This window comes from Halichoerus grypus, chromosome 7, assembly GCF_964656455.1.
Source record: "Halichoerus grypus chromosome 7, mHalGry1.hap1.1, whole genome shotgun sequence".
NCBI classification, from domain to species: domain Eukaryota; kingdom Metazoa; phylum Chordata; class Mammalia; order Carnivora; family Phocidae; genus Halichoerus; species Halichoerus grypus.
In genome coordinates this window covers 1,431,449-1,573,701 of record NC_135718.1, presented here as the reverse complement: position 1 = coordinate 1,573,701, position 142,253 = coordinate 1,431,449, and the positions used below count along the sequence as shown (strand labels likewise).

At 51.7% G+C, this 142,253-nt stretch overlaps 1 protein-coding gene and 1 long non-coding RNA gene across 10 annotated transcripts in view; one reads left to right on the top strand and one right to left on the bottom strand.

Annotated features, from left to right (window-relative positions):
* Positions 1–8,210, bottom strand: part of LOC118521531 (uncharacterized) — a 14,946-nt gene extending 6,736 nt beyond the window's left edge. For 2 of the 6 annotated variants that reach the window (XR_013449540.1, XR_013449545.1), the window contains exons 1-3: positions 5,452–6,540; positions 4,253–4,373; positions 4,016–4,094 (exon numbers count right to left, since the gene is read on the bottom strand). This is a non-coding gene — a long non-coding RNA (uncharacterized LOC118521531). Of the gene's footprint in view, positions 1–4,015; positions 4,095–4,252; positions 4,374–4,902; positions 4,970–5,451; positions 6,541–7,783 lie in introns of those variants that run through there. The other 4 variants (XR_013449542.1, XR_013449541.1, XR_013449543.1 and 1 more) reach the window with 4 other exon arrangements.
* Positions 8,211–86,318: 78,108 nt separating this feature from the next.
* Positions 86,319–141,576, top strand: PPP2R2D (protein phosphatase 2 regulatory subunit Bdelta). Of its 4 annotated transcripts, none has more exons than XM_036070118.2 (10): positions 86,319–86,476; positions 86,583–86,675; positions 122,576–122,673; positions 126,495–126,660; positions 127,087–127,199; positions 130,373–130,550; positions 133,311–133,475; positions 135,646–135,815; positions 135,888–135,979; positions 141,060–141,576. In XM_036070118.2, the coding sequence occupies exons 1-10, from the start codon at positions 86,470–86,472 to the stop codon at positions 141,337–141,339; spliced, it is 1,362 nt and encodes a 453-aa protein (XP_035926011.1). In that variant the 5' UTR covers positions 86,319–86,469; the 3' UTR covers positions 141,340–141,576. The 4 variants fall into 4 exon arrangements, with proteins under 4 accessions (XP_035926011.1, XP_035926013.1, XP_035926014.1 ...); XM_036070120.2 differs by lacking the exon at positions 86,319–86,476 and adding an exon at positions 116,917–117,273; XM_036070121.2 differs by lacking the exons at positions 86,319–86,476; positions 86,583–86,675; positions 122,576–122,673 and adding an exon at positions 122,776–123,153.
* The last annotated feature ends 677 nt before the right edge of the window (positions 141,577–142,253 follow it).

Genomic DNA, 142,253 nt, shown 5'->3' with positions numbered 1-142,253 from the left:
GCTCAGAAGCAGACCAACAGACCCCCATGCACCCACGGACGGCACCGGCCACACGGTACAGGAAACATTGCAGATCAAAGGGGGGAAATGACCATTCATCATTCCATAACTAACTCCAAGACATTTGACCTTCCACACTGGGAAAAATCCCACTTTTCAACAAGGACAATTATGAATTCCCAATGTATCAAAGGCCTAACAGTGAAAACCAAATTAGAAAGAAATATATAAGAATATTCTAATGAAATGCAGGGAAAGAAGGGAAAAAAGCATAACTCATGAAGGAAAAGACTCATCGATATAACCATGTCAAAAATATAAAATTTGGGTGTAACAGGACACATCATAAACAAATCAAAAACAATTAAGGCACAGGCGAGGAGGAAAATCACTTGCAACAAATGCAACCTATAAATAATCACTATCTAGGAAATAGAATGATTTTCCCACAAATCAATCATAAAAAGAAAGAGCCCAGTGGACAAAACGTACAAAGGCTGTGATGAGGCCATTCACAGGGACGACCACCTAAACGTACTGGGGAAATTCAAATTAAAACAATGCGATGCCCTGGGCGCCTGGGTGGCTCGGTGGGTTAAGCGTCTGCCTTCGGCTCAGGTCATGACCCTGGGTCCTGGGATCGAGCCCCGCGTCGGGCTCCCTGCTCAGCGGGGAGTCTGCTTCTCCCTCTGCTTCTGCTGCTCCCCCCCAACACATTCTCGTTCTCTCTCTCTCAAATAAATAAATAAAATCTTCAAAAAATAAATAATTAGAACAATGAGATGCTCTTGCACTGCCTCAGAGGGGCAAAAACTAAGACCAGGGGTGCTGCTAGACATCCGGCGGCGAGCGTCCATGCCAGCGCTTGGCTGGGAGACCCTGACCCAGCCCGCGGCGGCGCACTCGGCCCTGAACCGCCTCCGCCCCGGGCCAGGCAGCAGGTTGCAGAAGGTCGCTGGCTCGCGGTCCCGCCCGTCGTTCACTCTCCACAAGGGCAGCGTCGCCCCCAGGGAGGAAGGACTCAATCTGGGGAGGGGAGAGGGAGATGAAAAATCTGATTCCGTGCGATTTAATTTCTCTCATTAGGGAGAAATTAATGAATTTCATTAATTTTAATTGATTAAAATTTTAAATTAATTTTGTTTTGTTTTCCTCCTGCAAGGGGGCAATGACGGGGAAAGACAAAAACACTGCCAGACACGCAGGTTTCAAACACACACACGCCGTCCGGTTTTCAGACCTCTGCGCAAAGTGCGGTGATGTGCCTCAGTTTCCCCAGCGGGGAAAGTGTCACGGAGGGCTTCGGTCTTGTCTGGTTCTTGGGGGAAGTGAGCCCCGAGGTGAGTAGCACGACCTGTGGACGTGTGGAGTGACAGGCCCTCTGGTACTTTCCTCGTGCGTCTGTAATTTCCCACAACGTCTTCTTATAAAAATGCAAAAAAAATATCCTGAATTATTTCCAGACAAAATGACATGATATCTAGAATTTGTTTTAAAATTCTAAGAAAAAGGAGGTGGGTTGGGAGTCAATGCAGCGAGGTGGGTGAAACAGGTGTCCTCTGCAAAACCGATCGGCCCAGAATGTGTTGGCTTCCAAGAGCAGGCATCTGTCACCCCGTCTCCGTGACGCAGGAATTTGGGGGCAGCCTCACTGGGGGCTCTGGCCCACGTCTGCCACGAGGCTGTCCTGTGGCTGAGGCGGCTTCGCCTGAAGGCCCGACGGCCCAGACCCACCTTCAGAAGCCCTGGGTGAGCACCCCGTCATCTCGCGGGTGCTCCTGGTTTGCAGGGAGGCTCGAAGCCCAGTCCACAGTCGGGGACGCTGAATTAGCCTTCCCCTTTGGAGGGAGGGGTGTCAGTGAATTTGTGGGCAGATACTTCTTCAAGATTTCACTTTTAAAGGGTGCCTGGGTGGCTCAGTCGTTAAGCATCTGCCTTCGGCTCAGGTCATGATCCCAGGGTCCTGGGATTGAGCCCCGCATCGGGCTCCCTGCTCAGCAAGAAGCCTGCTTCTCCCTCTCCCACTCCCCCTGCTTGTGTTCCCTCTCTAGCTGTGTCTCTGTCAAATAAATAAATAAAATCTTTAAAAAAAAAAAAAAAAAAAAGATTTCACTTTTAAGTAATGTCTACACCCAATGTGGAGCTCGAACTCACAATCCCGAGATCAAGAGTCGCACACTCTTTCGACTGAGCCAGCCAGGAGCCCCATGTGGGCATATTTTTAAATTTCCAGAGCTTCCCTGCCCTTGACCCCAGAAGGGAGAAGATGTCAACCAGAGGCCTGAGGAAGAGGCCCGGATTCCAGCCAAACCTACGATTCCAGCTCCAGGCCAAGACAGCACATCCTATCTATGACACAGGCTAGCCTTCCCCGGCCATGCGCGAACCGGAACACTGTCCCTGAGCCACCTTCTTTGTCCCTGGGTGACTTCCTTGGTTTATTTTAATCGGCTAATTTGAGAGCAAAAAATCATGTTGCAAAATAGTTATTCTTGCAAAATGGGAGCTGGTTCACGTTCTACAAAGTTAGAAATTAAATGGCTGTTCTTTTTCTGTGACATATGTTAGGCTAGTAGCTCATTAATCTTTCTGCTCTAAGACTGTCGCAACCGGGCTGCTAAATCTTTAAGTCCCTGAATCATTTCTCTTTTATAATCACAACGCAAGGGCTCGCAGAGAAGTTCATTTTTCTTAATGCATTCCAAGAGAAGCCGGCTCAGACAAAGGGGTTCGGAAGGCACATTTCCACTTCTAAAGCTGGATGAGCCGGTGCGATGGGTGTGGGCCCAGCAGGTGCAGGGCAGGGTGGTAGGCTGGGGCCCGAGAGGACGGCTGGCCTGGCGGGTAAGCAGAAGTAGGAACGCCACACAGAGGCGGGTTTTTACGTGACATTTCCTGTATTTCCTTGGGGATTACCAAAGTGGTAAAGGTTAGTTGGAGAAAACCGCAAAGACTCAGAAAAGCCTGAAGAAGAGAGGAAAACCGGTCCCCGTCCCTTCTCGTGGGGAGAAAACTGGTTCTACCGCACGGACCTTCCAGTGCAGCGTTGGACTCTGGCCCAGCCCGTGCTGTTCACGCGTGCATCCCTGACGTCTCTGAGCTCCTGCCCCTGACCCCGAGGATGCACCATCCCGTGTGGATGCCTGCGACATCCCCGCGCCCTCACACCCCCTCCGCGTGCCCCTCTCTGGGCTCTGCCGGTGGAAATTAGAGCTGGGTGGAACCTGACCCTCTGCTTATGCCTGATCTGTTGTCCTGCAGAAAGTTTCAGCGTGATTCTCACTGTCCCCATAGTCAGCTCCTCTGTGGATATACCATCATGTTGCTCACCAGCTTCCGATTATTAAGCATGTAAATTGTTCCTCATTTTTTCATGATTATAAACAGTCTTTTAACTAACGTCCTACACAAAATCATATCTAATCATTTCCCCAGGACCAGCTTCTACAAGTGGACCTGCAGGATTAGAAGGCTTGCACGTTTGTAAAGCTTCCCATCTGACAAACGGCGCCCCCAGGAGCCCGAACCGTGCCGCGTGGCCCCCGCGCGTTGCTGGCCCTGGATTTCATTCTCTGTCATGTTGTCACTGTGACAGGTGAAACGTGGTGTCACTTTATTTCGGTCCCACTTAGGGACCACTGATGAGGTCAACACTCTCTTGTGAATGTGGGATTTTCATGGGGCCTTAACAGCTGGAGGAAGGTGAACCCACGGCCACGTCAGCCTCGGTTTACCTGCAGCTTACCTCCCGTCAGCCACCCACGCCCTCCCAGGACCGCAGCCCCCACCCTCTTGGACATCCAGGAACAGCCGTTACCACGGCTACCAGCTGGGAGGGCGGGGGCCAAACTGCCCTCTCCCCTTCTGACCCTGTCACCTCCAGCCCAGGGCGCCCACCTGAGGCACGGCGACTAGGCCACACCCCAGGGTCGAGCTGACAGCCCCCTCCCCTGTATTTATATTGGACTATTTCTAAGACCAAGGGACATCGTGCTGGGAAGCCCTGCGGGGTGACCCACCTGACGTTTCCATCCCTGGGTCTGCGTCCCGGGGGTCCTGACGTGGCCTCTCTCCAGCTACACAGGAAGCCGGTCCTGAAGGCAGCCAGAAACCCCAGCATTGAAGACAGAAATGAAAGTCAAAACAATTGCTCTATGATCTTTATTTATATTCCAAGAACCTGTTTCACATGGAAATGCAGATAATGAACAGGCACTGATTAAATTGTCCATATGAATATTCATCAAATCACCTGGACTTTGATGTAAATTTTGTTCTTTCTCCCCAACTGTCTCTGAATAACAAAGCTTCCTTCCTTCTCTAAAGAGGGACATCCAGCTGATTAGAAAAAGCCAGGCACTGAGTTTGAATTTCTAGGGGGAAAAGGCTTTAGTAAACAATGGCACTGGGTTTCAGGGTCTAATTTGATCTTCCAATTTAAGATAAGTTCCACCTTCAAAGTCTAACCTAATATAGTTTCTTTGTGCTGCGAGAATGAACAATGACTTCCTATGAATAGACGTGTATTTAATGAGTACTGGGAGAACATTATATCTTAAAGGATTATCATATTAAACTATAGTGCTGGACTTTCCTAGGATAAATGTTAAACCAATGTCCACATATGACCAAACATCTAAAGGGGAAAAACTCCTGAAATACATCAAAAAAAAAAAAAAAAAAAAAGCTGACCCTTTGAATGCACCTGGATTTTGAGGCCATGTCTGCGTCTGTGCAGACCTCTGCTTCGGAGGCCTCTCTTAGTCTCTAGGGAGGGTGCAGCGCTCACCTGCCCTGGAGCGCAGGTGACCGGGTGTCATGCAGGCTTGCCCCGCCCTTCCCGTCCCTCCCCCGGCTCACAGCACCTCCCTCCTCCAAGCTCCTAAAATCAGTCCTTCTTACCTTTACTCCCAGGCCTGGGGGAGGAGGAGGAGTTAGGGGCAGAAGGACCTGCAGGGGCAAAAGTTGTCCCCTCCTCCCACTGGGCTGTGCCCCCCCGAGCCCCTGCACACCCCCGTGCACCCTGGCCCCCGGCACAGAGGAGGCTACTGGTCTGTGGGTGCAGTGAACCCCGGCAGACCCACAGGAGAGGCTCACTCAGTCCATCTGGCCTGATGAGCCCATGGGTTAGTACCCACACCCCACACCGGGGAGAAACTGGAGTCCTTTCAGCCTCTGGGGGCCCCTGGCCAGTCCTGGGGCCTGCCTCTGCGGGACTGACTGGGTATGCAGACATCCCTGTCCCCAAGGACAGCCCCCCCCAACACAGGCTGCACGGGAGCAAAGCTTCCCTCGGGTGGGACTTTGGCTGTCACACCTTTGTGGTCTTAAGGCCCCTGACCATTACCCAGCTGCACCCCATCTCCCCACACTCCCGAGCTCCTCGTCCCCCTTCCCATCTCTCTCCCCCAGCTGCTCCTTCCGGAAAAAAAACCCAAATTCACACTTAACTGTATATTTAGTTCTCCAGAGAAAAGTGGGTCACTGCATTGGGAGGAGAGGGCGTGCGGCCCCTCTCTGCCTCTCCGCTCGCTCCCCTACCCGGTTCCCCGAGCTGGTCCGCTGACCTCGCAGGGCAAGGCCTCCTGCAGGTAGAGGGTGCCAACCGTGAGCCCTGGGGTGGGGACCAGGATTCCAATGTCCCCATGGACCCAGACCAGGACTAGCATCAGGCCCAGGGCAGGTGCCGAGCGACTCGTCTTCGTGAGGGGGATGCCGCCCACTTCAGGACTAACTGTGCCAACCAAAGAGCCCGTGCTCGCCCAGCACCTCTACCGCTCCGCGCCTGATCCTGACGCAGCTGCCTCCGAGTCCCGTCCGGGCCGCGTGACGCACGGGGAACGAGCCACAGGGCCGGCGGGCGACAGCGCAGGGGTCCCCAGAGAGCCCAGGGCAGACAAGGACACCCCGCCACCAACCACGGAGAGCCTCGGGCAGGAGGAGGGCCGTCTGCAGGTTCTGGGCCAAGCTCACAGCTGTCCCGTCAGGGCCCTGGCCTCCTGTGAGCCACAGCAAAGTACAGAATTGTTTGAAAAGGTGTGTACGATTGACGCATGATCACACAATCGTGTAATTTCTAAATATTAACCGACTAGGAGAATGAGCTGTTTGTGTCTCCACTCAGCGTGCTTGCTGGAACATTCGACCCCCAGAACGACAAGATGCTGGGAGCAGCTGTCCGTCCCGCGGATCACGGGTGCGAGGGCAAGGGCCTGTGCGGGGAGACAGGGCACATCCAGGGAAGAGAAGGAAGCTGTCGTTGAGAAGTGACCGCGGTGTCCCCCCTCTCGGGGCCGTGGAGGGGCCAGGCGTGTTCGTCCTCACGTAATCATGGAGCCCGGGGCGCCCAGGATGTGGCCCGAACTCCGTGGACGGCGGCTCGGGGGCAGGAGGTACGGGAAGGTGCCTGGCCGGGGAGCCACCGCCCCACCACCGCCGAGGAGCCATTTCCAGGTCCCAGCGGGGCCCTGCGTCCTGGTTACTGTCCCCTCGGGGCTGGAGCGACCATCTACCTGCCCAGGGCCCAAGGCCGCTCACGGCACCCGGGCCTTTCACCGTGTCCTGGGCCCCGAGAAGCCTGCCCCGGGTGCAGGAGGAGAGGCAGGGCCCACAGGCAAGGGCAAATGCTAGTGACACCCCGCCCCGCCCCGCAGCTCACCCTCAGCACGGCTCTTACTCTCGCGTGCAGTCACTCGCTGGGGGGCACTGGGCGCTGCTGTGCCCCCCGGCTCGTCCGTGAGTTTCCGAGCACCGATGTGTGCTGACAGCTGCAGAGCCAGGACCCCGACCATCTCGCCGGCCGTGCTGAGCTACCCCTCCCCCCATGGACCTCCATCTGCCCAGATCAGAATTCTCTCTGGCCAGGTTCTCCCAAGAAACCGGCTCTCCCCCTGCTTCCTTCCCAGGGGTCTGATCCCCTCCAGGGCCCTCCACCCATGGAGAGATGAATGAGGCAACCACCAGCAGCACTTCTAGCAACTTCTGCAGACGTGGAGGATCCTGCCTTGCCAGGGGGCCACTCTGTCCCAAAGCACACGTGTTAATCTTCACCTAAGTTCCCTTTTCCACCTAAAATAATGCCTAAGCTTCAAAGCTGGGTGTAAAACACTTTGGAAAACCAGCCACTTAGACCCAGGGAATGGCGCTCGGGCTCCCGGCTCAGGCAGCTCGGGACACAGGGAAGCTGGACCCCTTAGAGAGATAAATAAGGTCACATTCACAGGCACCAGGGCTCAGGACTTGGATATATCTTCGGGGGGCACGCATCTCCCCATTAGGGAGACTCCATCCCTCGCCCACTCTGGCCACAGCTGAGGTCCCGGGGCCCCTGGCAAGTCCCTGACCACGTGGCCAGGCTGGACATGCCATTCCCATGAAAGGTTTCTCTTCAAAAGTTCAAACAACCCGTCAGCACACGGGCCGTTGGCGCTGATCTCCAGGGCACCATTCTGTGAGTCGTCTTCAGCACCCTTACCAGGAATTTAGGGCCTGTCCCCTCCCCCCACTGGAAAAAGTCCTCCTTGAAGGAAAGGGTCCTCCGCCCGGGGCCCTGCCCATCCCCACCCCGGCACGTAAGGTGCCCAATGACGTTTTCGGGAAGCGTCCTCGCCGCAGCACACAGCCCCTAGGGAGGAAGAGGTGTCCCGACAGAGGGGCAGTGAGGAGGTCTGTGGGAGGCGAGGCTCACTCAGCCGTGCATCAGGGACCCAGCAGCCGGGTCTGCCACCAGTTGGGTGAGTCACCTGGGGACTTGGGTTCTGCTGACAAGGAAAGCTTCACCCACCTGAAGCCACACCTTTCTGCGAGCCGGACACAGGGACCGTGTGGGGCGCCTCGCCCCTGCAGACAGCGTGCGCGCCTCACCCCTGCAGCCCCTACGGCTGAGCCGCGACCGCAGGACGGAGCAGGCTGCTGCTGCAGCTCCCTCCCAGGTGGGTGGCTCTGGAACTGGCTCAGGACGCTAGAGCATCGCCGGCCCCCTGCCTCCGTGGCTCATCCACCGAAAGGGAGCCACAGCGCCGACACAGGAACGAGGCTCTGGCAGTGAACGCGCTGTGTCCCAGGAGCCGGTTCGTGTGCACCGGGTCACTCTGCCGTGTCCACGTGCACTGACAAGATCCTCCCCGACCGGATGCTAGGCAGATGCTCCCGGCCCTCCTCTGCATAGGCCTGTAAGGGCATATCCGTTTCTGACAGCTCAAGGTCCCAACCCTAAGGGAGACCCCGACCCCTATAATGCCTGCCCGCAAAAGCTCAAGGCTGCCCACAGAGCACCCTGCGTGCTCCGGCAGCCCCTGAGGATGGCCTGTCTACCAGCTCAGCCAGCAAGCCCAGACGGGGTCCCCCTAGGAAAGGCTCCCTGTCCCTCCCTCACCAAGCAATCCTGCCACACCAGCTGGGGGTCCGACGACTCAGTTCAGTGTGGACACTGTCTCCCTGGAGGTGGCATCAGACCTCAGGGGTTAAGGGCTCGGTCCCACCAGACTGCCCCTCCCCCACATCAGACCCCAACTGCACTTGTGCCTTTGATCCACCAGCTGCAGACTGAAGGTTCCTATGACCCCCTGTTGGGTTTGGTGGCTTGCTAGAGTGGCTCACAGAACTGAGGGGAATATACACGAGCAGCCGATGAAGAGGTATGCAGGGCGAGATGTGCAAGGAGCTCCCAGGCCCTGTCTGGGTGCCACATCCCACGACCCCACGTGTTCTGGGACCTGGAAGGACCCTGAATCCCACAGCTCGGGGATTCCACGGCAGCTTCGTTATCTCGGCGTGATGGACCGCCAACAAGCTCCAGACCCTGCCCTCCCAGAGGATGGGGTGCAGGGGGGGCCAAGAGCTCCAAGCTTCCATTCCTGGCCTCACCCTTCTGCTGAGCGCCCCACCCAAGAACCATGTAGGGGCCTCATCCGAAGGACGATGATCATGGCGCCTGCAAGTTCCAAGGGACGCAGGGGCCCGGCACCAGCCACTGGGGGCAGAGGCCAACCAGATTGGTTTTCCTGCCACTTCACACCCACCTCGCGCTCTTCATAAGGCCCGTTCCCTGACCCTGCAGAGCCCAGCCCGGCTGCACTTGCTACTCCCTTTACAAAGCCAAGTGAGGTCACATCAGCTCTCCTCTATCACGTTGTCATCGGTTAAAATCTAAGTGGGTCCCAATCTGGTGACCTTTGATAACATCGCTTCATGTGTATCACAAGCATGGGCAGCCAAGGGCGGGTTTCCACGCCCTCGATGAAAGCCGGACGGACGTGTCTGCCGTCAGGGCACGCTGTCTGGGCCAGAACGGCTCCATGTTTCACTCTCAGACCCAGGAAGCATTCACTGGCTGGCCTCTCCCTGTTCCCTGGGGAATCTGCGCATCAAAAGAACTGATGGAAGACAGTCTCCGATAAAGAAGAAAGCCGCAGTTTGGGTGGCTTCCTCCTGGTGGTGAGGGCTGGACCTCCGTGCCCAGCATCCCCCGCCACCCAGTCCGTCCTGCAGGGGAGGGAAGAGCGGCCTCCCACGCATTTACGAGGCTGGCGCCCGGAGGCGAGCACCTCAGACACCTGGATAAAAAGGCTGAGCCGCCGCCCCACGTGGCTGCATGGCGCTTACATAGGTGTGGGCCAGCGTCCGCGGGATTCCTCCCAGACCACAGTCGGAGGCATGGACTGGGGCACAGACGGTCTCCAGGAGGGGACGAAGGCAGGCGGTAAGAGAGGGCATGTGAGCCGTCGGGGCGGAGGGGCATCGGGGCGGAGGGGCATCTGGCCGGAGGTCACGTCCGGTCCCTGCTGTGGCCAAGGGCGGATTTGGAGGAATTCTGCCACCTGTGCCCTGGATGATGAGGGGGGACACTGACCGCGCGCCCTGCACGTGGCTGTGTGGCTGGCCCCGGCCCCAAGCTGTGCCACGCGCTCCACCAGCCAAACTAACCTGCCGGGCTGAAGCGAATCGAAGAGAAGGTCGTCACGATACATCAGGTGTGAGGCAGGACAGACGGACCCAAGCAATTAACGGCCGTCACTTACAGATGTGGCCACTCAGCCAATTATCACAGGTCTCTGAGGCGACAGTTTGAACTCTGCCCTTGGAGAGGGGAGGGGAGGCTGGAAGCGCGGAGGGTGGGGATGGGGCAGCCCTGCGGATCTCATGGGCGCCCCCCTGGCACCTCACCCCCCCGCTGCACTGCACCCCCCCCCAAGCTTCCTAGTTACACTGTAACGTTCACACCGTTACATTTATTTGTTTTTTATTTTGAAATATCATTTCTATGAGTAGTGGTTATTAGAGTCTTGATTATGAAGAATTATTCCCAACTTCATCGAGACCTATAGAAGCAATATATTTAAGTTACTACAATTTTGAGTGAAATGATTGCCCTGAGTCAAACTTCCAATGTGGAAAGGCAAGCTTGAGGTCTTGGATTTCCGCGAGGCCGGGCCCCGACGGCAGACACCGTCCTCGCCCACCTCGTGCTGCAGGAGCCTGGAGTCTCTGCCAGAGTCGAGGCCCCCGGAGCCGCCCTCAGCCGACGATGCTGGGGGTGTCGGGTGGGTAAGCACCCCAGCCCCTCACTTCTGGGGAGGGGCCGGCTCGGAGACCACCGACCCTGCCGCTGGAATTCCCGTGGGGACCACTGCCCGCCCTCCGGCAAGTGCCGTTCTCCTGCTCACGTCCCCACGCCCGGCTCGTTTCCTGGATCAGCTCCTGGGAAGGTACCAGCACTCCAGTCCGTGTGGCAAACCCACTGCTATTGATTTTAACAAACCGTCAGCGCGTCCCGCTGCGCTGTGCACCTGACCTGTGTTTGGAAGCAGCAGAGCCCTTCCTTGTAGCAACAAGTGACCTTGAAACAGAGAAGGATGAAGAAGGCGCAGATTGCCCTAAAGTACCCTGTTTCCTGCTGCAGAAGACGCCCACCTGCACGTGGGCCAGGAGAGGTGCTGGTCCACAGCAGCCACGCTGGGAAAGCCGTGACGCGGACCGTAGTCCGCCAGAGTGTGCCGGTTTTCTGCATCTCGAATCCACTCACGGAGCGGGCCACGGAGGCGCACAAGGGGGGCGGGCCGGCAGACAGGTTGGGGACACCTCAGTGCGGGGTGTCCATGGAGGTCATGGGCGTGGGGAGTCCCCAGGGAGAAAGGGTGAGGCTCAAGGCAGGGGTGTACTGGCAGTCGAGAGGCAGGAGGGCTGGAGAACCGGGGCCGGAAGCAGGGTCCACCCTCCTCCCCGTGGCCCGCGGTGTGGCCTATGCCACTTCCTGAACTCCAATTCTCACCATAAACTCAGGTTGGTGCAACTGGTGGGATCGTGTGCAAACAGGGGGTCGGGGGTAGACGGGGCTCTGGGGGCGGTGGAGACAGCGGGTGGGACGGGGGGCTGTGGCTCGAGCTCCCAGCACAGCGGCCGGAGCAGGGCAGCTGGTCCATCGCAGCCATCGAGGGACGGCTGTGGTCGATAGCAGGTTGGGCTCTCCGGGAAGCAGACTGGGACGGCGTCTGGTGGGCAGGATGGCGTTGGGAGCATCTGGGGATGGAGGGAAGGACCTGGGGCTGGAGCTGAGACACAGACCCAAACAGCGGCCAAGGCCAAGCCCCTGGGAGCCTGGGTGGCTGTCACAGTCATCCCGACGTGGGCCACACTGGCCAGACCACCCGGGAAAGGACGTGGCCTGGGCTGGGCCCTGCTCCAGGCGCCCGGTTCGCCTCCGTACTCCCCACAGCTGGGGAACAGGACTCTCCTCGCGGGGCCCCAGGTCCTGACACAGCCGACTGTCAGATCCCCAGCTCCACGGAGCCGGAGAAGAGCGTTAGACCTACACGGGGAGGAACGATCTCCCGGGCATCTTCCGTCCCTGACAACTGCAGGGAAGATGAAGCACCTCAGAGCCCAGGGAGGAGGCCCCAGGGCGGGACAGAAACTTCTGTTGGATGGAAAACATTCTGGAAACAGAAGCAAGTGAACAGGCACATCAGAGATGTTCTCTGAGCTACAGACAAGCACATGGGGGACGGGTGGGGCGGACGGATGGTGTGATTGGGGACGGACAAGGCGTCCTATAGACAACGGCCGAGACACCTGTGCTGGGCGGCCTCGCTCTCTGCCCATGGGCGTGGGTCTGGCTCTGAAAATGGGGCGCTAAAGCCCGTGGGTTCCTGGCAGAACCACACCTGAGTGTTTTGGGATGGCATAGACCTCTCTCGCTCTCTGTCCGTCTTCTCTCTCTCTCTCCGAGTGCCCTCTCTCTCTCAGAAACTCCCTCCCGAGGCAGAAACTCAGAGCGTGGAAGGAGCGGGCCGGTCGAATGCAGAGGGAACAGCGTGCCAGGTGGAGGGAACAGCACATGCAAAGCCCAGGAGGGAAAGCGCGTGGGGGGAAGAGCCGTGTCACAGGAGTGTAGCAAGCAGGGGCACACGTGAGCAGAACCAGGTCTGCCGGGCACCCCGCCGGCTCAGGCACCTGCGCACCATCGCTCTTGTGCTCTCCGAAAACTGCAGAGAAGAAAGTGCGGATCAGAAGACCGTGGGTCAACCACCGACAGGCGCCCGGTGTGCAGGAGGGACCTTGGCAGGAGCACTCGGGGCAGCTGCCCGAACGTCCAAACCCAAACCCGCAGGGGCGCATCAGGACATGCCAGCCTCCATGGAAGCCCAGGAGCCCTCCCACGAGCGATTTTCGGGTGGCAGGCAGAGGCATGGCCCGTCACAGGGTGCACATGGGATGGAGGCCAGGAAGCACAGCCCAGCCCTTCACAGCCGCAGTTCCCACGGAGCAGGGCCGGCGTCAGGCTGGCCAACGTGCCCCTGTCAAGCAGCCTTCGAGAAGCATCTCCCTCAAAAGTTCAAAACCAGGCGCCAGAGCTGCTGGCCTCGGGATTCGTCCATGCTGGGACTAAACGTGTGCGTGGTGCGCCCACGGGCCTGCCACCGCCTCACGGGCCGCCCGCCGTGTGAAGCTGGTGCTTCTGCAGAAGTGACCCATGTGAGGGAACCCCAGCCTCGTGGGCCTCGTCCCAGGGGCACCTGCGTCGGCTTGGGCACTGCACTCCCTTTGGCTGACCTCATTTCCCACAAACAGGAAAGGTGTTCCCATGGTCCGCCTCACCACGGCTGGTTCCAGACTGGTTCCAGAGCGTCTGGGGTGCGTGCCCGTGGTCTGCAGGAGGCCGGCCGCCCACAGGCATCCACGTCCTCATCCCAGAACCTGTGGCTGTTTCCTTACATGTCAAAAGGGACCTGCATCTGGGATTAAACTGGGGATCTTGAGGTGGGGGTGACCTTGGATTGTCTGGGTGGGTCCGACCCAAGGACGAGCAATGTCAGTATAGTAGCCGGGGGTCCCCAGAGAAACGGAGGCAGTGGGATGTATGTGGATATACAGAAAGACATTTATCATGGAGGATGGGCTCATGGGCGTCGCAGCCGGGAAGTCCCTCCATCAGCCGCCTGCAAGCTGGAGGCCCAGGAGGGCTGGGCGGGGTAATTCTGGTCCAAACCCGAAGGCCTGAGTCCTAGGGCACCGATGCCCGAGGGCCAAAGAAGATGAGCGTCCTGCTTGAAAGAGAAAAGAGAGCCAGCAGTGGACCCTCGGCGGGGTAGGTGCAGCCCGCACACACCGGGAAGGTGCTGGTCTTTGCTCAGTGACCCAATCAGGTGCTTATCTCTTTTGGAAAGACAACCCTCGGGGTAGGTCAGGCTCCTCACAAGGGGCGGTGGGAGGTCAGATCGGGGTGGAAAGAGGCTGGAAGTGGCCACGGGGCAGGCTCTGAAGGCAGAGGACGGGCCTGGAGCCGAGGACGTGGAGGCAAGGACGCGGTTCTCCCCCAGAGCCTCCGAAGGAGGGACGGAGGACGGAGCACTGCTCGTATCTTGATCGCAGGTGCACGAGACTCGGTTCCAACTTCCGGCCCCTGGGACTGTGCGCGGCCACGTCTGTATCTTTAAGCCGCTGAGCTCGTGTAATCCACGACCGCGGGAGAAGGCAGCTAACGCACCGCCTGTAATCCTTTATTTAAAAGTCCCCTTTTCCTGGCACTTCTGAAGTGGCCGCCAGGAGTCGGGAAGTATCAGAGGCCATCGTACACGCAGTTCACTAGATGGGTTTTTTTCTGGCCAAAATTATGTCCCTGCTGAGTCTGAAAGAACATTCCACCATGCTGCTCTAAATTCCAGGGAGGTAGATTAATCTTTGTAAACTGCACAGTAACGGGCAGGTCTTGGTGATGAAAGTCACTGAAATTAAGTTATTTATGCAGAGACGTGAAGCCAAGGGGAATCTCAGGCAGGCATGCTGGCAGCTGGACACGCGGCTCGCGGGGCCACCAAGTCCCCAAGCCCTCACCGCGCTCAGTGGCTGAGCTCACGCGTCTCCCGCCGGCCTCAGGTGCTTCCAAATCCACACAAGAGTCAATACTTCCGGGGGCGCCTGGTGGCTCAGTCGGTGAAGCCTCTGCCTTCGGCTCGGGTCATGACCCCGCGGTCCTGGGATCGAGTCCCCTGTCATGCTCCCTGCTCGGCGGGGAGCCTACTTCTCCCTCTGCCTCTGCCCCTCCCCCTGCTATGCTCTCGCGCTCTCTAATGAATAAGATCTTAAGAGAAGAAGAAGAAGAAGAAGAAGAAGAAGAAGAATCAATACTTCTGCTCTCTGCCCGTTTGGCTAGCTCGGCAGGCCGGGGTAATTACTTAGGCGGTCACAGTCCTCTGAGTGCTCTTCCCCTCAGGGGGTCATGATGCACAAGCCACACTCCCCAAAAACATCTTCCAGGTCATCCTGTCACCAGACTCGGGCCTAGTGGGACCATGTGCCACGTCAGACACTTCCCAGATTGGGACGGGGACAGATGGATGGGCAAACGGACAAAGTGACAAGCACGGGAGCACTGCCTCCTGCCACCAACACACCCAGGCCTCAGTGAAGCCTCCCTCGGCCCCACGGTCCTCACGGCCTCCCACGGGGGTGACGAGACAACAGGCAGCCCCGAGGGCTGCTCCCCAACACAGGCGGGAACAAGGTCACCCTTCCCAAAGCAAGTGATGTCTGGGCCCGTCTTGAGAGACCAACAGGAGAAGAGGAGGTGGAGGGGCAGAGAGGCCCTCTGGCGCAGGTCTCCAGCAAGGCGGCACCCAGAGGACGGGCCTCACGGCCACAGGCACGCAGCAGGAACCAGGCCAGCGGTCAGATGCACGGCCAGGTCTTCCGGAAGTGGCGTCCGCTGCTCGCTCCCGGGTTTGCTCAGAGGGTGAGCTCCATCTCCCTGCAGGAAAGGACAGAGCTCAGATCTTCTTAAAGCAGCGGAGTGGAAATCAGGTCTCTGACTCGAAATGATGCACAGTTAATAGACGGTTAGGGAGCCACGTGCAGGGGACGGGGCTGAGGTCCAGCAGGACAGTCGAAGACCGCGGCCAGACAACCAGAGGAAGGTGCTCAGAGAGGGCCCCTGCCAGGGCCTGTGGCTCTGGATCAGTGTGCAGCCGGGCGGGGAGGCAGGGGGCCCACATGTCCCTCCCCGTCCTCCTCCGACTCCTCCTGAATTCAGCTGCCAGCCAGAGACCACTCAGCTCCCCTGGGCTGAGGAGGGTGCAGCGGCAGGGAGCTGCTACGGACTGAAGGTTTGTGTCCCCAGATTCACACCCTGAAGCCTAACCCCCAGGTGATGGTTAGGAGATGGGGCCTTGGGAAGTGACCAGGTGAGGGGGGTGGAGGCTCCATGGTGGGGATCAATGCCCTGACAAAAGAGACCCCACAGAGCCCCCTCGTCCCCTCCACCTCACACGGACACAGGGGCTGACCGCGTCCAGGAACCAGGATGCATGCTCTGGCTAGACGCCAGGTCTGCCGGAGACTTCCAGCCTCCACAACTACGGATTCCCCAGGAGGCTGCGGAGGGCTTGTTCAAATAATCCCGCAGGCTGGTGGGGACCTGAAACCCGCCAGCCAGGGATAAGCAGTCACTGGCCCACGATACGGGGCTGTCTGGGTCTCGGCCTTATTCACTGGCGCCGTCGGCTGACTCGTGCACAAACCATCAGAGGCTCCTGATTTGGCCGGAACGCGGAGCCTCCGCGTGGGCTTCACAGCACAGTGTCCCTCCCCATTCCCCCTGCTTTCCCAGGCCGCCTCCACCGTCAGACCCTCCAAGATCACATTCCAAGTGTTCCTTTCCTATGTGACGAGCTTACGAGACAATCAATCAGCTCTCTGCGGCTGATCTAAAGCAAATCTAACATGTAACCCTTCCCTTGACATCGTAGAGTGTTCCCGCACACCTTCTGGGGGGAAAAGGAGCAAGGAGACATTGATGAGAATCAGAAAGCAAACAGTGCATGTCGTGATTACTCTGGCCTTCAGATTGTTGTCAAATATTAGAAAATGCTTTTTCATCCCATGCCAGACACACTATCACAAGTCAGGTGAACGCCGTGTGCACCCGCCAGGCCCGAACACTCCCACGAAAACCTCTGACTGCCACTTCCAGGCGAACAATGCGTCCAGTCCAACAAGAGACGGCCCCAGGGTCCGCGGAGCTCACGGCCACATGACGCTGCATTCCAGGGGTGGGGGACGTCTTGTCGCCTCCCCAGTATGGGGTCTGCACGCCTGTGTGGAGACAGAGGTCTGGCGTCCTCTGAGCTGGTGGCCACGTTCACGGCTTCGTCAAGCTACCAAGCCCCCGGCTGGCTGATCACTGGAAGCTCACGTTTCCTCAAATGTGTGAATGTACAAGTGTGTCTCCTGAAAGAGGAAATTTTCTTCTCCAGATAGTAGGAAATAGTCACAAAAAATAGTTTAAGGGAAATGACTAAACAATGGGTTCCATAACGAAGTGACCAACTGTAACGACTTTCCCGTTACGTTTCCCCTTCTAGGTATAAAAGCAGTTAGCGAATATTTTTTAAACCGGCCGGAGCGCGTGAGCTGCGCAGTGGAGCCGGCCGGCTCTCTGGGCAATTTCGGAAGCCAGGTCAGCTCCACGTTCTCATCCTCGCTCTGCGTGACCAGCCCCTCAAGTGAACAGAAACAGGCCTGATCCTGAAGTTAACAGAAACTACCCGTCTCCTTGAGCTCCTGCAAGTTTTCTCAGACAGGTTTCTTTGCACATCCGCTAATGGCCAGTGTGTGAGCCAAGCTGCCCCTAAGTAAAAACGTCCACTGATGCAGAGTGACCTTGGAGGGGAGGCTGCACCCCCTCAGGGTGACAAAGAGACGTGAGCTGCAGCCCCCACCCCAGGGGCTCTGCAAACACATCTCCAGCCAACCAGGGGCCCCGCCGCGGTGTCCGACCTCCACCCAGCGGGGTCTGGTCCTCCCAGCCTCGCTGACAAAGGCTGACAGATTCTATGGCACGGCCGCTTCCTCGTCTGCTGTGTCTGCTGAGCGGGCCCCTCCCTGTCCCCTCAGCTCCGTCCACCGCAAGGGAAGGGGATCCCCTCACTACGTCCACACGCAAGACAAGGGAGCTCGCAGGCCGTGGGCACCCCTCGGCTGCAGCAGGCGGAGACGCACCCCCTTCGGTTTCATGTCTGCACCACTTACAAAAGTGCCCGCCACACCTGTACCTGAGTTCTGCCGACCGTGGGGACGGCTGTTCGTGTTCGGGCCACCGCCAGGCCCGAGTGGGGAAACGCACCTGGAAAAGCCAAGGCCAAATCAGCCTGCTGTCACCTGCCGCGTCACGGCCTTCTGTGAAGTCCTACGTGGGGACATCGCAAATCCCTGGGGACCTCCGATCCCGCACGTGGTGACTGCAGCTGGGGCTCTCGGCCACAAGCCCAGGCGTGCCCCGAATATCACACTCCTCCTTTCTCCTACTTTACGTTAGACGTGACTCCCAACCGGTCCCCCAGCACAGTGGGGCGTCAATGTCATTCCTTCCTGGGGTTCCCCACTGACCATCCTGCAGACAGAAGTAGAGGAGAGGCCATCCAGCCTTCCCCCGACCGGAGACCCCGAAGGACCCGCTGCCGGAGCGTGAACAGATGCGCAGCAGGGGCCCTGGGTGTGTCAGCCCGCGCAGGCCCAGAATCTCCGAGGGGAGCGCCGTCCCAGCCTGCGGCGCTGGCCACATACCCATTCTCCCGGGTGCTGAAATTCCAGGTGTCTGGGGAGCCGGTGAGCGGCTTCGGGTGGGTCAACCAGACCCGGATGCCGGCCCCCATGGTGCGGTCCCGGGAGCACGGTTTGCGGTTTCCTGCACATTTAAGTAGACACGCACCCCACGACCCAGCCATCCCACTCCGAAGACCAGTGTTCACACACACCTGTTCGTGACTGCTCGCTGCCGCTTTATTCCCTGCGGCCAAGTTCTTCGGCGAGCAAAGGATAAGCAGAGCAGCCCGTCCCCACCGCGGAGCACTAACTACTCAGCACAACAGGACAAACCATCGACTCGTGGCCACGGGGATGATTCTCAGAGACGCGGAGCTGAGCCAGCCTCAAGCCCTTCCGGCGGCGGGGCTCCCTGTGCAGACACCCTCAGAAAGACAAAACCCGCCCGGGGTCAGGCCTGAGGGCCAGGCTGAATCTTTGCCCGCATCAAAATTCACAGAATTCACAGAATTCACTCACCTAAAGAAGACGTGTCATTTACAGTCTGTTACTTGGAACTATAACGCATTTTTTAGAAAGAACAATTCAGACTAAAGGGTGAGTGAAAACAACGTTAAAGGTCCACGCTCATGGCACCCCCCCCCAGGCACGGGACGGCCATCGTGGGGGGTGGCTCCGCTCCTGTCCCTCCGACACGAGACACCTCCCCGTCTCCCCGCGGCCGGAGACCCCACCTCTGACGCCGAGCTGGCACCCGCCCGCCCACCTCATCCCTCTTTCAGCCGAGTCCCTCGGCCCAGGGCCACCAAGGCCTTCTCTGTCCCCTCCCAGACGAGGCTGGTCACCCCCGGTCTGGTTTCCGGGCCCCCCTGGGGGTGTGCTTCTCTTCCGACCGCCGTGGCTCCGCAGCGGATGCCGGGGAACCCACTTCCCACACCGGCATGGCCGCCTCGGATCGCTGTGGATCGGTCCCGGGACTGGGGCCCGCCTTACAAATGACGGCCAGTCCATGCAAAGGGAGGACATCTGCAGAGACGCCTCCCAGGAGAGACACTGTGACCTCTGCTGACACTGGAATGGTTCTGGACTCCGGAATCGTGGTGCTGAGAAGGCAGACCCAAGTGACAAGGGCAGGAGCCGTGGGACAAGCAGGCGCCCCCAGCACTGGCCTGTGGCACAGGCCCGGAGACACAAATCACCGGCACCAATCTCAGAGATAGGAGCGGCGTGTGAGCAAAACAGCAAGTGGTAGAATATGTGTAATATAATATGGTTGGCACACAAACTTTAGAAAAAACACAAAATAAATCTAAACGCTGCTTATGAATACATACATATCATTAAAAGTATTTTTTACACATGCACAGGAAAGATAAGCACCCAATTCAGAATATTGGCTCCCTCTGGGGAGAGGGAGGATGGGGTTGCGGGGGGTTCCCAGGGAGCTTCCTTCGTGTTTGTCATGTTTTATTTCTTAAGATGAGCGGTGGGTTGTGGGTGTTTGGTACATTATTCTCTACTTTTATATGCTTTAAATATTTCATAAGCAAAAGAGCAAAGTACAGAACAATAAATAATACACTCCCGTATACCAACTTAACAAAAAGGAGATACTTACATATTTGCACACGTTTGGATGATTCCAGGAGGGGTGGGCTGAAGGCCCCGCTGCTGGGGGCGGGGGCAGGAGGGGCCAGAAGAGACTGGGGGGTGAGGGTGGGGAGGCCCCACTGCTGGGGCGGGGGGATGGTTTACTCTTCTGCTGCGCCCAGTTCGGCTGAGTCCCATTACCCTGTGCGTAGATTGCACCTGCAGTTGACAATAAGGCCGAGGAGGAAGGCCGCCCAGGCCCACCTGCGCTCCTGCTCGCCCGGCTTCACAAGCAGACTCCGCAGGCTGTCCCACCCACCCTGCTGGCCACGCTGCACCTGCGGCCTCCCTGGGGCCACTGCACCTGCCCGCTCAGCCCCCTGCCCACGGTCCTACTGTGTGGACCTGCAGCCGCCAGGCCCGGGCGCCTCCTCCCGGAAGCCCTCCTGGCCACCTGCACGCCTCTCAGCCCCTCCATTCTCCATGGCAGAGACTCTTCCCCGGTTTTCTCCAGGATTCTGCTCACATGTCCCCTAACAACCCGCCCCCCTCCCCGGCCTGGGTGGCCATACAGACGGGATCTTCCTCTGGGCTCCCGAGGCTGGAAGTCCGCCATGGGGCGGTGGTCACGGAGCTGGCTTCCCAGAGGCCTCTCCTGCCCGTGAACATGGCGACCTTCTCCTGAGTGTCCTGGCCTCCCCTCTTGCCCACATGTCCCCGGTCTCTAACTCTTCTTGTAAGAACACCTTTATGACCTCATGTATCCCTAGTGAGCTGGGTAGAGGCCCTGCCTCCGAATCCCCACCCACAGCCACCTGCCAGGACTCCATCCATGAATGTGGGCGCACAATTCAGCCACAAAACCATAAAAGCTTCCATCCACGACCTTATCTTTTCTTACCCAACGTGCAGCCCGAGCCAACTCTCAGGGGTGGCCCCCAAATACACACGACGCCCACTTTTATACCCTGGACCCAGAATTCTTCCCAGGACCTCTGTCTGGAAGCCCCGAGGTGCTCAGCCACTCTCCCCCCACCCACCTGCTGCCTCTCTCCTGGGCCCCGGCCACCCAGGGGCGGCTTGCTTCTCTCCCCATCACCCCCCCACAGCTCCCCAGCGTCCACGTGTCCCCATCATACTGAGGCGTCCTTGTCCTTTCTCTAAGGGCCTCAGGCAGGGTCCAGCGGGAGAGTGGGAACCAAGCAAATTACTCCAGCAGAAGGCCTTCTGTTGGGGTCTATGACTCCCGAGGCTGAAAGTCAGCTGCGCCAAGCAGCTTCTACCCCAATGTGGGGGGGGTGCTCTCAGGACCCAGAAGCTCGGAGGAGGGGTCCCGAGAGCCGGGATCCAGCCCAGTGGACTACGGGGTAGGTGGGGATGATGAGGCTGGTCCTGGAGGACCCTCTGCGCCCTCTGCGTAGACATGGGCGTGGGGGGGGTGGGGGGGAAAAGAAGCAGAGGGAAGAGGCAAGCCCCTCCCTCCCTCCACCTGCAGCAGCTCCCTCCCACACCCCGTGTGACAGCCCCACCAGCTGTGCGGGCAGAGGGAATGCCACATCTGTGCCCCGGCCCAGCATCAGGGAGCCCAGCTGCGGGACACAGGCCGACTGGCCATCACCTGTGACCTCTCCCCTGTGTTCACGAAGGCTCTCAGTAAACCCATGCATGGGAGAGGAAGGTGGGCACAGGGCTCCCTCACAGCTCAGAGACCCTCGGCCCCTTCCCGGTCCTGACCACTCCTGCCCTCCCAGGGAGCAGCTTCCCCCTCTGGAGCCGAGCCCTGCGGGTGACTCCCAGATGGGGGCTCGTCAGCAAGGGCAGCTGAGGACACCTGCCTTCCTCGGCCCACCAGCCCCCTCGGACCTGCCCTCCGTGGCCACATGTGCCCCGGGAGAGAGCGATTCCGCACCCTGCTGTCTCCCACCCGTGACCCACGCCACCTGCACCTGACCGCTCCACGCCACGTGGAGTTTCAGCCAAGAAGTGACTCAGATCCATCGGGAAGATTTAAGAGCTTACCTTTGGAAAAGTTTGAATTATATATGATTTGAGAATGGCCGTCTTTCCTAAATAAAATATTAATTTGATTCTTTTAAAACAAATAAAACGCAGGCAGGTGATAGCTGGGAAAGGTCCGCCGTGGTGCAGACAGAGGTTCCCAGGACACAACTCTACCCCAGTTAGAACAGCCAGCAATTAAAACAATCAGCATGCACTTCATGCACAAAAAACACACTTTATTTACTAACTTCAGCTTCGCGCCATCAAAGAGGGTAGAAGACATTCATTACCTTCTTTCTAAGATTGTTCCTTGGCATGAAAACCAAATCGTCTAAAGTACAGTCAGCATGAAGTCAGCCCATGACTGGGAGATGGACCCTGCATGAGAGCAGGACCCCCACCCTGGCCCCCTGCACCCCCGTGACTGGGAGATGGACCCTGCATGAGAGCAGGACCCCCACCCTGGCCCCCTGCACCCCGTGACTGGGAGATGGACCTTGCACGAGAGCAGGACCCCCGCCCTGGCCCCCTGCACCCCGTGACTGGGAGATGGACCTTGCACGAGAGCAGGACCCCCGCCCTGGCCCCCTGCACCCCCATAATGGGAGATGGACCCTGCACGAGAGCAGGACCCCCGCCCTGGCCCCCTGCACCCCCGTGACTGGGAGATGGACCCTGCAGATTTATCAGAGGACATGTTTGTGAGGGAAACAGGAAGGGGAGGCCCGGAGGACTGGCAGACAGACAGTGGGCAGGGCTGGCCCTCAAGAGAGGAGACTAGGGAAGGAAGGCTGGCTGGGGCAGGAGTTTGAGACCTCAGGGTGCAAAGCAGCTGTGAGGAGCCCCGGGCCACAGCTGCCCCCTCACCCCCGCGCCCTGCCCTATCGCTAGGCCTAGAGCAGCAGTTCCCCGCTTGCCCTCCTGCCCTGCCTGCTCAGCCCCGGCCAGGAGGGGAGGCTCCCGCGTGGGGAGGATGGGGCAGAAAGGGTGGACAGTTCCTTTCTAGGAGCCTGACACACACTGGCCACGTCTCACTTGCCGGAGCACACCCCATTTCCGCAGTTAATTCCCCAAGGCCCACCATGGCGGGAGAAAGCACCTGTGGGGAAGGGGCTTGAATCACCTGGTCCTCGAGGGCCCTGTGGGCTGCAGGAGGTGGGAGGCCAGCAAGGACTCGCTCCGTGCACTTCCAGAGGGGGGGAGGGGGTGGCCTAAGGGGCCCTGGGGTGGGGCCGCCTGCACAGACGCAGTGGGAGGGCTCACTGAGGCCTCCCCTCCTGCTGACATGGGCCTCCGGCCTACTTCACTCCGTGCATACTGTACGCCCCACCTTTTCTGAATTGGAGTTTACCTTCTCTGACAGCAAATGCCCCACACAACAGGACCATTAATATGGAAATGCAGGGGCGCCTGGGTGGCTCAGTGTTGGGCGTCTGCCTTCAGCTCAGGTCATGATCCCAGGGTCCTGGGATGGAGCCCCGCATCGGGCTCCCTGCTCTGCGGGAAGCCTGCTTCTCCCTCTCCCACTCCCCCTGCTTGTGTTCCCTCTCTCGCTGTGTCTCTCTCTGTCAAACAAATAAATAAAATGTTTAAAAAAAAAATATGGAAATGCAGACCAGCAGCCTTGTAGGGAAGGAGGGACTTGCTCTGCATGACCTTGCTCCTGGCTCCCTGGCACCTGGGCCGGTCTATCAGGAACGACGCATCCATGAAGCCTTTCCAGGGATCTCTGGGACAAAGATGGCAGGACGAACACCTGCCTCCGGAAATGCTTCTACTTCCCCAGAAATTACCAAGACACCTCCTCCACGCGTGGACACCAGAGTAGCAATTACAGTTTCCCAGAGGCAGGCCTCTCACTAAGATGCTTCTGGCTCTCAACTAACGGAAGCCATTCCCAGACAGCAACAAGACGTTCACAGAGATGCAGGAGCCAGCCCCACCCACACCACATCACCTCACACGAGGGGGTCCCGGGCACAGAGCTCAGACGCCCGAGTGGAGGATCTGGCCTCACTGCATGATGTAGACCCGTCAGTCCTCACAGCTGAGGCCCGGCCCTGTGGCTCCCAGCCAGACCTGCTGGTCCTGGACCTGCTCGGCCTCGCCGGGGCCCTTCTTACGGGAGGACTGGGTCGGGCCCAGGGGACAGGGTGGCTTATCAGAGCACAGAAGGAACCCGGACCAAGTGGCCCCCTGTGTGTGCTGGCTCCACACTTTTCTCAGCTGCAGGAGCTGACCTCATCAGCCTCGGACCCCCCGAGATGGTGGGCAAACACAGAGTCTGTGACCTTGGGCACCAACCCTAACTGCTGAGTCTTCACTCTACGAGCATGTGGCTCACATCATGACCCACAAACCACCGGGTTCACGTTTAATGAACAAGTCCAGCGCACATCCATGCACCCCCACGAAGATCCAAGTGAGTCTCCTCTCTCCCCAGGGGCAGGTGCAGCTTTACTGAAGGGCCTCTGAGAACAGCCTCACCAAGCATGCCCGGGGCTGACGTGCACCAGGCACTTGTCCCCCGCACTGTCCCTGACCCACCTAGAGACGGGTTCCCGAGCCCTCCTGGGGCTGAGTGAACACGTGCCTTCAGCGGGGGCCCCGCAGCCCACCCACAGCCCCAGGCTGCCCACTGGCCCAGGAGGCTCATGCCCCCAGTCATCAGGGTTCTCTCCAGGCCCAGGGCTTCAGGGATGGTCAAGACATGGAGATGCCAGCCACCCTGAGAGCTCCCTGCCCCAGACGAGGGACACTAACAGGGCAACAGCACAGGCTCGACATTGCAGATGCATGTTTTCCATGTGACTCGTGAACATGTCAGCCTCCCTCCTGCTCAATGCTTCCCCTCAGAATCGAAGAACACCCCAACATTCAGGGGGCAGAGCCCTGTGAATCAGGGCCACAGCATCACTCTAAAAACTGCAGAAAATCCATTCTGGCAATCCTTTGGTTATCTGTTGTTTAAATACAATAAAGTCCTTTGTATTTGATCCTAAAATTTGTATGGAACGAGAAAAGACCCCAAATAGCCAGAGGAATGTTGAAAAAGAAAAGCAAAGCTGGCGGCATCACAATTCTGGACTTCCAGCTCTATTACAAAGCTGTCGTCATCAAGACAGTATGATACTGGCACAAAAACAGACACATAGATCAATGGAACAGAATAGAGAGCCCTGAAATGGACCCTCAACTCTATGGTCAACTAATCTTCGACAAAGCAGGAAAGAATGTCCAGTGGAAAAAAGACAGTCTCTTCGACAAATGGTGTTGGGAAAATTGGACAGCCACATGCAGAAGAATGAAACTGGACCATTTCCTTACACCACACACAAAAATAGACTCCAAATGGTTGAAAGACCTCAATGTGAGACAGGAGTCCATCAAAATCCTAGAGGAGAACACAGGCAGCAACCTCTTCGACCTCAGCCGCAGCAACTTCTTCCTAGAAACATCGCCAAAGGCAAGGGAAGCAAGGGCAAAAATGAACTATTGGGACTTCATCAAGATAAAAAGCTTTTGCACAGCAAAGGAAATAGTCAACAAAATCAAAAGACAACTGACAGAATGGGAAAAGATATTTGCAAATGACATATCAGATAAAGGGCTAGTATCCAAAATCTATAAAGAACTTATCAAACTCAACACCCAAAGAACAAAAGATCCAGTCAAGAAATGGGCAGAAGACAACGTAGAAATGGCCAACAGACACATGAAAAAGTGCTCAACATCACATGGCATCAGGGAAATCCAAATCAAAACCTCAATGAGATACCACCTCACACCAGTCAGAATGGCTAAAATTAACAAGTCAGGAAACGACAGATGTTGGCGGGGATGCGGAGAAAGGGGAACCCTCCTACACTGTTGGTGGGAATGCAAGGTGGTGCAGCCACTCTGGAAAACAGTATGGAGGTTCCTCAAAAAGTTGAAAATAGAGCTACCCTATGACCCAGCAATTGCACTACTGGGTATTTACCCCAAAGGTACAAATGTAGGGATCCGATGGGGCACATGCACCCCAATGTTTATAGCAGCAATGTCCACAATAGCCAAACTGTAGAAGGAGCTGAGATGGCCTTCAACAGATGAATGAAAGATGTGGTGTATACATATATACAATGGAATATTACTCGGCCATCAAAAAAAATGAAATCTTGCCATTTGCAATGACGTGGATGGAACTAGAGGGTATTATGCTAAGTAAAATAAGTCAATCAGAGAAAGACAATTATATGATCTCACTGATATGTAGAGTTTGAGAAACAAGACAGATGAGCATAGGGGAAGGGAGGGGAAAAATGAAACAAGACAAAACCAGAGAGGGAGACAAACCAGAAGAGACTCTTAATCTCAGGAAACAAACTGAGGGTTTCTGGAGTGGTGGGGAGTGGGAGGGATGGGGTGGCTGGGTGATAGACATTGGGGAGGGTATGTGCTATGGTTTGTGCTGTGAATTGTGTAAGACTGATGAATCACAGACCTGTACCCCTGAACCAAATACATTATATGTTAATAAAAAAATCTGTTGTATTTGGTGTACAATTCTGTAAATTTAGACAAATGCATAATATTATGTCACCAACAACACAGGATACAGAACAGTTCCATCATCCCCCAAAACATCACTCCTCCTGGGCCTTCGTGGTCAACCCCTTCCACCATGCCAACCCCCCCACAATCACTCATCTGTTCTTGGTCCCCATGGATTTGCCTTTTCTAGAATATGAAATAAATAAAATTTATTGTTATAAATTGTGTCGCCTTCACTTAGAGTAATGCCTGTGAGAGTCATTCATGCTGTGTGCATCGATGGTTCGCTCCCTTTCCATCACAGAGGAGGAACCCCTTTGTCTGAGTGAGCCACAGTCTGTCTGTCCATTTACCTGCTGATGGATATTTGTGTTGGTTCCCGTCGGGAGCAGTTATGAATAAAGCTGCTATCAACACTCACGGAGATATTTGTGTTAACGTGAGTTTTCCCTTCCCTTGGGTAAATGCCCAGTAGTGGGATTGCTGGGTCAAGTCTAAGTGTGTTTCGCTGCCTGAGAAGCCCCCAGGCTGGTTTCTGGGCGGCAGCCGCGCCATCCCGCACCCCCAGCAGCGGATGAGCGTCCCAGCGGCTCCGCGTCCTCGTCAGCATGTGGTCTTGTCCGCTGAGTCTTAGCCGTCCCAGCAGATGAAGAGAGGTCTCTCTGCGGCCCCACTTCCCCTGTCCCTGCTGAGCATCGTTTCCTGCGCTGGTTCACCGTCCGTGGGTCCCCTGTGGTGCAGTGTCTGTTGGAGTTCCTCGCCCATTTTTTAAACTGGGTTTTCGTTTTCCTATTGTTGAGTTTTAATGTTCCTTTTTTTTTTTGAATTTTAGTATTTCTTATACATTCTGCACACCGTCCCTTTGACGAATAAATGTGTGATTTTCATTCTCTTGGCAATCTGTTTGGAAGAGCAGAATTCTTAATTTTGATGAAGCTTTATTGATTTTTATGACTCTTGCTTTCAGGGTCATATCTAAGAACTCTCGCCTAACCCAAGTTCACGAAAATTCTCTCCCACATTCCTCTGGAAGCTCTCTCGCTGAGGCTTCGCATCTGGGTCTGCGGTGTATTCACGTTAATTTTTGTTGGTGTGCATAGACCGAGTAGAGTTTCTTTCTTTTCTTCTGTGCATCTGGATATCCAACTGTTCAGCACAGTTCATAGAAAACACTCTCCTTTCTGGATGTAACAGCCTTTGCACTTAGAGGGACCATGATTACCAAGCACGAGGGAATACTCAAAGCAAGTGCTCAGTAAACAGTAGCTTTAAAAACACCACCTTCTCCGTGTCCCAGAAGTTTGCATGACAGGGGGAATATGTCCCATCTCAGATTTCTGCAAGCATCATGTGCTTCGCGGGGTATGGAGGAAGATCCTCCTCCACCTGGTCTTGACGGCTGCCCGAGAGGAGCCACGCATGGATGGATAGGAGGCACCATCCTTGGATGCACAGGCAACTCCCAAAGCCTGCCTAGGGGGTACGGGGAGGTAAGTACAGGGTTTGCGCCCCCCCAGATAAACCTATATATAAGCACACCTAGAGCTTTATAAACCTGAGACCTCATTGTTAGTACCCAGGCAGCCGTATTTAGAGAATCTTTACTTGGAAAATTTTTATTAATAATTGATTGGGTGATTACTTTTCACTTTGCCCACTCAGGACATTATTTGTTTTGTGTATAGCACCATTGGTTTTATAAACAGAGCATATTTAAACATAATTTGACAACAGTGATGGTTTATCTGATGTTATCCTTTAAAATCATATTTATCAAGCCTTATCTTTGGAATCTGCAACAACCACAGCCACACAAAGCCGTCGTGAGTCAGGGCCAGCCCACCACCCCGCGCTTCATCCCCCTCCTACCGGGGGTGGGGGGGATTAACACGAAGGACTGCGCGCCAAAGACCAGTGCTCGCCATGCGTCCACCCTGTCCCGCCTGGGGGCCTGGGGGGGGTCCCTGCGCACCTGTGGGTAGAGTGCACGTCCCCCTGCAGCTCACCCCGCCGTCCCATGGGGGCACAGGAGTTAGAAGCCCCATCCAAGGAAAACCTCGTGTCCAGAGGGGATAATCCAAACCGCCCTCCGCTCCCCCCCCACCCCCCGTCCTCACCTGCTCGGAGGATGGGGCTCCCAGCCTTCTCACCAACTGCCCCAGAATGCCCAGCACATTGTGCACCCTGAGCCCCTGGCAGAAATGCAGGAGTGCTCTCTGGGCCCAGTCTGTGCTTCAGGGACCCCTAAACTCCACACAGAACCCCCTCACTTTCCTCCACCCCCGCCTGGGCCGCCACCACCTCACAGCCCGGCTCAGGCTTCTGCTGCCTCTCCCACCTCACAGTCCACTCTCCAAAAACACAATTCAGATTGAGTCATAAGTATGCTTCTCTGGCAACCACTTGCTCCCTGACCTCCAACTGCTCTTTCTCTTGGGTCTTTGTGAGCATCAGCCTCTGCTGCCTCAGGGCCTTTGCACGAGGCTCCTCTGCCTGAGGATGCTTCCTGCCGCCATTATGCCCCTGGCCCCTGCCAATGGCCTCTCATCCTTCAGATGTCAGCTTAAATCTTCCCTCCTGGAACATTCTTCCCACCTCCTTACCTTATAGAGTAAGACATCCTCTTTGCCCCTCAGGCACTTGTCACGTTTTGAAATTATCTGATGTATTTGTTTACTTGTAGACTGTAAGCTCCATGAGGGCAGGAGCCTGGGGGTGCCAGGTGCATGCTCATCACGTAGTGGGCTCTCCACAAACACGTGCTGAATGAATGCACGAAGGCCGTCTCCCCCAGGAGCCAGAGCAATGATACTCGGATCTGTGTGTTTGCTTTTAATTTATAAAGCAATTTTCCGTTCCTCTCACTAACTGATTTCTGTGGTGAGGGACCTGATCTCCCCAAAAGGGCAGCAGCACGTAGGAAAGGCTCTTCATAGCAGGACGTCCATGCGTGCCCTCCTGGGGGCCTGTGAATGACTGTCCTGTCACTGAGCAGCCTTTCCCAGGCAGCATCCTGGGCCGAGACTGCAGGTGCACAGGATGACCCTGAAGTCCTGTGCTCTGTGCTCAGGCGGGTGAAGAAGTGGGCCTGGGACTGCTCAGGGTCTGCACTGAACATGGCCGTCTCCCGGCGGGGAGCTGGGCTCAGTTGCTTGGTTTGGGGCTCCATGGGTTGTGAAATACACCATTAATCGCTTAACAGCATGTTGGAAGGAAAACAGAACTGCACTGGGCAGGGTTGCATGCTGTCCGGTGACCCCCGGCCCTGGGGGGCCCGAGACTGATGGCTTTCCGAGGAGGTGGGACTCTCAGGCTAGAACCAGAGACTTCCAGGGCCGACCAGGATGGCCGGGGACCCCCGCGGCAGCCCACCGCGAGAACGTTAAAGTGCAGTGGGGAGGGGGAGGCACAGCTGGGAACTTGCAGCATTTCCCAATCACGCACCAAATCGTTTGAAGGGCACCTCGCGGGTTCCCACAGAGCACTCTTCAGGAAATGGCCGGCTGAGCCTGCACTCGGAAAATTCGCGACTGCCCGGGGCCTCAGACAGACCCAGACCCCGCGGCCGCAGCCCCACAGGACGCTGACGAGCTTCGCGGTGAGCTCGCCCCGACCCGAGGCCGCTGGTCCACACAGACCCTGTCACCTGCTGGATGACGACCTTTCCCGTGCAGCGAAACGGAGGAGCCCGTGCCCGCAGGGGTGGCAGACAGGATTGGCGAGGCCGTGCGGGTCAGCCACACGTGGGGGCAAGAGCCGCCTGGCGCCCTCTGGACGTCCTGGTCGTCATTAACCGGCCTGGTGGCCCAGCTCAACCCTAGCGGTCTAGATTTAATGATCTCCATTTTTAGCAAAAACACGAATCTTAGGGAAATCGGTGCGATAACTCCGTTTAGCCCTCGTAAGAAATCAAAATTGAATTTAGGAGAAAACAATCACATGCATAATATTAGGACCCAAGCATGAGGGAAAGCGAAAACATTTTGCCCATTTTTTTTTTATTTTAAAGATTTTATTTATTTATTCATGAGAGACAGAGAGAGAGAGAGAGGCAGAGGGAGAAGCAGGCTCCCAAGGAGCAGGGAGCCCGATGCAGGACTCGATCCCAGGACCCTGAGATCATGACCTGAGCTGAAGGTAGACGCTTAACCATCTGAGCCACCCAGGTGTCCCTGCCCATTTTAATAAACAGAATATTTTAACAACTGAATGATCCTAGAGCATCCGTGGTAAGAGACCATCCCAGCTTGTACAGGGATTGAGCGACAGGCAGGAAGCGTTGGGGACGCGGACCCCATGTTTGGGGAAGGCCAGGCTGGAGCGAGGGGCTCCTGGAGGCCACTGCAGTGGTCCAGGCGGAAGAAGCCCCAAGGACAGGCTGATTCTAGAACCTACGGGAGGACAAAGGACCTAACAGCCAAAGCCATGCTGGAAATGAAGCACAAAGTTGGAGGCCGTGCCCCTTCCGTTTTCGGGACCTGGAGCGACATGAGGCAGGTGGGGTAGTGCTGGCGTCAGGGTGGGCACGCAGATCAGCGGAACAGAACTGATCCGCAGATAGACCCGCGCATGTGCGGGCCACTGGGCATCAACACAAAACCAGAGCAGTTTAATGAGAGAAACATAATGTTTGCAACAAATGGCATTGGTGCGACCGGACGGCCGCCCACAGAAAACATGACCCTTGCCCGTGTCACGAGCCACGTGCAAAGCCCACCTCTCAACCTGTAACCATAAAGCTTCTAGAAGAAAACACAGGAAAAAAATCCCTGTGATCTTGGACTGACCAACGATTTCTTAGAAAAGACATAAATAGCACAAGCCATTTAAAAATTGATAAAGTGGGGGGCACCTGGGTGGCTCCATCGTTAAGCGTCTGCCTTCCGCTCAGTCGTGATCCCGGGGTCCTGGGATCAAGCCCCACATCGGGCTCCCTGCTCCGCGGGAAGCCTGCTTCTCCCTCTCCCTCTGCCCCTGCTGTGTTCCCTCTCTCGCTGTGTCTCTCTCTGTCAAATAAATAAAATCTTTTTAAAACTAACTAAATAAATAAATATAAAAATTGATAAAGTGGACTTCGTCAAAACTAAAAACTTCTGCTCTTTGAAAGATACTGTTAAGAAATTAAACAGGTAAGACAGACAGAGGCAAATACTTGCAAGATATGCATCTGACACCCAAAATGCTTAAAGAACTCTTGTAGCTCAATATTAAGAAGACTGGCGTTTTTTAATGGGCAAAAATTTTGAACAGATAATTCACAAAAGAAATACATTGGAGGCAAATAAGCACATGAAAGACGCTGACATGAATCATGAGGGATATGAAACCGCAACCACAATATGCCACCAATAAATTTTCACTCCCAAACAACTCAAGTGAACAAGACCACCCGTGCCCAGTGTCGAGAAGAATGAATGGCAGCTAGAACCCTCGCGTCTTCCCGGGGGGAGTGCAAGGGGGCACAGCCGCTGGGGGCGAGTCTCTAACTAAAGCTCCAGGAGAGGAGACCGGGAGCAGGGCAGCCGTGATACTCCTAGTAAAGGGATGAGAATTCCAGAAGCCATATCAGACTGATCCACAAAATCAGAGCCAAACCAATTCCAACCAAGATAAACCTGACAAAGCTCACACCGAGACACATCGCAGTGAAACTAGACAAAATCCCAAAGCATGGAGAGAGAAGGCAACATCCCTCCGTCAGGGTGGACAAGAGACACAAAGTCAATCTGCTATCCCGCCCATTGAGTCAAGGCCAAGCCATTCGAGTGGCCTGGTCCCCACTGGCTATGCCCCTCTGCTCCCGACATGGGCACCCACCTCTGCACACCTGACCCCCCCACACACCCGTGCCCGTATCTGTCTACCAGACTCCTCTACAACCCTCAAAGCCCTCTCGGGCCGCACCCACCGTGTTGAGCCTCTTCCTGAGTTCTCCTCGAGGACCCCCTGCCCTTCTCCTGTCTGCGTCCCCCGCTGAGCCTCTCTGCCTCCTGTGTTCCGGGCCTGCTTCGCTAGCTTGGGCGTCCACAGTGTGAGCCGCTTCGGGTTGAAGCTTATCTCCCCTTCCGGACTACAGGTTCCTTGAGAGTCCCGGCGTCACCCGTTGTTCAACTCCATAGCAGGGCCCGTGTGGATGCGCAGCACTGACGAGCAGAGCACCACTAGGAAAAAGCAATTCAAGCGTGCTCCCTCCAAATGAGGGCCAGGTGCTCATCCTCCGCATAGAAAAGGGGGGACACGTTGGACAGAGGGACCAGGCCCCTGCAGCCCCGAGGACCCCAGAGCAGCCAAGACGAGCAGCCCAGGCGAACCCTGCAGGCACGCCCCGGGAAGCCACGCCCGGGAAGCCACGCCCCCAACCCTGCAGGCACGCCCGGGAAGCCACGCCCCCAACCCTGCAGGCACGCCCCCGGGAAGCCACGCCCCCGAAGTCATGCCCCCGACCCTGCAGGCACGCCCCGGGAAGCCACGCCCCAACCCTGCAGGCACGCCCGGGAAGCCACGCCCCCGACCCTGCAGGCACGCCCCCGGAAGCCATGCCCCCGACCCTGCAGGCACGCCCCAGGAAGCCACGCCCCCAACCCTGCAGGCACGCCCCGGGAAGCCACGCCCCCAACCCCGGGGCCAGCTGTACGTTGCCTTCTGGTCGCTCCCAGCAGGTGGGGGCTACTTGGGCGCAGCAAGATCCGAGCTCGCTCCGCGCACGTGCTGAGCCCCGCACCAGGAGCACCACAGTGTGAGCGGCTCAGAGGAGACCGGCGAGCATGGGGTGGCTCATGGCTTGAACCGCTGCTTCGCGGGGAGAAGACACGTGCCCGTGGGCAGGAATGGCGTCCGGCCTCCCGTCTCCAGGAAAATCGGGTGTGGGGGACTCGAAACCTGGTCCTACATGTGCGTCGCACGCTGCTGACAGAGCCCGACCCCACATCCAGGCTACGGGCTGGCCGCGTGGACGAAGTCTGCTCTGTAGCACACATAGATTATCCAGCTGCTTGCAGAACACGGTACGTTACTCATTCACGTGTCCATCAAATAAAAAATAAAGCCCCAAAGGGGGCTGATGACTACTATGGGAAATCAACTTTAACATTAGCCAAAGATATCCATCTAATAGTGAATATTACGAAATACTTACAGGAGAGCTTCCTTGTTATTAAGTGGGTTCACAGTAGCGAGAAACAATAACAGTCTTGGGCTTTCAGAGGTACTGACTCACAGCGAGGAAACGGAGGCCTATTTTATTTATGCTTACTTCCACGGTTTAGTCGGTAACCAACCCTGCCTGGCTAAGTGGGCATCAGTCAAAATTTGGACTTTAGCAGAAGCTACATATGGCAGTTGTCCCCTGGAAAACAAAAGCATGCAGCCCCAGATAGAGAAAGACCACCTCAAGGAAAGTCGTTGCCGAAGTGCCGCCCATGAGAACCATGCCCACGAGAGCCACGGCCTGAGGCTGGCCACCAACTGGTGGTCCACGACTCGAGCCTTTGCTTCTGCGAGCAAAGAGCAGGAGAGAAGTTCCCTCCAGTGGATGCGAAATCTGCCGCCCACGTCACTGTGCACAAGAGCACTGGGCCTCTGTGTCCGCCCACCTGCTCCCCTCTGCTGTGCCACGGAACCCGGCCACAACCACCAGTCCCGCGGGGGGTCGGGGCGGGGGCGAGGGGGGCCTCCCCTCTGTCCGCCTCGCAGACTTTACACCAAAAAGTTTAAAAATTATAGGGGACCCCACAGAGCTTTTGTGTATATGACTTAGCTCTATGTGTACCATAGCATGGATGAAAGCTGAAGAAATTTTAAATATCGATTGATTCATTTAAAAATAACAATTATAAACCCATTATATGTTAACATAAATAGCATATTTTAATGGAAAAAAAAAGTAGATCTTCCAAATCCAAAAAAATTAGTGAGTAGGTCAATATAGGTTTTAATATACATGTTTGTGTGTCTAATGTCTGGTTAACAGAAGACAGATTCTCATAACTGCTGCGCATTCAATCTTTCATGATACTTGTTTACAATTTTTTAAGAAAATGCAGCCTCACTGCCAATATGTGGGTAGGAAAAAGAGGAATGTTGTAAAAAGTCTTTTCAGAAAACCGCACTCTTCTTTGGTATTACACCAAAACTCAACCAGTGGGAGTTTGCTAAAGGTCAGCTGCGGCATCTGAGCCCAAATCGATGACCTTCACACTTTGTGGATTAAACATCACCGAGCTCTCTTGCACGTCGGTGGATATTCGCTCACGTGTATGATTTTATAACAACACGCACTGGCCGTTTGGAAATACCGGCCCGAGGAGTCATGTGGGCACATTTCACAGTTTAAAACCAAAAAGTCACATTTGTTCAAATCGCCACTAATCCCAGTGGAAAGGTTGTTAAGTATTGGGAAGCTGTCAGACTAACAGTGATAGACAACAGTTATCCAAAATTCTGATTTTTGCCTGGAAGTCCAAATTTCATCATTTGCCACAAATACTGTCCATTTTCCTGAAAGCGGCAAGTTCACTGTGTGCTCATTTTGGAAAAAATTCCTGCCAGATATAAGAGCCTGAAGAGCTATAGCTTGTCAGCCATTCTTTCAGGTATAAAAGGTGTTTCATTAAAAAAAAAAAAAAAGCAGGTGGTTCCCCCTGCCCCTCAAAGCAGGGCAGGCCCTTGGGCCCTGGTGCGTTGTGCCCAGCAGACGCCCTCCGCGCAGTTCCGTTTGCCATGGAGCAGCAACGAGATGTGTCATCAAAGGCACAGACTGCAAGCACCAACAGTCCTTCCACTGCTTTGTCGGGGGCACTCTGTGTCTGTTCTGTGATCCTGAGGGGCCCGCCGTCACCAGCACCGCAGCGCTGAGCGCCGTACTCCTGCCCATCGGCGCAACCTCATCGCCGTGAGAATCGCAGGCGGCATCTGAGGGTGGTTATGAACGTCGTTTTTACCTTCCAGACCCACCCGGAAGGATCTCAGGGACCCCCGCGGTCTGTGCCCACGACTGCAGTGGTGATGGGCACCCCTCCTCCTCCGGGTGCTGCTGCAGAGCTGGCCAATCGAGGAGGGCACATGTCCCGGGGTGGGGGACTCAGGACACACTGTATGCTCCCGTGAAACCAACCACTTCTTAACTGCAAATAAGGACGCCCCACACCACCAAGCTCTCCGAATGTCCCACCAGGGACACGTGGTGCCTGCAGGAGACCAGAGGCCGTGACCCGCGGCTAGACCTGGAGGGATGGACATTGGCCTCTCTGGGGCATCCAGCCTTCCTCCAGCTTCAGGGTCCAGGCATCTCTTCTAGACGACACTTGAAACCCAAGCAGCCCATCTTGCTGGTTTTTCTGTCTTCTATCAGTTTCGCTGGCACAGATGTTTTTATCTTGCTCCAAAACACAAGCCTCGGGTCCACTGCGTATCACTTCTTCCTGCTGGTACCCAGGAGCAGCAGGGCGGCCCTGCAGAATGTTCCAGATACTCTAGAGTGGCCCCTACACCGATGCAGCCTCTGAAAGTTCTCTGGACTTCCAGCATTCTCCACAAGAAGTTCTTATCCGGCACCTCACACGCAGAGATAAGAAAGCAGAAATGCCCTCCGTCTGCGATCTGGTGTTATCAGGGACAGTGAAGAAACACAAATATTCAGAAAGAACAGCTTCCAAGTCATAGCAGCCTGAGGGGAGAGTAGCATCTCACAGCAACAAAATTCTGTACCCAAATTTATTCAGACTGATGTTGGATGTTTGAAAACAGGAATGGTCACATAAGTTACTCTAAGGAAGGATTTCTTTTGTTGAGAAGTCCATTCTCTCTGCAAGGTGAGGGGTTTGGAATCTGCGGTCCCAGGTATCACGTGGCGGGAAGACGGGGTCTTGGGTGAGCTCCACGCCTCTGTGTCTGTCCTGCCCAGGGGGGGACCAGTTAGCACCAGTCTCCTGCTGCGTGCTGTCTTTATCGTGCACAGCCCCTTCCAAAATCTTGTGAATCCAAAGAAGCCCCCACGAAAAAGCAGCCTCGTGCTGAACTCAGATAAAAAATGGGAGACGTGGTAAATGAGTGATCTCTAACTGCTCTGAGGGTTCCCCCCATGGAGGCATTTCCTCTCTTCACTTCCCTCGGCAGCACCTGCCCACAGGGTGCCCTGCAAGGACTCAGCCTCCTCCATAATTGCTGACAGAGCTAATTTCCTGGGCAGGAACGGCATTTGAATAACAGTAAAGACTGATTTTCTGAGCAGGACCAGTAAGCCCCTCTCATCTCCCTTTGGGCAAGGTTAGTGACAGAGGTGAGTTGGCAAGTGTGTGAGCCCAGCAGGGGTCTCAGGTGGGCTGGGCGCCAACACTGCCCCAGACAGCAGGACCCTGCCCAGCCACCTCCACCCGCCTGTTCTCCCCCACGGCCCCAGCCCACAAAGATTCCGTAGCAACAGGGATGACTTGAGGGGAAGGGCCTAGAGGGAGGACCAGAACAGGTAGGAAACCTCAGGCCGAGTAAAGTTGTCACCTGGAGTTGTGCAAGTGCCCGCTTGGCTTGTAGGAGTGCTTCTTTACCATCAACGTCATTATCATCAGAAGACCACCATTGCTACAAGAGGTTTGTCTGGGAAGACTGGTCATCTGGACCACCTGTGCAGCTCTGTTTTCCCACATTGTGTGTCCCCCCTAAAGAGGAAGGAGTCCGTGAGGCAGCTAGGGTAGTGGATGGAGCATCCTTCTGCAGCCACCCTGATGGACTAGGATCCAAGTTCTGCCACCTGCGACTTATGGATCTCCCTGTAACTCCATCACCTCTTCCGTAAAATAGAGACAATAGCCGTACCTCATCATGGACATTTACGAAGGGCCCAGAGCAGTCCTGACTCACAGGAAGCACTATTTATCTGTTCCTTAGATAGATGCATGTTATCCTGGCTTGGCCACTAGGCAGCTGAGTTCCAGTTTCCAGCCTAAGTCTATGCCTGCATTCGTCCTGAAACCACAGCAGAGGACTCAATCTATTGCCATAGACAGAGGGAGCCTGTGTCTGCTGCTTTGTGCTTATTCTGAAGAGGCTTGTGCTCGCTCTGCAGTGTGAGAGTGAACACAGCAGGTGCATTCTCTGTAGCCATGGCAAGTAAATAAGGGGAAGCCAGAGGTCTCCTCCTTGTAAGTTATTTCTACTTCAAAAGCACAGAAATAAGCAAGAGGGGAAAAGTCTGCAGCTAAAAAAGTAGATAAGCCAGCTGAGATTATGAACCAGAAAGCAGAGCTACCCATCGTATTCTGCTAGGCAAAAATCAGATGCCCGGAGAAGCTTGGTCCCAGACACAGATCGCCCACATCCACCCCAAAATCCAGGTAGTGCTTCTGCTGCTGCTTGAATTTCAATGTAAAATCACCTTCAAGTAAACAGATCTGTAAATGCAAATCAAATGTCTGGCTGTCTCCATTACAAGTCTCTGGATGTATGAGGAAAAACCATGAACTTGTCATCTCCCACCCAGGGCCAGGTCCCACTCAACCAATTCTGAGAACAGTGAGCAAGTCCCAAGAGCTAGTGCAAAGAACTCCCTCACCTCTAACTCTGGGGTCCATCCTCTGCACCCAAGCCCCCACCCCACTGTCATATACGGTCACCAAGCCCAGTCCTTAGTTCTGTGATTATACATCCCCAGCAGATGGACAAGGCAGCAGACTGGCCATCTCAGGCTATGTCACAGTGGCTTTCATCCAGGAAGTTTTACTCTATGTTTCTGTTTGTGCCCATCACACAACACTCCACCATGTCTTCTCTGCTTCTGGGTCCTCTGAGAAGCAGACCCCAAGACAGAGCAAAGAATGTCTTACGGAAAAATTCCAAGACAGCAGGGAAGCTGAGTAAACTGTCAGACTGTGTGGGGCCTGACCCTCAAGAAGGAGGGAGGGGAGGAAGGAAGACCACTGTGCAGATCTAGGGAAGTTTGGACAAAGTCACCACCAGAGGCATCCACATCTCCAGGAATGCCCAGCCTACCTGCCTCAGTATCCCTGCCACACTCTGTCACTGTTGTGGGAAATGAGACCTTCATGCAGATATAATGTATAAATAAATAAGTAAATTAAAATATAAATATAAATGAATGCTCAAATAACCCAAAGAAGGCAGAAAAATGGAAACAGACAAAATAAAACCTGTGGAAAAAAAACAGAACACAAATGATAAAACAGTAGAGCTAAATCCAACCATATCAATAATTATATTAAATGCAAATGGTCAAAAAATACAAATTAAAAGGCAGAGATTGTCAGAGTGGATTTTTTTTTTTTAAATCCGAGTATATACTGTCTAGAAGCCCATTTCAAATATAGTGATATGGATGAATTAAAATAGAAAGATGGCTAGATGATACACACACACACATACACACACACAACTAAAACTAATCAAACAAAGGCTAAAGTGGCTACATTAATATTAGACAAAAAAGAATTCAGAAGAAGAAAAATTACCAGGCAAATAGGGGACATGACATGATCATAAAAGACTCAACTCACCAAGAACACATAACATCATAAATGTATATGCGCCTGATAACAGTGCTATAAAAGATATGAGGCAAAAACTGATTGAACTGAAAAGAGAAATAGACTATTGTAGTTGGAGATTTCAACACTTCTCTCTCAGCAACCGATAAAAAAATAAGTAGAGAGAAAGTCAGCAAAGATATAGAAAACCTAAGCTCTTCAAACGACTGGACAGAACTGATGTTTATAGAGCACTCCTTTCCAAAGCAGCAGAAGGTACGTTTTGTTAAAGTGCACATGCAACATTTGCAAAGGCAAACCAGATCTATATCCTGGGTCATAAAACAAGCCAGCACACATTTAAAAGAATAGAAATCATAAAATGTATATTCCTCAACAGGAATGGAATTAAACTAGAAATTAATATTTGGAAAATCTCCTTATACTTGAAAGTTATACAAAATAATTCTAAGTAGCCCATGAGTCAAAGAGGAAGTATCAAAGAAACATTAGAAAACATTATAATTAAATGAAAACTAAAATATATTAAAATTTATGGAATGGAGCTGAAGCAATGCTTAAAGGAAATTTATGCCATTAGATGCATCTATTAGAAAAGAAGAAAGCACTCAAATCAATAATCTATGTTTCCACCTTAAAAAAACAGAAAAATAAAGAGCAAAATAAACACAGAGTAAGAACACATAAGGAAAACAGATAAGAGCAGAAATCAATTTTGAAAACAGAAAAATGATACCAAAATATAAAAAAAAATCAATGAAACCAAAAGCTGCTCCTTTGAAAAGAGTTCAGTAAAATTGATAAACTCCTGGCCAGTCTGACCAAGAGAAAAAAAAAGACAAAGATCACAAAAATACCATTATTAGGAATGATGAAGGAATATTGCTATGGACCTCACAGACATTATAGAATCATTAGGTAATGCTTAGCACAACTTTATACACACAAATTCAACAACTTACATGACATGGACCAATTCCTTCAAAAACACAAATTATCAAAACTGACTCAAGGAGAAATAGATCATCTGAATCATCCTATTAAAGGAATTTGTAAGAAAGAGAGAAAGAGATTGGGGGAGGGGGCTTCCAGAAAAGTAAAACTCCAGGACCATATGACTTCACTGATGAATTCTACTAAATACCTAAGGAAGAAGTAATACTACAATCCACAATCTTTCCAGAAAACAGAAGGACAGTTAACTCTTCTCAATTTAATTCTGTGAGGGCAGCATTATCTTGATATCAAAATCAGACAAAACAGTACAAGAAAACTACAGACCAATATTACTCATGAACACAAACACAAAATGTTCAACATAACATTGGCAAACTGGATCCAGCAATATATTGAAAGAACAATACATCACAATCAACTGGGGTTTGTACTGGGAATGCCAAGTTGATGCAGCACTTGTAAATCAATTAATGGAACCTACCACAGTAACAGATTAAAAAATAAAATCACGGGGTGCCTGGGTGGCTCAGTCGGTTGGGCGTCTGCCTTTGGCTCAGGTCATGATCTCAGGGTCCTGGGATCGAGTCCCACATCGGGTTCCCTGCTTGGCGGGAAGCCTGTTTCTCCCTCTCCCATTCCCCCTGCTTGTGTTCCCTCTCTCGCTGTGTCTCTCTCTGTCAAATAAATAAATAAAATCTTAAAAAATAAAATAAAATAAAATAAAATAAAATAAAATAAAATAAAATAAAATCACATAACCCTGTAGATTAAATTAGCAGAAAACATATTTGACAAAATTCAATATCCTTTCACTCTCAGGAAAAAGAGAAAAGAACTTCCTTATTTTTTTGAAGATTTTATTTATTTATTTGAAAGAGAGCAAGAGAGATCACAGAGGGAGAGGGAAGGGAAGAAGCAGACTCCCTGCTGGGCAGAGAGCCCAACACAGGGCTTGATCCCAGGACCCTGACATGATGACCTGAGCCAAAGGCAGACACTTAACTGACTGAGCCACCCGGGCACACCCTGATCTTAATAAAGCGCATTTACCAAAAAAAAAAAAAAAAAAAAAAACTTTGAATAACATCTTATTTAACAGCTAAAGACTAAATGCTTTTGCTATAATATTGGTGACAAGGCAAGGGTGTCTTCTCTTTCTTTTTCCATCCCTAATCAATACTGTACTAATTATAGCCAATGCAATAACATAAGAAAAAGAAATAAAAGGGCACACAGATGAGAGAGGAAGAAATAAAACTGTCCCTATACACAAGATGATTGCAGAAAATCTCAAGGGATCTATACCCCCCAAAAAAAAGGTCCTAGAACCAATACATGAATTATAAATCTTCTCACAAAATATAAGGTCAATATACAAAAAAAAAATCACCTATTTTCTACATACCAGCAATGAATGATTAGAAAAGAAAATTTTAAAAACAATCCCATTTACTTCAGCTCCAAAAAATGAAATATGTAGGCATGAATCTAACAAAGTAAGTAAAAGATCTATAGGCTGAAAACTACAAAATGCTGGTGAGAGGAATCGAAGAAGAGATGAATAAATGGAAAGACAAGCCATGTTCATGGATTGAAACATTCAGTGTAGTTAGGATGTCAATTTTCCCCAAAATGATCTATACATTTAACACATTCCCAGACAAATTCACAGCAGGATGTTTTATAGACATGCAGATGCTTATTCTAAAATTTCTATGGAAAAGCAAAGGAGCCATAATAGACAAATATTTTTTTTAAAAGAACAAAGTTGGCAGGCTCATGTTGCCAGATCTTTACTTACTCTAAAACCACCGTGATTAAGATAGTGTGATATTGGTGAAAGAAGAAGCACATCTATCAGTGGAAAAGAATCAAGAATCCAGAATAAACCCAAACAAGTATGGTCAATTGATCTTGGACAAAAGTGCAAAGGTAATTCAATGGGGAAGGGGTTATCTTTTTGACAAATATTTCTGGAGCAATTGGACATCCAGATGCAAAAAAAGCAATGAGCTCAACCTATACTGTACACATTATACAAAAATTAACTCAAAATAGATCATAGGCTCAAATGTAACATGAAAAATTATAATACCCCTAAAAGAAAACACAAGAGAAAATATAACCCTTTACATTAGGCAAAGAGTTCTTGAATGGGACACCAAGAGTATGATCCATAGGGAAAATTAGTAAACTGGACTTCATCAAAATTAAGAATAACTACTCTTTGAAAGGCACTGTTAAGAGAAGAAAAGATAAGTCACAGACTGGAGGAAATATTTCAAATCATAAAGCTGATAAAGGACTTGTATCTAGAATATATAAATAATTGTCTAACTCAACCATAAGAAATCTAAAAACCCAGGTTTTTTAATGGCAAAAGATTTGAACAGATATTTTTCCAAAGAGGATATATAGATGACAAGCAGATGAACAATGATGGTTTTCTTGCTCTCTCGCTGGAAGCTGCTGTCCCGAGCCAGGTGGGCCGTGGGTACCTGTACGGTGCATCCTCTCTGTGTCCAGGTGCCCCCAGCCTCTGTCCCTGCACATCCGTGCTGGTCACGAAGCTCCTGGCAGCAGTCATAAAGGGGAAGATCTACAGCCAGTCAAGCGTGTGGCATGCAAGCTAAGCAGACTCACTTAAATGACTGAAATGGCATTTTCTTCCTTGGCCTTTTCTCAGACGACTTGGATTTATGAGCTTTGGTAAAGTGCATCTTTGAGAAGGCCAAGTTTGTAAAACACAGTTCCCTTGTTGAAGGACATTGGCTGTCCAAACTCCTAACTCTCCAAACTTCACACTAATGATTTTTTGCCTGTGCACCCTGTAGAGGTGAAAGGCACCCCTGGGAAAAGCCCCCCTAAGAAGCCCCACACCCCACTCTCCCGTCCAGGTGCAGCTTCCCCCATTCCCCCAGGATCTGCAGGCCTCCAGCCCCCTGTGTCCTGATGGCACAGTGACAAGTGGCAGCAGACAAGGGGCTTGAGTCATATTTTCCCCCAACACGGCATCACCCTCATAAAACCCCCAGGCTCCAAAACAGAAAGTCTACGTTAGCAAGACAGAACTTGAGAACAGACCCCCGCCCCCAACCAGGTGGGCAGTACCATCTACGGGGGCTAGAACTGCATTTCCCAGAAGCCCCTTCCCCTCCGTGGCTCCATATTAGATTTGGCCACGAGAAAAATGTGTGCAAGTCACAGAAGGCAGAAGTGACCCAGGAGACCTCCGAGGTCATAAGAGTTGCGTCACTCTATCTTGCTCACTGGAACGCTCATGCTTCGCCTTGAGCCTCCTCGGGCCACCATGCTGTGAGCAAGCCAGGCCAGCTGGAGTGGCTCTGGTTTTTAGTCTTCCCAGGCCAGGCTCCAAGAGTGGGTGACCACGCCTCTGGATGATTCCAGTGCCCAGCTGTCAGATCACCCCCAGCCCCCGAGTCTTCCCAGCTAAGGCCCCAGACACTGTGGGTTAGAGCCCAGCCATCCCCAGTGTCCCTGTCCAGTCCCTGACCTTCTGAATCAGTGAGCATAATGAGATGACCACTAAGTTCCAGGGTGATTTGTTACACGACAGTAGCACGTGAGATGCTGCCTGTGGTCGGCCACCATGCACAAGAGAGCCAAAGCTCTGGGCAAGACTGAGAAGTCCAGAGAAGTAATCCTACCAAACATACTTTATTTTCTTGTGCTCATAAGGACACGTTTTCCCAGTCTAAGCCAGATGTTGCATGGCTTCCTTCTTCCCTATTCCAAAAGAGAAGCGCTAATGGTGTTGGCCAGGCTCAGGGAGTTACCCTCCCTTTGCCCAACCTGGCTAGACGGGCAGGTGAGGGGCCCTGGCTGACCGTCTCAGCTGAAGGCTATTCTGGACTCTGGTTATGGGCTGCTGGGCGAAGACGAAGCCCCTTCTGTGGGTTTCTTTGCCTTTCTGTTCGTTCCCATCCTTCTGTTCTGCGGGAGCCTCAGGGAGTTCTAGAATGACAAGCGCAGGCTGCTGCCCAGCGTCTCACCTTAATTCAGCAGGGGAAGGAGGACAGTGTACCCAGCATTGATCAGCGCAGGGCTTCAGGTGGTGCTCAATTTAGAGAAGGTTTGTTGCAGTAAACACACCAAGATATGTTTCTTCGAGGGTGTTTGTCAGATAATTTCTGGAGGCCATCTTCCCACATCATTTTTCTAGCAAAAACATGGTATTTATTCTTTATTCTAGAAAGAGATTTACTCCCTTAATAATGGGAATCCTGATAGTGGCGGGTTCTGTTGCGTGCTAGAGCTAATGTTCGCCTTTGAAGCACCATTCCATTGTGAGAGAGGTTTAATTGACATCGGGAGATTTACCGCAGCGAGGCGACGGAACATCTGGGGAACTTGAGAACCGCCTGTTTTTACAGCCTTAAGGCTACCAGCAATTTGATAAGCATAAGATATGGATAATTTAAATGTTTAAGCATTTAATTACTAGCAAATGGGAGATGTTTTGTTTTATGTTCTGTGGCTTATTATTTCATAAGTTTTCATGTAAAGCATCCGGGAGCAGAAACCCCCAGCTCTCTGTCTCAGTGTCTCCGCCCCGAGCCGTTTCTGAGAGCGCGCACGACGCGGCCTGGGGAGACCCGGTCCGGAGCTCAGTCCGACCCTCTGCCACCAGCGTCTCGCCCCAGCCCCGCCTCACGCGGCCACATCTGAGCGCAGGAGGCCACGACCTGATGGACGGTCTCCGGCCGCCACCAGCAGCCCCAACAGCACACTAGGGGGCCGCCAGGCCTCCTCGGAGACCCAGGGCGAGAACCAGGACCAGCTCTTCGTCCATCATCGGGACCTGCAAACCTAACGGCAGGGAGCGCTTTGGGGAACCTTGGACACACGACCACAGATGCGACCTAAAGACATACACATGTGCTGGCACCATTCGGACTGGTTCCTTTCCAGCTCCCTGTCTGCTCCTCCCCGGGACGGCGTCTCCCTCCACCCGCATCAGCTCTCCGCCTGCCGCCGGGAACCCGGTGTTAGAAAAGCTTCATGAATGCATTTGTCTTTTTCTCCCACTCAGACAGACGTAAATGTACAGCTGTTCAGGCAAAGATACGGTTACGGGGCTTTTGCTTTGTTTGTTGTACAAACACAAGAACAGGATGCATGTGTTTCTCTGAGATTGGCTTTTCTCTCCTAACAAACTCCGACACGACCGCCGTGTCTCCGTCTGGGTGTCGGTGGCTCATCCTCCGCGTCTGTGGCGTCCTCGGCCGGACACGCGAGGTGTTGCCAGGGCGTGGCCTCCGTGAAGGAGGCTCCGATCGGTGTTCCGGAACAAAGTCCTTCTGGAATCATGGTTTTCCTTGTATGAGGAGAATATATGTATTTTAAGTATTACTAGTTGATGCAAGATGAGGCAATATTCTGGAGCAGCTGTGCTGGAAGGTTCCCACGTGCGAACACCGTCACTAGGTCGAGACCGGCAGCCGAGAGTGGGGGGAGCATCAGGGCCACCAGGTGCTCCCCACCCAGACACGTATTCAACCTGACGCTAATTCTCCACGTGGGCGGAGCGACAGCTCCATGTGGGAAGGTTCCAAACTCCACCTTAACAAGAGCTAGCGATGTCCCCTCTGTTATTCCAGAACCTGAGTACATCTATGAGCACCAGCCCAGCTATTGGTCACCTTCCAATGCTGGTTTTTCAACGTGTCATCGGCTTCACTGCCCTACACATCGGAAGCCAGGCCTGTGGGTTCCTCCAGGAACATCGACACCAAGCCTGCTCTTCCAGCCTTGCTGGACAAAGAGCCCCTGCTGGGCAGGTCCCTTCTGGCCATTGTACACCTGACCTCACCCATGATTGCCACCTGATGTCTTCCAGAGGCGTGCCCAGAGCTGGTCTGGCCACCAGTCCCCCTAGGGGGACACCCCATTCCACCACCTACCTGTTAGATGAAAGACACTCTGAGACAGACACTGGGCTTGAGGGTGGGGTGGAATGGTCAAACACAGACATATCTGTCATGCACCAAGAGCTGGAAAGGGGATGGTGATGGCCCCTGAAGGGAGGAGGGACAGGCTGCCCAGGCTGGGGACGGCCCTCCCGAGAAAGGGGAAGAAGGAAGGGATAGACCATTTCCTGCCAAGCCTCCAGGTGGGAAAGGGCCAGCACATGAGGGGGCTGAACAGAGGCAGCCCAGAGTAACTGGAGCTCAGACAGAAGAGGCCAGGGCTGTGAGTGTGGGTCCAGATCCCAGCAAGACAAGGGTGTTCAGCCAGAAGTGACAGGATCCCTGAGACTGCCAGGTGCCCCAGCCCTCGAGCAGGTGGAGAATTCCCCGCATGGCCCGTTTACGGTCACGGAGAGCCCGGCAGCAGCGGGGACGGCCCCCCAGGCCAGTGACCCCAACACCACCACAATCCCAGCACCCTGCGGACTCGTTCCAATTCAGACTTTATGTGCACAACTTTAGCGCTGCGCTGACTTTTAAATCTGGCCAGCTCAGCAGAAAGACGGTAAGTAAGGAGTGCGAATGCTGAGAACAAATGTCACGGCAGAGACAGTGCTGGTGGGGCAGTCACACCCCACATCTGAGTCCTGACCCCGATTACTTACGGCTTCATGTCGAAGAGTGGTTTCGGGTAATTTACAGCAATGCATAATCCTCCAAAAACCCCCAGAGAAGCCGCTAAGCAACAAATGATAGAGCAAATCTTCATGATTTAGGCCACGAGGGAAAGCCTGGTCTTAATTCAGACCCCAGGTAATTGGCACAGGACACTAACTAGAAGCCGATTCACAGCACTTATTAACATGGAGGGCTAAGCTGCTCATTAGTGGCATGAATAGGAAATGTGAAATCCCACAGTTGTGCATCAATTATTTTAAACACTGCACAGTTTTGGTGGTTAGTCTAAACCACGGAAGGGCCAGGCAAAGGCAGTGTCCAGAAGGCTCCTCCCAATTTGGCGGGGGGCCCGGGGCCTCCCCCTTGCCTGTGCCGTGGAAACACCCCAGGACGGCCAAGGGGGGCATTCACCTCGCAGCAGTGACGGGGGGGTGCAGCCGGCATGTGCCCACTCCCCCATGCCACCCCCACGGGCTCCCCGCCATCCAGACCCCTGCAAGTCCTGCTGATCCGTTCTCACACCAAGAATAACGCACGCGCTGCCTGGTTTTGAAGATTTGGCTTCCGGGGAGCGTAAGGCATCGCCCGATCCCATCCGAAGGTGTTTCATTCACATCTTCTGTGAGTTCGGTAAGTATTTGGTAGCATCATGAAAACAGTAATTGTGAGTTGAAATCAAGAGTGTGAAGGCAGGACAACCTGAGTGACATATTCATCCCATCCAGGGGCCAGGTTCCCCCAAAGCGGGAAAACACCGAAGGTGGTTAGTTTGAATTTGAGATCATAAGACAAAATGAAAGGCTTTCCCTCATTTTACAGCTCATTTTATCCCCCTCCCCGTAACAAACCGTACGTGAGCTAAGGTAGTAGCACTAAGTAATTAATGCCCACGCGTGATGCCAAAGCGTCTTTAGATGGTGGGTGTGTGTGTCGATCCAGCTAGAATTCACCAGATCCAGAGGGCCTGGGCAGCAGGGGAGCCCCAGGCCACTTCCAACCCCGTCAGCCTCAGCGGGAGGGGCAGGAGTGCCCACTTCTAACCCAGTCCTCCCCCCACAGCACCAACCACTCCCCCAGATGCTCAGGGAAGCCAGGTAGAGAAAGGGGAGCGGGCACCCCAACCCCAGAACCAGCTCTGCGGCAGCAGGAGCAGGATCCGGCAGCTGTCCCCCCTGCCCCGCTGGCCAGTAGGGGGTCTGGGGACAGTCCCGTGAGGCTTCCATAGGCCCCACACCAGAGGGAGGAAGCAGAGTCCCCAAGCCTGCCTAACCCCATCAGAGCCCTCTCTCTTCCCTAAAACATTCCTCACACAGACACCCTAAAACTGCCCACCCCCACCCCGGGGCCTCTCCACTCCTCTCTGCTCCCTGAGATTTTCCAGGACCGAGGCCTCGAGATGCATCACTCGGAAGCTAATGCCCCCCTGGGGACAAAGGGTATAAGTCCTTTGCTTTCAAAGCACATCCCCGGAAGCCCCAGAGGGCTAGTGAGTTATTCGTGCTGCCTCTTCCCCTGCGTTCAGGACTGGGGTTCACACTGGTAACGGGGCTGTCGAGGTGACGTCCGGCATCAGCTGCTGGGCGTTGACCGTGGAGCAAAGGAAGGTTGTCTTGTTGCAGCGAGATGGAGTGGGGCTGATGCAAGAAGAGCCACCCTCCCTTAGCCCTTAGGTCTCTGTGGCTGTCTCCAGCGGGGCCCGTCTCTGGCAGGAGCGTGTGAACCCCCGTCTCGGGCAGCCAGCACCTTCCTGCCCCACCTGGTGCCCGAGACTTGGCAGGTTCCTGAGGATGCTTTGGAAGGTGGGCCTATTTAAAGCAGAAAACACAAGTCCCGGCTTCGGAAGCACATGCTACACACAAATGCACACCCCACAGGGGAGGATGGGTTAGGAGTGTGTCTGGTGCTGGAACAACGGCAGGGGGGGCCGGGGGTGGGGGGCAGGTGTTGCTCTTGTTTCAGGATCGGGAGGAGGCAGGAGGCCGAGCCCAGCCGTCACCCTCCCCAGGCCTGGACGGTGCCCTGGCTCCCTTGCGGGGTCAGGCTGCTGGGCGCTCAGCCCCAGAGCTGGCTGGAGGCAAATGGACCGTGGGGCTTGGGGGTTAGGGCGCCAGAACTGGGGCCAGGGGTGGGTCTAAGGGAAGTCACACAGAACCAGCTGCCACTCCCGCTGTTGGCCTGACTCGACTGGCAGCGACAGCAGAGGTCCCACTCCAGTCCGCTCCAGTGTGAGGCCAAGGTCAAGCCCCTCGCCTGCTCGGGGACCACAGATCCTGAGTTGGGCAGTTCTGGACTTGGGTGGCCTCGGGGACCCCACGGCAGGGGCCCAGGCACCCTCACTCAGCTCCTGAGAGCTGCCCATGTGCCCCCCAGGCTCTCTTCCTCCTGCTCCGAGCCCTCGTTCTCATTTCTACTCCGGTCTCTCCTCCCAGATCTCCCGGCTAAGTGACCAGGGCTTCCCGTTTCTCTCCAATCAAAGCCGTGAGATCTGGACGGTCTGATTGACCAGCTGGGCTCCTGACCCTGAGCCAGAGGCCAGAGGTCGCTGGTCAGCCTGAGGCTGGTGCCCTCGGCCAGGTGCCCTTGACCCTCGTCTGCGCCCAAGGGACCCCGTGTGGCAGCTATTTCCAGCAAAAGCTGGGGGAGGCGTCTTCCTTGGAAGTGAGAGGGGCCGGTGGTTTCATGAGTTCACCAGTGAACATGAAAGGAGAGCAAATGAGGTCTTCCCTTGGCCTCATCAGACACGCGGTGCCTAGTGGGGCCTCACCCCTGCATGCTGCCCCCACACAGGAGCTTGTGGAAACTGTCCAGGGAGGCATCAGGGAGCCCGGCAGGTGCACCGCCCACCCCCCTCCGGTCCTCCTGGGCCACTCACCAGACAACCACCCATGAGACCCCTGAGGAGCCCCAGCCAGCTCCTGAGAGTCCAGCTGCTGCCCCCAGATGCCCCGAGGCCCCGCCAGGAATCTGGGGCAGGATTTCAGGCCCTGCAGGCAGCCTGAGAGCAGTTCCCCATTTACTGGTCCAAGTGGCTTGTGGGTCTGAGATGGCTCAGAAAGGCCAGACCACAGAGGAAAATGAGCACTTGACCATAAACACTTAGCTTCCGCGAAAGAGCAGCTGCTTTCCTAGAAATTGTGAGTGCAGTCTTCCCTGCAAAACAAAAGCAAACGGGCTCGGGAAAGGGCGTGCTGCCGGCCACACGCCACATGCACAAGGCCTTTATTACAGGAGAAAACATTTATTCCACCCACTGAGGTGCTTTTAGAACACAGAACACCTGGCCACAAGGTACCCCGCCACACGGGTCCTGCGGGAGGAAGTGGCTGACGTGTCCAGAGCCCCCTTGTCTGCCGACCGCACAGCAGTCCCACTGTCCTGAGAACCCAAGTCCCACTAGTGAGGAGCAGCGGTGGCTGTGCATCTAGGCCCCCAATGGACCCCTCCCCACTGCCCCCCAGAGCCACCTTCTCCAAGAGAGCGGTTCCCACACACACAGAGGCTGGGCCTCGGCCCCTCATGCCCCACAGACACCTCATGAACTCCCAGCCACTTACCCCCAGGAGTGTAACATGTCTGGCTTTTGCTTAGCCCTCCATGGGTCCCATCAGGGGTTCCCATTGTCCTGCCATGACCCTCAACCAGTTTAGCTCCCCTGTCTGCCCCCCTGAATGCATTAACCCTACGCCCAGCTAGAGCTAAACATCTATTTCCCAGAAGCTTGCAGAGAAAATGGACCAGCACCCCAAAACACCCTGACCTAGGGAAGAAAATGGCAGGGGGCTGGGGGGGACAAGATGACAAGTCAATAGCCTAGGAAATGTTCACGCTTTCTTCCAAAAACAATCCCCCTTCTGAGACATCATCTTGACGCCCTAATGGGGGTTTCTGTTGAGACGCGACAGAGTAAGCAGCATTCTGGTCACACTGTCCTATAACCCACTGAAACCAGAAGGAATTGAGAAATGGCAATGGGGGAAATCTGCACCCCACTTAGGGCTGTCAGGGGTCACTTTAGGGACATCCCCAGACACGAGAACCGAAGCCCCAGCCCCCCGAAAGTGGAGGTTTGAGAGACACTAACACAGGTGGTTTGTGTCGCCTCAGGCCCCCAGTTGCACACACGGCCGGCCCAGCAGAGGACGGGGGTGTCCTTCTGGGGAGATGCGCACGCCCCACACCCTGTGCGTGGATGTCACAAGGGGCTTGGGCCCCGGAGAAAGGGCCTGCAGACCCTCTGTGAGGACCCGGCCGTCCACCTCCACGCCGACCGGGGGCCCGACCCTCAGCAAGCTACCAGGCACCCGACTTCCGGTCCCTTTCCACTTGCCTCATCCCTTAACACTGTGGGGACACCCAGAGACCTGAAGACATCTGGGAAAAAGCCTCCTCCTGCCTTAAGAGGGGCGGAGGGATGGGGTGAACAGAGGGCAGGAGGGAAACAGAAAATGCAGGGCTCCGAGAGAAAGTTTTTAAACATTAGAATTAATCGCCTGATATTGATAAGAAAAGATATTTCATCTATGGAAAAGAAACAGGTTCCTATTTTTCAAATTTAGAGAACAATTTAAAATGAGAGCTGGGGTTGGGGGACTAAATCACCAGAAAAGTGAGAGGGTACAGGAAGGAAAAGACGGGTATTTGGAAAACAGGAGAGAAATGAGACAGAATGTGATCTATTTGGGAAATCAAATCTAGGACTAAAAGCTATTCCAGAAATTGGTAGCAGAAAAAGAGAAAAGAAGAGAGAGAGGAGGACCAAAGAATTACCAAAGAAATAATACAAGAAAATTTCCCAGAAAGGGAGGTTCTAAGTGAATCAATCCACCAAAAACCCAGCATGGAGTCTGAAAACCAGCTTATTCTGAGAACAGGGAGCAAAAGCTTCCAGAAACAATAAAAGAGGCCCAATTTTAAAAAAAAGAAAGAAAGAAAAAGAAAAAGGAAAGAAATCTTCTCCTTGTGGTGAGAACTCGGGATTCCGTGTCTTAGCGGCATCCATCTGGGCCCCTGGGCAGTGTCCCACGGTACGTGGCGCCCCCAGGCCTTCTTATCTCACAGCTGAAAGTCTGTGCCCTCACCCCTCCCCACCCGCTGCTTCCAGCAGCCACGCGTCCTATATCCTTTTCGGAGTTTGCTTTTTGGTTTTCGGTTCTTTTAGATTCTGTGTATGAGTGAGATCACGTGGTTTGTCTTTCTGTCTGACTTATTTCTCTTAGCATGACGCCTTCAAGGCCCATCCACGGACAGCCTCACTTGTAATGACCAGGGACAGTTCAGGTGCCCATTCCTCTGGCGCGTGCGCACTCAGCCATGGGGGAGGAAGGCCCACCGGGCAACTGCGGGCTGGGGAACGGGGCCGTTAAAAATGACTATGCAAACCCATGTGGGTTGATATGAAAATGTGCACAGTATATTAGTAAGTGGGAAAAAGCATATTCACAGATTATTACCCTATGAGTCTTCTTCTAGAAGTCTACAAGAAAACCTGGGGGGATGCACGGCGGAATGGGGTGAGAGGTGATCTCTGGGATTTGAAACCACAGCTGCATTTCCCTCATGCTTGGTGCTTTCCTGCCTTCGCAGGCTCTTCACAATTAAAATACAAGCTGTTTCAGAGAACGTGCTCACTTCCTTGAGAAGGTGTCCCCGATGCCCGCCACCCCCACGGACTCCCTGCAGGCGGCCGAGCACCCACATGGCCCCGGGAGTTGTCTGGTCCTCAGGCAAGTGCCAACCGTAGCTCAGAACACTGGGCCAGAAGCCCCTTCCCCCTGAGGGCGGTCACACACAGTGTCAGCTGTGTCTTCCCCGAAGGTGGCTGGCAGTACGCTGCCCCCAAAGGGCCCCAGCACCCCACGGACCTCCCCCAAGAATGTTCTAGAAAAAAGGCCCACGCTGCCCAGGAAAGACGCCTTCCCAGGACGGCCCTGGCTTCTCGGGACCTCGGCGCACCTGGTACCAGCTTTTTGGGAGCAGAGGGAGGGAGCAACGACTAACCCATTTTTTCACTTTTTAAAAATGTATGTGTAGTGCAGTTCACTTTTCGTGTGCCGTTCTGCAGTTTAGATGTAAACTCCCACCGCAATCAAACTACGGGACACTCCCACCACCCCAAAATTCCCTCCCAGCCTTCACCGCTGTCAGCCTCTGGCCACTGAGCTTAGAGAAGGAGATCCCTGCTCCTCTAAAATCACCTTTTCCGGAGCGTCATTGTAGTGCCAGGCAGTTTTAGCCCGGCTGTCCCAGCGCACAAGGCGCCGGCGATCCCACGCGGCAGGTGCCCCGTCCTGCTGCCGGCGGCCAAGGGTGCGCACAGCCGCGGTGCGCTCAGCCATGCGCAGCTGAAGGCCCAGGCCGTGCCCTGTTCCCGCAGGTACGACAAAGTCGCTGCGGATGTTCAAGGACGGGTTTTCAAGTGAACCTACTTCTTCCTTCCCGTGGCTGCTTCTCCAGGCCCGGGGGTCCTGTGCCTGCTTGTAAGTGCAGGTGTCCCGTGTCCCAGGCTCCCCCAAACCTTCTCTGCAGGCCCAGCGGCCGCGCGTCTTCCAGTTCGTTCTTGTTTCTCAGCAGTTCCGACAGTGGGACCCCCTGACTGCTCCGACCGTGTTCACGACCAGCGAGGGCCCCCCACGCCCTCCCTGTGGCCCGGCGTCCGTTCAGATCTCAGGCCCACTTGTGAAATGCTGTGTACGTTTTCTCATTCCGGAATTTGCTTAAAGATTCCAAAGACAAGTCTCTTCAGGAATGCGATTTGCCAAGATCACCCCCGGTCTGTGCCTGGCTTTCCCCTAATGCCGCCTTTCACATAGGAGTGTTTCGTGTTGGTAAAGTTCACGTCTTCCGTGGTTTCTGATTTTGGTGTCCTACCTGAGAAATCTTTTTTTTTTTAAGATTTTATTTATTTATTTGACAGAGAGAGACACACTGAGAGAGGGAACACAAGCAGGGGGAGTGGGAGAGGGAGAAGCAGGCTTCCCGCCGAGCAGGGAGCCCGATGCGGGGCTCCATCCCAGGACTCTAGGATCATGACCTGAGCCGAAGGCAGACGCTTAAGGACTGAGCCACCCAGGCGGCCCCTACCTGAAAAATCTTTACCAAACCCAAGATCACAAAGATTTTGTCCTGTTTTGTAACTGGAAATTTTAAAAATTATTCCTATGGGTAAAGTTAAATTGGAGAGTTTGTCGGGATGGAGGAAGCCACGACAGCAATAATCAGGAGAAAACCTATATTGTCAGATATGAGACCATTCTTGCCACAGCACATCAAGCTTTTGATTTAGGTGTGGGATGCTCAGGGAACACACAAGAGAACCTCGGCCCGGCTTTGATCCCGAGCAATTCACAGGCTGAAGCCACCGCCTGGTCTGCAGGAACTCCTGCCGTCCGCGTCGGGACACTGCCCTCTGCTGCCCACGGAGCGAACAGCGCCGCTGTCCCTGCCGACCGCCGGTCTGCATGGCGGACCCTGGGGAGCCCACTCTCACGGCCATGAGGCAGACCTGTGATCGCAGCACCCAATCCCAGACAGGCCCTGCTTCACCCTTGTCTCCTGGCTCAGCTCCCACCCTGGCCTCCCCCAAAAGCAGGAGCCCAGGGATGGTTCCCTGTAAGGCCACCACGAGTGCAGAATGAATGCATGCGTGCGTGAGTAGCCGAAGGACCCTAAGGACTCGAAGCAAAGTCCCCTGGGAGCCCCTCCCCCAGGACCTCACCAGAGGAGAGAAGAGTTTTCAATTCAAACAAGATTTAAGAAACTGGCAACAACATCCATTGACCCATTTGTTGCATGTCTCATAATGAAATCTAAAGAAGCAATGCTAAATATTTGCAACACTTTTGCATAAAGACTCCCTATACTGGTGCGTGACAGGAACACCCAGAAACAAGTGCCCTCTCATGCTGGGGGGCTGGATATGTCATTGAAAATAATGATACAAAAGATTTTTAAATAAGGGGGAAAGCAGGATACAATGTTGTATCTATACTTTAATCAAAATATATAAAAATTGCATATGAAAATAAGTTGACCTGATTATTCTAGGGAGGTGGGAGAGTGGCGTCTTTCCTCTGGTCTCCCAACCACTGTGATAACCTATGTGCACAGACCTGTAATGGGGATGATAAATAAACTAAGACATGTGGCCCCAGGAAGGTCTCAGCCTAAACTGAGCCTTTCGCTACTAGCCCAGGGGGCCTCGCTCATTCCAGGGAGGGGCAGAGAGACAGTCCTCAGTGTCCCCAAGAGACTGAGCTGCCTCTGAGTCGTTGAAAGTGGTCGTCACCCAATACACACACAGGATAGCAACTGTGACCCTTGTGTCCCGAGGCTGAAAAGGACCCGGGTCGGGGGGCGTACCCTGGTTCTGTGGATGTGGGTCAGACGGCACACGTAGTCAGCTCTGAGCTGACTGAGAGGACACATTACTGGAGGCTCGAAGCTCGAGGCAGCCTTCCATCCCCCTGGCACGGGCGCCCTGCCTGGGACCCCCTGGTCACGCCCCTCCAGCCCCCGCACTCCGCAGCTCCCCTGCCGGGTGCCGAGGCCCAGAGCAGAGGGAAAGCCCCCGGCGGCAGGAGCTCCAGCCGCATCTGGAGGGACACACCTGCACACAGGCTGATACGGGCAGAGAGGAGAATCGTGGGCCTCGTTGGTCTCCCCGAACCCACCCAAAACGCTGATGTGCTTTCATTCTTGCTCAAGAGTTACCAAAAGTCGCTGATAAGATCTAGTCTTTTCAAAAATAAACTTCTGATTGAAGCCACTCTGTTAGAAAAGCGTTCTGAAGTCTGGGCTGCGGTGAGCCCCATTCGCGGGACCCCCTCCAGGGGCTGGAACAGCTGGGGGCTAACTCGTGACTCGAGGGGCTCCCTTCGTCCTTACTCTCTGGGAGGAAGAGGTACTTGCTTTGATCCAGGTGGAAATAATTCTACAAGCTTGTGGGAGGCGTGCGCAGGAATGGGAGCCTCCGGGTTGTGTCTTTGTGTGTCGGGCACTTGGCCAGAGGTGTCAGTGACGTTGGAGGGACCCCCACGTGGACAGTCAGGAACAGGGTCCCTCTCTTAATGTCGGCTGCTCAGCAACCTCAATCCCTCCCCCTTGCCGAGGAGACTAACATACTCACAGGTTCCAGGGGTGGGGTGTGGGCGTCCTTGGGACCCTCATTCCACCAAGCCCAGGGCCACTCTCCAGTCTGGTTGGGGAGGGAAGGAATGGAGACAAAGCCCTCCCTGGGTGTGCTTGTGGGGCAGGGTGTGGACCCAGCCCAGGCAGAGGCAGCAAATCAAGACGACAGGAGGGGACCTAGAGAGGACAGAAGTCAGGGAGCCCTGCGGAGTCAGCGCCGGATCTTTCTGAGCGATCGGTGCAAGTGTGTAAACCGGACCCTCTCCAGGTTGGCAAGCCTCCCCCAGTCAGGTCTGTTCGTGTTGAAAATGGTTCAGAGCGCACTGCCTATGACCACGGGAACAGGCGGTGATAACCCTCGGCCACTGGACCAGGCAGAGGACTAGCCTGGAGTCCGTACAAGGACACGGTGGGCTCAGTGGCAGCACCCGGGGGGGGAGAGCTGTGGATGTCGGGGTCCCTGTCCAGGTCTCAGGCAGGCCCCGTGGCACCGCCGCAGAACGCATGCCTCTCTTAGCCATTGCCGCTCCGAGAACAGGCACCATGATCTACCACGCACGAGGAGGGGCGGCCAGCCGGCTTCACCATGACACCTGCAGCAGGAGCAGGACCACCGCTCCCGGCCTCCGACCCTCCCCGGACAGCGGACTCGGGGTTTACACGGAGAGACAAGCAGAGGGGGGAGAGAGTCGTCTCTGCTGACAAGACACCATCCATCGTGACACAACTGCGTGATAAGAGAAGATACTGAGCCCGGCTCTCCTCCCCCAGGACTGACCCCAAAGAAGCAAATAGAGGGGAAAAGCTACAAAACTCAGAGGGTTTTACTACGGCCATTCAAGCCCGAGGAATAATGTGTCTACACGTGCAAATGTCGTAAAAGAATGTTTCTGACGTGTGACGACTTTGTGCAACAACCCACGAGTGCGTATGGGGGCGCAACAGCTCTACCCATGCCTCTCAGAGGCTGGAGAACCAGCAGCAGCTCAGCAGGGCGGCCAGGTGCCGCTCCCGGAGGGAGGGGGTGAGCGAGAAATCCAGGCTGCCCCAGAAGACACCACGCCCTGGCCGACTCGGGGAGAGGGAGCCATGGGGGCCGTGGGGGCCGGAACACAAGCTGCCTTCCCGCACTGAGCCCGCCATCCACAGAAAGGCCGGAGGGACGTCGTGTGGGTGCGTACAAACACGTGTGCAGAAAGGGACGGAGAGAGACTGTGAGGGGTTGACTCATCCAATACTGGAGGCCGGCAAGCCCAAAACCGACAGAGCAGACGGATAGCTTACAGACCCGGGGAGAGTGGACACTGCAGCTTGAGCTCAAAGGCCACCTGCCGGCAGAATTCCCCTCCCCACCCTCTCCCAGTAGGTCAGTCTTTTTGTTAAAGCCTTCAACTGATAGGATGCGGCCCACCACGTGATGGAGGCGAATCTGCCTTACTCAATATCTACGGACTTAAATGCTAACCCCATCCAAGAAACACCTTCGCAGCAACATCTGGAATAATGTCTGACCAAATATCTGGGTACTGCGGCACATGAAAGTAACCACTGCAGAGGCCTTGAGAGGGGTATGCCCTGAGCACAGAGCCACACGACGCACAGGACAGCAGACTCTTCCACCCAAAATCCGAGAGGGACTGCTGAGTACGAACAGCCCCCAAGGAAGGAGGGTGAAACAGGGAGACTCGTCTCTAGGTAAAACAGAACCTTCCGCAGGTGGCGCACACACGGAGCTGGACCTAAGTCGGCGGAGGGAGGCACCGTGGTCCTTAGGGAGTTAGCTCATGTTGCTAAACACACCAACACTTCCCCAGGAATGTGGGAGCGCGATGCCACTCGAGCCAGATCCTAGAGAGATCTTGTCTGTTTTCTTTCTTGAAATAAGCAATATGGCGTTTGAATTCACATGGAGAATTACTCATGTCTGTAAATAGCCAAGAATGTTTTTTAAACTGTGAAAAGGGGATTACACACCAGTGGAATCCTGAGCACGTGGCCCAGGCCCAGGAACCCGCAGGAAGGTCAAGGACCCGCCGGAGCACCTGGAGCTGGTCAAGTCGTTATGGCCGTGTAGGCAGATCGGTGAAAGCAGCAACTCAGTGAGTGGGAGGCTTGGCATATTTGGCTGTGAAAAAAGAAATCCAGAATCCTGTGTCATACAACGCATAAAAATAGACTCTGTGTGGAATGAAGATGTAAAGTGTGGAAATATTAAAAGGTAAGAAACCAGTCTGTATCCCTGGGAGGGGACAGACCTTCCCCCAGAAGGGGAGAGGTCCGGAAGCCACAAAGGAATCAGGGCTGTCCCGTGGGCTACGAGATTTTTCTTCTCTATTGCAGTGAACGTCCCTTATATGGAAGAGCTCGTACACACTGACAAAAACGTCCAAACAACAGTATGAAGAGGCATCCCCGGAAGAGACGTGAGCTGCCAGTCAAGAGGCAAGGAGAGGGTTCTCCTCCCAGGAGGCAGGCAGTGCCCGGGGCCTGGAGGCTAAACATCAGGCCAGTCCAGGTGACTGGGCATTCCGGGGGGCTGGGGGGCCTGAACAGAGAAGAGACCAGTAGTCAGAGTCAGGGACCCACCAGACGGAAGGGATCTAGCAGCCCCACTGGGCTGTCCCACCACCATGCACGAGACAGGGACTATTGCCATCCTCGGGCTCTACCCACGTCAGGGGGCGGTCTGGTGACCGAAGGAAAAATGTGCAGGTCCATAAGGTGTGGGGCCCCCCAAAGGGGGCTGTTCCTGGAACCCATTTCCAAGACAGTCCCACCAAGAAAGAAGAGAATTGTCGCTGAAACTCGGTTTGGTGACGCGCCAGAGTGTTTGACAAGTTCAAGCACGTCTGGGCTGTGGCTTGTTGGCAGTAATTCCTGACGGCCAGGTGGGGCCCTGCCAGCCGAGGGTCCGCGAGGCCGTCCCGAACCGCTCTCCGTGTGGTCCTATCAACCAGCCAAGGTGAAAACGCTTCTGACAGGAAGTTCCTTCCCAAGAACCTGGCACTCTCCCAATACAAGGGGATTGTTTTTTTAAGCTAAACCAGAGGATGGAGCCAACTGCGCATTTGGCCCGACAACTCTCCCAGATGATCTGCGACATCTGGTCTTTCCCGTTAGCGAATTCCTCTTCATTTCCAATACTCCAAGAAACTGGGGGCAGCCAACTCTCTGTGTCTTCCTCCTAAACAAAGCTGCCTCTGGTTAATGATCAAACAGGTATTGCTGTCATAGTCTTGATAAATGACATTTTACTATTAACACACTCATGACTGCCCTAAAGAGTAAAATTCTGTGGAGCTGCAGAGGGGAAGACAAACACTGCATTTGAACAGAGTGACTCCTGAAGACGGTGCTGGGGTGCCCACCCGGCTCCCCAGCGAGGTCGGGCATGCCGGCCTCCGCGGCTGAGCCTCCCTCCCCTGGCCACTCGAGGGCAGTTCTGGGCACAGGACACAGCCATCCACCAGTGACGCTCTGGGGAGCCCCACCTCGGATCAGGCCGGAGTGTCGGGAAATAGCTCCCACGAGCAACACGCGCCCCAAGCAAGCTTGAGTCTCCAAGACAGTTTCTTCTCTGATTTAAGTCCTTCTGTTGCCAAACCGAAAACCATTCATAATATTCTATTTGTTTAATGTCCAATTAACGCATTTTCAAACAAGCAAACTTGAGATGAAAATGTGATTTCAAGTCATTCTTGTCACAAAGTGTCACCCTGTTTCATCCTGAACACCGCATAAGGGACCGTCTCCATCTGGCCTCGTTTCCTGCGAATCTGAAACGGGTCCAGGCAGAGCCCCAGAGCGCCCTCCTCCTCACAGTGACGCCCCGCAGGGAGGGAGTCCCAGGGATGGAGTCAGAGCCCGGGCAGGGGGCTCGCCCGGAAAAGGCTGTCGCTGCCAAACAGAAGGAGGCCCTTCCAGATGCAGTGCCAGGCTTCCTCACCTGGCCTCGCCGGGGCACCTCTGGGGGGTGGGGCTGGTGACGAGGTGGGCAGGACCCCCGGAACATAGCTGAGGCCCTCTGGAGCCGTGTCCCCACGGAGAGTCTGTTTGCAGCCGAGCTGCTCCTGTGGGAGCCTGTGTCCCCACCGCCCAGCGACCGTAGCTTGGAAAGGGACCCTCGTGCCCCGTCTGGAGCCTCCCAAGCCCGGTTGTCTTGTTCTTTTTTTTTTTAGATTTATTTATTTGAGAGAGAGAGAGCATGATCAGGGAGAGGGGTAGAGAGAGAGGGAAGGGAAGAGAAGCAGATTCCCCAATGAGTGTGGAGCCCAACACGGGGCTCGATCTCATGACCCTGAGATCATGAGCTGAGCTGAAACCGAAAAGTCGGGCATTCAACCGACTGAGCCACCCAGGCACCCCAAGCCCGCTGTCTACTGAGTGTCTCACTGGGCCTCTGACCCTTGCTGGCCTGGCTACGGACGGTGGCCTTCTCCCCGTCCCCTGTTGTTAACTGGGCTCTGCTTTGCGTGCTGGTTAAAGCTCACATCCCAGAGTCGTTCTCATGGCTCTTCAAGGCAGCTTTGCTCTGCTGTGACATGCTTTGGAAGTCGTCGTCAGAGCCCCTGGGACATGGAGACCACTTCTGCCCCCGCACTGCACACCAGAGAGTGGCGAGAGTGGCAGGCTCAGATGGAGCAGGGGCGGGTCCGTGAGCCCCGCTCGGCCCCCACGCGAGGCATTAGCGGTTGGCATGGGAGCTGTGTTCAAGGTGGGGTTAACATCTGGAAGTGTATGTCCTTCTGCAAAAGCCACTGGATTTACACTGAAGATTTTCTAGAAGGTATTTTTAAGTTCCTCTGGCCTGGCCGACTCCAGATTTCTGGCAGCACGCCATGTCTGCAAGACCACATATCCCAGAGACACGTGTTTGACCTAATCAAGGAAATGTCTATTGGTTCGGTCTCCTGGCATTTGCCAAGGGTCTCTAGAGGCTGGGGATAGAGCAGGAACCCCAACCCGGAGGTCAAGTTTATGAATAGATGTCCTACATTCCCCAAGTGCGGAAAGATGAAAGCCTGCTTAGGTGAGTCCGAGTGAAAAACTGAGGAGTCGGTCCAGCTTTTTCTTGGGCGATGTGGAGCTGTCGTGAGGTGGGTGCAGAGCCACGTCAAGGCCCTCGACGCCCCGTCTGAGCTGGGGGCTGCTCCCAGCATCAGAACCCCTGGACCCAGGCAGCTGGAGCAGGGGTCACCTCCACTGCCTGAGCTCCTGGCTGCTCTGCCTGTTGTTCCAGAACCTTCCGCGCTGGTGTCTGCCCCCAGCCGGGAGCGTGGACCTCCTGTGTGAAAAGCTCGGGTCAGCTGACCCTCCCTGGCTGGGGTGATGTCAATGCCCGGCCCTGGGCTGCACTTGCAGATGGCGCAAGGACGGACTGCAAGCCCACCTAGTGGGCGTGCACCTGAGGCCGGGAGCTCTGCTGGGGGGGCCACATTGCTGTCCCCAGGCCCCGAGTGGGGGACCCACAGCCAGCCCTGGGCTGAAAAGCACATGGAAATGTGGCCGGGTGAACCTGACCAGTCAGTGGCTGTGGCCCAGGGACGTGGGTGCCGGGGGAGACCTGAGAAGAGCCCACAGCTCTGCCCACACTCCGGGTGTGGGTACGCTAGACCCCAACCCCTGCCCGTCGCGCTGGGTCTGGCAAGGCCTGGGGACCGGTACACCAGAGAGGGAGTGAGGAGAAGGGGCTGAGGCCTGACCCCCACCCCAGGCCCCAGTCCTGGGCGCCCGCCCCCAGGTGACAGGAAGGATCCTGAGGATCCGACGGAGTGCATGGACGAGGACTTTGTAAATTGCCAAGAACTAATTAATGTTGGGGTTATTATTATTACTTACCAACTTAACTACCCACATTCCGTAATTGCAAAGTGCTTCTGAGCGGAGCAGATCGGGACACCAGTGCTCATTAAAAATGCCAGGCGACTCCACATCATTTTGCTGACCTTTGCATCAATTCTTGCCTTTTCTCTCCTCATTAAATCCTCTTCCTGGAGCTGTTATTAGCTCCCCAGTCTTTCCCCTGATTAAGTAATGACCCAGGATCACTCACGTCGGTGTTTCCCGTTCTCATCACACCCGCAGCCCGAGGCGCCCCCACTTTGGAGGTGTCCGTGTTTGCCGCTGGCTGGCAAATCACCCCCACTGGTGTGCACCGAGTGTGCTTCTCACACCGATTATTAAAAGCTTGCAATTTTTGGGGGGGGGATTCACTTTTACAAATAATTAGGTTGGGATTTGATCTTCCCTGCAGTGAAAGAACACTAATGACTCCCATTCTATCAGCCTAATTCTTATCTTGAAGTTTGAGGGAGGACGAGGAGTGACTGACAGCAGACAGGAGGCCCTCCTCCTGGTGGTTTCTTTAGACCTGGGTGGAGGCCACCTCGTTAGCCTGTGGGCAAGCACCCAAATGAACCTCTAAGGCAAGTATCTGCCCCCACACAGCCCCCCACCTCCAGTATTTACTGACTTGTACTCGGAATACCGGACTTGATTCCTTACAGGGGCAAGTACCACAGTGTAGGGTTTTAAGGTGGGTTTGAAGTTCAAGGTGGGTCAAGAACAAAAAAACAAACAGACCAATTCAACAATGAGCAAAGGACTCAAACATTTCTCCAAAAGAATTAGACAAATGGCCAATGAGCACATGAAAAGATGCTCCACATCACTGATCATCAGGGAAGTGCAAATCAAAACCACAATGAGATACCACCTCACATCCATTAGGTTGGCTGTTATCAAAACAACCACGACAACCAGAAAACAAGTGCTGGTGAGGATGTGGAGATACTGAAGCCCTTGTGCACTGATACGGGAACGTAAAATGGTGCGGCCTCCGCAGAGGGAGTGTGGTGATTCCTCAACACCCTAAAAACAGGGCCATGTAAACATTCCTAATTCCACCTCTGGGCGTGCACCCCCGAGAACTGAACGCACGGAGTGGAACAGATGTCTGCACCCCCGTGTTCCCAGCAGCATGGTTCACAGCTGGAAGGGGCCCGAGCGTCCACAAGGATGAAGGGAGGAAGGGAGGAAGGGAGGAGGGTCTCAGCCTTGCGAGGAACAGCCCCGAGGGCCTGATGCCGAGTGAAAGAAGCCAGACACGGAAGGACCAGCACTGCGTGCCCCACCTTCGTGAGGTCCCCGGGGCCGGCACAGTCAGAGACGGAGACGAGACGGTGGGCGCCAGGGCGGGGGAAGGGATGGGGACCGAGCTTCTGTCTGGGAGGATGAGCGAGTTGTAGGGCTGGAGGGTGGGGCTGGCTGCACAACACGGCGAACGTGCTGGATGCTGCTGAAATGTACACGTGAAATGGTTAACATAGGGGCACCTGGGTGGCTCAGTCAGTTAAGTGTCCAACTCCGGGTCTCAGCTCAGGTCATGATCTCAGGGTCGTGAGGTCAAGCCCTGCATTGGGTTCTGTGCTCAGCACGGAGTCTGCTTGAGATTTTCTCTCTCCCTCTGCCCCTCCCCCTACCTATGCTTGCATGTGCACTCTCTCTCTCTCTCTCTCTCAAATAAATAAATAAATCTTTAAAATGGATGAAGAAGGGTGCCTGGGTGGCTCAGCTGGTTAGGCGACTGCCTTCAGCTGGGGTTGTGACCCCGGGGTCCTGAGATCAAGTCCCACATTGGGCTCCCCCTGCTCTGTGGGGAGCCTGCTTCTCCCTCTGCTTGCCACTCCCCCTGCCTGTGCTCTCTCTCTATCTCTCCCTATCTCTCAAATAAATAAATAAAATCTTTAAAAATATAAAAATAAATAAAATGGATGAAGAAGATGTGGCTCATATATACAATGGAATATTACTCAGCCATCAAAAAGATGAAATCTTGCCATTTGCAACAACGTGGATGGAACTGGAGGGTATTACGCTAAGTGAAATAAGTCAATCAGAGGAAGGCAATTATCATATGATTTTACTCATATGTGGAATTTAAGAAATAAAACAGATTAACATAGGGGAAGGGAGGGAAAAATAAAGGAAGATGAAATCAGAGAGAAGGAGACAAACCATAAGAGACTCTTAACTCTAGGAAATAAACTGAGGGTTGCTGGAGGGGAGGGAGGTGGTGGGAGGGGGTAACTGGGTGATGGGCACTAAGGGGGGCATGTGATGTGATGAGCACTGGGTGTTATATGCAACTGATGAATCATTGAACTTTACCTCTGAGGCTAATAGTACACTATATGTTAATTAATCGATTTTAAATAAAATGAAATAAAATAAATGGTTAACATAGGAGTTTTTATGTTATATATATTTTAAATAAAAATAAACAATTAAATAATTAAATAGTAACAATTAAACAATTGCTTAATAACCAATTAAAATTAATAATTAAACAATTAAAAAGTAAAGTAAAATAAAATGTACAAAAAAGGTCAAGGTGTGTCCCTTTGTCACCCCTGGACAGACCGCGGCAAGACTATTCAGATGAGACAAATATATGGGTTCAGGAGCTATGAGGGGACCAGACCCCCACCGCCCACAGCCTGAGGACAGGGGCAGCCTGTGGGCGTGGGTCACCATCCCTGCCCAAACCCTCTGAGCCCTGAAAGTACTTTACAAGCTGACTACAGAGAAGAATGAATATTGCTTTATGTTCTAATAATAATAAACTAAAAGGTTTAGTGGATGGTATTGAAACTGCCCCATACTTATGACCCCACCACAGTCTGAGATCATAGCCGACTAGACTGACAGGCCCAGGCAGCCCAGCAGGTGCTCTGTCCCTCAGGGCCGCAGAGCAGAGCTGGGGCCTCGCCGCCCCAGGCCAGGCCCACTCTGCCCTTTTACACAGAGGAGAGCACCTGTTTCAAGGTCCTCTTCTAAAAAGGCCTTCTGAGCAGGCCTTTGTGTTCCAAGTCCTGGCAGAGGGACTGACTTCCCAATGCTTGCCTGCAGAGCAAAGCCTCTGCCATGGGGAGGCTGTGGGACAAAATGACTCGAGGTTTCTTGAGGAACTGAGGACAAATGGGGATATGAGATACACACATCTGTAATAATAATCACAGTCAATTTTGTCCTAATCCTACATTAATGGATATAAAAAGATTTAAGGGGAGCAGGGGAGGACACTGGAGAAAGGCTGAACTTGCCAACAGGGTGACAGTGATCATTCTATGGCCATCTCACCTCTGGCTGGCCCTTTGAGTGCCCCAATTCTCCCAGCATGCACTACAGTGGCCTGCCCCTCTCCCCAATCCTGGGATCCTCCCAGCATGCACCACAGTGGCCTGCCCCCCCATCACGGGATGCCCCCAGCATGCACCGCAGTGGCCTGCACCCCCATCATGGGATGCTCCCAGCATGCACCGCAGTGGCCTGCCCTCCCATCATGGGATGCTCCCAGCATGCACCGCAGTGGCCTGCCCCCCCATCCTGGGATGCTCCCAGCATGCACCGCAGTGGCCTGCCCCCCCCATCCTGGGATGCTCCCAGCATGCACTGCAGTGGCCTGCCCCCCCATCCTGGGATCCTCCCAGCATGCGCAGCAGTGGCCTGCCCCCCATCCTGTTTTCTCCCAGCATGCACAGCAGTGGCCTGCCCCCCATCCCGTTTTCTCCCAGCATGCACAGCAGTGGCTGGACCCTCCCTGGAGGTGGAAATGCAGGCCAACTGCCACAGAAGCTCCTTACTCTTCTGTAAAGAGGGGGATGAGCTCCAAGCCTCGTGCTAGAGTGCATCACACAGTACTATGGCCACATGTAGCTCTTACATCTAAATTCAAGTTAGTTAGAATCAGATAAAATTTAAAATTCAGTTCTTCTGCCACACTAGCCACATTTCAAAGGTTCCATAGCACCATGTACCCAATGGCCACCGATTTGGACAGTGCAAACCTAGAACTTTCCATCTTGGCAGGAAGTTCTGTTCACAGAGTTCTCGTAGGGGTAAAACTATGATTCTGACCTCGGGGCCACATCCCCCCAGTCTGGGTAGTGAGGCCACATCGAGGATGAATTGCTTCATACCTACTCAGTGGCCCTGAAGCAGTGAGCAATTCCAGAAGCAAGAGAAACTCAAGAGGGGTCCCCTTCCTGCCACATGCTCAGTGGATGTTTCCAGAATGTCCACCAATGCGTAAGCAACCAATGATGCCACAGTCACGTTGGTGTTCCAGGAAAATGGAGGGCAGCTGGCTCAAGAGAGTGACGTTGCTGGGCCTGCTGGGGAGCAAGCTCAGAGCCACCAATCCATGTTTACTAATTACCATCACCCTTCGAAGGCATGGAGTTGACTTCACACCCCTGAGGCCTTCCTAATTGCTTTTATTATTGTGCCGGAATTTTATCTCCGTTGAAATTTTTCTTTTTGCATTTTATTACAAGTATTAATAAGCTATATTTAAGACCCAACCTTGCAATGATGTTGAGCAGACTAAATAAATCAACATTGGCTCTGACTCTGTTCAGTGGAAGAAAACGAACTGCTGCTAATCCAACAAATATTTTAAAAGTCAGAGCTGATGAACACCTAAATACTGTCCAAAATAAGCATATTTAATTTATGGCTATAAACATGTGAGCCCACTACCTGCAAAGTCCTGTGCTGGGGGGTAAGGAAGGCAAGTGGGTGGGCCCCCTGCAAGACCTGGGAAGGGCGTGGAGGGTATAGGAGGGTGAAGCAAAGCAACAAAAAAGCATTTGATGGGGTGCATGTTTCCTCACATACACGTTCATGGAGTCACCTGAGAGCAGCATTTAAAACACTGCCCCCCTTAACGAACACGGGTCCATGCAGTCTGTGCGGGTGAGATGCGGAGGGAAGCCCAGGGTGATGGGGGTCTGCACAGACCTCTGTGGGGCCCGAGGGTCTCTGGGACACAGTGTGCTGGGCACTTTCCACAGCTCAGCTCATTGTCTGAGATACGGCTTCTCTCTGCCCCCAGACGTGACATGGAGATCGCCTTTAAAAGGACGACTGGATAAAGAAGATGTGGTCCATACATACAATGGAATATTACTCAGCCATCAGAAAGGACGAATACCCAACTTCTACATCAACATGGGTGGGACTGGAGGAGATTATGCTAAGTGAAATAAGTCAAGCAGAGAAAGTCAATTATCATATGGTTTCACTTATTTGTGGAACATAAGGAATAGCATGGAGGACATTAGGAGAAGGAAGGGAAAAATAAAGGGGGGGAAATCGGAAGGGGAGACAAACCATGAGAGACGATGGACTCCGAGAAACAAACTGAGGATTTCAGAGGGGAGGGGGTGAGGGGATTGGTTAGCCCGGTGATGGGTATTAAGGAGGGCACGTACTGCATGGAGCACTGGGTGTTATATGAAAACAATGGATTGTGGATCACTACATCAGAAACTAATGCTGTAATGTATGGTGACTAACATAACATAATAAAATAAAATAAAATTTAAAAAAATAAAAGATAAAACTGAACCCTAAGACTAAAATCTTAATCAATTCCCAGGCATCAAGTTTTAACATATTCAGACTGTCACATCTTGAATAAACACAAGGTGGCTTAGATCAGAGCCTGAATGGCGCCAACTGGGGATGCTGTCCAGCTGGTGGGAGGGATGGAGGTGGGAAGGGCAGGCCTGCCCAGCCGCGGGTCCCAGCTCCATCTGCTTGTGGGCTCACAGCCAGGAGGCAGCCAAGGAGGCTGAGGCTCTCGGATGCTGAGCTGTTCACCCTGAAGACCTGCAGGATGACACCTAACCCAGGCCTGCTGGAACTTTCTCCAAGTTCAGAGGCAAGTGAACTCGCCACACAGGGATCTAGGGTGTGGCCTGGAGCTTCCTGCCAACACAGAATATATCCTGCAAGTTCTAGTCACGATTTTTTAAAATTCCAACATTTCACTCTATCTGTAATACACACATTCATTTTAATACAGAACACAGTGTTTAATTAGCTGCCACGGAGTGAGACGATGCACCAGGAAGACGCATCGTCTTTATCCAGATGTGCTGTATGCTTCTGGGACCGCCGCGAGGCCGGGAAGCCATCCAGCCTGAGCAGGGGACACTGAAGCTCAGACAAGCAGGAGGAGACTTCGCCGAGGACACAGCCTTCCTTCCGCGCAAGGGGCAGCATCAGGATGAGCTGAGGACAGAGCGCTGGCTCCCTCAGGCCGCTGCGGTCGTGTGTGGGGCTGGGCACACGGCAGGACTGGCCAGGCCTCAGCCTTGCCCTGTGTGTCCAGCTCACGACAATGACAGGGCGCCGTTCCAAGCCAGCGTTCAAGTGCTCAGTATTCTGCCAAGGCACCCAAATTACTCATGGATTGTTACTTATATAATTTATGGAGGCTCATTTTTCTAAATCAATTATTTTCTCCACAACTCTGATATATTGGTTTAAAATGACGAGCGTTAAAATGTTGAGCATGAAATGAGCTTCAAATTAAAGAGAAATGAACCTTCAGGCCTAGCAGCAGAAGTTTCTGGAAACCTATTTGAAATCCGTGTATTTGGAATATCAGACAATTGGGAGATGTTAGAGAAATGGTGGTGAAACTGAGTGAGTTATCATGGTCCCTAAAATAGCCTTCTTCTGGGAACCCTGCTGACATTTCCGGTGACATGTCGGGCCTCCCGTGTTTATGGCACCAGAGGCTCACTCCTCGGCGACGGGGCCAAAACTCCTCCCCGGCCACGTGCAAGGAAGGGCAAGCAGGTGGGCTGGTGGGCAAGCGGGGCGCAGGGGGCGCGCGGAGGCTGCTCCCGTCCGCAGATGTGTTCCGAGTCCTCCTGCTTGCCCAGCACTGGGGAGACCGGGGCCCCAGGCTTCACAGGCAGGGGCTTACTTAGGGGGTCCCGCACATTCACCACCATGGAACGGGGGAAGCAAGGACCCACCCTGGCCCTCAGGTGGTTCACGGTCGGGAGGGAAACACAAGACCGTGTGCCTTGTCTTGGGATACAGTGCGTTCCGTTGTCGAGATGTTTTCCCCGAAGCCCAGCCTCTCCGCCCGACCCCCATGCTCAAGCTGACCACTGGGGGACCTCAGAGGCCATCTGCCCTGGTGGCCACCCCAGCTGGCGTCCCGTGTCGCTGTGGAGATAAGTCCCAGAGGCCCCCTCTAGCCCTCTGTGTGGCCCTCTGTGGCCCCGGCGGCCAGAAGCCCAGGGCCCTACAGGTGCGTGGGGGCCCCGCCCTGGCTCTCCTCGCCCACTGACCGTCAGCCAGGGCACCCTGTGTCACCACTATGCCCGGAACAGCGGTCCCCCTGCCAGACACCAGGCTCCCCTTTCCTCTGGTACCTCCAACACCTTCGGTTCTTCCTGCCTGGTGATGTGAATGGGGGCCGTCCCACACCAGCAGAGAGGCTCCCCGATACTCCGCTCCAAGAGGGAAGGGCTCCAGAGCCTGACCCCTGTGCTCCAGGAAGGCTCCCAGCCTTCACGTGCAGGGGGTCCTGCTGCCACAGGGACCAGGGAGTCAGGACGGCAGGGGTCTTACCCCCCACCTTGCTCCCTTTGTATGATGAGGAGGGCTGGTCAGGGGACCCTTCCCAGAGTGGGACACCTAATGTCATCAACCAGGAAGGGCGAGAGTGAGCCCCTACCCCTCAAGCAGCTCCCTGGCAGGAAGCCAGCCAGCCACTCAGAGGACAGATCAAGTAGGTCCCATCCTGGGAGCCTGGCTGGTGGGCCATCCCTGCTGGGGACCTTTATCCTGAGCTAAGAACGACCCACACGTGGCGGGAAGGTCCTCTGACTTAAAGACAGAACAATTGTAGAAACTGGCCTTGGAAAGGGGGGCTTGGATCCTAGTGGTTCCGACAATACCCTCAGGCCTGGGCCCCTGGCTCTACCGGGAGGAGACCCAGAGGGTCTTTCCCACCCCTCCCCCAACCCACTCCCTGACCTTCCTGTCCACTGACCATCACCCCCTGACCCCTGACCACCTCCCCACTGCCCACTGACCACCTCCCCTCTGCCCCTGACCACCTCCCCACTGCCTCCTGACCACTTCCTCCCTGCCCCTTGACCATCCCCTAACCCACCCCCTGACCACCTCCCCTACTGCCCCCCGACCACCTCCTCCTGCCTCCTGACCACCTCCCCTCCTGTCCACTGACCATCACCCTCCTGCCCTCTGACACCTCCCCTCCTGCCCCCTGACCACCTCCCCCCTGCCCCTTGACCACCTCCCCTCCTGTCCACTGACCATCACCCTCCTGCCCCCTGACCACCTCCCTTCCTGCTCCTTGACCACCTCGCCGCTGCCCCCTGACCACCTCCCCTACTGTCCGCTGACCATCACACTCCTGCCCCCTGACACCTCCCCTCCTGTCCACTGACCATCACCCTCCTGCCCCCTGACCACCTCCCTTCCTGCCCCCTGACCACCTCCCCCCTGCCCCCTGACCACCTCCTCTCCTGTCCACTGACCATCACCCTCCTGCCCCCTGAACACCTCCCTTCCTGCTCCCTGACCACCTCCCCGCTGCCCCCTGACCACCTCCCCCCTGCCCCCTGACCACCTCCCCACTGCCCCCTGACCACTTCCTCTCCTGTCCACTGACCATCACCCTCCTGCCCCCTGAACACTTCCCTTCCTGCTCCCTGACCACCTCCCCGCTGCCCCCTGACCACCTCCCCTCCTGTCCACTGACCATCACCCTCCTGCCCCCTGACACCTCCCCTCCTGCCCCCTGACCACTTCCCCCTGTCCCTTGACCACCTCCCCTCCTGTCCACTGACCATCACCCTCCTGCCCCCTGACCACCTCCCTTCCTGCTCCGTGACCCCCTCCCCCCTGCCCCCTGACCACCTCCCCTCCTGTCCACTGACCATCACCCTCCTGCCCCCTGACCACCTCCCCTCCTGTCCACTGACCATCACCCTCCTGCCCCCTGACCACCTCCCTTCCTGCTCCGTGACCCCCTCCCCCCTGCCCCCTGACCACCTCCCCTCCTGTCCACTGACCATCACACTCCCGCCCCCTGACACCTCCCCTCCTGTCCACTGACTACCTCCCTTCCTTCCCCCGACCCCCTCCCCCCTGCCCCCCCGACCCCCTCCCCCCTGCCCCCTGACCACCTCCCCTCCTGTCCACTGACCATCACCCTCCTGCCCCCTGACACCTCTGACTATCTCTCTGCCCAGGGAGGCCTGGGTCAAAGGTAAGAAAAAGGTGCCCAGGGCAGGCCCACTGTGGGGGCAGGGAGATCGCAGAGGCTCTGACCCCCTCCCCCAGGGGAAAGCAGAGGAGCATGGGACCCTAACTCCCCAAGCGTCCGCCGCCCCAGAAGGAAACACCTCATCCACTACGCTATGTTCTTCAGTGTGTCTCCTCTGTCCTAGAAAGTGGCTTTGTTCCCCAGGTGCTGGAAATCTAACTAAAACGCGAACCAAATGCAATTTTTCCTAGAAAAAGGTGCTTCAGTGGCTGGTCAGGCCGCAGGGTCCCCGGACCCTCCCCAAGGCTCCTCGTTTGCAGGGATGGGCCCAGCCCCTCCGGTTGCAGAACTAGGGGCCCACGATGGCCTGGAGGGAGGTGCCCAGCATCCTGCGTGCAATGTCATCATGATTGGGCAAACTTGCCTCTCTCCATTTCCCGGGACTTGCTCTGTGACTCGGAAACCAGAGGAAGTTGTAAACCTGCAGTCCCAGACCTTTGAGGCTCAGCAAGGTTGGTGTGTCCTCGGGGCTCTGTGGGTATAGTGAGAGAGCCGAGGGGTGTTGGAGAGTGTGCCCCAGGGCCGCCCCGGCGGGAAGACTCATGAGAAATGGGCACCGTCCTGGTTTTCGTTCCCAGGGATGACAGGCAGTGGGCCGCAGGCTCCGGGCAGGAAGGCAGCGGGCGCCCCGAAGACAACGCCAGGGGGGTAACGGGGTGACCTGGAAAACAGAGCCGAGGCTCAGGATGGATTTCAACAACACCGTGTCTCCTTCCACGTGTTCTCTGGTTGTCCTCACCCCAGCAGAAGGCCGGCAAATGCAGGGTTGTCTTGGCCAGGGCCCGAGCCAGCCCACAAAGAAGGGACAGGAGTGCCACCCGGTGGCCCGTCCCTCTCCTGGGCATCCGCGCTCACGCCACACTGTGGATGTCCTGCTTGGACTCGGGGCCCCTCTCACCGGCTCTTTCGTTCATTTGAAGGCCTAGGAGGCCCGCACCCACCAGCCACACCCCACATCCTGCTGGGAGAGCGCGAGGTGGGGCAGGCCATCAGGGCTCCTCCTTTCTGCTCCGAAGGAGCCCGGCCACCCCAGCCCAGGCATCATCACTCCCAAAAGTGGGGGCTCCGTAGTGAGGGGCTCTCTTCCCTTTGGAAGAGGCTGGAGCCAAGACACGTAGTCATGAATCTAATCGGCCGGAGACGGGTCTACTCGGCCGGCCCTGCTCCTCTCTCCCCCAGGAGGACACAGGGGTGGAGCCCAGGCGGTCAGACCCATACCCTCCAACAAGGTCCTAGGGAAACTGAGCCAGAGGCCACGCCCACCTCACACCTTCAGCTGCCACTGCCTTGGGAGAAAAGGCTGCTTGCTGGTTTTTGCATGCTTTCATTCTGTGGGGGCAACCCTAAGCCCAATGACAGGTGCGAGGCTTTGTCTTCCATCCTGGGCTGTGAGCATGACCCCAGCCCCAGTCCTCCAGACCTGTCTGGTCACCCCAGCACCCAGCAGCTCCTTCATCCTGCAGGGGTGGGCCTCGACACGAAGCCTTCAGCAGAGGCTCTGTGTGTGGCTCCAGCTGGGGCCTTGGTCCACAACCCTGTCCCCTCCCCACCAGCCCCAGGGTCAGCGATAGGGGACTCCCTCCCTGGGTGGCTTTGAGGACCCAGGAAAGCAGGGGGCAAAGCATTCAGAGAGGTCCTGGCTGGGAAGCACACTTCCCTCCTGACTCCCTAGGAGCAGGGGTGCTGGGCCCCATCGTGGTTAATTCTGGGTGAGGGTCTGGGCCCCAGGGTAGCCGGTTCTGGGCTGGGGTCCTGGGTCCCAGGCCCAAAAGTGGACCTGAAGGTTAGAAGCGGGTCCCCTGCCTGCAGAGGGGAGGAATGGGGCTCTTGGCTCCCCTCTCTCTTCTCTGTTGTCCCAGGGGCTGGGAGAAGGAGGGGCCTGCAGGCCTGGCCCCCACCCTCTCTCCCCACCGACCCACACCCTCCCCTGGAGGGGCTGAGTGGGGAGGGGTTCAGCTTGGAGGGGAGAGGAGGTCTGGAGGCCTCAGGCTCAGAGCCCGTTTTCCTGTGACCTTGGGAAGGCGTGTCTTCCCCCTGTGCTGACCCTTCACCTGTGAGGGAATCCTAGAAGTCCTTGTAAAAAAGTTTGTTTGAAAGGAAATTTGTGGCCTCGGATGTTTGTAGAACTCTAGAATGATCTAGACTATGAATGTTTCATTTTTGACCAGCGTGGTCCTTTGGGGTCACGTGAGGTTTGATACGCAAGCATCTCCGGAGCTGAACTTGTACGCATGGCTGCATCCTTAATAAACAGCCTGACCGTGAGACGGACTCCCGGCCGGGACGTCCAGGTGGCCACGCTGCCCTCGCAGGCCGCTGGGCCTGGGGCTTGATTCCCGCTAAAGGAGTCTGTCGGCTTCTTCATGCCACAACGTGTCTTCCCGGTCGTCCCGGGAGCGTACCCCTGTGTCCCTTCCCCACTGCTCCAGGGACTCCTGGAGAGCCGAGGCCTCTTCCCAGGAGAGGCGGTCTCCAGGGCCAAGCTGGGCCCCGAGTGCATGGGCACTGAGCTCATGTCCAAAACAGCACCATCACCCCAAATCCCGCCATCACAGGTTCAGGAGGTGGACACAGAACCCCCAGAGAGGGACCCGTCTCTGTTCTGTGCAGCGGGCTCCTCTGGGGCGAGGAAGAGCCTGGGCTGGAAGGATGGCTGGTCAGGAGAGGGGTGCAGGGGGATGTGAGCAGCCCTGAGGGACAGAGGGGTGGCCGTGAGGGGGCCAGCTCTCTGCTGGGAAAGCCGATTGTCAGGAAGCTCGCAGTCCTCAGCTCCCTGCAGCCTCACAGGGTGGCCACGCTCCTCCCCGGTCATCCACACTCTGCCACCGTCCCAATGCCCACCTGCTGAGGCCAGAAAGAGGGTGTGAAATCCCACAGGTGGACCACATGCAGGGGTGCCCCCAGTCCTCCCGGGAGCCCAGCTCAGCACCCGGGGTCAGCACCCAGGGCCCGGCCATCCCTGGCCTCTGCGCTCTGGCCGTGTGAGCCCAGCAGCTCCTTTCTCGGCTCTCTGGCAGAGGGGCTCCACACCAGAGGGTCCCGGCCGGGGCGCACCTGTGTCCTGGCATGCCCTGCAGACCAGCCACTGGCTGGAGGTCCCCCAGTGATACTGCCATAGACCCCTTACCCGGTGTTTCTTGGGCACACACTTCCTAGCAGTCTGTGACGAGTCTTACTCTCTTGACGGCATGCTTCACAGAGCCCACGCTTTTTTATTGTAATGAAGTCCAATGCACACATTTTTCTTTCATGGATGGTGCCTCCGGCGCTGCATCTAAAAACTCACCTGCAGGGGCGCCTGGCTGGCTCAGTCAGTGGACCGTGCAGCTCTTGGCCTCAGGGTCCTGAGTTCCAAACTCTCCACACATTAGATGAAGAGATTGCTTTAAAAAAAACTCCCTGCCAACCCAAGGTCAGCTACACTTTCTCCTATTTTATTTCCTAGAAGTTTTGCAGTTTCACGTTTCACATTTAGGTCTGTGATGCATCTTGAGTTAACTTCTGTGAAGGTGTGAGGTCTGCTCTGGATTCATTATTTTGCAAATGTTCCAGCACCACCTCTTGAAGAGACCGTCTTTGCTCCACTGTGTTGCCTTTGATCCTTTGTCAAAAGTCAGTCGACTGTACTTACGTGGGTCCGTTTCTCTGATCCGTTGACCCATTTGTCTACTTTTTCACCAACACCACACCGTCTTGACTACCGTAGCTTTACAGGGAGTCTCTAGGTGTAATGCCAGTCCCCCAACCTTGTTCTTCGCCTTCAGTATTTGTGGCGATTCTGGGCCCGTGTCTCCTCTCCTTCTAAATGTTAGCATCAGGTCGTCGATACCCACAACATAACTTGTTGGGATTTTGATTGGGATTGTGTTGAATCTCTAGTCTTCCCATCCATGATCATGGGATTCCTCTCATTCATTTAGTTCTTCTTTGATTTCACTCATCAGTTTTGTTTTTCTCGTATTGATCCTGTACCTATATTGTTAGGTTTGTACCTAAGTATTTCTTTTCTTTTCTTTCCTTTTTTGGCGCTAATGTAGTGTTTTGTCTTTAATCTCGAATCCTGTTTATTCACGGATAGGACAGCAGTTGACTTTTGCACATTCACCTTATATCCCGCAATGTTGCCAACACCCTATCAGCTCCAGGAGTTTCTGTGTAAATTTTTTGGATTCTCTACATAGATGATCTTGCCATCTGTGAACAACGATAATTTTGTTTCTTCCTTCCCAATCTGTATGCCTTTGTCTCCTTTTCTTGGCTTACTGCATCCACTAGTACTCCCAGCATGATGTTGAAGTGGTGGTCAGAGGGGACGTCCTTCCAGTTCCTGACTCACGGAAAGGACCCAATTTCTCACAGTTGAGCACAATGCTGCCTGTGGATGTCCTTTATCAAGTGGGGGAAGTTCCAGGGCACCTGGGTGGCTCAGTCGTCAAGTGGGGGAAGTTCCACTTATTAAACATTTACTAATAGTTCCAATAAAAATTCCTCTCTTTTAAATCAATTTAAAAGTTATTTTCCAGAATTAGTGGTGGAGGCAATTTTCAGGAAGCATCTCTCCCCAGTTTCTGCCCTGAAGATGCCCTGCTCTGCCCTCGCTTCTCCAAACTCCTCATTCCAGGCAGACCCGCCAGCTCTGGCTCATGGGACCCTCCCCAGCCCCTCCATCAACCCAGACCCTCACCTGCTCCTTCAACACCACCCCCACCCTCACTGCCCCCTCACCCTCACTCTCATCCCCCCTGCCTCTTGAGCCTTTCCTTTAATCTGGAAAAATCACCAGGGCATTGATAAGCAAGTTGGATTTACTCACACCATCTTTTTTTAAAGGAAAAACTGCCTTTCTAAGTTACATTTTTAAAACAAATTCTATATACAAGGGGCGCCTGGGTGGCTCAGTCGTTAAGCGTCTGCCTTCAGCTCGGGTCATGATCCCGGGGTCCTGGGATCAAGTCCCGTGTTGGGCTCCTTGCTCAGCAGGGAACCGGCTTCTCCCTTTGCCTGCAGCTCCCCCTGCTTGTGCTCTCTCTCTCTATCAAATAAATAAAATAAAATGTTATTTTATTTTAAATTAAAATTAAATTTATTTTAAATTAAAATTTTATAAAAATGAAATATTTTTTAAAATAAATAAATTCTATACACAAAGCAGTGCTATTTGTGGGGCCCCTTCGAGTGCTCACTAAGGACCTGTGTCTGACCAGGACTCAGGGTCACCCCTGCCCGGGGGGAGCCCCATGACCACCGAGGACCTCGAGGTAATGGAAGGTGGGGTTCCTGGCAGCCCCAGCAACAACCCTGTGGGGTTCTCAGGACGCCCCTACCTCAGACTCCCCGAACCTGCTTCCTTCCAGGAAACTTCTGGGGTGGTCAGCACCCACGTCGATGACAGGCTGGCACCAGCCTCTGTCCCTGGCAGGGGATGCAGGGTTCTTGGGACACTCGACCTCGATCTTCGTTGTTCTATGGGCTCCCCACTTTCTCCGCCTCAGATCTGGGGGAGTCCTGCTCCCTTTTAGTGGGGACTGTTATTTAGAAGCCAAAATTCAGGCACAGAGATGCTCATGCCATTCAAGAGTCAGCGCTTCTGGGTCGTTCTGCGGACAGGGTCAGGAAGTGTGTGCGTGTGTGTGTGTGTGTGTGTGTGTGCGCGTGTGTGTCTGTGTGTGTGCGCGCGCGTGTGTGTGCGCGTGTGCGTGTGTGTGTGCGTGTGTGTGTGTGCATGCGTGTGTGTGTGCGTGTGTGTGTGTGCGTGCGCGCATGCGCGAGGCCACAGGCATGTGACATAACTTGACTAACAGGTTTCCATTTAACTTCTTTGATTTATGTTTGTATCTCTCATGTCAAAAACCTTCATTGTTATCAACACCCCTGAATGGCTCATTCACTTTGTCCCCAAAGGAGGCGCTGAGTTCCGGCCCTGCTCTCTCAACGGCGCCAGCGTCCCGGCCTCCTGGGCAAGGGAACAGCCAATATTACTGGCTTCCGGGTGGTTGGGGGCAGAACCACCCCCAGTGGCCCTCCAGGAACATATTGCCAGCCCGTGGTTTTGCCCTGGTGACCTGGGCAGCCCGGGTCTCACGGCAGACAATGCCCCCTGCCTGGGAACTGGGCCTGATCACGTCTGACCTTCTCCACCTAAGTCCCAAGCTTTAACCAGGACAGGGCAGCTCACACTTTCTCCTTCTGGAGTCTAGGCTTGATTTTTAAAATTCAAGTAAGAATAAATTAAAGAATGCCTTTCTTCCCAGGATGTGTATCACATTTATCAAAACATCAAACTCACGGGGGCACCTGGGTGGCTCAGTCAGTTAAGCGTCTGCCTTCGGCTCAGGTCGTGATCCCAGGGTCCTGGGATCGAGCCCCGGGTCTGGGATCCAGCTCCCTGCTCAGCGGGGAGCCTGCTTCTCCCTCCTCCTCTGTGCTCTCTCTCACTGTCTCTCAAATAAATAATCTTAAAAAAACAACCTCAAACTCACAAACACTTGGCAAGACATTGGCCATGGGGCCTGCAAGCTGCGGCTGTATTTCAAGAGCCACACCCTTGAAAGCGATGATGGGAGGACATACTGTGCCCCCCAAAGGGCCAGCCACAGCACTGTCCCTGGGGACCCACGATGAGGCAGGTCCCATTTCTGCTTTGCTACGACAGTTGGGCACAGGGCAGCTGTTAGAGACGACAGATGACCTGTTCGCCGCCACACCAGGCCTGGTCCTCACCTGTCCCAGGGCCGAGGTCCGAGGGCTCCAGAGCATCTCTGGTTAACACGTATCCTGACGGCCCTCTAGCCTCCATTTCAGAGGCAGAGACAAAGCGCCCCACCCTGGCGCTCACAGCCCCGAGGGTCCTGGGGGCCCCCGTAAACACACACGTCCACGTGGTGCCAGGAGCTCAGGGCATTAACTGGGATGGGCTTTCCATTTCCAGGATGATTTTTGGGGCACAGAGTGACGGCGGCCTCCCTGGAGCGCCCCCTCGCCGGTCCCCGCAGCGCCCTCCTGCTTGCCCTGGCTTGGCCAGCAGAGGGCAGCAGCTGCCAGGTACCCGTCGGCCGAGGCTCGAGCCAGGACAGCCCGGCCCATCTGCCGGCGTTTGCCACGGGGATGTGCACCCCGACATCTGAAGGGCTGGGCCCAGGACGGGATTCTCCAGCTCTCTAAAGTTCAAGGACAAAAACAGGTCACATACATTTAGACGCATGTGACAGTTTTCCGAGCATTAGTCCCTCCATATGACCCTCGGGGCCGGCAGAGCTGGGACGGCCGGTCCTATCTTTCGGGGATGAAGAAACAAACTCAGGCTGGGGACCACGTGAGGTCATCAGGCTGGGGAAGCAAAGGGGGACTGGGAACCTCGTGATGGAGTCCGAGTGCCCGCCGGGGCCCCCCCACCAGCACCTGCTCAGGCTGAGTGCGCCAGCCACCAAGCTCCCCAAGCGGGGATCGCCTGGGGCACGCGCTCCCCCCAGTTGTGTGATCCCAGGAGCTGCTCTAACATGTCCCCCATGTGCACGACCACACGCCGGGCCCTGTTTTCACAGCTCAGACCTGACATGCCCTCCCGTCGAGGAGCACCTGTCTGGGGGGAGAGGGGGAAGGGCACCTTCTTGAATTTTGTGCTTCAGTCGATTCTGGAACTCCGTTTGTTTGAATTTTTGGACGTGAGGTCCATAGCATGCCCCTGAAACAAACCACTCTGGATGATGGCCTGTCTCTGCGGCGGACTCACCGTGGGCAGAGAGCACTCGTCACAACAGACCTGACTGACGACACAAGACAAAAAAACAAAGGTGCTCGTCCTGAGCGAGGCCTGTCCCCGCAGCATCTAAGTCATCAGACCCATCAGGCTGACGCCCTCTCCCACAAGGAGGCAAGAAGACTCAGACTGGCAAGGAGCCTTCGAAGCACAAAGATATTTTTTCAGTATATGGAATCCCTAAGCTGCTGAGATAAATGGGGGAAGATTTGACATTTATTGTGCATAATTTAAATTCAAATCGGCTCCCAGTGAAGGAAAATTACCAGATTTTCTGAACTGCGGGCCTTTTGTTCTGATCCTTTTGCCGACATGAGGGTACTAACCTGCTTTAGAGCTGCCTTAATTTTTATAATTTATTTTTTTTAAGATTTTATTTATTCATTTGACAGAGAGAGAGACAGCGAGAGAGAGAACACAAGCAGGGGGAGTGGAAGAGGGAGAAGCAGGCTTCCCGCTGAGCAGGGAGCCCGATGCGGGGCTCGATCCCAGGACCCTGAGATCATGACCTGAGCCGAAGGCAGACGCTTAACGACTGAGCCACCCAGGCGCCCCAATTTTTATAATTTAGAGGGGAAAAAAAAACATATCGTGGAATATCGTGAACCTAATGTTTTTATTTTTGAAGTGAAGTTATGGCCATCTGTGAATTATTTCTTTAAAAAAAAAGAACACTTAAGTTGGGCAAGTGTTTTCCCACTTTTAAATACCTGATTTAAAAATAAGAAGCACCAAATGGTTGACAGGGATCCAAACCACAGAGAAACACACAGGTGCAGGTGACTGTTGATTTAGGGAGGAAAGATTTTGCCCGAGGGCATGTGCAGATTTCTTGCAGGCCCCCGCAGCTCCTGGGCCCACGGAGATTGGGGGCTGGTCACCTGCAGGCCCACGGCCTCACTCTGTTGCTGCAGAATACAAAGCGTACAGAAGCCCGGAGGATTTGTGCACAGGGCCGCGGTGGGAAGTCCCTCTGCCGTCTCTGAGCCTGGACGTGGACGTGGAGGGACCACGTGGGCCCCTGGGAGGATTTGTGCCCAGGGCCGCGGTGGGAAGTCCCTCTGCCGTCTCTGAGCCTGGACGTGGACGTGGAGGGACCACGTGGGCCCCGTGGGAGGATTTGTGCACAGGCCGCGGTGGGAAGTCCCTCTGCCGTCTCTGAGCCTGGACGTGGACGTGGAGGGACCACGTGGGCCCCGTGGGAGGATTTGTGCACAGGCCGCGGTGGGAAGTCCCTCTGCCGTCTCTGAGCCTGGACGTGGACGTGGAGGGACCACGTGGGCCCCGTGGGAGGATTTGTGCACAGGCCGCGGTGGGAAGTCCCTCTGCCGTCTCTGAGCCTGGACGTGGACGTGGAGGCACCACGTGGGCCCCGTGGGAGGATTTGTGCACAGGCCGCGGTGGGAAGTCCCTCTGCCGTCTCTGAGCCTGGACGTGGACGTGGAGGCACCACGTGGGCCCCGTGGGAGGATTTGTGCACAGGCCGCGGTGGGAAGTCCCTCTGCCGTCTCTGAGCCTGGACGTGGACGTAGAGGCACCACGTGGGCCCCGTGGGAGGATTTGTGCACAGGGCCACGGTAGGAGGTCCCTCTGCCGTCTCTGAGCCTGGACGTGGACGTGGAGGGACCACGTGGGCCCCATGGGAGGATTTGTGCACAGGCCGCAGTGGGAAGTCCCTCTGCCGTCTCTGAGCCTGGACGTGGACGTAGAGGCACCACGTGGGCCCCGTGGGAGGATTTGTGCCCAGGGCCGCGGTGGGAAGTCCCTCTGCCGTCTCTGAGCCTGGATGTGGACATGGAGGGACCACGTGGCCCCGTGGGTAGTGCCAGGCCAATCCCTGCGAGCCACTCTGCCTCCTCCGTCTCCCGCAGCGGAAATGAGGTGCCGTTGCAGCAGGGACAGGAAAGACAGCACAGTGTGGTCCTCCCCGGGCTCCCTGGAGCTCAGGAGGACGTGGTGGGCCGCAACGGCCGGGCTGATCCTACCCAGGAGCTTGTCTGACCCAGTTCCCCGCCTCTGCTCAGTGGAATGTCCCAAACCACCTGACGCTGGAGGCACCATGCGGTGAGAGTTAGCGACCCATCACACGCCACACAGGGAGGCAGGTGGGGTCGGGTAGCCTAGGGTTCCAGAGGAGCGGCTCAGATGCCCCCGGGAAAGGCCCACAGCCGGTAGCTCCCTGGGGCCAGCCAACTTCCCAGCGGAGGGGCAGGGAATGAGGTGGGCGGGCAGGGCCCAGCCGGTCACCCCCACAAGGGCTCCTCAGGGCCGTGTGTGCCCCACAGGTCCTGTTGGGCTGCCGCTGGGCCCGACACCCATCCTGCTTCCCGCCGTCTCTTCCCGAGGCCCGTTGCTCAAGAAACTCCCACATCTTGACCCAGACTCGGGGCCTCGGCCTCGGCTTCGCAGGGACCCCAACCGGGCCCGGAGGCTTCCTGTGTCTGCAGCACCGTAGCTCATCATATTCGGGTCCCAACGTCTCAGCCTCACAGCAAAAGGGGAGAGTGTGAGCAGCCCAGGTTCACGTGGGGCAGCGGGAAAGGAGAAGTGAGCGGGCTACTTGCAGAGGTAGGTCTCATGGAGCATGCACGATAGGGCAGAAGGAGGAACAGGGACCTCCCAGCGAGTCACCAGAGCCTGCCCCATCTCTGCTGTCCCCCCTTATGGGACACCCGTCAGCCCCCATTAGAGCACAGGGCCTGGGTAGGGCTCCTGGGACCGGTGTGCCTTCACAGTGACCAATGGCCCCAGCTTGGCGACAGGGACTGTGGGCCTGATGCTCTCTCACCTGCAGCCTGAGACCGCTCAGAAGCAGAGGACTTGGCCGTGAGCCCTCGGGAGGACACTCCTGACCTCTGACAGTATTCCCTGCTCACAGACTCGAAGACCAACAGGAGAGCGAGCAGACAGAAGTTTCGTTTTGCTGAGATAACAAATTGCCACCAATGTAATGGCTTAAAACCACACCTATCTAGCATCTCCCACCTCTGGAGGCCGAAAGTCACCCCGGGGGCAGGTCGGCAGCTCTCTGCCAGGGCTGAAACCGAGGCCCCTTGTGGTCCTGTGGTTGGCTGTAGGACTAAGGTTCCATTTGCCTGTGGGTTCGCAGCTGAGACCGGTCTTTGCCCCTACAGGCTGCTTGCATTCCTTCTAGCGCTTTCCATGGGGTCCCTGCCAACAAGGGCAGGTCACGTCCCTCACGCGCTCTGAAGCCCTCTGACCCGCCCTTCCCTGTCTCTCTGACTCCAGCTGGAAAGTCCTCTGCCGTGTTAAAGTACTCTTGTGATTCAATGGGGCTCGCACAGATAATCTCAGATAATCTTCCTACAGGGCAGTCTATAACAGTAATGCCTTCTGCAAAGTCCTTTTTACCCTGTAATGTAACGTAGTCCTTTGTTTATTCCTTCCTTCCTTTCCTCATTTGGAGAAAAATTCAGGGAAGAGTAAAGAAAAAAATACGGGATGAAGTTTAATGCCTTGCAGAGCTCCAGCAGGAAGGAGGCAGCGGATTGTGGAGGGAAGGATGTTTATAGCAGCTTTATTCATGATTTCCAAAACCTGGAAATGACCAAGATGTCTTTCGGTAGGTGAATGGATAAATACACTGTGGTTCGTCCAGACCATGGAATATTATTAATGATAAAAAAAGAAGTTATTTACCAAGCCATGAAAACACATGGAGAGGGGCACCTGGGTGGCTCAGATGGTTAAGCATCTGCCTTCGGCTCGGGTCATGATCCCAGGGTCCTAGGATCGAGCCCCACGTCTGGCTCCTGGCTCAGCGGGGAGCCTGCTTCTCCCTCTGCTTCTCCCTCTGCCTCTCCCCCTGCTCGTGCTCTCTCTCTATCTATCTCTGTGCCTCAAATGAATAAATAAAAAATCTTAAAAAAAAAAATCTCTTATAAAAAAAAAAAGAAAACACATGGAGAACCTTAAATGCATGTTACGAAGTGAAAAAGCAAATTATAAAACATTCTGGAAAAGGTAAAATTATGTAGACAGTAAAAAGATGAATGTTTGCAGGGGTGAGTGGGGGAGAAGAACAGGCAGAGCACAGGGGATTGTTAGGGCAGAGAAACTGCCCTGTATGACACCATAAGACACATGCATTCTGCGTTTGTCCAAACCCAGGGAGTGAGCAGCGTGAAGAGTGAACCCCTATGGACCTCAGTTTAATGATACGCCAAGGCAGGCTCGTCCTGGTAAAACACGTACCATTCTGATGAGTGACTTTGATAGTGGGGTGGGGGTGCTGGGCAGGTGCTGGGGCAGTGAGCATGTGGAAAATCTCTGTGCCTTCCTTCCCATTTTATTTGTAAACCTGAAAAATCTGCCTTAAAAAATATTAAGTCCTTTTAAAAAAAGAATCAGAGACGCAATTCCAGGCACTGCACTCTGTCAACGACACGGCTGTGCATCGAACGATGAGGGTGAACAGCCAGTGGGACACACACTCTGGGGCTTCCTACGGCCGCTCCCTCCAGCCCACGTGGCCACCCGAGCAGCCCACGGAGGGTGGACCGGGACTCCCTGCACTTGAACAAATCTCTAAATCCCGTGCATTTTACAATGGAGGACTGTCCTCTCTGCTAGTAGGGCACGTCTGAGATCACTCTGAGCTAGCTACTAAATCTGAACTTGAAAACAATCCACATTCAGCATTCTAAATGGCAGGTAGTCACTGAAATCTAAATAAATCAAAGACATTTTAAAAATAAAGGTGTCCAGGGAAGAACAGTGAACAGGGTACCTTCCTCTGTGATTTCCTTCAAACTATTAAGATATATGGTTCTTGTTAGGTTTGGTGGAAAATTAGATGTATGTTAAATTAGACTTAAAAATCAACGTATTGAGACATAACTCACGTAAAATAAAATGGACCCACTTTCAGTGTATAGTTCAATGGGTAGTCCGACAGCCGTATACACCTGTGTAGCCATTTCTCCAACAAGATATGGAACATTTCCATCACCCCAGAAAGCTGCCTTGCTTTGTCCCAGTCGATCCCCTCCCTACCCCACGGCCGTTCCTGCCCCATCACTGTAGAGCCATTTAGCTTCTAGACTTCAGCGTTCTCCATAGAAAGAGAGCCAACAGGGTCTATGTGTATGTATTAAGAGGCTCTTATTGAGGAATTGGCTCACATGATTGTGGGTGCGCAAGTGTGATATCTGCATGGCAGGCTGCAAATTCAGGCAACAGTTGATGTTGCTGCCTTGAGGCAGAATTTCTTCCCTGGGAAAACCTCAGTTATGTGTTCACGATGCCTTCCACTGATTGGACGAACCGCCCCCTGCCCCCCATTCTCAAGGGTAATCGCTGCTAATCAAAGTCAACTGACTGTAGGTGTTAATCACATCTACCAAGTACTTCCATGGCAACATCTATATTGATGTGCGATTAAATAACTAGGTACTGTGCCCTAGTCAAGCTGACCTAAGACTATCACTCATGATAATACAAGTGGAATTACACATCATGTATGACTTTGAGTCCGGCTCGCTTCATTCAGCATGACATTTCTGAGAGTCATCCCTGCTTGTATCACTACCCCAGTCCTTTTTATTATGGAATCATATCTCTTGCATGAATATAGCAGGCTAGATTCTAATACACGCCAGGCATTTCACAATTTGGCCACAAGATCTCAAAATAATCAAACAAGAAAATTGCCAAACGCCAATTAGAGTCCAGAGTAACTCACTGAGATATTTAAACCTCTTCAGATCATAAAAGAGCTAAAAATCTCTCACTGGTCAGTGGGCGCACAGGGGGACGCAAGGAAGGCAAGCACACTGCTTTCAGGAATATGGTGCCTCTGTGTGGCCTCTGATGCTTGTTAATTCTAATTTAACAATCGCTAATTCATGAAAGAATATGGCCTAAACTGAAGCCAGACACCGTGCTATTGCTTCAAAAGACCTATCTGTAACACGCGTTAGAACAGCATTTTGTGGGAGAGCCTGAGAGTTAGCTAGTCTTCTGACTGCTCAGAGGCGGACTGGCTAAATCTACACATAGAAAAGGAGATTGCAGCCCCGTGTCTCTGCTCCTCTTCGCAGCCAAGTGTTGTTACTGCCTCCAACGGCTCTTCTCTCACTTTCTCTGGAACCCTCTCACAACAGATTTGCACGGTCCACTCCACAGGAGCCGCTCTTGTCCCCTCAGCCATGACATCCCAACTGCTACAACCAAACGGCCCATCCTCAGCATTCATCATGCGGCGTTGAGAGCCAGCCACTCCTGCCCCTGTCTTCACCGGGCTCGGGACTCCGTGTGCTTCTGGTTCACCATTATTCCTCCTCAGCCTCCCTCGGGGTTCCGTCGGGGTCCTCTTCCCCATCCGCCCTCTCGTCTGGGGTGAGCTCGCCCAGTCTCTCCTGGTTTGAAATGCCCGTAGACACTCTCATCCTCTGAATTTATGCCTCCAGGCCCCAACTGCCTTGAGTACCAGACTTCTATGAGCAACTGCCTTTGCCTCAGCTCTGCAAGTTCTCAACCAACCTCCGCCCCTGCTCAGCTGCTCCTTCTGCAGCCGTTTCCATCTCTGGGCAAGAAACTCCTTTCCACCAGGTGCTCAGCCCACCGAAGCGCAGCCATTCCTGATTCCCTTCTTTCTCTCACACTGCATCTACCTCATCTGTAAATCCCAGGGGCTCTGCTCTTCAGGTGCTCATCCCTGATATCTGACCTCTTCTCACCCCCCACCAGCACATTCATGACCCCCCAACCCTCATCCCTTTGCCCAGGATGACCCAACAACCTTGTCAGGAGGCTCCCTGATCTGACCGTTGGACCCTACAGTCTCTTCCCTAAAGAGCAGCCACCACACTGGCCCTGTTAAAACCCAGTCATCACAACCGCCCTCTGCTCATGGCCCCACGGCCTCCTATCCTGTGTGGAGTCCATCCCACTCCCTGGCACACCCTTCTGCGCGTGGCCCCACGGATTGCTCCCTCATTTCCCTGATGTCCTCTCCCATCACCTACTGCTACACTCCAATCCCTCCTCCCCTGCTTTATTTTTCTATGCAGCCCCATCTGACTTACTACACACTTTGCATCTTTTCTCCGTTGTTGTCTGTCTACCTGAGACGTACAAGCTCCCTGAGCGCAGGCTTTGTTTGCTCTGTGTACGGCCACACCCCGGAGACGGTGAACAGCGTGTGGCATGTAGCAGGAGCTGACCAGTAAATGGTATCTTTAGAGTGGACAAATGTTCCTATTTGGGAATGATCATCTTCTAGTGGTGTGATATGGTCACTGCCAAAATTTACAATGAAAGAAGTATGTTTTCAGATTCATAAAACCCACAAATGAATAATCCCTCCATATGCCACAAAGACAACCACGAATGAAAGAACAATGGGTCACATCGTACTGAAACACCAAAAGTTTCCCTAAGATTGTATCCTGGGGCTCAAAGAACCTCTGAACTAACAATTTGGTAGACAACGTGAGACCTGTGCAGCGCTGCGGTCAAAGGGGGGACACAGAACTCCCGGGGAGCGCTCGGTGTTTGAGAAGAAGCATTCATAGCGGGGAGGACGCGCACAGGTGCGGCGCGGCCCCGGTGCTCCGTCCGCCGGCCTCCGAGCGCGCCCTCCATTGGCTGCTCCGCCCAGGGACCGCGCTCCCATTGGCCGAGGCTCAGACTGGGGGCGGGCCCGGCTTGCGCTGGGGGCGAGGGCCTCCTCGAGCCCTCCCACGACCCCGCGAGAGAGGCTGGCGGTGAGCGGCAGCCTAGCGGCTGGTCTGCGAGGGCGCGCCCACCGCGAGTCCCTGCAGCCCCGCCGCCCCGGACGCCCCCGTCCCGTTCGGGATGATGCCGGGCTCGGGCCGGGGGGCGTGGCGCAGCAGGAGGCGGCCTGCGCAGGCGCAGTCGGCGCGCCCCGCAGCCCCCGGCAGCCCCCGCGGCCGCGCGCCGCGCCGCGCCCCGCCCCGCCCACGCAGGGTAGCCTCCCGGCGGCCCCGCCCCCGCCCGGGCCTGCGGAGGAGGCGGAGGGGGATGACGTCATCGAGCGGAGCGACGGGCATTGGGCGCCATTTTGAAAAGGGAAAAAAAAAAATCCCTCCCCGGCAGCCGCGGCGGCGGCGGCGGCGGCCGGGCTGAGGTGCTCGGGCGGCAGCAGCGCGGCGGCCGCCTCCTTCGTGCGCCGCCGCCTTGGTGTCCGCCCGCCCGTCCGCCGGCCGGCCGGCCATGGCAGGTGAGGGGCCCGCGCGGGGCGGGGCGGGCGCCGGGTGGGGGTCCCGGGCGGGGGGTTGGACGCGGGGCGGGAGCGGGGCCCTGACGCGCCCGGTGTGTGTTCGCAGGAGCCGGAGGCGGCGGCTGCCCCGCGGGCGGCAACGACTTGCAGTGGTGCTTCTCGCAGGTCAAGGGGGCCGTCGACGAGGACGTGGCCGAAGGTAAGGCCGCGCACCTGGCGCGGGGGGACGGGCTCCGTCGGGCACCGCCGCGCGGGCGCACGGGTGCCCCTCCCCCACCCCCGGCCCCCGGCGAAGCCCCCGCTCCCGGCCTGCGGGGCGGCCCCGCGGGGTTACGTAAGGGAGCCAAGGTCACGGAGCCTCACGAGGAGCGTCCCGGGCTCCTCCCAGCGCAGGTGGCTGCCGGCTGCGTCCGGTGGCGCCGCGGCGGGGCGGCTGCAGGCCGGTGGGAGGCGGTGGGACGGGCGGCCTCGCCGCGGCCGCCGGCGCCGTTCTGGGGTTCGTGGCGTGCTCGCGGCTCTCCCGCCGCACGCTGGTTTCAGAGTTCCCGGGGTTTTGTTCCCGACTGCCCTAGTCGTGACCTTCCAGGACGCGGGGCGCGGGGCTGCCCGTCCGCTCCTCCCGCCGGTACCCGAGCTGACTGAGCGGCTCGGTCCGCAGCGACGCAGCCACCCTCCCCTGGGCGTCGTGCCGTCGGTCGCGGACAGGCGCGGTCTCCACCGGAGTCACACCTTCCTTGCCCCCAGGAGCGGGGACCCTGAGCGGCGGGCCTCCCGCGACCTTCGCTCCCTGCCCCTCCCCCCCCGGCAGCGTGACGTCGGGAGATTCTCGGTTCCCGGGACGAACCGCGCTCGGATTGCTGAACACGTAAAACTGCACTTCAGGACATTTGTAGGGATGTGTACGATTTGAGGTTTGAAACTGGGTGGTTTTGTATAAATGATCGGTTTCTCCTACGTTCACTTAAGGTGTGTTAGTTTGTTTTACGTGCGCCGAGTGCGTGACGGTTCACGTCCACCGTTTTTACCGGGAGTAAAGCAGAACGCACTTGTTTGGAGTGTGATGCCCGTCTCCATCCCTGGTTTCCCTCTTCTAAAAAAGTGTTGACGAGCTGAATGAATTAACGGTGAAATCTGACTGAAATGGTGTGTTTTCAGTGGGATGTTGCACTTTGAAAATGGTATTTAAAAAATCTTCACAGAAGTAATTTTGTTCCCTCAGTCAAACTGATTGGAACTTTCTGCAGTTTTAAATCCCTACTTCACAGTTTAGAATAGACCTAGAAGTTTGGTGTTGCAAGTTGTCTTTTTTTGTAAGGTGTCCTTGTGGTCATTACTTGGTGTTTTTCGGCTGTGTGTGTGGACTTCCTGCGGTCTCCCGCGCGGGCTCTGGCCGTGGCGCTCGGGGGGGCAGACGCCTCTGGGCTCCGGGGAGCTGCGGCGGCGTGTGCGGAACTGTCGATTGCCGTCGAAGTCGGTGATGCAGGAAGCGGGATTGTCAGCGCCTGGGGACCGTTGAGCAAGGAGCGTAAAGAAGCTTGTGCCCAACTCAGCCGCGACGGAGAACTGTTGGGAGGACGTAATTACGTTGGTAATCGGAAGGAGGTTCTCGGGCCCCGATGCGTGGCGCCCTTGAGTTGTTGAGGTCTGTGGCCTGTGCTGTTTGTCCTGGCCTGCGCCCCACATGGAGGAGCTCCGCTGGAACCCCGCGGGGTGGGTGTCTTCTGCTTCCCCACGACTGAGGCGCAGGCGGGGCCCTGTGCCCCGAGGGAGGGCGGCTCCCGCAGCAGGAGGCAGCTCAGGGCTCCGTGCCTGAGCAGGGCGTGCAGTGGACAGAGGCTTCTGATTTCCTCGTTGTTTTTGAAACTGATAGTTCGGGGGACTGGAATCCAGCTCCTGAAGGAAGTATGGTACTGTGTAAAGTTTGATGGCTTTTTCTTTTCTAAGAGTGGGGTTTTGCTTCGGCACGGGCCAGGTCAGCAGAGCACCGTGGGATTTCTCATCTCCTGCAGGTAGGAGTGGAGCTAGGCTCAGAGGAAACTGGTAATTGTCCTGCTGCTGACAGGATGCAGGAGTGACGGTCACTGCTCCTCCCCCTGCGGCTAGCTGCTTGTGGCTGTGGTCATCACCCTCTGCAGGTGGCATAGGCGAGCTTTGATGCCCAGAGAAGCAAGAGTCAAGAGTAAAACCTGGGGGAGGCTTCCAAAAGGAAGTGAGAAATGGTTTGTTAGCTTGTATCTCCAAATCCTTGTGCTCCAGGTCGCCAGCGCTGTGTGGAAGCTGTTAAGTATCGTGTAGATTTCCACGTGTGGTGCTCAGTCACCATTGCCCAGTCCCCAGGCCCTACGCCCTTTCCTTGGGCAACTTCCACGGGACAAATACCTTTTGCAGATGCCACACGATATTACAGTCCTTTGCTAGTCTGTCTCCTCCAGCTTGAAGGCTGGCTGCCCCCCCCCCCAAAAAAAACACCTTGTAGAGGACGCCGTCTGGGGTAGTTACAGCCAACAGACACTGAGTGCTCACTCTGCTCCTGATGTGCCTCTGTTACCTGGATCCATTAGTTCCCTCTTCACGCAGGCCTAGGAGAATGGGCCTGTTCTTCCCAGTTCTAGATGTAGAAGCCGAGGCACCGAGGGCCGTTGAGTTGGTCAGCAGCCACTGTAAGGGCAGAGCCAGGGTTTGAAGCCAGGCCGGCTGGCCCCAGACCCCATGCGTGCTGGACTGCTTCAGGGACCGTCTGTGGCCAGTCCTGCTGCAGCCCTTGCTGGGGGACGTGGCTGCCAGCCTTGGGACGGCTCTTCTAAAGCTCACAGGAGCCCTCACTGGCCGGAATTGTAGGAGATGGCTTCTGACTTCTGAAAGCAAATGAAAATGAAATGCCTTGAGAGGAAGTACCTATCCCAGGGTTGGAAGGTTAGGAACAAGGGTTAAAACATGGCCACCAAAGAGCAGATGTCACAAAGACGATTTGATGGGAAGAGCCTGACACCCCCGCACACCCAGCAGACGATGCAGTAATTTTGTGTGCAAGTTACTTCAGCATGATTGTACTTGCCTTCTTGCAGGGAAGCTTTGGGTCCTGCTGCCTTTGCACACTGATTGCTTTTCCAGAGAAACAGTGGGGAGGGCTGGAGAGGGCTTTGTAGCTATGACCTGGTTTTATAGCTTTCTGTATAGCTTGATGGCCGCTGGTTCATCATCGGTAATTTCACGTGTCTTGACTTTATACTTGATGGTTTTGTTTTAATCTGTTTCTTAATCCGTGATCTGGTCTGTGGTCTTGAATTGGACGTTAATCTTTTCCTAAAGAGATAAAACTAAAGGTTCATCTGTAATTCCAGCTTAAGTCTGGGGAGTTGTATAAATCCTATGGGTATCTCGGTGACGTGGTACGGCCTTTCTAAAGGGGTTTATGTAGATATATTAGTAGAGGAAAACCTTGAAGTTGGGGAAGGGAAACAAAAATTAAGGGCACTTGGGTATCAATACCAGGAAGATACTGTGTTTCATGGGATGTGAGCTACATCTGATTTCGGAAATGTTAACATGTGTAGGAACCTGTGCTCCCTAGAATCAGTGAAATCCAGTATTTGTGAATGCAAAACTTTTCGATCATATTTATTATTTTTAGGGTATTGTGGGTTTTTTTTTCTGTACATAGAAAATGATCATTCAGTATTTATCATTGGTTTTTTTTTTTAAGTTGTGATGGGACACTGTGTCTGGTTATTTAAAGTATTCCTAATCTGATACATTGTCTGCATTCCATTGTAGGATTCCCATTTACTTAATATTTGTATCTGTGCCATTGAAAAAGTCCTCCAGGAAAGCATCTTGTGGGGGAAAGCCATCAAACAAGAAAACGATCTAGTAACATTCTTGCTGTTTAATTTAGGAGAGAGCTTCATGGGGAGATTGTGTCCTTAGGAAATCAGGTGTGTGTGGTTTTCCTAAGATTAAGGCATTTCACATACTTAGGAGCGCAGCTACATTGTAATGCTTCTGAAATCAGGCTGCATGTTCAAGAAGCTGGACTGATCTTAGTTATGTAATCAGATGTAAGTGTAAGATTTATGGTAATATTAAATCATACTCCTCAATTTTCTTTTTTATTCCTTGGTTTTAAAAGTCTTGTTTTGATGGGAAATTCTGGGTTTAGTTCATGTCTGCCATTTATCGGGTGTGAAGGCCCATTCTGAACCTCAGCTCACTTATCTAGAAATTATATCAAAAGATTTTTGTCAGGGGGCGCCTAGGTGGCTCAGTTGGTTGGGCATCTGCCTTCAGCTCAGGTCGTGGTCCCAGAGTCCTGAGTGCTGAGAGTTCCGAGTCGGGATCCCTGCTTAGCGGGGCATCTGCTTCTCTCTCTCCCTCTGCCCCCCATGCTCGCTCACTCTCTCTCTCAAACAAAGACATAAAATCTTTAAGGAAAAAAAAGAAGAAGAAGATTTTTGTCAGGATTAAACACTCTGCAGTGCTTTTGTTTCTTGCAAAGTGTTGTTTGAGTGTTAGGTACGATTGTTAATTAATTCTCATGTATTTTAGGGTGTTTGGGTTTGGTTGTAGCTGTATGTAGACCTAAAAATCACAGTTTCTTGGTTTTTCCTGATTTCCCCCGTCTCTTCACTCACCCTAGATCCCTTCAATTAGGCCTAACCTCTTGGCTTTTCCATTATTACTCGGTGCTCCTTTCTTGCTCGTATTTCTTGCTTATACTCTGTGATCCTTGCTCATGTTTCTTTCCCGACTGAGAATATTCTTTGTTTCCTGCCTACCTTCCACACCCTACTTACTAGTCCTTTTCACGGTCCACTTTCTTTACAAATCACTGTTCAGCCACTCTTAACACCTCATGTTCTGTCTTAGAGTGTGACCTTTCCCTTTACTTAGCATATCGTAGTATTTAGCCCTCGGCTTTATCCTCCTTGTTTTTCCCCAGTTTAGCACATGGGTTAGGCTTGTCTCTTCAACTTGTTACTCAGGATATGGAAAGGCATTTGGTACAAATCCCAATTCAACCCTCTTACTAGCTTTGTGTTAACTTGACGGGTTACTTCCCTTGTGGTGTTTCTTCTGTACAACTGGGATACTATTCCCTGTGGCCGTTACAGGTTGTTAGGAAGGTTCCACATAAATGCAGGGAAAGCTCTGGCAAACAGGCACGCACAGTAACTGGTAACTGTGGGAATGTTATCCTAGGAGATGCTCTCGCATAGAAGAGCTTACTCTGTGTTGCTCCCGGGAGCCAAGTGAAGAAAGTGAAGGGTGTTATGGGGACCGGCTTTCAGCTTAGTTCATCTGAAAGTTCACGACTGTGTCCTGAAGGGCAGCTGGTGTGGATGTTGGAATAGAGAAACCCCGTTCCTGTCTCCAGAAGCCCTCTCTTGAGACAGACAGGTCATTGCCCCCTCCTGAGAACAGAGCAAGTAGAGGGAACTTGCTTGAAGTGTCCCAGACACAGACTTGGGTGGGGAGTGAAGGGGAGGAAATCAGGGTGTGGCAGGGGGAGAAAGGGAAGAGAAGAAGAATGTTCCAGATGGAGGAGGCTCCAAGAGGAGATTGGAGAGAGCATGGGGCATTCTGGGAAACCAGAGTGCTTGGCCGGCTTTCTGTAGAGAGGGGAGTGGCCGGCCGTGTTGAGGGGCTGAGTGGGAGGGCCAAAGAGTGCTGAGTAACAGCCTTGAGCACCATGCTGAGGACTTCGAATTGTATCTGGAAGTGATCTCCTGATCACAAGCCTTTAAGATTCTAAGCAGAAGAGTGACATCAGCTTTACCTTTTTTAGGGAGGTCACTCTGGCCCTAGGAGAATGGTTGGTGAAGGGGGAAGAATGGAGGCCAATAGGAAGTTACTGCCTGAATAAAGGCTGGAAACGTGGGCTTACTCGAAGTCAGAGGTCTGCAGATGTTTTTTTTTGTAAAGGGCCAAATAGTAAATATTTTAGACTTTGCAGGCCAGGCTGTCTCTCTGGCAGCTCCAGAGCTCAGCTCTGCCTGTGTAGCTGGAAAGCAGCCGCAGACCCCACAGAACCAAGGGGCGCGGCAGTGGGCCAGCATCCCTGTTAAAACAGCGGAGGCCGGGTTTCACCCTCAAGTTGTACTTTGCCAGCCCCTGTGCTAAACCAGTGGTTCTCAGAGCCTTTGGTTGCAGGAGGATCAGGGAGCTTGGGTTTGTATGGGTTATATCTGTCAATATTTACTGTATTTGAATTAAAACAGAAGAACTTAAAACATTTATTATTTCACTTTAAAATAATAATGAGTCTACTACATGTGAACATAACATCTTTAATGAATAACAACTTCCCCAAAACAAACAAAAGATTTAGTGAGAAGACTGGCATTGTTTTACATTTTGGAAACCTTAAGTATAGGGGTTAATAGAAGACAGCTGGATTTTCAGATGCTCTGCTTCTGCGTTCCATGTGTTGAAATTATTTTATTGAAATATATGAAGAAAATTTGACCTCACACTTGTATGTAGTTAGAGTAAGAATGAGTTAATAGCCTTTTCATAAAATTCTGGATCTTCTTTAACACTACTGCAAAACTGAGCACGTGGTGGTTTCTTCAAGTTCAGTTATGCTTTAGAACCTGAAACTGTCATTGAATTTTTATTCCCTGTTATGTTAAAATCCATTATTTTTGTCCTGTACTTTGAATGGATCTCTTGCTCATGTATGTGATTTGGTAACATCATACTTTGGTCATTTGGATCAAGTGTTCCAAATACTGGTACACTGGGTTATTCAGAGCTTCAAAATGTTCATACATTTCATTATAGAAGATCAAAGAAAATCACGTTTGTTAATGTCACAGCTGATTTCCTCAGAAAAGTCTTGAATCGGGAAGTAATAGAAATAGATACAAGTTTTCCAGAATTCAAATTTCCTCTTGAAAGTGTGGATATTAACATTGGCAACAAATGCTGTCAGTTATTTTCTGTGAAGTGAGAGGCTCCCTTTGTTCATTTTCAGGAAACTTCTCTGCCAGATACCCAAGTCTGAATAACCATAGTTGGTGAGTTGTTCTTTCACGTAAAAATGGCATTCCAGGAGAAGAGTGACTCGTTCAGCTTGCAATACAGACAACTGTGCATGTGCTTTTCCTTGAGACAGTCACTGTACTTGGAGGTGGGGCAGACGTGATTTATGCATAGTGACCATTTTACCACAAAGATATTAAAACAACTCATACCAAAGGATTGGGATTGAGTAAAATTAATGAGTTTGACTGTTTATCAGGACAGCCCTAGGTGAGACTGGCTTGCTTGCTTTCGTGCCTGTGCGTGCGTGCGCGAGCGTGTGTGCAAGTGCGTGTGCACGCTCCGCTGCCCAGTCGTGCTGTAAGCAAAGGTGCCACCAGTTTCCACCACCCTTGCTTTTGTTCATCCGTGCAGATGGCAACACGTTAGTAGGAAGATCATTCTGATCTCAGGGACCTCTGGAAGGTTCCTGGGGACCCCCAGGGGTCCACAGACAACACTTTGAGAACTGCTGCTTTAAAGTGAGCTCTAAGCAGTAGGAATAAAAGATAGGGCAGATTTCAAGATCAGCTGTCCTTTCTCATCTTTACTGGATTTTATTGTTTTTGTCACTATAAAAGCAGAGCATTCAATATTTAAAGAAAAATTAAATGATATGGATGTATAAAGAGTAAAAGTGAAATGTCCTCTTCACTGCCGTCCAGGAATCCTCCCCAGAAGTAACTACTCTTAACTGTTGTGTGTGCATTTTTAGACCACTTCCTATGCATTTATTCATTTCTATTTTAAAACTTAGTTTGTATATAAGCAGTTTTGTTTTTTGTTTTTTTTTCCAAAATGTGAATCCTGTTATAAACGTTGTTTTGCACCTTTTTTGCATCCCTAGTATGTAATTTAAGATTTTACAGTGACCCAGGCTTTCTGCTGAGCTGTGTACATAGCTGACCTCGTTGACTGCTGCAGCCACTCCGTGAGATAGAAGTGCTCCTCTTGCCTTTGTCTGGTAAATGAGAAAACTGCCTCTCGGGAACATTAGTCACTTTGGCCAAGGTCACAGAGCTAGTGGGTGCTAGCGTCAGGATCCATCCAGTCCAGGTGTTCTGAGTCCAAAGCCCATACTTAAATAATTTTAACCATGCTGTCTTGTGGCATAGCTCTGTTTGGTCTCTTTTGATGGCTGGATATTGTTGCATTATACTAATTAGGTCATCTATTTAACTAGTCTCATTGGTGGTTTCCAGTTTTTGCTGTTACTAAAGATGCCACGGTAAATAGTATAGTCGCCCACCTGCCCGTGCGGGAATTTCTGTGGCTAGATTCCTAGGAATGGACACACTGGCAAATCTTGATGCTGCCAAATTGCCCTCCCAAAGACGATGCCAATTTAAACCTTCCCCAGGAGTTCTCTTTACCCCATTCACTGACTGAGAACATCAGGCTTTTTCATGTTAGCTGTCTTCACGGCAAATCTAATGCTGTAATTTGTGTTTCCTTACCAGTTAGCAACAGAGGCTTTTTATTGACGATTTGTTTCTTCTGTGAATTGTTAGATCACATCATTTCTCCGGTTTTCACCTGAGCTTTTCGAAAATCAATTTTTAAATTTTTTTTTTTTTTTAAGATTTTATTTATTTGCAAGAGAGAGAATGAGAGACAGAGAGCATGAGAGGGAGGAGGGTCAGAGGGAGAAGCAGACTCCCTGCTGAGCAGGGAGCCTGATGTGGGACTTGATCCCGGGACTCCAGGATCATGACCTGAGCTGAAGGCAGTCGCTTAACCAACTGAGCCACCCAGGCGCCCTGAAAATCAATTTTTAAAAGCTCTTTATACATTATGAATAGTAACCTCTAAATATTTTTTACTATAAACCTTGAATTTTAATTCTTCTGCCCCCTAGTTCATATGCTCTCCTACCCAGAGTTAAGTCTGCTAAACATGTATCTTTTACAAGGGGATTTTTTGTTGCTATTGCTGCTGTTGGAAATTAAGGAAAGTCAGATCTGTGTGTGGGTCAGTAGTGGTTTAGACTGCGAATGGTAAGTGGGACAGGAAGGGTGGCTCATAAATTGAACATAAATAGAAGCTGGAGTTCAGAGCTCAGAGGCGGGGACCAACCCTGAAAACAGAAATCCTGGACAGGGCCTTGGGCTCAGAGCGTGGAACAGACTGTGGCCTGCTTGATCTCCATCCGTCAGAAAACCACAACTAAAATAGGGATGCAGGTGTGTGAATGCACAGAACACGTTTGTCTTTTTTTTTTTTTAATATTTTATTTATTTGACAGAGAGAGACATAGTGAGAGAGGGAACACAAGCAGAGGGACTGGTAGAAGGAGAAGCAGGCTTCCCACGGAGCAGGGAGCCCGATGTGGGGCTTGATCCCAGGATCCTGGGATCATGACCTGAGCCGAAGGCAGACGCTTAACGACTAAGCCACCCAGGCGCCCCACGTTTGCCTTTTTCTAAATTTTGCACAATACCGAGCATAATGTTGGCCCACAGGACATGTTTTAATAAATTGTGAGTTCTCAGTCCTCATCTTTGCCCCAAAGGTAGCAAGTTCCCAGATGATAATTAGGAAATTTGGGGTGAAAAAAGCAGATGAGAGGTCTTCATCTTTAACCTTATCTATAGGCATGTAATTCACTTTTAAAAGGGGTAAGTGAAAGAGTTAATATAAATCATCAAAGAAATGGTATTGAGCAAAGAAATTTTAAAGTAGTGGTGAGGTTTTACTTTTGTTTGACATTTCTGGAAAGAGTATCTATGCTCATTTTTTGGAGGGCAGTTTAGCATATGTGTCTGTTAAACTTTTTTTTTTTTAAAGATTTTTAATTTATTTATTTGACAGAGACACAGCGAGAGAGGGAGCACAAGCAGGGGGAGTGGGAGAGGGAGAAGCAGGCTTCCCGCGGAGCAGGGAGCCCGATGCGGGCGGGGCTTGATCCCAGGACTCTGGGATCATGACCTGAGCCAAAGGCAGACGCCTAACGACTGAGCCACCCAGGCGCCCCTGTAACTGTTAAACTTAAAGCCAGGTTGCAACCCCATGATTCCACCTGCAGGAACCCTGCAGGAGCATGCCAGCACTGCAGGATCATGTGTTTACAGAGTTGTGCACTGTGCAGCAAGCAGACATCCGGAAAAACTGAAATGCCCAAAAGTGGTGAAGTGATTAAAAGCATTATGGTAATAAATGAATGAATGAATGAATAAAAGCATTATGGTATGCCCATATTGTGCATTAAAGGGGTCCATACCTGTCGGAAAGCAGTCTGTGACATGAGGTTAAAAACAGCAGCTTGGGGCGCCTGGGTGGCTCAGTTGGTTAAGCAGCTGCCTTCGGCTCAGGTCATAATCCTGGAGTCCCAGGATTGAGTCCTGCATTGGGCTACCTGCTCAGCAGGGAGTCTACTTCTCCCTCTGATCCTACGCCCTCTCTTGCGCGCGCGTGCGCGCGCGCGCTCTCTCTCTCTCTCTCTCAGATAAACAAATTCTTTAAAAAAAAAACAACAACAACAGCTTGCAGAACAGCATTCCGCTGTAAAACGGAGTGTGGTTGTAAATGCATAGGTGTGAAGGTGCCCTGCCCAGTGGTTCACAGTGGGGGCCTGTGGAGAGCAGGGGCTCACATTTACACTGACGAAGGACGTCTGCTTTTATGCCATATGCTTCTGTATTGTTACGTGTTTCACACCAAGGATGCATTGTGTTTTGTAATGATAAGGAGAAAAGGGCCCCTAAGAAAAGGAAAAGACTAGCTCTCTAAGAATGAACCCAGGAGAGTTCCCCTTACTGCTCATGAGCACCTGCTGTTTGGGCTGGTCTCACTGTGTGCGAAAACTCCCTGAACACTGCCGCTGACTTTTCATGTTTCTGCTCCCGGCATCTCGAATGGCAAAATAGATATCCATAAAAGCACACCCTTTAAAAAGCACTGGTATCATTAACTAGATTTAAAACAAAGCCAAACAATAACCTAGCTAATAATTATTGAAAAGTGGGGGGGCTTCAATGCCTTTTGTGCATCCCAGTGCATTCGTAAGTACACCTAACTTCATAAAGCGGCGGGGGCTACGTCCAGCTTTGTTTCTGCTGTTCACAGTAAGCCATCTACCTGCATGTTTTAAAGAAATGTTATGATGTCATTGTTTTCAGGATACACCTTACATGTAGGAGAAGTATTTTAAATCTTCAGACTGTTTGCCACCTCATATTTTGATAAACTCTGTAAGTTACCTTTAAACAAAATAACCTACATACATATTATTAACATGATACAATAATAATAAATAGTCTTGCTTTCAATATCTGGTCTTATTTCCTTCAGATTTTCTTCTTTTTTTTAAATTTTATTATGTTATGTTAATCACCATACATTACATCATTAGTTTTTGAGGTAGTGTTCCATGATTCATTGTTTGTGTGTAGCACCCAGTGCTCCATTCAGTACGTGCCCTCTTTAATACCCATCACCAGGCTAACCCATCCCCCCACCCCCCTCCCCTCTAGAACCCTCAGTTTGTTTCTCAGAGTCCATAGTCTCTCATGGTTCGTCTCCCCCTCCGATTTTCCCCCCTTCATTTTTCCCTTCCTATTATCTTCTTTTTTTTTTTTTTTTTAACATATATTTTTTGTTACAGAGGTACAGGTCTTTGATTCATCAGTCTTACACAATTCACAGCACTCACCATAGCACATACCCTTCCCAATGTCTTATCACCCAGCCATCCCATCCCTCCCACCCCCCACCACTCCAGAAACCCTAAGTTTGTTTCCTGAGATTAAGAATTCCTCATATCAGTGAGATCATATGATACATGTCTTTCTCTGATTGACTTACTTCACTTAGCGTAATACCCTCTAGTTCCATCCACGTCATTGCAAATGGCAAGATTTTGTTTTTTGTGGGTTTTTTTTTTTGATGGCTGCATAATATTCCATTGCATATATATACACCACATCTTCTTTATCCATTCATCTGTTGATGGACATCTTGGCTGTTTCCATAGTTTGGCTATTGTGGACATTGCTGCTATAAACATTGGGGTGCACGTACCCCTTCGGATCCCTACATTTGTATCTTTGGGGTAAATACCCAGTAGTGCAATTGCTGGGTCATAGGGTAGCTCTATTTTCAACTTCTTGAGGAACCTCCATACTGTTCTCCAGAGTGGCTGCACCAGCTTGCATTCCCACCAACAGTGTAGGAGGGTTCCCCTTTCTCCGCATCCCCGCCAACATCTGTCCTTTCCTGACTTGTTAATTTTAGCCATTCTGACTGGTGTGAGGCGGTATCTCATTGAGGTTTTGATTTGGATTTCCCTGATGCCGTGTGATGTTGAGCACTTTTTCATGTGTCTGTTGGCCATTTGGATGTCTTCTTTGGAAAAATGTCTGTACATGTTTTCTGCCCATTTCTTGATTGGATTATTTGTTCTTTGGGTGTTGAGTTTGATAAGTTCTTTATAGATTTTGGATACCAGCCCTTTATCTGATATGTCATTTGCAAATACCTTCTCCCATTCTGTCGGTTGTCTTTTGGCTTTGTTGACTGTTTCTTTTGCTGTGCAAAAGCTTTTTATCTTGATGAGGTCCCAATAGTTCATTTTTGCCCTTGCTTCCCTTGCCTTTGGCGATGTTTCTAGGAAAAAGTTGCTGCGGCTGAGGTCGTAGAGGTTGCTGCCTGTGTTCTTTAGGATTTTGATGGACTCCTGTCTTACATTTAGGTCTTTCATCCATTTGGAGTCTATTTTTGTGTATGGTATAAGGAAATGGTCCAGTTTCATTCTTCTGCATGTGGCTGTCCAATTTTCCCAACACCATTTGTTGAAGAGACTGTCTTGTTTCCATTGGACATTCTTTCCTGCTTTGTCAAAGATTAGTTGACCATAGAGTTGAGGGTCCATTTCTGGGCTCTCTGTTCTGTTCCATTGATCTATGTGTCTGTTTTTGTGCCAGTATCATACTGTCTTGATGATGACAGCTTTGTAATAGAGCTGGAAGTCCGGAATTGTGATGCCGCCAGATTTGCTTTTCTTTTTCAACATTCCTTTGGCTATTCGGGGTCTTTTCTAGTTCCATACAAATTTTAGGATTATTTGTTCCATTTATTTGAAAAAAGTGGATGGTATTTTGATAGGGATTGGATTGAATGTGTAGATTGCTCTAGGTAGCGTTGACATCTTCACAATATTTGTCCTTCCAATTCATGAGCATGGAACATTTTTCCATTTCTTTGTGTCTTCCTCAATTTCTTTCATGAGTATTTTATAGTTTTCTGAGTACAGAATCTTTGCCTCTTTGGTTAGATTTATTTCTAGGTATCTTATGGTTTTGGGTGCAGTTGTAAATGGGATCGACTCCTTAATTTCTCTTTCTTCTGTCTTGATGTTGGTGTATAGGAATGCCACTGATTTCTGTGCATTGATTTTATATCCTGCCACTTTACTGAATTCCTGTATGAGTTCTGGCAGTTTTGGGGTGGACTCTTTTGGGTTTTCCACATAAAGTATCATATCATCTGCAAAGAGTGAGAGTTTGACTTCTTCTTTGCCGATTCAGATGCCTTTTATTTCTTTTTGTTGTCTGATTGCTGTGGCTAGGACTTCTAATACTATGTTGAATAGCAGTGGTGATAGTGGACATCCCTGCCATGTTCCTGACCTTAGGCGAAAAGCTCTCAGTTTTTCCCCATTGAGAATGATATTCGCTGTGGGTTTTTCATAGATGGCTTTTATGATATTGAGGTATGTACCCTCTATCCCTACACTCTGAAGAGTTTTAATCAAGAAAGGATGCTGTACTTTGTCAAAATGCTTTTTCTTCATCTATTGAGAGGATTGTATGGTTCTTGTTCTTTCTTTTATTAATGTTATCAATCACATTAAATTATCAATCACATTGATTGATTTGCGGATGTTGAACCAACCTCGCAGCCCAGGAATAAATCCCACTTGGTCGTGGTGAATAATCCTTTTAATGTACTGTTGGATCCTATTGACTGTATTCTGGTGAGAATTTTTGCATTCATGTTCATCAGGGATATTGGTCTGTAATTCTCCTTTTTGATGGGGTCTTTGATATTGGGATCAAGGTAATGCTGGCCTCATAAAATGAGTTTGGAAGTTTTTCTTCCATTTCTATTTTTTGGAACAGTTTCAGAAGAATAGGTATTAATTCTTCTTTAAATGTTTGGTAGAATTCCCCTGGGAAGCCATCTGGCCCTGGGTTCTTGTTTGTTGGGAGATTTTTGTTTTTTGTTTTTTAATTGGGAGATTTTTGATTGCTGCTTCAATTTCCTTAGTGGTTATAGGTCTGTTCAGGTTTTCTATTTCTTCCTGGTTCAGTTTTGGTAGTTTATACATCTCTAGGAATGCATCCATTTCTTCCAGATTGTCTGATTAGCTGGCATATAGTTGCCCATAATATGTTCTTATAATTGTTTGTATTTCTTTGGTGTTGGTTGTTCTCTCTCCTCTTTCATTCATGATTTTATTTATTTGGGTCCTTTCTCTTTTCTTTTTGATAAGTCTGGCCAGGGGTTTATCAGTCTTACTAATTCTTTCAGAGAACCAGCTCCTAGTTTCATTGATCTGTTCTACTGTTCTTTTGGTTTCTATTTCATTGATTTCTGCTCTGATCTTTATTATTTCTCTTCTCCACTGGGTTTAGGCTTTATTTGCTGTTCTTTCTCCAGCTCCTTTAGGTGTAGGGTTAGGTTGTGTATTTGAGACCTTTCTTGTTTCTTGAGAAAGGCTTGTATTGCTATATACTTTCCACTTAGGACCGCCTTTGCTGCATCCCAAAGATTTTGAACAGTTGTGTTTTCATTTTCATTGGTTTCCATGGATTTTTTTAATTCTTCTTTAATTTCCTGGTTGACCCATTCATTCTTTAGTAGGATGCTCTTTAGCCTCCATATATTTGAGTTCTTTCCAACTTTCCTCTTGTGATTGAGTTCTAGTTTCAAAGCATTGTGGTCGGAAAATATGCAGGGAATGATCCCAGTCTTTTGGTACTGTTTGAGACCTGATTTGTGACCTAGGATGTGATCTATTCTGGAGAATGTTCCAAGGGCACTGGAGAAGAATGTGTATTCTGTTGCTTTGGGATGGAATGTTCTGAATATATCTGTGAAGTGCATTTGGTCCAGTGTGTCATTTAAAGTCTTTATTTCCTTGTTGATCTTTTGCTTAGATGATCTGTCCCTTTTAGTGAGGGGGTTGTTAAAGTCCCCTACTCTTACTATTATTGTTGTCGATGTGTTTCTTCGATTTTGTTATTAATTGGCTTATATAATTGGCTGCTCCCATGTTAGGGACATAAATATTTACAATTGTTAGATCTTTCTGTTGGATAGACCCTTTAAGTATGATATAGTGTCCTTCCGCATCTCTTATTATAGTCTTTGGTTTAAAATCTAATTTGTCTGATACAAGGATTGCCACCCCAGCTTTCTTTTGGTGTCCATTAGCATGGTAAATGTTTTCCACCCCCTCACTTTCAATCTGGAGGTGTCTTCGGGTCTAAAATGAGTCTCTTGCAGACAGCATATTGATGGGTCTTGTTTTTTTATCCAGTCTGATACCCTGTGTCTTTTGATTGGGGTATTTAGCCCATTTACATTCAGGGTAACTATTGGAAAGATATGAATTTAGTGCCATTGTATTGCCTGTAAGGTGACTATTACTGTATGTTGTCTCTGTTCCTTTCTGGTCTATGTTACTTTTAGGCTCTCTCTTTGCTTAGAGGACCTCTTTCAATATTTCTTGTCGGGCTGGTTTCGTGTTTGCAAATTCCTTTAGTTTTTGTTTGTCTTGGAAGCTTTTTATCTCTCCTTCTATTTTCAATGACAGCCTAGCTGGATATAGTATTCTTGGCTGCATATTTTTCTCGTTTAGTGCTCTAAATATATCATGCCACTCCTTTCTGGCCTGCCAGATCTCTGTGGATAGGTCTGTTGCCAGTCTAATGTTTCTACCATTGTAGGTTACATATCTCTTCTTCCGAGCTGCTTTCAGGATTTTCTCTTTGTCTCTGAGACTTGTAAGTTTTACTATTAGATGTCGGGGTGTTGACCTATTTTTACTGATTTTGAGAGGGGATCTCTGTGCCTCCTGGATTTTGATGCCTGTTTCCTTCCCCAAGTTAGGGAAGTTCTCTGCTATAATTTGCTCTAATATACCTTCTGCCCCTCTCTCTCTTTCTTTTTCTTCTGGGATCCCAATTATTCTAATGTTGTTTCATCTTATGGTGTCGCTTATCTCTCGAATTCTGCCCTGGTGATCCAGTAGTTGTTTATCTTTTTCTCAGCTTCTTTATTCTCCATCATTTGGTCTTCTATATCACTAATTCTCTCTTCTGCCTCATTTTTCCTAGCAGTTAGAGCCTCCATTTTTGATTGCACTTAATTAATAGCCTTTTTGATTTCGACTTGGTTAGATTTTAGTTCTTTTATTTCTCCAGAAAGGGTTTCTCTAATATTTTTCATGCTTTTTTCAAGCCCAGCTAGTATCTTCATAATTGTCATTCTGAACTCTAGTTCCAACATCTTACTGATGTCCATATTAAGTAGGTCCCTGGCAGTCGGTACTACTGCCTCTCGTTCTTTTTTTCTGAGGTGATTTTTTTCCATCTTGTCATTTTGTCCAGAGGACAATAGATGAATGAGAGAACAAAATGCTGACAGGGTTAAGGACCCCAGAAAAATATACACTAAACCAATCAGAAGAGACCTTCCAGAAAGTGGTCGCTTTTCTGTTCAGAGAGTTGGGGCTATTCTTTTCTTCGATCTCCTGTTGAGTTTGTAGGTGTTCAGAATGGTTTGATAACTATCTAGCTGAATTCCTGGGACCAGACAAAATTTAGGTCTCCTACTCCTCCAACATCTTGCTCCTTCCTGCTTCAGATTTTTTTAAGAAGTAAAAGTTACAGGGGCGCTTGGGTGGCTCAGTCAGTTAAGCGTCTGTCTTCAACTCAGGTCATGATCCCAGGGTTCTGGGTTCGAGCCCGGCATTGGGCTCCCTGCTCAGCGGGGAGCCTGCTTCTCCCTCTCCCTCTGCTGCTGCTCCCTCTGCTTATGCTCTCTGTCTCTCTTTCTCTCTGTCAAATAAATAAAATCTTAAAAAAAAGTAAAAGTTACAGTTCAAGTTGAAGTCCTTTTTGTTAACCCCCAAATCCATTGCTAGCTCCTCTCTCTGTTGCCCAGTGAACTGGGGAGACCCTGGGCCGTCGGCCTCATCCCAGCCTGTCCCAAAGGAGTTTCCAAAGGTTCTTGGTCTTGTCCTGAGAAGGAATTCAAAGACAGACACAGCCCGGCAGACGGGGAGGAGAGCCACACAAGCAGGAAAATCTATTAAAAGGAAAGCACACTTTGGAGAGCCAGGAGCTCTAGGGAGAGAGGGGGCTGTGTGACATGGGGGTCGGCTTTCTGTCTTTTTTGGACAGTTGTTAACAAGGGGGAGGAATACATGTCACTTGGGATAGGGATTTCTTGGAAGGAGGTTTGCACCTTTTCTTCCTTGTTTTCTTCCTTGTCAGAGGTCCCATCCTGGCACCCACCATCTTGGGCCTGTCTGGTTTGATCCAGCTTCTTGTGGGGTCTTCCAAGACAGACTTCTGACCCTCCCTGTTGCTGACCTCCGGGTACCCCATTAGAACCTAACTACCTGCCTCATCCCCTTCCCTCACCAGCGGCAGCTTCTGCCATGAAATTGGCATCTAGACTATCCCCACTTACAAATTTGTACCAAAACAGATGCACAGCTCACCATTTACAGTGTTTCATCAAGCAAAGATGACTGTATCCACTTTACCCCCACTGTTGTTGCTGTTTGTCCAGCTCTCTCTTGTCAGACCTCAGTGATCTGATTGTTAGAGATCACATTTCTTAGGTTTTGACTTTATGGTACCAGAAAGGATGTGTCTGTCACTTTTTGAAGTCTTTGGAAATGTCAGAGATAGTCCTGGTAGGAGTAGTAGTTACCAAAAATATTTTTTTTAAGATTTATGCATTTATTAGGGAGAGAGCGAGCAGGAGGAGGGGCAGAGGCAGAGAGAGAAGCAGGCTCCCTACTGAGCAGAGCCCTATGTGGGGCTCAATCCCAGGACCCCAGGATCCCAGGATCATGACCTGAGCTGAAGGCAAATGCTTAACTGACTGAGCCACCCAGGCGCTCCTACCAAAAACATTCTTTTGCCACAGAGCCCGGTTAAGTTCAGGTAGTAATTGTAATCACAACTGGAAATTTGAGAGAACAAGAAAGTTTAACCATTCTCAGTTTACTTAATGTTCACAGAGGAACAGTGGAATTCAGTGGCAAAAGGAAGAATTGACTTGAATTATAAAATTAACCACTTACGACTTTCTGTGTACTATTTAATACCATTCAGGGTAAAGTGTGTCAATAGGTAAAGTGGTAATCATATAAATTGTTGCTTTAGAAATCCATTGGCTGTTACCTTTGGGGTTGGTGGCCATGAGGGCCTGTGGTATCCTGGTGGAGGAGCCGGCTGGCTTGGAGAGAGTACATGCCACTGCCTTGAGAACTGGCCCCTGGGGTTGCATCTTTTCATGTCATTTGACCTACAGAAAAATACAGAACACTCAGGCTACCATTGATTTGGACTTTGTTTTTTGAGGACTGGGTTTTTGGGTTTTGGTTTTTTAGATTTGATTTATTTGAGAGAGAGAGAGCATGAGCAGGGTTGGGGGGGTAGCAGAGGGAGAAGCAGACTCCCAGCCCAGCAGGGAGCCAGATGCAGGACCCTGGGATCATGACCTGAGCCAAAGGCAGACGCTTAACTGACTGAGCCACCCAAGCACCCCAAGGACTGGGATTTTTTTTTAATTGAAATCTGTATTAGATTCCTATGTTATATTCTAAGCTTATTCTTATTTAATTTTTTTGTAGAGATGGGGCAGATAGAGGGAGAGGGAATCTTAAGCAGGCTCCATGCCCAGTGCGGAGCCTGACGAAGGCCTTGATGTCACCCACCCTGAGATCATGACTTGAGCCAAAATCAAGAGTCAGATGCTTAACCAGCTGAGTCACCCAGGTGCCCCCTAAGTTTATTTATTTTAATCCCCATCACCTGCTTCACTCATTCCCCCACCCACCCACCCACTTCCCCACCTCCCCACTTCACCACCTCCCCACCTCCCCTCTGGTAACCATCAGTTCTCTATAGTTAAGAGTCTCTTTCTTCTGTTTGCCTCTCTCTGTTTTTCCTTTCCTGGTTTGTTTCTTAAATTCCATATATGAGTGAGATTATATGGTATTTGTCTTTCTCTGACTGACTTATTTTGCTTAACATAATACTCTCTAGCTCCATCCATGTTATTGCAAATGGCAAGATTTCATTCTTTTTGGTGGCTGAGTAATATTCCATTGTATATATAGACTACCTCTTCTTTTTTTTGTTGTTTTTTTTGTTTTTTTGTGGGTTTTTTTGGGTTTTTTGGGGGTTTTTTTGTGTTTTTGAAATAGACTACCTCTTCTTTATCCATTCATCAGTCAGTGGACACTTTGGCTATTGCAGATAATGCTGCTATAAACATCGGGGTGCATGTATCCCCTTTAAATTAGTGTTTTTGCATTTTGGGGTAAGTACCCAGTAGTGCAATTACTGGATAGTAGGGTAGCTCTATTTTTAACTGTTTGAAGAACCTCCATACTGTTGTCCACAGTGGCTGCACCAGCTTGCATTCCCACCAACAGTGGAAGAAGGTTCCTCTTTCCCCACATCCTTGCTGTTGTTGTTTCTTGTAAGTTGTTGATTTTAGCCATTCTCACAGGTGTGAGGTGACATCTCATTGTGGTTTTGATTCGCATTTGCCTGATGACGAGTGATGTTGAGCATCTTTTCATGTGTCTGTTGGTCATCTGGTTGTCTTCTTTGGAGAAATGTCTGCTCGTGTCTTATGCACATTTTTTATTTGGATCGTTTGTTTTTTTGGGAGTTGAGTTGTTTAAGTTCTTTATATATTTTGGTAACTAAACCTTTATCAGATATGTCATTTGCAGATATATTCTCCAATTCCATAGGTTGACTTTTAGTCCTTTGCTGTGCAGAAGTTTTTTATTTTGATGAACTCCCAATAGTTTATTTTTGCTTTTGTTTCCCTTGCCTCAGGAGACATAACTAGAAAGAAATTGCTGTGGCCGAGGTCAGAGACATTACTGCCTGTGGTCTCTTCCAGGATTTTTATGGTTTCAGGTTTTCACATTTAGGCCTTTAATCCATTTTGAGTTTATTTTTGTATGTGGTGTAAGAAAGTGGTCCAGTTTAATTCTTTTGCATGTGACCAGTTTTCCCAGCACCATTTGTTGAAGACACTTTTTCCCATTGGATATTCATCCTCCTTTGTTGAAGATTAATTGACCACAGAGTTGTGGGTTTATTTCTGGGTTTTCTATACTGTTCCATTGATCTCTGTGTCTGTTTTTATGCCAGTATCATTCTGTTTTGATTACTACCTCTTTGTGATTTAACTTGAAGTCTGGGATTGCAATACCCCCATGGTTTTGTTTTTCAAGATTGCTTTGGCTAGTTAAGGTCTTTTGTGGTTCCATACAAATTTTAGGATTATTTGTTCTAGCTCTGTGAAAAATGCTGGTGTTATTTTGATAGGGATTGCATTGAATGTGTATATTGCTTTGGGTAGTGTAGACATTTTACCAATATTCTTGCAACCCATGAGCATGGAATGTGTTCCCATTTCTTTGCGTCATCTTGAAATTCTTTGATCATTGTTTTACAGTTTTCAGAGTACAGGTTATTCACCTCTTTGGTTAAGTATATTCCTGATATTTTATTGGTTTTGGTGCAGTTGTAAATGGGATTGTTTTCTTAATTTCACTTTCTGCCACTTCATTATTAGTATTACAGGAATGCAACAGATTTCTGTACATTGATTTTTGAATCCTGTGACTTTACAGAATTTATTTATCAGGTCTTGTAGTTTTTTGGTGGATTCTTTAGGATTTTCTATGTATAGTATCATGTCATCTGCAAATAGAGTTTTACTACTTACCAATTTGGATGCCTTATATTTCTTTATGTTGGCTAATTGTTGTGACTGCGACTTCCAGTACTCTGTTGAATAAAAGTGGTGAGAGTGGACGTTCTTGTGAGGTCTGGGAATTTTTTTTTAATTGTGGTAAACTATACAGAGTTTAAGATTGATCGTTTTAACCATTTGTAAGCATATAACTCATTGACATTAGTTACATTTACAATGTTGTGTGACTATCAGCACTATCTATTTGTACCTAAAACTTTTTCATCATCCTGAACAAAAACTCTATCCCCATTAAATAATAAATTTTTAAAAAACCCTTTTCCTTTTCCCCCCCAGCCCCCAATAATCTCTATTCTGCTTTCCGTTTCTATGAAAATTCATATGCCTATTGTAGGGACCTCGTGTAAGTGGAATTATACAACACTGTCCACCTGTATCTGGTTTATCTCACTGTGCATAGTGATTTTAAGGTCTCTACACATTGTAACACATATCAGAAATTTTTTTTTAAGACTTGACTTTTTTAGAGCAGTTTTAGGTTCACTGTAAAATTAAGGGGAAGCTACAAAGATTTTCCATATACTCCCTGCTCCCCTCCCCACCACACATACAGTTTCTTCCACTGTCAACATCCCCCACCAGATGGTAGATTTGTTACAACAAAAGAACCAACACTGACAATTGCCCAAAGTCCCATTATCAACCTGTTTACATTATAGTTCAATATGGGTGTTAAACGTTCTGTGGGTTGGGCAAATGTGTAATGACTCATGTCCATCATTATAGTATCATGCAGAGTAGTTTCTCTGCCCTGAAAATCCTCTGTGCTCTGCCTGTTCTTCACCTCCACTCGCCCCTGCAACCACTGATCTCTTCACTGTCTCCAAAGTTTGACCTTTTCCAGAGTGTCATGTCGTTGGGGTCACACAGTACGCAGCCTTTTCATTCTGGCTTCTCTCACTTCGTTGTATGCATTTAAGGTTCTCTCGTGTCTTTTCATGGCTTGATGGCTCATTTCTTTTTAGTTCTGAATAATAATATTCCATTGTCTGGATGGACCACAGTTCACCTACTGAAGAACAAAGAACATCTTGGTTGCTTCCAAGTTTCAAAAATTATGGATAAAGTTGCTTGTAAACATTTGTGTGCAGGTTTTTGGGTAGACGTAAATTTTCAGCTCCTTTGGGTAAATGCCAAGGAGCACAATTGCTGAATCATATGGGAAGAGAATGTTTAGTTTTGTAAGAAACGACCAAACTTTCTTGCAAAGTGTCTGCACCATTTTGCATTCCCACCAGCAGTGAATGAGAGTACCTGTTGCTCCACATCTTTACCAGCATTTTGGCGCTATCAGTGATTTAGGGTTTTGCCATTCTGATAGATGTATAGTGGTATCTTGTTTTAATTTGCATTTCCCTGAGGATGTGATGCTGAGCATCTTCTCATATGCTTATTTGCCATCTGTATATCTTGTTTGCTGAAATGTCTGTTAAGGTTTTTGCCCATTTTGTAGTTGGGCTGTTTTCTTACTGTTGATTTTAAGAGTTCTTAGTACATTTTGGATAACAGTCCTTTATCAGCTGTATCTTTTGCAAATATTTACTCCTGATGTGTGGCTTATCTTCTCATTCTCTTGAATAGGTCAGTTTCATTCCATTTTATGGCAGAATTAAATGTGGATTTTTTGAAGTAGGAAATTCTACATCTCTAATGCTGTTTTTATTTTTAGTCATTGAAAATTGAAAAAATTTTATTCTTAAAGAATAAATATATTCCTCAAAAGCTATTTGGAAATTGAATTATTTATATTGCACTGAATGAACTTACTGGTCAAAAATAACTTGCTACAATTTTTCTAAAATCACAAACTGGGGGCACACCTGGGTGGCTTAGTCAGTTAAGCGTCTGCCTTCGGCTCAGGTCATGATCCCAGGGTCCTGGGATCGAGTCCCACATCAGGCTTCCTGCTCAGCAGGGGGAGTCTGCTTCTCCCTCTCCCTCTGCCTGCCGCTCTCCGTGCTTGTGCTTCCTCGCGTGTGTGCGCGCGCTCTCTCCCCCCTCTACAAGTAAATAAAATACTTAAAAAATAAATAAAATCACAAACTGGGGGTGAGTAATCATTGTTTGCTTAAAATCCGATAAAACTTTGACTTCTTTTATCATTTACCTGGTAAATATATCACTTATTTGATAATCTTGCCTATTTCAGGATTTCTTTAACTTAGAACTATCTGTGAGTTCTTCCACGTGTGTTTAAATAGACTGGACTGTGCTTATTCAGTATAAGGAAGACTCTCAGGGCTGTGCATGTACCTGACAGATACTAATAAAAGATGACACATAAGGGGGCACCTGGCTGGCTCTGTGGGTGGAATGTGTGACTCTTCATCTCAGAGTTGTGAGTTCAAGCCCCAAGTGAGGCACAGAGCTTACTTTAAAAAAAAAAAGGGTGGCATATAAGGAGAGAAATGATCGCAGCCTGTTTTTCTAATATGACAGACTAGGTTTAAAGATCATTTCCCAAATTTAGAGAGGGATTCTTCCCCTTTGGTACCAGTTTCTCAAATTAATGGCCTTTTTTACGTCTATGACAGAAATGCTAGTCATTGTCTTCTTGCTGGTCTGAGTCTGAAATACCAAGGAATAGTTGTGTCTGGCTATGCAACAGGAAGGGGAGTTTTGCCGACCAATAGTTAGTGACCACGGTTAACAAAGGAACTCTGAGCTCCTGTTTCTTTTGCCTCTTGGTGCATCCATTCTGCAGGTGTGCGTCCCTACTGCTAGTGTACCGTGAGCAAAAGCACTGCTCTACCACACACACGGTCCTGAGACATACGCTGCTAAAGCTGCCATTGTGTTGAGGGTCCCAGAAGAGGTCAGAGGGCCTCACTGAACAGTGGGATCTTGGGCTTTGGTGTGAAGGACAGAGAGATATGGACAGGGTCCAGGGATAGGAGGAGCTGTCCCAGCACAGTATAGAGCATGGAGGAGCGCTTGAAACAGGAAGAATTATGACCAGTTTAGGAAACTAAGGCCTGAGGGCACCTGGGGGGCTCAGTCGGTGGTCAGGTCAGGATCCCAGGGTCTTGGGATCGAGCCCCACGTCGGGCTCCCTGCTCAGTGGGGAGCCTGCTTCTCCCTCTCCTCCATGCTTGTGCTCTCTCTTGCCATCTCTGTCTCTCTCTCTCTGAAATAAATAAACACAATCTTAAAAAAAAAAAAGAAAAAAAGAAACTAAGGCCTGGGTGATCAGACTGTAGAAAGCAAAGGGGAGATTAGAATGAGGATTTTGATCTTTATCCTAAGGGCAGTTGAGAATTCACCTGATGCATGTTAAGTAGGAAAATCGCACGATCACATTTGTGTTTAGAAAATAAAAGTTACTCCAGCTGCAGTGTGTGGGGGTAGGCTGGAATCATTTGCGGGACGAGATTTTCAGTTGGAGAGTGTTTATTTTTAATTTTCTTCGAAAGTTCTAGTAAGTACTTTGATGATGGTGTTACAAAGATAATGTTCTGTCATTGGTAGTTCCAGAGTGCTTTGACTTGCCTTGGATCAGACTTGTGCCATGGTCCACACAGTGGCTGTTTCCTGAAGGAGTCACTGTTCGGGAGAGTAAGCATAGAATCTCCTAATGACTGTTCACGTTATTCAATGCGTCTGCAGGAGAGGGGGTTGTATTCTGTCAGATGGCCTTTGAGGATCAGAACTTCTCATTTTTTAGGATGGGGTGGAGGGGGATAGAGCATGGAATAATACTCTGTATGAGTCAGATTTTCCTTGAAGAGTGGTTACATCTCTGAGGGGCTTTAACAACAGAAGTGAAATGTGGTTTCCTAAGTTTTGGAAGTCCACTGACATTGGTCTGACAAGACTTGCAGTTGGGGAATGATGTGAACACTTATTTTCCTGATCTTTCTGATCTTTGCCACCTTACACACATGCTTGCGAGAAGTAGCCCAAAGAAACAAAAGTTCTTTCGGTTTAAGTGAAATGGGATTAAAAATAGTGTTTTGTTGAACAATTCATAGGTTTCTGTGTGCTTAGAAAAAACATGAAATAATCCGGTCTACTTTCAGAATACAATTGAGAAATGTTACAAGTTGTGAGGGCCCTTCCGGTGACTTGGTCCAGTTATTTTTATTGTATACTTGTAAAAATAACAGCTTTATTGAGATAATGATTCATTCGGCGTAAAACTCATACTTGTAAAGTTTGCAGTTGGGTATTTTTTAGTATGTTCACTGACTTGTGCAGCCGTCACCACTGTCTAGTTCTAGAACATTTTCATCCCCCCAGAAGAAACCTCATTAGCAGTCCCTCTTCATTCCCTCCTCCCCACCTCCTGGCATCCACTGACCTCCTTCCTGTCTCTATGAATGTGCCTATTGTGAACATTTTGTAGAAATGAAATAATTTATTAGGTGGCTTTTTATGTCTGGCTTTTTCCACTTAGCAAAATGTCTTCAAGGTTCACCCACAATCTAGCACGTGTCAGTATTTCACTCCTTGTTTGGCTGAATGATATTCCATCGTGTGAATATAGACCACATTTTGTTTTTCAGTTCATTTCATGAACGCTTTGGGCTTTTTCCATTATTTGGCTGTTTAAATGTTGCTGTGAATATTCTTGTACAAGTTTTTACGTAGACGTGTGTTTTCAGTTTTTTCACGCATAATACCTAAGAGTGGGATTGCTCAGTCATTTGCTAACTCTGTTTACCTTTTTGAGGAGATGCCAAACTGTTTTCCCAAGTGGCCGCACCATGTCACAATCTCACCAGCAATGTATGAGGGTTCGTTTCTCTACATCCTGGACAGCAGTTGTAGGGTGTTTTGGGTTTTTTGTTCAGCCGTTGTAATACAGACATGCAGTGCTATCCCATTATGCTTTTGATTTGCATTTCCCTAGAGACTAAGGATGTTGAGCATCTTTTCCTGTGCTTATTCAACATTTGTATATTCTCTTTGGAAAAAATGTCTATTCAAGTCCTTTGCCCATTTTTTTAGTTGACTTTTTAAAAAAATTATTGAGTTCTTTATATATTCCAGATGCTAGACCCTCACCTGGTACATAATTTGCAAATATTTCCTCTCACTCTGTGCATTGTCTTTTCACTCAGTGTCTTTAGGTGCGCAAGAATTCTCCATTTAGATGATGTCCAACTTACCTTTTTTTTTTTTTTTTGTCTGCAACGTTTTTGGTGTCTTATCTAAGAAACCATTGCCTAATCCAAGATCACAAAGATTTGTTCCTGTGTTCTTGTGAGAGTTTTATAGATTTAGCTCTTATATTTAGGTTTTTGTCTCATTTTGAGTTAATTTGGTATGTGGCATTAGGTAAGGGTCCAATGTCTTTCTTTTGCATGTGGATATCTAGTTGTCTTGGTCACCATTTGTTGAAAATACTGGTTTTCTTCCCCCTTGAGTTGTCTTGGCACCTCTGTTGAAAATGAATTGGCCATGGATGTAAGGGTATCTGTGTGGACTCTGAATTCTCTCCCCTTGGTCTGTATGTCTGTCTTTATGTCAGTACCACACTGTCTTAATTATTGTAGCTTTGCAGTGAAATTTTGAGATCAAGAAGTGTGAGTCCTCCAACTCTGTTCTTTTTAAAAATTGTTTTGGCTGTTCTGGGTCCCTTACAGTCCCACATGCATTTTTAGATTCAACTTGTCACTCTCTGCTGTGGGGTGATGGAGTGGGGGAGACTGCTGGGGCTTTATAAGGGTGTTGCCTGTACTCTGTACGTTGATTTGGAGAATACTTCTATTTCCACATGAAATCTTTCCATTTCTTTAGGTTTTCTTTAATTTCTTTCAACAATGTTTTACAATTTTTAGTTTATAAATCTTGCAATCTTTTGGTTAAATTTATTCCTAAGTACCTTATTATTTTTGATGATACCTATGTAAATGGAATTGTTTCCTTAATTTCATTTTGGGTTGTTCATTGCTGGTGTATAGAAATACAGTTGATCTTTGTGTTTGTTCTTGTGTCCTGAGTCCTCACTACACTTGCTTATTAGCACTGATAGTGGTTCGTGGATTCCTTAGGATTTTCTGCGTACAAGGTAATGCCATCTTCGAACAAAGAAAGTTTTACTTACTCCTTTTCAATCTGGATGCCTTTCGTTTTCCTTGACTAATTACCCTGGCTGGAACCTTCAGGAGAAAGCTTCCCAGAAATGGTCAGGGTGAACATCCTTGTCTTCTTCCTGGTCTTAACGGGGAAAGCATCCACTCTCACCATTAAGTATGATGTTAGCTGTGGCTTTTTCTGTGGGTGCTGTTTATCAAGTTGAGGAAGGTTCCCTCTATTCCTAGTATATTGAGTGCTTTTATCGTGATCAGGTGTTGGATTTTGTCAAATGCTTTGTCTGCAGAGGCGATAACCATGCGGTTTCTGTCTGTTCTGTTAATATGGTGTGTTATTGTGTTGGTTCGTTTTCAATCTTAAACTATCCTTGTATTCCTAAGATACAGTTTACTCTTCCTTTTATTAAAATACTGTTTATTCTAGAGCAGAGAAAATGACTTTCAGTTCTCTCTTCTGACTTTTCCAGTTTATTTAGATAATTTGCCACAAACTATTTTTTTTTTAGTGACTAACTAGAAAACAATGTTCAGATTTTTCTGCTTTGTCACATTTTTTTTTAAAGATTTTATTTATTAATTTGAGAGAGAGAGGGAGAGTCCAGAGGGAGAGGGAGAAGCTGACTCTCCTGCTGAGCAGGGAGCCCGACGCGGGACTCGATCTCAGGACGCTGAGATCATGACCTGAGCTGAAGGCAGACACTTAACCGACCGAGCCACCCAGGCGCCCTGCTTTGTCACATTTTATCCAGCCTACTCATAATTTGGAGAAACTCAGTTTTGAGTGCTTTTAAGACTATAGTGTCTCTAGTTTAGAACCTTAGTATATTTCTTACAGGTGGTTTTCCATTTTTTATGTTTGGTGGAGGCTTATAATTCACTTCTATCAGTTCATGTCTGGTTTCTGAAAGAGAACTTTTGCCTTTGGTGATCTGCTTTAAAAAGATAGTTAAAAATGCTATACACACACATTTATTTATTTGTGTCTGTTAGTAGAAAATTTTCCATTTTTTTATATAAGTGTGTAATGTTTTTCACCATAATAAGCGGAAATTCTCTGATTTATCTGACATGCTCATTAGATTTTTTTGTCCTTGGAGAGTAGATAGTACTTCTAAATCTGAATATATAGTAAAGCATCTTCAGTATTTTTTAGTGTGATTTTCCCAAAGCCTCTTGTCACTGGATTAATTTTCTGTGTTATTGTTGGAGTTTCTACAATATATATGCATGCACTCTGACATGCTGTGGAGCATGAGGTAAATGGTGTGGCCAGTGCCCTCGATACATGTCTTACACATTCACAGACAGAGGAGAGAATGGGTCTGGCCATGGTGGGAAAGGACCTGGGTGTGTTGAAGCAAGTGACCTTGCCCAGTGGTGGAGGCAGCCACTCCTTAGAGTGAGCTCCAGAAGGAGTGGGAAGAGAGGAGGCAGAGACCGTGAAGACAGAGCACTGTCCAGCTTTGCTTTAAGAGGATGAAGTGGAGGTCAGCTTTCTTTTTTTCTTCTTTTTTTTTTTTTAAGATGAGAGATTACAGTATTTCTGTGTGAAATCAGGACTCATCTGTAAGAGGGGAGAAAATGGATGGTGCCGCAGAGAGCGGGAAGGTTGCCTTCGGAGCAAAGTCCTCGAGGAGCCTAGGTGGGACAGGACCTCTTGGTGGCGCGACTGTGTGGAGGATCTGTTCTGGGCGCTTCTGGTTTGAGCAAAATAGGCACAATCACTAGCAGAGTGAGGCGGGGGGCTGGCGCACAGGAACGTGGGCAGAGGACGAGGTGTGGAGAGGTGGTTGCCCGGCGGTCTGGGGGCGCCGCGGAAGTCCGTGGAGGCAGGGGAGCGCGAGCAGAGCACCGCCGTCCGAGAAGGCTTCAGGGCAGCTCCGGGCTTCGAGGCCAGGGCTGGGGAGGGCGGGCTCTTGAGTCAGACTCGGGGAAGCCCAGGACCCAGTGGGGCTGGGAATCCGGGAGAAGGTGGACATCAGTAAACAGGATGTAGGGGAGGTGCAGTGCGGTGCGCTGCTGACGGAAAACACGCAAGTATGGGGTGCACGTTCCCCGGGGCCAGGGAGCCAGCACCTTGGGCCCTCCTACCCTTGGAAGCACTCACCCTGTGGATTAGATCCCCCTGCTTTTGGACTTGATATAAATGGGATCCCACTGTAAGTGCTCCTCAGTATTTTCTTGGTGAGACTAATCCGTTTTGTTCGGTGTGTAGCCGAAATCCGCTTCCATGGCTGGGTGGTGTCACCCTGTGAATGCTCCACCGTGGGTGCATCTTCCTCCTGTTCGTGGGCACGCGGGTGGTTTCTTCTGTGAATGCGCCGCCACCGAGTGCCGTCGCACTGACCGAGCGGCCGGGTGGCTGGTGGCCTGTGTCTGCAGTGGGGTTTCTGGGTCATGGAATGTGTGGCTGCTGAGCTTTGGCAGGCACGGCCCGTCCAAGCGCTGGTGCGGCTCCCCCCCGCCCCCCAAGCGGTGTGTGAGGCTTCCTGCTGTTCCCCATCGGGCCGGCGGGTGTGTGGTGGTTTTCACTCACACCGCTTGAGAACCTTACTGGCTGGGGATTCTGATGAGACTTTAAGGGGAAGTAGATGATTGGCTTTCATCGTGAGCCCTTCTTGAGACTGGTTTTCACGCAGTCCTGGCAGTGAGGGGAGAAGGTCAGGAAGGGGACAGTGGTCTCAGGAGGAGCGTGTGCATAAGTCTGGGTCTCCCCCACGTCCTGCCGGTGCTTTTGGGGTCCACGGAGCTTCCTTACCAGGAACAGACGGGTCCCTGGCCAGAAGGTGGCGTTTAAATTAGCCTCCACAGCTTGAGCTACCTGGAGAGAGGAGAGAAGAAATTAAATGGCTGGCGACTGTATTTCCCTCGTCATTGTTGTGGTTTCTTTTGTTTTGACAATGACTCAGCAATTTAGGTGGTAAGTTCCGATTTCCTGTGTTACTTATTTGGTAAACAGATGAGCTGTGATAGTTGGGTATTGATAGGGCGTTAGGGTGGTGATGTGATTCAAGCCTTCAAGAATGTTCCTCTGCTTTGTGCAGCTAGAACTTTGACGGGCAGTGCAGGACGCGGAGCGGGCCACTCGGGAGGCTGTCCCAGGAATTCAGCCTGAGATGATGGTCACATCGGACGTAGGGCGGTGAAGTAGAGGAAATGAAATTTTCACACTTGCATGTTTAGTTTTGAAAAGCTTAAAAGTTTGGGAAAGTACAAGACTAATACAGCAAACTCCTGTGTACTCAGCACACACCCGAATCTGCTGCTAGAGCTGTCTCCCCATCCCCTCGGTTGGACCCCAGGGCCTGACACCTCACTCCTTGTCTCTCTCAGCCCCTGTCCTCATAGTCCTGGCAGAGCCCCACACCTGGTCTCCCCATCTGCCTGCCGAGCAACTCCAGAAGCTCCACTGAAGGGGTCGTTTAAAGTTACTCCGTTCACAGAGATGTCGGTCCCCGGGAGCTCTGTGTCCCCAGCACGCAGGGCACTGCCCGGCCTACAGTAGTCACTCAGTGTGTTTGCCGAATTTTAAAAATAAGCTGCTGCCATTGATGCCGTGACACAACCCTGCATTTCTCTGGCGCGGTTCCCGCCTGTTCCGAGAACACGTCTTCACTCGCCCCCCACATCACCTGTGCTCTGAGCAGATGAATCTTCTCTCCTGCCCCTGGAAAGAAGAGCTGCCATCTGGTGAGACCACTTGTCAAGCCCAGGTCCGCTCCTGCCTCTCCTGTGCTGTGCCCTCCCTGACCCCCCCCAAAACACCCCCCCCCAGTGCAGGTGCCCCTGCTCCCACCTGGCTGCTAACCCAGCTCTCCTGTGTCATCAGCCCCCCTCGGCTGTGCTATGCCGTGGGCACATGAATGTGACTTCATGTTCTCCATCTTTTTTTTTTTTTAAAGATTTTATTTATTTGAGAGAGAGAGACAAAGAGAGCAGAGGCAGGGGCAGAGGGAGAGGGAGAAGCAGACTCCCTGCTGAGCGGGGAGCCCGACATGGGGCTCGATCCCAGGACCCTGAGATCATGACCTGAGCCGAAGGCAGACGCTTAACCGACTGAGCCACCCAGGCGCCCCTTTGTTCTCCATCTTTTAATGCCTTGACGACGACGTTTTCCCTCCGGGCCCCCTCCCCCCACATGTCCTGTTCCTGCTTCCTTATGTTGCACGCAGTACACCCTCCTAGACCCAGCGCCTCTTACCCCTGCCCCTCCCAGCCGTGAAGCATCCTCAGCAGCCCTGAGTGATGTGCTGCTAACTTCCGATTTCCTGGGTTTATTTGGAACAGTGAGTACTGACTTCCCGTTATGGTAACCGATGATTTAGCTTTTTTTGCTAACATCACCTTCCACCCACATGCACCCCCCCCAAAAAAAAAGAACAGGAAAGGAAAGAGTTGAGAGGGTTCCGTCAGGAGTCTCAGTTCCCTCCGCACTGTGCTGACTGTTCGTTACTGAAGTGAAGTATACGTTTTCTTTTTCATACAAATTTCATTTTCCCAGAGCTAACGATTGCCTGGTGGCTCCATGTGCTTGGCTCTCTGTGTGGTGCGTGTGAAGGGACGCTGCGGCAGCTGTGCGCATACCTTGCCCTGCGGGTTCCAGACGCAGCGGGCACCGTCTGTCCAGCCCTCCTGTCCCCCAACGACGTCCCCCCAGCCGGGACTGCTGCTCCCAGAGCCATTGGCTCCTATCCTGTCTTCACCAGCGTTGGCATGTCAGGTCCCCCACCTTCCTTTCCCTTGGTTTATTCTCATTTTGCCAAATTGCACCTTACAGTGGTTTGCTGAGAAAAGGGGTTTTAGTTGTGTGGGTTTTGCCCTTTTTTTTTGCATGTTTGAAAACATCTTTACCCTCCCTTTTAAACACAATTGAAAATTTGGCTAGGTGTAGAATTATGGGTTGAAAATTATTTGTTCTCGGAATTTTGAGGATGGTAGGTATTCCAGCCACCATTTTCTGCGTCTGTCTGCTGCCATCTGATTCCTTTGGTGTGTTACCTGTTTGTTTTCTCTGGAAAATTTTAGAATCTCCCTTTATCCTCGGTGTTGGAGTTTTCTTAGTGAGGCACTGTGGGTGAGGGTCTGCTCCAGGGTCAGGCTCGGCCCTCACGGACCTTGTCAGCCTGGAGGCCCCTGTGCTCCTGCCCTGGGACACACTCATCTTAGTTCTTTGACATCTGTGTCACTTCCTTTTCTCTCGTCTTTCTGGAGCTTGTGGCCTGGTGATGGGCCATCTACCCCGATCCTCTGATCATCTTTTCTCTCCTCTTGTCCATCTCTTTGTCTTTTGTTCTACCCTTTAGAAGACGTGTTGAGTTTTGAAATTATTACCGTTTGACTTTCGAAGCTCACATCCTTGTTTTTCCTTTCTCTGTAGTAGCATGCAGCCCATCCTCCAGGGAGCCCGCTGGATGAGGGGGCTGGCAGCCTGTGCCCTGATGACAGGCTGAGGCTGCCACACGGGTGAGCTGGGTACAGTGCCCAGGGCCTGCTTCTCCCTCAGAGAGGGGTGACAGGAGCCCTGCTTCCCAGGCTGTTGGAGGTTTGCTAGCTTCACGCAGGGCCGTGCTCCGTTAGAACAGCACCTGGCCCCTGGCAGGCGCCCGGCCAACATTGCTGAGGTCATTCCTGTTGGCAGGCATTAGCTCCCTGAGGACATTAATTGTCGTTTCTTTGACATTTTGTTGATGCACTGCCCCTCTTTCCTCCAACTTCCTTGTTTTGGCGTTTTCTCTCACCTGTCTGCAGACCCTGAGTGATTAGTTCATGTCTAAGATGCAGCCACTTTGGAGCCAGCAGGCAGTTCCGTGAGCAGGTGGGCTTTCCAGCTGGAGGGCTTCCCTGTGGTTGGTCATTTCTTTTCTTTTCTTTTTTTTTTTTTTTTTTAATATATATATATATATATATATTTAAGATTTTATTTATTTATCAGAGAGGGAGAGATAGAGGCAGGCAGAGGGAGAAGCATGTGGGACTCGATCCCAGGACCCTGGGATCATGACCTGAGCCGAAGGCAGATGCTTAACCAACTGAGCCACCCAGGCGTCCTGGTTGGTCATTTCTTTAAGGACCCCAAGTGTTTGAATCTTGAGGCCTTTTCTCCGGAGATTTATCGTTTCGGAGAGGAGCCCTGGAGATGGTGGGAACCCTTCACTCGTGGCAGCCGGCGTTTGGGAAACAGGAAGGGGGAGTAACTGTGTGTTCCCACCTGACAGGATGGGGACAAGCTTGGGGACCCAGCAGTTCGGGAAACTGACCTTCTGCCATCTCCATACCCAGCACCTGGTGTGCAGCCTGGCCAAAGCCCTCGGCAGGTTGAGACGTCGCCCCCCCTTAGACTGTCACCTACCACACCTCCGCCCCTTGCCGTCATCTGCGTGGCAAAGCCTGCCCACCATTGTTGCTTTGTGGATGGACACCTTTCCAGCTCTCCTCGGCACCTTAGTGGTGGTGGGACGGAAAGGCCCGTGCCCACAGTGGGCCACACTTGACAGAAAGTCTGAGCTGGGCTCTTAGGGGCTGCCAGGCATGTGTCATGGTTTCGGAATCTGACTTAGAGATGTACTAAGTAAGTTCTGCATCAGCCAGAGGACCCCTCCCGGCAGAGTGCCTCGTCGCAGACGGCGCACCAGCGCATGGGAGCCTTGCGGCCACTGCCCAAATGCAGTGTCGCCCCCTGTGGCCAGCGGGTGCTGACGTGGGCCCTGCGCAGGGGCCTCTGGCTGCTCAGACAGCCAGGGCGGTGTGCCTGAGCCCTCGCGCGGTGCGTGGCAGGTGTAAAGGCCCCACTGGGTGCCCTCAGTCAGTACCATATTTTCGCTTTAGCATGACACTAGTTTTGTAAAGTAATGGCCATCACATTAAACTCATGTTGGTAATTTAAATTTCGTTGGTATTTAGTTTGTATATTTATTTTGACTTTAGAGCTCTTCTAAACTCTGCGGACAACATTTTCTAATTTTAGATTCATACATATTTGCACAGCTTAATGACAATAATTTCTCACCAGTGGTAGTCATGGGAGTTTCTCTTTTAAAAGATTCAGTCTTTTTTAATTAAGTTTAAAAATCACTGACAGAGCTACAATGCCATTAATTATATAATATCGTACACCCCCTGGGTATGGATGACAGAGACTTAGTCCCGTTTAGTCCAATACAGAATATTTTAATTTTATTTAAACAAATTGGGTTATTTTGAGTAATTTAATTTAAAAAGTGGCACTTCTAACAAGAAGCCTAATCCTTTTCACAGCTGTAACTGAAGGGGTGTTTGTGTTTTTGTTTCTTAAAAAAAAAAAAAGGAAAGACATCCCAGGCAAAACAATTCAGTGTGTGTTTAAAAGTCGTACACAGGGGACGCCCGGGCGGCTCAGTCGGTTACGCGGCTGCCTTTGGCTCAGGTCATGATCCCTGGGTCCCGCATTGGACTCCCTGCTGGGCGGGGAGTCTGCTTCTCCCTCTGCCCCTCCCCCTTCTCCTGCTGTCTCTCAGTCTCTCTCTCTCTCAAACAAAATCTTTAAAAAATTAAAAAGTCGTGCCCAGTGCAGGTGAGAGCTTGTATCGCAGGAAGTCCTGTGTTAACTATTTCACTAAAATGTGCACACCTGGGGCGCCTGGGTGGCTCAGTCGTTAAGCGTCTGCCTTCGGCTCAGGTCATGATCCCGGGGTCCTGGGATCGAGCCCCGCATCGGGCTCCCTGCTCCGCGGGAAGCCTGCTTCTCCCTCTCCCGCTCCCCCTGCTTGTATTCCCTCTCTCGCTGTGTCTCTCTCTGTCAAATAAATAAATAAAATCTTTAAAAAATAAAAAAAAATAAAATGTGCACACCTTTAAGAGTTGTATCACGTTATGGCAGTTTCGGGAGTGGCGAGGGGAGTTCTTCGAGTACTTTCAGTACCGGGGTCTGTTTCCGAGGATTGGACAAGCTGCCTCAGGAGCTGTGTAGCAGTGTTGGTCTTTAAACACTCCCGCCTCTTCTCTGGGGCCCTGCGTGTGCAGAGCACGCCCTCCCATCTGCCAGTCGGACAGGCCCTTTCTGTCGGTGCTCCAGCAGCTGGGACGGGTTTGTACTGATCCAGCCTGTCCTCGTCCTCACAGCAGCCAGAGATGAGATTGTCTGGGCAGCTGACGAAGGTGAAGAGTCCCTGTGCTGGATGGAGTGGGCTGACAGCAGCCCGTGCGGGACTAAACCCACGTCCTTGTCCTGATTGAGCCCGCACTCTGTGCCCCCGAGCAGGAGAAAATTCTTTTCTAAAACTTTTCCTTGATCCAGGAGTCCATTTCATGAATTCCGATCTGTTCCCTCGAGACCTTAGCTGGAGAACACCTAAGGACTTTTCTTGCAGTTGGCTTTGTTGCTTGTACCCTATGGCCTTACCCGTAGTGAGCTGATGGCCAAGATCTTTGTGTGCTTAGTGTCAGAAATCTCAGGTGTCCCACAGCAGTGTCTCGCTAGGTAACGAGGATGTCATTATCGATGGTAATGGCTGTGTCTGGTCAGCGAAGTGGAGTTTGTACTGTGTATAATGTACAGAAGCCAGCGAAAGTTATTGCAAAGAATATTAAAACACCTGTTAATGTCATGTAAGAATCAGATTTATAAGTTAATATTAGACATGCATCATAAAATCAGACAACAGTCTTCTAGGACCAATTTTTTTTTTTGTCTTTTCAAAATTAATTTTCTAAATTTTTACTCGATATCTTTATATCAAGACAATGCAGTCTAAATAAATCCTGGTGCCCTAGGGACTGAGCATTCAATCCACTGAGCAAAACTCATAAGCCCATACGTGCTCTTGGGCTCTGGGTGCCACAACTGGAATTGGCTGCTTGGTAAAGACAAGTTTCCCATGAAGATTTTGCTTTATCCAGGGAGAAAGTTTTATATGTGTCTGTCTGTCTTTTGAACCTTTTTTATTGACCTTTGATATTGATTATGACTCCTTTCAAAATCATAATCTGGTAAATTGCTTCTGTATTTTATTGACAGCTGACATCATCTCAACTGTTGAATTTAATTACTCTGGAGATCTTCTTGCAACGGGAGACAAGGGCGGCAGAGTTGTTATTTTTCAGCGGGAACAAGAGGTCAGTGATTCACAGTGCACAAGCCAAATGAAAGCCAGCTTTTCTCATGTCACTTGGAAGGAGGGAAACACGGGCACTTTCTCAGCTGCTGACTTCACTTAGATTCGGTTACGTCACATTAACCGTATAGAAGCTGCTTATCTTGGGTGAGCAAGAAGATCTGTGTTTCCGCCCACTGACGTCCAACCACTGAGCTCCGATGGAGTCCCCTGTGCCCTTGTCTTCGGGAGAGGAGAGTCCTTGCCCTACCCACAGGCTGTCGTGAGGACCAGATGAAGGATGTGGGGTGGTGGAGTGCTGCATCTCTCTGCTTTCGTCCTGTAATTAATTAAAGTGGCTGTGGGTGAGAATCACTTCAGCAGCCCTGGAGGTGCTGGCCCCCAGCCCTATTGTCCAGCACTGCAGTGTGCTCTGAATGGCCCCTGGGGAAGAGTCTGTGTGTACTGGGGGGCCATGAATTCTCTCCCTCCTCAGTCAGAGGTGAGCAGCCTGCTTCTTCCATGCCCTCTGAGGGCCCCACTGTCAGTGCTGAGAGGAAGGAGTCCTCAGAACGGGGCCTGGAGGGCCCCACAGATGACTCGCACTCATGAGCCGTTTTGTAGGTCACTCCCTCTTTTGGGGGGAAAGAGCAGAGAAACCCATCTTTTTCAGTTATGCATAAGAGGAGAATGGGAGGTAGAACCAGGCCTTGCCAGCCCCCCCTTATTTCTGGGGAGCCTCATTAGAGTTTGTGACGAGTGCTGAGGAAGGAAGCAAGACAGCCTGTTGCTCTGCTGGTCTGTTGTGCAGATATTCTGGGCAAGAACCACGGCGCGGCCCAGCCTCGGTTCTGACGGCTTCACACACAGGGCCCCTTGTCTGTGTCCAGGCAGGTCTGTGGGCAGTTACTTTCCCATCTCCAGATTCTAGTCTCTACATTTTTGTGGTAAAACTTTGGTATGGCATCTAGTGGGCCCTTGTTCCCTTCCAGTAGATCTGCGTGGCAGCAAATGTGAGCCCTGCTGTGCCAGAGAGGGGCGCTTGGGGGGCATGTGTGGAGGGTGGGCCCTGGGGCCTCCCAGTCAAAGTGAAGGACTGCGTTGGTCAGTGGGAAGAGATTTAGGGAGCGCCAACATCTCATCGTTCAAATATACCTGTTGCAGCTCTAATTTTGATTATGTCCACGTAGGTTTAAAAACTTTTTTAATCCTATTTTTTTTTATTTGAGATGGTGAGAATTCTTTTGTGGAATATATTGTCATTAGTCTTTCTAGATCTTCACAGATGATTTGATAAGTTTATAATTTTGCATTCTGTCCCAGAGGTAGATTTTTACATGGTGCTGCTTAAAAAGAACTATGTTTATTACTTTTAGTAGAAGGATTATTTAGCAGATTGCTGAGTCATAGCTGTCTTAAATTTAAGAGTTCACTTTTAGCTCCTTAAAGTTTGCCATTTTAATGATATTCTTATAGAAAATGAAATTTTTCTCATTTTTGTGAGTCATCATTTAAACCTAAAAAATACTAGCTTCAAATGTGAGATAGATTATAGTAAAACGAGCATCTTGTTACAAAATACGTTGGGCGTCACAATTTTGAGAACCTGTAGCATGAAGTGTTTAGTTAAGATGTATTAAATCATGGTTAATAATGTGAAGGAGCAGATTCATACAGCAGCGGGTTGTTGACATTGTTGATAAACCCGGCCATCTGCAACTTAATAAACCCTGGGCAACTTTTTATCCCATCTTTTTCTTCATGTTTTCGTTAACATAAAAAGAGCCTTCATATTCCATCTGCTTTTAAAGTATTTTGGTGGTTGCCATATATAACCCTCACCGTGGACTTGGGTTTTTCCAGGCTCTCAGTTCAGCAGCCACTGCCCCCCTGCGGAGCCCCAGGGCACAGGCCTCTGGGAGGCACAAGGGTGTGAGGACAGTGCAGGGCCGTGCTGGACTGCGAAGGTGGCGTGGGTGTCAGGCCAGGGGATCGCGGCGAGAGGGAGCCATCAGAAAGTTTGGGGTGTGCACATGACGCGAGGCAGGGACCATAGTTAGCAGTGTGACGTTCGTGCTTTTTTTCTTCTTAGTGGCAGAGCCCTCTGTTTCGGGAAGCCCAACGTTGTCAGTCTGAGGTGAGCAGAGTTTAGGGACATGCTTCCGCTCTGCAGTTCATCGTGCAAATTACTCAATTTGGGTAGTTCTGACACCAGCACTCAGTGTGTCTGAAACCAAAATGCACTTTCCACCATCTCCCTGTCCTTGCCCATCCTGCTCCCAGTGCCTCAGGCTGGCAGCCTCGGCGGCCCTGGCTCTGCTCTCTCCTCGGGACCCAGCTGCCATGGGCAAGCAAGTCTTCCTCAAGGCCCTTCCTCCCGCCTTATCTGTTCTTACCTCTCCCTGGACAGAGCGTGGAGACCACTCACTGCCTGGGGATCCTCGGAGGCTGACGCGGGGCCTCAGCCTGTTGGATGGAGGTTTTAGGTGTTGGGGGTGGGGGTTGGTGCAGTTCACAACAGGAAGACGGGCCTGCAGCATGAGGAGCGTCTGTTGCGGTTCTTGGGGAGCGTGGCCGGGAAGGGCAGGTGGCCCATGGGGTGGGTGCCACATATAGTTGTTAATATTGTTTTCTCACCGTTCTCACAGAAACACTCATTGATGCCACAGATTGTTCTTTTTTGAAGATTTCAATTTCTTTCTCATTAGCAAGGTAGACCATCTGCTGGTGTTTCCTGCTTTCTCGTAGAGAGGGGTGCGGGCCTGAAGAAAGAGTTAATGCACCTAACACAGCCAGGCGTGGAAACCATGTCCTACATCCTGGGGTCCATGCATGGTTTCCAGGAGTGTGCGGCACATAAAAAGCCATGTGGTGGAGAGTTTCAGGGAGCTGGGGGGATGTTTTCTCATAATAGGTGATCTTAATTCAGAAATACCAAGAAATCTAGACATAAATGTTCTTCTGTTTCTTTCAATTTCCTTGACACACAGCCTAAAGTATAAAAACGTAAGATTTTAGATGCTGATTATATAGCAAAAATTAAACAAAATCTTGGTGTCCTTGGTTTTTAGTTATGTGATATTTTTACTGTTTCATAGAAAATGTCATTTTGGATACAGAAGATTTCAGAGATTAATAAAAATACATTTATGAACCCACCACCTAGGTTTTCCTCTTTCCTAAAAGAAAAGCAAGCCCTCGGCAGGTAGATGAGGCGCCCGTTGTGCTCTCCCTATTTTGTCTTCCAGCTTTGTTCCCAAATTTACCTTCTCACTCTGCCTGCCTTCCCAGAGTTGGTTACTATTTTGAAGACATCATGCATCTTCCCAAGCATGTTTTTCTACTTTTACTGTAACATATAGAATTGTTTTACGTGTGTTAAAAATTCCATCACAGGGGTCCTCTGCTGGTGCTGGTCACCGCCCAAGCACCATTCAGTCGTCCTCCTCCGGGGGTGGGGGTGCGAGTGTTGTCTTGGCGGGCTGTTCCAGGGCTCGGCGCAGACCGCTCGGCACCACGCTGCACAGTGCTGCCCCCTCCATGGGCCCACCAGCCCCTCCAGAAAACGCGCATACGTGATGGAGCCTCGTCCTGTGCAGGCAGCAGGCTGATCCGCAGACCCTGCCCGGGAGTGCGCACCCGGGAGCAGGAGAGAAGGTCTGCGAAATCATCTGTTACTGGTTTTTTCCAAGTAAATTAATTTGGAGTGTCCTCTGATAATTTTTAACCCAGGATTTCTTTAACTTTTAAAATGTGTGTGGTCATTTTATATTCAAATTGGTAGTACTGCATTTTTCTCTGCACTGTGCTTTGTTCATTAACCCAGCTCATGTTTCCTTGCAGAACAAAAGTCGCCCTCACTCTAGGGGAGAATACAATGTTTACAGTACCTTTCAAAGTCATGAACCAGAGTTTGACTATTTGAAAAGTCTAGAAATTGAGGAAAAAATTAATAAAATTAGGTGGTTACCACAACAGAATGCTGCTCATTTTCTACTCTCTACAAATGGTAAGAGCTTTTTTTTTTGTTTTAAGTGGTTATTTGATTTAGGATTTTATTTTTAATTTGCTGGGTGTAGCACATTTTTACTTTACTTTTTACTTTAACCCCTTCTAGAAGTAGTTTCTGCTTTAAACTTTGGGGAGAAGGTAAATTATTAGCTAGGTAGCAGGTGGTAGGCTGAAAACTTAAAGTATACAAAAGTGAGTGTGCACACATACTCCCCGTGTGCTACTGCCACAGCACAGGCTTCCACAGTTTACTTACTGTGCAAAGAGAATGTCCAGGTTTATCCGTAACTGGAAAGTAACCTTCAGAGTCCCGTAGCTTACCAATCAACATAGAACCACACAGTTTTCTAATGTAATACTCGACTAATAGTGGTGCATGATACAGTTTTTCTTTTAATATGGACACTAAGGTTTTTATTTTCAGATAAAACTATTAAATTATGGAAAATAAGCGAACGGGACAAAAGAGCAGAAGGTTATAACTTGAAAGATGAAGATGGACGGCTTCGAGACCCATTTCGAATTACAGCACTGCGGGTACACGCTGCCTTTCCTCAAACTACCCAGTTCTCTTCCTAGTTAATCGGGGACGGTGCGTAAGTCAGCTGTGTAGAGAAGACCGCTGAGTAGGACTGCTGTGACATCTGCCCTCTTGGTTCATGGAAGCTGTTTGTAATTGTAGTCATCAGTGTATCTGTGTGTTAGAGTTGGGATTCTTCATATTTCACATAAGCAGGAAGTTACACAGTAACTTCAGAAAATCTAATGATACTAAAGACTCAGGTCTAATCCTACAACAGATCTTTCTTAGTGTGTCAACTGCCTTTCACTACAAAGGTTGTAAGTAGCACATTGGTGGTGGTGAGGTCCCCGTGGGACTCAGAATGGTGCCCGGGATGAAGCCGCGTGGACTGCGGAGGCGAGATGAGCTGCACGCTGCCCGGGCTTTCATGGCATTTCCTCAGTTAGCTGAGGCACACTCTGAGCTTTCAGAATTCTTTGCCTGTCAGTCCATAGTATCATCACTTCCTTTTCTAATTGCTAATTCTTCACTCCCTTTTTGGTATCCCTGGGCACCCTGTGACACGACCATCTTCATCAGTTCTGATACCTAGATTTGGTTCACATTGTAACATCTGTGAAATTGAGTCAGGTCATTGCCCAGTGGTGCACACCCTGGAGGGCATGTGAGACGAGATGAGATACGGGAAGGGAGGTGGGGCGCCAGGACGTGCCGCATGCACAGGACGGGAGCAGGAAGACCAGCACTGGCCTTAGTCCTGAGGTGTTCCCTAAAACCATTGCCCCATGCGTGTGAAAATTGTTGGTTGGCTGGTTTGTTTTTTTTGTTTTTGTTTTTTTAAAGATTTTATTTATTTATTTGAGAGAGAGAGAATGAGAGACAGAGAGCATGAGAGAGGGAGGGTCAGAGGGAGAAGCAGACTCCCTGCCGAGCAGGGAGCCCGATGCGGGACTCGATCCAGGGACTCCAGGATCATGACCTGAGCCGAAGGCAGTCGCCCAACCAACTGAGCCACCCAGGTGCCCTGGTTTGTTTTTTAACAGGGTTTAAAAGCTTTGCTGAATATTGTTTATCAAGTGAAGACCTCATTGGTGAACATGTCACGGGTTAGTAGTAAGGTGCTCCAGGGAAGGACACCCCATTGCAGAGGCCATAGTGACGCTAGGCACAGAGCGCCCGGGTCTGTCTCAGTTCCGTTCCCCGAGCTCTGCGTGCCGGGTGCACACGGGGTGCTGGGATGGCGGGCGCACAGGACCGCCACAGCCCAGGCGCGGGGGCAGTGCTCCCCAGGGCGCGGGGGACAGCAGCGTTGCTGAGGGAAGCGCAGGTGGGTCCGTGTCTTCGTAGACTTTTGCGTCCAAAGTGTCACCGCACGGCCAGGGGGTTGACACAGAGAAGCAATGTGATTGACTCAGGGCGAGTTTCTAAAACCCTGATTTGAACCAGGATGTTTTGATCTGAACACCGGTGGTTTCTCTGCCACCAGGCCCTTCCACATCCATGTGGCAATGATAAACCACAGGGAGTGACAGTAGCTCTCGCACTCCGGCTGCCAACATGTGAAACTCCCGAGTGTGGCCGAACAGAGCAGGCTTTGGGTGCCCTGGTCTCTGTCTGTCCCCCGCCGCTTTCACGGCCTCCTGCCGAACACACAGCCCCCGCTCTCAGCCTTCTTCGCCACACCAGATGCTCACGTGCCTGCTGGACAACCCACAGGTCTTGGTGGGCTCAGTGTCCCCTTTATTCAGAGGCTCTTTGATACAGTCCCCTAGATACACTTGGTCTAACTGGGCCGAAGTGTCGTTTCATTAGAAACAGCTGTTAGGAACACACTGTGATTTCAGAGTCACAGGCTGTAAGTTGACCTTTGTCACTTTAGGCCCGTATTTGATTTCTTAATTGTCTCTCTAAAAGCTAAAAAAGGACTATTTGTCTAAACTTAGCTGAGTAGGAGTCAAAATATTGCTCTTTTTAAATTGTTGTCCTCTTACATTTTTAGTGCCAGAACAGGGATTTAGTTAGGAGGAGCCTTTCTGTCCTAGCCTGAGAGTTGTCCTGTGTTTTGATCACTTAGAGACTCGTCAGAGGGCTGTGGTGGTCTGCCCTGCGCCCTGCAGGACAGACAGCTCTGCGCCAGAGAACGCCAGCGTGGGGTCAGCACCTAGCTGGTTGAAAATGAAGGGAGTACTTATGCGTGTTCCCCCACGCTCATTCTTGCAGACTTTTGGGCAGAGAAGTCAATAGGAGAGCTCTCCTCCTAGCCTTTCCAGGTGCTCCCTTTGGCTCTTAATTAGAAAAGTAACAGAGTTACTACTGTTAATTTTTCATCTTGCTTTTAAGCTCCTGCCTTCTTTCCCACTAGATGTCAGTGATGTTGGGACTCTTGTTCTCCTTTCTCACGTGTGGACGCGATCACCCACGATGGCGCCCCTGCCTCTCGTGGTGGTATAGGTGTGCTCAGGCCGGGCCCTTGCTCTCACCTGTTGCCGGGCTGACTCCACGGTCTGCACAGTGGTGTAGAGGTCCTATTCCCTGACCGCAGTGCCCAGCACAGACGTGGGTTTTTGTGTCCCTTTTAAAAAACACTCTCACTGAAGCATATTATGCACACCAGAAGCTGTCTCTGCCAGAGAAGTGAACTGCTGCATGAGCTCTCAGGCTGACGAGCCCACGTGGCCAGCAGCAGATGGAGCGGGCGCCTCACCAGCTCTCTGGGGGCCCTTCCTGTGCGCTCTCCCACCCCTGCACCCCTCCCTGGCGGCACTCGGCATGTGCACTGAGCAGCAGACCACCAGGGCACTGAGGCGGCTCAGACTGTCACTCTGCAAGGCAGCAGCTGCAGGGAGGGGCAGGGGTGGTCCTTGACCGCGTCCCACGAGCTCACCGTGGCTTTGGGACAGACCGTGAAGCCCCACCATTAGAGGCGCCCGCGCCCTGGAGGCGGTCTGTTTCCATGCCCATGTGGCCTGGCCCTCAGCAAGAACAGACCTGCCGCAGGGAGGGACAGGACCCCGTCCGCGACCTGTTTGCACGGCTCTGCTCACGGCTTATTTGGGGTAGTGTGCCTGTACGGAACTCTCAGCTCGCTGGGAATATAGATGTGTTGTTTTTTGCTTTCTGCTGTAAGTGTTGTAATTTTATGTTCTGGTGATCTTTGTTTTGAATTCCTATTTCCTTCCATTTTTAGGTTCCAATATTGAAGCCCATGGATCTTATGGTAGAAGCAAGTCCACGACGAATTTTTGCAAATGCTCACACATATCATATAAATTCCATTTCAGTAAATAGTGATCATGAAACATATCTTTCTGCAGATGACCTGAGAATTAATCTATGGCATTTAGAAATCACAGATAGAAGTTTTAGTATCCTTCATCAGATGGCTGTCTTGGCATCATTCATAGGTTTGTTCTTCAGGGAAGTTCTCAGTGCATGTGTGTTTCTGCATCTGAGTCTACAGCTCGAAACATGGCTTGCTGCGTGGTAGGCTGTGGTGTAAGTTCTCTGATTTAACGTGTCCCGAAGAATGGAAACTGCTTTCTACCTTTGGGGAGAGTTCTCTACAAAATGAGAATGACCTCAAGTCCATTGCCCTCCCAGGTTTGTGAGCGACGATTTTAAATAGTGTGTATCTGGAGGTTCAGTGTAGCCTTGGTCCCTTGCCCCCAACACAAACTGGCTAGTAGGTACTAGGATAGAAGACACTGACTTTGGTTAGAGTGGTGGTTAGTTACACAGCCCGAGGAGTGACTGATCATGTGAGAGTTCTGTTATAGAAGACAAGCTGTTAAGGAATATTCAAACATTCATCTCTCTCAAGAATGCTACAGCGGTACGGTTACCGTTACGGTGAAAATCTACGTGCGACTGGTTATTCGCTCATGTTAAAAGTTGTTGATTTTTCCAGAAATGAGAGCCCTGTCTTATGTGCACATCGAGGGGCATCAGTCAGGATTTCCCACGTTTGGGAGCGATGTCGGGCCGACCAGAGTGGCACAGATGTCCTCGGGTCGCTTGGGCTGCAGCCAAGACGGGGCTTGGCATGTGTGCGCACTCCCTTGTACTCAAGAAAATCCATGAAATGAAGTGTATGTGGTGTTTTAAACTCTAGCATTTCACACTGGATTTTTATTGTCTGATGTCCTTGTACTTGCTGTGGTTATGTACTTAATGTGATGACTTAGTTTATGGGAAGAGCGCACGATTCTGCCATCCGTGCGGCGCCGCCGGGACACGAGGCGCGGAGCGCGTGCTGACGGCTGCCTGCTGGGTCTCCCTCCTCCTTGTGCAGCTTGGCACAGCTTCCTGTCTTCCAGGCTCATGCCCGTGCTCCCTGCTTTCTCTCTATTCTCCTTAAACTCTTACATCTTAAATCCTTCTTTCTTCTATTAGTATGTGACCATTTTGAACAAAATGCAGGTAATTCAGAGGAGGTTCTCCCCCACCCCCCCAAATCCCACCCTCCACAGATAACCGTTGTAGGCAGTTTTTATGTGTGTATTAGGAAGTTTATGTTTTAAGAACAACGGGGCTCATCCTCTACACGGTGGTAATGAAGTTCCAAGCCCTCGGGGGTGTCGGGGGCCCGAGTTGTGCTCGAAGACCTTAATTACGTGACGGCCCTGTGTCAGCCCAGGCCTTCCTCTTCCTCCGTAAACCCGCACTCCCTGCTGCCTGTAGTTGTGTGGAACCCAAGAGCCCGTGGGCGCAGAGCTGGTAGCACAGGGCCTGGGGCACGTCCGAAAGCCCCTGCCGCTGGCCTCGTCGTCTCTTGACGCAGTAGAACCATCTTCCCCGCTCGCAGCTGCAGGATGGGTTGTACGCACTCGGCGCCATGGACGCAGTGCCCCGAGCCGCTCCGCTGCCACCCCTCGTGCGCATCTGTGAGCCTCGGTCCGCAGGACACCAGCCTCCATGCAGGCTTTGAGACGTGGGGGCTCCCACTGCCTCGGAGTATTTGTTTTAGCAGAACCCTGGGCCCTCTTTAAAATAATTTTTCACATCAGTAAAACCAAAATAAGGCCATTTTTAATTTATCTGATTATAGATGAGTTTAAGTATCTTCTGTTAATTTACTGTCTGTTAGTGTGAATTTTTTTTACCATCCTTTGTGATTTTTCTCCTGTTGGAATCTCATCTTTTTTCTTCGTGATTTGTGAGAACTGTAATTCATAAATGATTTGTGTATGCAGTCATACTTTTCGTTGCCTTTACAAAATTTTGTCGCACAATCATGTTTTAGATGCCCTTCCTTGTGACCTAGGTTATGAAACACAGAACGCTTTCATATATGTGCTTGTGTTTATTAATACTGTTACCTTAGAAGTACCTTTGGGACACTGACATGAGCGCTTTGGCAGCGGGTCGTGCTTCTCCCAGAGCCGCAGCCCCCCGTCCTTGTTCAGCTGTGCCTGTCTGCACACGGACAGCCATCCCCTCCGCGCACCTTGGGCTTCTTGCTTCCTGGCTAACTTTGCAGACCGGGCCATGGGTGTGAGTGGGGGCGCTGCTCGGTCTGTCAGGGAGCCTCCAGCCCCTCAAGGGCCACGGCCTTGCTGTCTCGTGTCCAGTGATGAGCTGTGGTGTTAGGTTTCTTACTTGTTTCAGTGGAACTGTTCATCTGGACCCTCTTGTTCCATCCCGACCCAAAGCCAAATTCTACTCTTTCCTTGTTTTCTTCAGTTGCGTGGTTTCTCTGTCTGGCGAGCTGTAATGTTAACACTGTTCTAACTGCTTAGAATGAGCTCTTGATGGCAGATCAAGAAAAGATTCTTGAAAAAGCAGAATCTTTTGGAATCTGGCAGTTCTCTTGTGTGTGTAATTTATGGATATAGGTATGGGATTTTTGCACAAGTGGCCGCTTGCTTCCTTTTCTTGTTTACATCGTTGAGCTTATCTGATCTTGCTGGGGATGTCCTCCCGTGGAATGTTTGTGGTCGCGGCAGGACGCAGGCGGGGCGTGCGTGTGTGTGGGCCCGGGCCTGGTGGGGACGCGGCTTCTCCTACCAGGAGCGCCTGCTGTGCGTGTCTGCTCGCGCCCTCGCTGCGGGGTGCTGCGCACCTGACGTGGGCTTGAATGTGGACTAACGCCCGCCAAGCGCTCTGCCTTAACTGTGCGCCTCCAGACATCGTGGACATCAAGCCCGTGAACATGGAGGAGCTGACGGAGGTGATCACCGCGGCCGAGTTCCACCCGCACCAGTGCAACGTGTTTGTGTACAGCAGCAGCAAAGGGACCGTCCGGCTGTGTGACATGCGCTCTTCAGCCCTGTGTGACAGACACTCCAAGTGTAAGTGCCTGGAAGGGCCGCGATGTCTCCTGTTAATCCTGGTTTCCAGGCTTGAGACCATCTCCAGAGACTTAGCGTTTCTTCTGGTCTCCTTGTACCCATGCAAGCGTAGGACTGGCTTTTGACCCTAAGTCCCCGGGTGGCTCTTTGGTGGCCCATTGCTGGCACCGCGTGGGCCGTGAGGCGTCCCGTGGTGGGGCAGCCTGTAGGGTTCCTCCTGCCCAGAATCCCAGGGCTTCATCAGAGGACTCCCTAGCTGGGTCCAGCCGAGAGCCATCTGTCGCCTCTACCTCTGTGCATTAGGACCTCGGCCGAGGCTGCCAGAACGCATCTCACCCGTGACGGTTCTCGGCTGTCGGGATGGGCTCTGTGCGCAGTGAGCTGTGCTGGACTGGGGCCAGTTCCCTCAGGCCAAGCTCTAGCGCTTTAATCCTCTGAGCCTTGGTTTCTTCTAGGTGAGGAAAGTTTTGTTTTTATGTTTAGCCATAAAGAATAGGCCCGACCTTATAGGAAACCGGAAGTGTGTGTGTCGTGCATTAGGTCCCGTGGTGGGGACTGGACTGTGTACTGGTAACTGCTCATGGGTCCTCACAGTCCGTTGACAGGTCACGCCAGCCTGTCCGAGGAAGTACCTTCGATTTTCACTTCCTGTGACACTTCTCTCCTCTGGTGAGATCCACTCATGGCCCGTTGGGTCCGCAGCGTTTGCCGTAGGACGTGTAGCAACGCAGCGGCGCCCGGCGTTAGATGTGCTGCGCTCACCAGTTCTCAGTAGCCTTTCTGCCGTGCTCTCGTTCTTCTGCAGCTAACTGTGTTTCAGAGAATTCCTCCTGTAGGACTCCCGCAAGGAAGAGTGAGCCTCGTATAACGTTGGCCTGTGTCTTTCAAGAGAATATTCCTGTGTTGCTGCTGTTGTTGTTTTTAGTAATCTACACCCAACGTGGGGCTTGAACTCAAAACCCCAAGATCAAGAGTCGCACGCTCCACCAACTGAGACAGTTGGGGGCCCCTCAAGATAATGTTCTTGAGTAAACCATTTTAGATACCAAAAGTAGTTTTTGTCAGCAAAATAGTTTGAGTAAATGCTTGGTATTGCCACTGGCTTGCTTAAAATTAACTTCAAATGCAGAACCAAGAAACATGGGTTTCTACATTAAAAGAAAAAGTTAAAGCAGCTTAAAACGAGGAAGTACTCACTCGAAGTTTCCTGAGCTGAGGGCATGATGGTGCGATCAGGGGTCTGGTGGAGCCTCTGAGGTCCCTGCTGCGGCGCAGGGGAGGGCTGTTGAGCTTCTTAGAAAGCAAAACCTGTAGGAGAAAGGAAGGTCTGCTAAAGAAGCATCTGGAATCTTTCTAAAAGTAGTAATTCGGTTTTGTTCTGTGGAGCTTGACTCCTGAACAGCAGAGACAGACCCCTTTTCCTGACGGGCTTTGGTATATGGGACCACTCTGGAGGTTACAGTCTGGACCCGGTGTTCCCAGGTGACGCCGCTTCATCATCCCGTGATATGGACGGGACAGGTCTGCACGTGGCTCGCCAGGGCCTGGGCTGCTCAGACTCGCAGGTGTTTGTGGTAGCAGCCTGTGGTCAGCACGGGGGTTCTTGACCAAAAGGCACATGGGAGTGTCCTGAGGGGCTTTTCCAGGCCGCAGCCCGGGGCCTCAGGCACGGATGTAGTGCTCCAGAGTCTGAGTGAGATTGGGGGGCCTGTGTTTCTGATGCTGTCCCTTGGCAGTAACTGGCACTGGGACGTTTCATCTAAGTCTCTCAAGCTCAGAAGTTGAAGGCCAGAAAACATACTGAGATCAGAAAGACCAGAAGCGTGAGTGGTGTGCGGTCTGCAGCCCCCAGGGAGGGCCTAGGGACTTGAACGTGGTTTGTTCTCTCGGTTTATTGTTTTGTGAAGGTTTTTTGCTTTGTTTTGTTTTTGTGGTTTTTTGTTTTGTTTCGTTTTTTGTTTTTTTTTTTTTTAGAGAGAGAGTGAGCGGGGCGAGGGGCAGAAGAAGATGGAGAGAGAATCCCAAGCAGACTCTGCGCTGAGCGCAGAGCCTGACACAGGGCTCGATCCCACAACTCTGAGATCAGGACCTGAGCTGAAATCACTTAACCCAACTCCGCCACCCAGGCGTCCCCACGTTAAACAGAAGCTGAAAACTTTGTTTTTTTCAGTTTTTGAAGAACCTGAAGATCCCAGCAGTAGGTCCTTCTTCTCAGAAATAATCTCCTCCATCTCCGACGTACAATTCAGTCACAGTGGTCGGTACATGATGACCCGAGACTACCTGTCGGTGAAGGTGTGGGACCTCAACATGGAGAGCCGGCCCGTGGAGACCCACCAGGTGAGGCCGCCGCGCAGGCCTGGCGTCACACCTACGCACAGCGCTTTCTAACCTTCCTGTGCTTCCGTTAAGGTCCACGAGTACCTGCGAAGCAAGCTTTGTTCTCTGTATGAAAACGACTGCATCTTCGACAAGTTCGAGTGCTGCTGGAGCGGTTCGGACAGGTAGGGCACGTGTCGTGGTGGACCGGCCCCGGGTGCAGGGGGGCTGCCTCGGGGGGCTGCTGGGTCGCGCTCTCCAGGCCGCCTGCCTGCCGAGCGGCAGGTTCAAGGTGGAGACGACAGGGCGTCTGAGCAGCTATTCCCTCGCTTAGGTCCCATCTGTATTCAGACAGTACACGTGGCACTAAGGTTCTTTTTGGTGGTTTTTAAAATGCTTTTAAAATATTTTCAAAATACATGTATTTTTTGTATTATTTCCAAGATGAGTGAGAAGGAAGGACGTGGGGTAATGATTTACCACTAAGCCTGTGGAATGGCCGTGTTCCAGTTTGCCATTTCCTCTGGAGGGAACAAGAGGGGAGAACGCCCTCCGAGTTCGCTGGTGGTTGTGCTCGAACAGCAGGTGGGGTGGCTGATGTGAAGTCCTGGTGGCCTCCAGGAGGTGGCATCTCTGGTGTCTTGGTAGGTTATTTTGTGCACGTTCTCTGAGGAGGGTAATAACGGCAGTACTGCTGAGGGCCATGTCTTCGATCTCAGACAACACAGTGCATTTCTGTTGCTGGAAAGAGACTGTCCCCCCATCGTCCTTAGTAGAAAGGCGAGTCAGGTAGGGCCTCCCTGTGGGACGTGAGTGGCAGAGGGCCTGTGCACGTGGGTCATTGAGCACACACATAAACGAGGGAGAGTGCACGATGGCCAGGGTGAAGAGGGGGCGGGAAGCAGAAGGCCAGGGAACCCGGGTCGCTGGGCTGGCCTGGGAGCATCTGGTCCCAGGACCCAGCTGGCTGGGTTTTCACAGCGGAGGGCTGGTGCGCTTGTAGCCTTGGGTCCACGCGCAGTGAGACACTCAAGGATTATGGAAAAGGCATCATCCGTCTACGTCCAGATGGGAGTCCCAAGGGAAATGTGTCTGCCACCTTAGGGGGTAGGGGAAGCATAAAAATCCCCTGAGGTGTGGAACTATCAGCCTGCCCTCCCTCCCAGGATGTGGAGTTTGTGTCTGGACTGGCTCCATGATCTAGAAAAGCTAACTGAGGAGTCAAGCATTACGGAGCAGTCAGGGCTCTGGGCATCAAGAGGAGCAAACTGCTTCGGATCCAGGCTTTTACCCTCTTGCCACACCGACTGCCACCTCTTTGCGCTCCGCGGACGCTGCGGCAGACGGGAGCCTCCTGGAGCAGAGGCAGCGCCGGACTCCCGGCCCCGCGAAGCAGCGTGTGCTTTATGCGGTCATCCGCTTCCCACGTCCCCCAGCAGCAACACCAGGGGCCTAGGCAGTGCCACACGAGCAGTGGGGCTGGGGTCACAACCAGCGCACCCTGAGCTGCTGCAGAGAGGTGTACGCACGCCTGCGCTTGGACACTGCAGGGCCCTGACGCTCAGCCCGGCGAGAGAGCACTCAGGAGTCACACTGTCGGCAAACCCACTGAAAATCTGGCCGTGTGCCTCTCCCATTACACCCAGGACTCAGGATTTCCCCAGATTAAAATCCGTTAAACATAAGTGTACAGGTAAAAAGTACCAACCACGTACCCATAGGAAAGCTACTGTGAACAAGTCAGAAACAGCAACAAAACTTAACCTCTGAGGATTCAGATACTGGAACCGTAAGTTGCAGAGTATAAGATACGAATGCTGAAAATATTTTCAGATTAATGGAAGGAACCATAAACAAGACCCCTAAAAATGACCTAGGAGGTTTGTCAAAGACTCAAACAGAACTTTTAGAAATGAAAAACACAGTGGTTGAAAATCACTGTGGACTTGGTAGGAGATCCAGAGCAGCAAGAGAGACCTTGGGTTAGTGAACTGAAGAACATTGGGGGTGCCCAGGGCGCAGCGCGGAGTGGCTGGTGGGACCCGAGAAAGGTCAGGAGCACCCTGCGGGGGTGGGGGTGGGGCCCATACAGCAAAATGTGGAGGCGTGCCCAGGAGGACGTGTGACACGGCCAGGAACTTTCTGTAGCTGACGGAAGACTGAGCACACGGATTCAGGAAGCACAGAAATCCACATCTGTGTCAGAATGAAATCACAGGGCACCAGAAGCAAAGAGAAGATCTTAAAAGCAGCCATGGAAAAACTGACACACTCCTTTGGAGAACGGACGGTCAGGCTGAGCGCGGCCTGCTCAGCATAGCAGACACGCAGAGGGTGGCGTGACGCGGCGCCTTGTGCGCATTCCAGCGTGCTGGGACAAAGCTGCTGTCAGCGTGCGGTGTGTGTGGAGACAGGGATCACTCAGAACGTGTGTGCGATAAAGGTGCTTTCAGATGGAGAGCAGTTCACCCTGATGGGAGCTCACGAAACAGATGTAGAGGGTGCGCTTCTGGGAAAGGACGCAGACTCAGAAAGCAGGTGTGAGACCTCAGGGAGGCAGGCAGCCATCGCTGGCCCGGCCCTGCGAGCAAAGCTGAGGAATGTTGACTCTGAACGATACTGATTTGTCTAAATTGGTTGTCTGTGCCGGGGGGACAGGTTATAGCTCTCCCTCAGCCAGAGTAAATAAGCTCTGAGTGCTGTAAAGGCTGGGCCAGAGCCGGGGGAGAGCACCGCCCGCACGCGGGGCACTACGGACTTCTTAAGCTCCGGATCCAGACAGTGAAGAGAACAGTAGGAACTTCACCTACATTTACATGGTAAACTTCTTTATATCGGAACACAACAATAAAAATGAAACCTGCAAGAGCAGATATAAGTGGCAAAGAGAGAAGTATCCAGAATATGCAAAGAATTCTTAGTCTATAGGAAAGTGACAGCTCATAAATGGGAAGAAAATGGATAAAAATGCTCGTCCTCAGTAGGAGTCAGCAGGTCAGACCAACCGGGATGCCCTCTCAGAGCTTTCACAACCACGGGGATGTCGGGCTGAGGGGTGGGGGCCAGTGGCCTTGACCGTGGCCCTTTGGAGACTGGCAGCGGCCCACGTGGGTCAGGAACCTCGTGCACATACAGGTAAGAAAACATGTTCAGAAACAGGAACTAGTGAACCCCTGAAGGAGCCCAGTGTTCACCGTCGGGTGAGTGAACAAGGAACTTGTTGTCTCTTCATAACCTGCAATACTAAGAACCATAGATGATCTCACAAGGATAAAGAGCAAAGAAAGCATGTTGTTGGAAGAATATGATTCGATGATTTCTGTGTCATCTAGAACGTACGAGATGGTTGCGTTTTTAAGAATGCGTAACTGTTCGAGATGTAAACGTGTACGGGAATGATCCTCCCCTACTATTAGACTGTCCCGCTAGGGGCCCAGGGTGGGAGACCGGTCTTTCTAGACCGAGCTAGCAGTGGCTTATGGGTAGATGGGCAGTCACTGTATTTTTTTTATGCTTGGTATATCCAAAATACTGAAAAATGCCCTTCAATTACCCATCCCCAGGAACATCCGAAAGCTTTCCAGTAACATTTACCTGTTCTTTCATCTCTGCAAACGCTCCCCTGCCTTCTTGCCAGGGAGCACCTGTTGAGGGATGGTGGGCCGGGGGGCGGGGTGCGGAGGGAGACCTGCACTCTGCCCGGGACCGTGCGGTCATGTGGCACTACTTGGCTGTGCTCAGGTTGTCTGGCAGAAATGGACATAGCCACTTGCTCCTGGGTCCACTTTGCCACCAGGGAACAGGATGCCACCTGGCCAGGTGCTTGGGAAGGTGGTCATTTGTGTGGTTTGGGTCACTGGACCAGTGCAGTGGGAACGCCAACCTCCCACCTCCCATGCGGCCGTGGCGGTCAGAAAATCTAAAGGAGTAATGAGTCTGTATTGAAGTTGGTCTGCTTTCGTTTTTACCAGGCACCAGCAGTTGTAATCAGTGCCGATAATAAAATAGCATCTTCCTGAAAGAATCTTACCGGTCTGTGTTCTGAGGAATTGTGGCGGGTTCAGTTAAGTTTGAGGAGCGTGGACGGAAGCTCCACGTGGGCGCGCTTCCTGCTCAGCCTGCCATGGACGTCGTCTGGCCCACGAGGCTGAGCCGGAGAGCGCCCTGGGCTGGGCGGCCCTGGCGCTGCGTGCTCCCGGCATTCGAGAGCAGAAGCAGAATAAGGGTAGCTGCGAGTAGTCTTCTGAGTTGATCCTGTTTTCTGGGTGCAGTTTAGTCAGACCATGATGAGGGGTTTGCCTGCGGTCAGGGTCAGCCACTAGCCGTGCCTCGATGAGACAGGAGGCCGTGGGCTCGGAGGAGGAGACTGCAGGGAGCTGCCGGGCCCGGGCTGTGCTGCCAGCAGGATCCGCCCCGTCCGCGGGGCAAGGTCTGAACCCCCTCCTTGTCTGCGGTGGCCACGGGCCAAATCATGGCAGCACTTGCTGAGAGCCATTTTCCTCTCAGTTTTGTAGAAAAAGACCAGAAGTTTGTACCAGTGTAACAAACGTTTTCGACTGTAGAGACGGCGGAAGCCATTAGAATTAATGCTGGAGAAATGAGACCGTGGGCGGCACGGCAGCGTCTGAGACCCGCACTAAGGTCTAGGACTTTTCCCCTTTGTGTTCTTGTTGCTTCCTGTGAAAGAACTTTTTGACATCAAAATGAATTAAAAAGTATTCTTTGAGCTACTGTGTGTTGTGCTGGGAGAAGTCTGACTAATGTCCACTGAACACAAACCAACTTTGAGTCATTGACAGAGTTGGAAATGTTCAGGACCTGAAAATAAATCACAGTTCCTCATGGCTGGGACAGATGGCTGTGTCGGGTTTTTTTACTTTTTAAAAATGCATTAATGTGGGGTGCCTGGCTGGCTCAGTCAGAAGGGCACAGGACTCTTGATCTCCGGGGCATGAGTTTGAGCCCCATGTTGGGTGTAGAGATCACTTAAAAAAAAAGTGTGGCTGTTCCTCTTCTCCCTCTCTGTTCTGTACTGGATGTGTTTGCTGACGTGGCGCAGACGCAGTTCAGGAGGGAGTTTCCACTGCACGTCTCTCCTGACCGTTCCTACTGTTGTTCCTTATTTCTAGAAGTGGTCTTGTCAGGTGGAGGAGGGGTGAGGGAAGGTGACCCCGCTGGGCGTCCAGGGCGCTGGGCCCGCGTGCGGCAGGGGTGTTGAGTGCTTCGTCCTTGACAGGCGTTACTCTCTCTTCTTGTCTTGAGCAGTGCGATCATGACGGGGTCCTACAACAACTTCTTCAGGATGTTTGATCGGAATACACGGAGGGACGTCACGCTGGAAGCTTCCCGGGAGAACAGCAAGCCTCGAGCCAGCTTAAAGCCTCGGAAGGTGTGTACAGGCGGTAAGAGAAAGAAGGACGAGATTAGTGTGGACAGTCTGGACTTCAATAAGAAGATCCTGCACACGGCCTGGCACCCGGCGGAGAACATTATCGCCGTGGCCGCCACCAACAACCTGTACCTCTTCCAGGACAAGGTCAACTAAGGAAGCCAGCACGGGGACTTGAGCCTGGCTGTCCTCTCCGAGGAGGGGCGCGTCCTCCCCCCGTGAGGAGCAGCAAGGCGCTGCCCGCTCCCCTCACAGACTGGAGGGGCCGGCCTTCCGCCTGCGGCGAGGCGGGCCGGGTCGCTGCTCCGCGGAACACCCACTCACCCACTCAGCGCAGCATTGGTGGACAGTGCTCAATAATGGCCATTACTCAGAATAAATGTATTTATTTCAGTCTGAGCCTTGCTTTCCAATTTGTAGACCAAAAAGTTAACACCCAAGAGAAAAGTCTGATGGAACGTCTCCCTCTGCAGCCCTCCCCACCCCCGCCCAGCGCCCCCATCACACTTGGGCCTTCACGCGCGTGTGCCGCCGTGCCCCCGCCCCTCCGCCTTCCTCCAAGCCCGGGCGGCCCCCGTAGCGGGCGTGGGTTCGCCAAGCGGGCTCAGGCAGCTTTACTCCCCCACGCACCTGTACCTACCATCACGCCTCCTGGTGTGACCACTGAATAAAAGCAACACACTCTAAAACGTGTTTTTAAATCCAAGATAAGTATCGGCTTTTTATTTGCTTTCATGGCACATGATGGAATTCTGCAGAATCGTGCTTTGGAACACTGTGAAAAGCTTCTGTCCTCCGTTGGCAGAATGGTGGCACGTGTGCTCTGAACCCGTCCGTCCCAGACTGTCCCTCTGTTCCGTTTCTGTGGAAAGAGTGCAGGTAACGCGCCAGGTAAGGTCTGCGCAAAGCCCGGACCGCCTCTGAGAAGGAGCGTGCGAGCAGCAGAACCGCCGCTGCGGACGTACAGCGTCTGGTTTCCAGTGCAGCCGGGAACACGGACGTGCTTTCTCTTTAAACCTTTTTAAAGAGTACTTGTGGGAGGAATATTCTTTCTAAAAATTGCTGAGATT

Coding starts and splice junctions, on each gene's coding strand:
- PPP2R2D (XM_036070118.2), top strand. Junction 86,676..122,575: donor CGACGAGGACGTGGCCGAAG/GTAAGGCCGCGC, acceptor TTTTATTGACAG/CTGACATCATCTCAACTGTT. Junction 135,980..141,059: donor TGCTGGAGCGGTTCGGACAG/GTAGGGCACGTG, acceptor TGTCTTGAGCAG/TGCGATCATGACGGGGTCCT.